The 106,952-nt window shown below is 27.5% G+C and overlaps 9 protein-coding genes across 11 annotated transcripts; 4 read left to right on the plus strand and 5 right to left on the minus strand.

Annotated features, from left to right (window-relative positions):
• Positions 1-5,128: 5,128 nt before the first annotated feature.
• Bm6003 (Pyridoxal-phosphate dependent enzyme family protein) lies at positions 5,129-10,031 on the plus strand (the record flags this gene model as incomplete). Its single annotated transcript, XM_001897093.1, has 9 exons — positions 5,129-5,237; positions 5,688-5,773; positions 6,109-6,324; positions 6,694-6,868; positions 7,640-7,756; positions 8,304-8,514; positions 8,834-8,983; positions 9,415-9,574; positions 9,909-10,031. 9 exons carry the CDS (start codon positions 5,129-5,131, stop codon positions 10,029-10,031), a joined length of 1,347 nt encoding a protein of 448 aa, XP_001897128.1.
• A 604-nt stretch (positions 10,032-10,635) lies between these two features.
• On the minus strand, positions 10,636-12,655 carry Bm9396 (uncharacterized protein; the record flags this gene model as incomplete). The annotated part of the gene is made up of 5 exons (XM_001897092.1): positions 10,636-10,722; positions 11,453-11,521; positions 11,680-11,790; positions 11,969-12,202; positions 12,527-12,655. 5 exons carry the CDS (start codon positions 12,653-12,655, stop codon positions 10,636-10,638), a joined length of 630 nt encoding a protein of 209 aa, XP_001897127.1.
• Positions 12,656-13,651: 996 nt separating this feature from the next.
• Positions 13,652-16,542, minus strand: Bma-dnj-30 (DnaJ domain containing protein; the record flags this gene model as incomplete). Its single annotated transcript, XM_001897091.1, has 9 exons — positions 13,652-13,786; positions 14,070-14,145; positions 14,361-14,419; positions 14,705-14,809; positions 15,213-15,307; positions 15,639-15,705; positions 15,878-15,934; positions 16,314-16,415; positions 16,504-16,542. 9 exons carry the CDS (start codon positions 16,540-16,542, stop codon positions 13,652-13,654), a joined length of 735 nt encoding a protein of 244 aa, XP_001897126.1.
• Positions 16,543-17,205: 663 nt separating this feature from the next.
• Positions 17,206-18,756, minus strand: Bm7516 (dCMP deaminase, putative; the record flags this gene model as incomplete). The annotated part of the gene is made up of 5 exons (XM_001897090.1): positions 17,206-17,289; positions 17,533-17,619; positions 17,768-18,016; positions 18,405-18,531; positions 18,686-18,756. 5 exons carry the CDS (start codon positions 18,754-18,756, stop codon positions 17,206-17,208), a joined length of 618 nt encoding a protein of 205 aa, XP_001897125.1.
• Positions 18,757-22,919: 4,163 nt separating this feature from the next.
• Bma-lin-11 (Uncharacterized protein) lies at positions 22,920-40,202 on the minus strand (the record flags this gene model as incomplete). The annotated part of the gene is made up of 10 exons (XM_043082757.1): positions 22,920-22,991; positions 24,165-24,232; positions 24,491-24,652; positions 25,464-25,599; positions 28,094-28,195; positions 28,444-28,571; positions 28,769-28,849; positions 36,967-37,024; positions 37,649-37,787; positions 40,033-40,202. The coding sequence occupies 10 exons, from the start codon at positions 40,200-40,202 to the stop codon at positions 22,920-22,922; spliced, it is 1,116 nt and encodes a 371-aa protein (XP_042938691.1).
• A 3,445-nt stretch (positions 40,203-43,647) lies between these two features.
• Positions 43,648-46,055, minus strand: Bm2353 (the record flags this gene model as incomplete). 2 transcript variants are annotated; one of them, XM_043082758.1, is made up of 8 exons in its annotated part: positions 43,648-43,654; positions 43,780-43,852; positions 44,010-44,089; positions 44,461-44,586; positions 44,806-44,969; positions 45,271-45,362; positions 45,495-45,593; positions 45,959-46,055. In XM_043082758.1, the coding sequence occupies 8 exons, from the start codon at positions 46,053-46,055 to the stop codon at positions 43,648-43,650; spliced, it is 738 nt and encodes a 245-aa protein (XP_042938692.1). The 2 variants fall into 2 exon arrangements, with proteins under 2 accessions (XP_042938692.1, XP_001895884.2); XM_001895849.2 differs by lacking the exon at positions 43,780-43,852 and having other exon boundaries at position 43,654; positions 43,985-44,089.
• Positions 46,056-48,546: 2,491 nt separating this feature from the next.
• On the plus strand, positions 48,547-51,968 carry Bm11468 (Uncharacterized protein; the record flags this gene model as incomplete). 2 transcript variants are annotated; one of them, XM_043082759.1, is made up of 10 exons in its annotated part: positions 48,547-48,633; positions 48,891-49,061; positions 49,291-49,434; positions 49,610-49,692; positions 49,782-49,866; positions 50,314-50,418; positions 50,615-50,692; positions 50,950-51,051; positions 51,529-51,685; positions 51,901-51,968. In XM_043082759.1, 10 exons carry the CDS (start codon positions 48,547-48,549, stop codon positions 51,966-51,968), a joined length of 1,080 nt encoding a protein of 359 aa, XP_042938693.1. The 2 variants fall into 2 exon arrangements, with proteins under 2 accessions (XP_042938693.1, XP_042938694.1); XM_043082760.1 differs by lacking the exon at positions 49,291-49,434.
• Positions 51,969-65,351: 13,383 nt separating this feature from the next.
• Bma-pde-6 (35-cyclic nucleotide phosphodiesterase family protein) lies at positions 65,352-85,618 on the plus strand (the record flags this gene model as incomplete). The annotated part of the gene is made up of 17 exons (XM_043082761.1): positions 65,352-65,534; positions 72,748-72,822; positions 72,939-73,042; positions 73,537-73,593; positions 73,763-73,814; positions 74,216-74,317; positions 74,530-74,615; positions 74,898-75,065; positions 75,793-75,904; positions 76,263-76,337; positions 77,474-77,566; positions 82,265-82,465; positions 82,711-82,848; positions 83,318-83,423; positions 83,889-84,151; positions 85,061-85,201; positions 85,361-85,618. The coding sequence occupies 17 exons, from the start codon at positions 65,352-65,354 to the stop codon at positions 85,616-85,618; spliced, it is 2,214 nt and encodes a 737-aa protein (XP_042938695.1).
• An 8,864-nt stretch (positions 85,619-94,482) lies between these two features.
• On the plus strand, positions 94,483-99,119 carry Bm10741 (Uncharacterized protein; the record flags this gene model as incomplete). The annotated part of the gene is made up of 10 exons (XM_043082762.1): positions 94,483-94,592; positions 95,686-95,822; positions 95,954-96,027; positions 96,324-96,406; positions 96,729-96,800; positions 97,333-97,447; positions 97,541-97,597; positions 97,757-97,930; positions 98,314-98,453; positions 98,984-99,119. 10 exons carry the CDS (start codon positions 94,483-94,485, stop codon positions 99,117-99,119), a joined length of 1,098 nt encoding a protein of 365 aa, XP_042938696.1.
• Between the last annotated feature and the right edge of the window lie 7,833 nt (positions 99,120-106,952).

The following is a 106,952-nucleotide window of genomic DNA, read 5'->3' on the forward strand; positions in this document are numbered from 1 at the left end:
TTCCATTTTTATTTCATTTCGTTTTCTTTTCTTTCGTTCTTTAGTTGCAGCAATTTCTTCTTTTATTCTATTTGATAAACTATCTTTTGATCCAATTTTTGGATTTTTTTTTTCTCTTTTTTTCCATATATTAATGATTTTTCTAATGCTTTTGTTCTTTTTTTTTTTTTAATTAATTAACTTTTCTATTAAATTTTTAGCAAATTTAGGAGGATTTTTTGATGAATTTATATTTTTTTTTTTTTTGACAATTTTAACAAATATTTTTGATAATTTCAGTCACATTTATCATAATAAATAATAAAATATTTCATCTAAAAATGTTAAAATTCAAGGATGGAATAAATAATAACATTTGTGACTAAACATTTTTTTCATCATTTAAATTGAATAAAAAGAATTGTTTGGAATAGTTTTCTTTTTTTCTTTTTTTTATAATAACTGATGAAATGTTATCTTCTAAATGTAAAATTTTGCTTAACAAGGATTAGTTGCTTGCATCTCTTATCATTAAAATTGAAATTATCATTCCAAGTGTTTACCTTATCACTTTCTTCCTATTCTTTTCATGTTTTCTAATTGTTAATTTAAATAACTCCATCATGTCTTCACTTATATCTTATTGTTTCATTTTTCATCCGTTCATTTAAATTAATTTTTTAAGCTATTATTTAATAGAAATTGTTAGTCGATAAATAATTAAATGTAATCATCTTAAAGAGTAATGATAATAAGAGATGATTAGAACCAGTTTTTTATATTCTTGAAATTATTTCATTGTACTTATCGAAGAACACTGATAAATTTGTTGTTATCATTTAATCTAATCACTTAAATAATTCTTTGATTATGCACTTTATCAAATTATCGCTTAACTGCAGCTAATCTTATTTCTGGATGATAGTAACTGAATGAATAGTTTGAGTAAAATTTTCTTTTAAACATCAATTCTTTGTTTATAAGACATAAATGAGTTATGATAGGAAGTGGTTATATTAGAAATTTATTTCCTTTATTATCACATATTTTTTGATATTAAAAAAAAATTACACAAAACTGACAAAACTTTTCAAATATTACTAATTCTGCTTCTAATTAATTTGCTAAATATGAAAAAAAAAATATATCAAAAATTTATTTATTTTTTTTCTCTCCCATTATTTCTTCCCAGCATTTATTGCATATCTGATCGATAAGTATCAGATGCATACTGCAATGATATTTGCAATATGTCAGTGAAATATAAGTTTGAAAATTTTTTAAAATAGCATAAAATTAATAGCAGACAAATTATTCATTAAATTCATAAAAATAATTTATTGAAAAAGTTGGAAGCGAAAAAATTAGAAAATATTTCTCTCTTTCTTCCTCTATCTCTTTCCCAATTCAGTGAAATTCAGAATTGAATAAATTTTAAAGATGAATTCATGTAAAAAAAATAATTAACTTCAATCTGTGTCAAATCTCACTTCAAATTATGCCAAAAGTTAAATTTACGAGTTATTAAAAGCTGTTAGCACAATAAAATTAGTCGTAATTATTTCACTCAACGAATTTGATAGACCATTTTTATCACTTATCATTAATTTCAAAATGATAACAGAGTAAAAATCTTTTTCTTATCACTTTTTGTTTTTACTTTTTTTTTTCACTTACTTATGTATTAGAGTCAAATGATAGTAAAATGGTTTGAAAAGTTCACTGAATATTTTGCACAGAAATTATCGCATAGCTTTTTAAATTGACTTTGTGATTACTTTCCCACTTTTTTTTATATAGTAGAATTTGTTATTTAAAGTTAAGCAAAAATTTTTAGTTATTTAAATTTGGATTTTTAATTTATTTTGAATTAATCAATCACATTTGAATTTCATTTAGGATTGAACCAAAAAATTTTTTCAGTTTTGTTTCATTCACAATTATTATCATTTCTTCATTTTTATCTAATCACTTCTTTTACTTTGCTTCCTTTATTGAAATATTCATAATTTAAATACTTTTTTTTAGCAATTCAGTTGTCTAATTAATTATCACTTAATTGTTAGACGATTGAAATAAAAGTTAACTGATTATTAGCTCATATTATCATCTTCATTTGCTCGTTGCTTCGTTTTCTCTTTTCCATTTGAATTTTTATAAGTTAATTGGTAGTAGCCAATATTGACGAAATAATTTAAATTTGCTAAATTGTACTTTTAAATTTGCTCGTAATAGTAATAATTAAATAATTTTTGATAGTTAAATATCTAATTAACACAATTATATTTTAAATTTGCTATGATCTTTTTAATAATGAATAAGCAAATTTCAAACACACGAAATAACTATTTATTTGTTCACAAAATAATTAGCAAAAATTGCTAAATTGCAAATCTTTTCAAAACAAAAAAAAAAATCAAACGAAAAAAACAAAAAACAAAAAAGGATGAAAATAAAAAATTTGAAAAATAAATAGGCAATGGATAAAAATGTCAAAAGAAAATAACGAAAACAACAATCTTAGAGACAAAATAAATTCCTCAAACAAGTTCCATATTTTACACTAAGGTCTCATCTCAAAACATTGCTTACAATTATAGCATACACACACATACACACACATACACACACATACACACACATACATATACATACACACACACACACATACATACATACACACACATGCATATACATACACACACATACATGTATATAAGCAAAAATTTTTTTTTCTTATTCTAAATAAAAGAAGAAAAGTGAACAAAAAAAAGGAGCGAAATTTGTTTAAATCGTTTCTTTTTTTTACAAATAATTTTTTTTTTTTTTAATTTTGAGATTTATTATTAAAATTGAAAGTTAAAATATTATAGAGGCAGACGAGAGAAACAGAGAAAATTCATAAATATTAAAGTATTTCAGCACAATGATTCCGGATCCGTAAAGCTTTCAATTTCCATTCATTCCCGAATACGTAAATTATTTACTTGCATACTGCCAGAATTGATTGCGTATTTTTCTTTTATTTGATAATGCAGTACGTCAGCATATTCGTATTTCACGGATTTTTGATTGCCCACGTATTACTACGTAATGATAGATAACCAAATGAGAGTAACAAGTGATAATATTGAATGTATATTACGATTGATAGAATTTATGGCATACGTATTTCACGGGATTTTTCACGCTGACAACTCATTTGTGCATTTAATGTGCTATGAATTTTATGTTAAAATAGCGTTTACAGTTGAAAATAAGAACTATAATTTGATAGAAATGATAAAAATGAGACTTCACTTACTTGCGTTACGTTTCACGTCGACCACCTGCCACACGTTTCCTAATAATTCGTATATTTTAGAAAAAGTCATAGCGTTGACAGTTTCAATATGTTTCAATACTTGTAAATGCATTTGAAATTGAAAACATACATGCATTATATTCAATTGTCAGCAATTTGTCAGTAAGTTTAACTGTCTGAATTTTATAATAAATTATAGTTTAAATTAATGAATTTCATTAAATTTAAATAAAACAGTTGGTAATTTTACAATCGAATAAGAAATTGGAGAAATATTCCTTCCAATCTTTTATCCAAATATGTATTTATAATATAATACAACAAAATGTATTTCCGAATGCTTTAAGTACATGTTAATCGGATTAAGACCGGTTATTCCGTATGAACCGAAGACCGAAAGCTTTGAGATACAATCGTTCATTAAGTAGATCGGAGACAATAATTGAATAATTACTTGATGTATGCATTTTGCTGGTCTCTTTGACTGCTCATCTAAAATTCCTGATTTACACTCCACACCCATAAATTTATATTTTCCGGAGATTTGAAGTAAAAATAAATCCGGAAATATAAACAATTTCACTCAACACAAATTCATCTACCTTTTCATTCTATTATTAAAAATTTTTCTTGAAATTAATATTGTTTTTTCATTTTTTTTAAAATGATTTCTGCATCACTGTATTGTATAGTTTCAAAAAAAGAAAATTGGCCATAAATTTTTTTATTCAAAAAATTAAATTAACTTATGACAATTCAAAATAACTCACTAGTTTTTTCAAAACCAATTATATGCAGTATACTTGTAATAAAGTTAATAACACTTTTTTTTTTTTTTTACTTATTTTATTCCTGCAAATGAAAGGTAAAATTTTTTGTAGTAAAAGTAAAATCTTTTTAGAGTAAAATATGATCTTTTTTTGTGAATAAAAAATTAAAACTCTTTCTTTCAATATATGGAAAATGATGTGTGGAAGGAGAAAAAAATTTTTATAAAAGTTTTCAATAGTTATTTATAATGCAATTATGAACTTTACACTTTTAGTTATTAGAATTTTCAATTGATGGAAAAAAAAAATAAAAATAAAATACATATGTTTATATTCCGGAAATATTACAATCGAAACTTGCCTTTTGATAGGTTTATTTCTTCATTCTTTTCCTCTTCAAATATTCCAATTTTAGTTTTTTCCGGTTTTTGTTATCATTCGTTTCTTTTTCCTTTCTTCTTTTCGACACTTCTCGCTATATTGTTTAATCGTTTTTATGATAAAATCCGATTGCTTATCATAATTTTATTCACTTATTCATCTTATCATTCACTGCTTGCTGGAAAAATCAATATTTCCTTCTTTTTTTTTTTTTGTTTTAATTTATATTTTCTGTTATTACTATGATTTTTTGATTATAATCAATTTTTATACTATTTAAAATTATGATAGATATTATTTCAAAAAAAAAAAAAAAAAATATTATTTTTATAAGACAAAATCTATTTTAAAAAAAAACCTATTTAAGGAAACTTCTTAGAAGAAAAGAAATACATCAAATTGAAATTGAATTTTTTCAAATTGATTTTTTTCAAATTGATTTTTCAAATTTTTTTTTTCAAATTTTTTCAAATTGAATTTTTCACTGCATTAGAAAAATTGAAGATTTAATTTTTTTTAATCTGTTATAAGAATTAAATGAAATTCAGAACAAATTAATTTTAATATCAGAAAAAAGCCTTTTGTCTTTGTAAACAATTTTTAATGTCAAATAAAATCATTTGGATTCAATGAAAGTGAAAAGATTAAAGTTTTGCAAAATTTATTCTTTTTATTTTTTGCAGGAAAAAAAAAGATGCTTCTTGACATGCTCAAATTATTAGTGTCACTCATTGTCATCGTTCATGTCATCTGTGTGACATCATTTTCATTACTTTCTCAAGCACCTCTTGATGAACAGAAACGTTTGTTTCCTTCTTTAAAAAAAAAGAAAAAAAAATTAATTTAAAATTTAATTGTTTACATTTTTAGATTTGTAGTTGGTTTTTGAGTAAAATCTTTTCATGCTAAAATTTTATTCTTTTTTTTCTATCTTTTAAAAATCGATTCGTTTATTCTATTCGATGAATGAATGATTGTTCTGATATACTAGATGCTAACTTAAGAAAAGTAAACTTGTCACGACAAGATGACATAAATCTTGAAAATTACTTGGATGCTTTGATCAATTACAATACAGTAGCGAATCAAATGCAATAGAATGGATGTCAATGTTTCTTTTAATATTAGTTTAATTTATTTTAAACTAACATTTTTCTAGGTGTGTTTTTTTTTTTTTTTTTTTAAATCTGAAATTTATGTTTTGAATTTAGTTCTACGATAAAATTTAAATTTGATATTGAATTCTTGTTTAGGTGAAAATTTGTGGCGTCGTCGTGCAATTGCTAAGCTATGGGAAGAAAGGAGACACATGGGAAGGACACCAATGTTTAAATTTACAGTAATGATATGCATGCATCATATATACTAGTACTGTATGGAGTGTTTTTAGTAGGAAAATAGAATTTATTGATATCATATCATTTGCACGAGAGATTGTATAAAAATATGAGAGTGAAGAGAGAGAGGGAGGGAAAAAAGTAATAATAATTTATTTTCAAAAATGTTACTTAAAAAAAGAAATGAATGTCTTTTTTTTTTATAATAATTATTATTTCATCTAAGAAAAGTTAATTAATACTTGTATATTTCAAATTATCATATAATCGATTATTTTCCTTTGCAAATAACTTTTTGCTTTCATTTTTCTTTTTATTAATTTGTAATTTTATTCAGAGTCCAGGCTATGAGAATGTTGATTTTGTGTTCAAGAATGAGTCAGCATCAAGGACAGGTAGTTTAAAGCATCGTTATTCCTGGGCATTAATAATGTGGGCTATTGTTGATGGTAAAATTGGCGAGAATACGACTGTTTATGAGGCAAGTTCCGGGAATACAGCAGCAAGTGAAGCATATATGTGTCGCTTAATTGGAGTAAAATTCATCGCTATCGTAGGTATTTCTTTCATATTTTACTTGGGAAAAAAATGAAAAAATATTTGAAAATATTTTTTCTTTTAAATTTATTTTTAATTTCCTTTAAACTTTTTTTGCTTTCAGCATTGTAATATGTTACTTAAAATTATATAAAATTTAGCTTTTTGGAAATTAATTTTTCAACTCTTATAATTTACCATTTTCAATTTATATTCATAACAGTAAGCACTCAAATTGAAAACTGATTCAATCAAAAAAAAATTTTTTTCTTTTTTTGCATATTGAAATTGATATTTTTAATATGAATTAAACTGTTTTATAAATTAGACATTAGGGTGATAAAATGATGCAAATGTCAAATATTAAATCAAAGGTAATTTACAGGTACCAAATTCAATCGAACAAGTAAAAGTTGAACATATTCAATCGTATGGTGGCGATATAATTAAGACAGATTTAGGTGATCGATTAATTAGAGCTAAACAAGAAGCCATAAGAAACAATGGCTTTTTCATGAATCAGTTTGCTAATTCGGATAAGGCTGAGGAATATCATGAAAGTAAGTATTTCAGGTTGAGGAAAAAGTCTGATACTGATCATTGGTAGAATTTAGGCAAATTTTAAAATCTTGAACAGGTAAAAAATCTTGACCAGTTCTTGACTGATCAATTTAAATCTTGACCAGCTATCATTTTATCATTTTGTGTTATCATTTTAACATATTTCTCAAAAATTGATAGGACGTATAAACTATTTGTAATGTTTATAAAACAAGCATTTATTATTTATTTATTTATTTAGATAACATTACTTGTAGACAAAATTGAATCTAACAGAATATTATCACTAATTTCTAATTTACAGTTATTACCTGAATTACCTTTCCGTATTTTACGAAAATTTCCTACTTTTCACTTTCCGAATATATTCATACATGTATGTAAACTAGCCAATTGTTATCAAAAATTGGAACAGTAAATTAATTTCTATTTTTTCTTGTTCAAATATCTCATAAATTTCTCTTCTGTAAAGGAATAATTTCATAAAATTTTCGAGTAAAATCGAAATAATATCGTTCTTAATTTTAATTATTCTATATAAATAATTTAGATTTTAATTACTTTAGCTTAATTAATTCGAATTATGACAACATTTCTGCTGATTTCAGAAAACTTCAGTATCTTGAAATTTACTCTTCCAGATAAATGTCTGAAAGAGAAAAAAAGTTGTGAATGATGAAAAGTGCACCTTATCAGTAGTAGTTCTGATTAATATATCTTCGTCTGATAAGCTACTTTGATCGCTGATAAATTGATTTTAAAATGTTTAGGTGGTAATTATCCATTGGAAAGTGTTAATTTGATGCATGAAGTGTTGGCTCAAATACGAGAGGACCTGAACCAAACGATCGAAGAGCCAAATTATTTTGTTCATTCTGCTGGGACTGGTCCATATTTTCATCAGTTTTATTTCAACTTTTTTTTTTTAAACATTTCCATAGAAATACATATATTTGGATTTCGGTGATACTATTGGTTTTGTGATGAAAAACTTAGAAATAAAGTATGATGAGAAGGTGGAGATAAAAGTATGAGTAATTATTAATTCTAAGTCTAATGAAAAGAAATTCAAATTATCTGAAAATACCTAATTGTTTGGTTAGAAGGAAAAAATTATAACATAAATTCCTATTCCATAGTGAACAAACAATTATGATAATTAGTTAGCAATTAATTATTTTAAATAAATTTCCTTTCATTTCCTTGTTTTGTTTAATGTTGGTAAATTTTAAAATTTTAATTTAATTACAAATACAATAAGATAGTTGTTATTGTATTAAAAATTTGACCAAAAAAAAAAATGAATCGTTTTTTTTTTTTTTGTTCTTAAGTGATAATATACATTTACAGCAATGAAAAAAAAAAAAGAAAAAAACTGGAACTGTTGAATTTAATTGATAAGAAATTATTAATTAATGGCTTTTACCTTTACAGGTGGGACAATATCATCCATTGGACGATATGTTAAAAAATACGGTCTGAGAACAGAAGTTGTACTCGCTGATACACAATTTTCGGTGTATTATGATTATGTTATGAATGGACGATTTACAAATGAAAGCGGTAGAGATGTCTGGGTGATACCTGGGATGGCAGGTATCGGATTCGGTGTTATGGGACCGGTGAAACATGGTGTCACATCGAGGTAACTGTGCTGTAACTTGTGTTCTGTCGAGAGCGAAGCTTATTGCTTTAAGATTTAATGATCAAAAAATTTATTTATGAAATATTGGAATGAAATTTGATGTCTGCTGCAAAGAATGCTGTTATTTGTTTGTTTATTTATTTATTTATATACCTAATTATTTACTTTATTATTGTTATTAATGATTATACAATTATGAATAAAACGCCACTAATTTTTGATAATAATCAAAGAAGAAAATGCGATATTTCTTGATTCATTCATTGATTAAATATTAAGCAATTATTTACTAACAATTTGCTAAAGGTACAAACTTCAGTTTATTGCGGGCGGTAATTGACAGAGCCATTAAAATTCCTGATATTGCATCGACCGCAGCAATGGCAGTTCTGAAACGATTAGGCATAAACGGTGGTACCAGCACTGGGGCTAATTTCATAGCAGCACTACATCTGGCTGCAACACATGAGTAAATAAAATTTGTTTATTTGTTTGTTTATTAGAGAAAAATAAGAAAGTATAAATAAAGGAATAAACGATGAATGAATTAAAAAGAACTAATTTATTATTATAATTTGATATGAACTTTGATACGTCTACTACTACTGCTAGTATCTTTCCTAGCAATTATTTTGATTTTGTATTTAAAATTGCAATCAAAATTTGGTGTCTAAATTTATTAATCATTAGTGATATGATAGCAAATATAATTAAAAGTATTATAATTATTGTTTAAATAATTATACATAGCTTTGATATTATAAGAAAATTTTAACTAAATATAAAAAGAATTTAATTAGATTCGGATGCAAAATAAGAATCTGAAACTTATTATTAGTTTAAATTATTAATCAAAATCATTCAAAATATTTGCCAAATTATTTAATAATAAATTTTCAGCAAAGCTTCACTCTTTAACAATAACAGTCAACGATTAATAATTGCCACAATATTGGGTGACACTGGTGATTACTACGAGTCATCGTACTACAACAGAACATGGATCAGTGAAAATTTCAACGTTCACGGTGGACTGGCAGTGTATGACTGTTGGATTAAGGTATACCGCTAATCTAAGTAATTAATATAATTAATAAAATATTTTGAGCGGAAGAGAATTTTGATAAATTTTGAATTAATTTTGATAAATTCAATTTCATACAAATATTATTAATTTAAATATTATAAGCTTGAAATTATAAAAGTAATGAATTTAGCTACTGATTACTTCACAAATAATTGCTCATTTTTCTAACTTTTTAACATCATTTTTCTTTTTTTCATTTTATTTAAAATCTCACAAAATTAAATTTTCTTCATTTTTCCCATTTGTTTAAAGGAAAAAGAAATGTCACATGTTATGAAGTCGAAACGAAAAAAAAAAGCTATTTTAGGAAATTGAGGAGGCATTTAAATTTGGATCAGATCCACTGATTTCCGGACATGAACGATGTGATCAAGCTAATGCGGTTAACATGATCGATTTCCGGAGTCGGCGAACAACATGTTGCTTGTAACTCATTCAGTTTCGCATTTCTTTTTGCATTTTTTACTTCCTTTAATGCTTCTGTTGGAATTGAATACGATTGATTATAATTCTGATTTCAATTTCAATTTTAAAATGGTTTTGAATTTTCAGGATTAACTTTAGCTTTAGCTTTTCTTTTTTTTCGAAATAATTTTGCAACATTCTTTTTTTTCTCTTTTTTCTGAATATTTTGGATAGTATCATTTTCTAAATAGTGCAGTAATTAGTGATATTACTAGGTGAAAGATTGTCAACACAAAATGACAAAGTAATGGAGAAATTTGCAAACATAGAATGAAATATTTTGCATTAAAATTTAACTTAACTTAATAATATTTTACACATAAAATCAATAAATATATTTCCATCACACTTATTAATGTAATTATAGAACACTTTTTTTTTAAAAAAAAAAGAGATTAAATTGTCCAAAAAATATTCTCTTGGTATAAAAATTTAATTTGTACCAATAAGAACTCATTGTTAACTCACATCTGAAACATTATTGTTTCTCTTCTTTTATTTTATTCCAAATCTCGACTAAATTAAGAAATTAAATTATCGAATTCAGTTCCAGTTTTCATTTATCAAAGTCATTCTTTTGAGTGATGAGCTGCTGTGAAGAAATTTGGTGGATAATATGCTTCGCCCTCAAATACCCATGGCTTTTGCTGTGGCAACTAAAAAATACATTCATCGAATAATTAATTTTCATTCTAAAAATGAAAAATATTTTTGGTTAATTTAATTAATAACAATTTACTTAATGTATTATTGATTTTTACTTCTATCAATTATTAACATTTCATTATTATCATTTCATGAATATCTTATTATCATTGAATCATTCTAAATTGATCTGAGAGAGATTGACACTGTCAACTTTATACAATTTCCATCTATGTTTACCTATATCATTTTCTTTTTTTTTGAATTATTTTTTTTCTCAATTAAAAAGAAAAAATTTTGATTAATTGATTAATAGTAATTAATTTAATATTATCGAAAAAGAATGCAACCGTACAATAATATCAATGATAACTGTTAAAATTTTGGTATGAATAAACTGATTATCATACTTTATGGCACAGTTAGTGCTTTTTTCGATTTCTACTAATCAAATTTCTAAGTTACATTAATTCTCATTATACTTTGAAATGCTATTTACTTTAAAATAAATTATTTTAAAATGCTATTAGAATGGTTAAAGAAATATATGATTTAAAATATTTTTCCAAAAATTAGAAAAATTTTTAAAATTACTCGAAATTAAAAAGAATCAAAGTGTAAATATCGGGAAAAAAGTTTTAGATTTGAAAATTCATGCATATTAAATGAAAAAAAAAAAAAAAAAAGGAGAAAGAAATATGGATGTATAAATGAAATATTTGAAACAATAAACAGTCGAACCACTTGTTTATCAAATGGACCCCATTCCAATCCAGTTTCATTTGGTTTGTTAAAATTTTTCTTGCCTTCCTACAAAAGTTCAAGGTTAAGGTTAAACTTTCGGGTAGTTATCATATAGGTGCTTCTATTGGTGTCCTTTTGGTTCTTTTGGTAACTAACATATACAGGAAATGTTGATGAGAGAAGAATTTAAAACAAAATGTGGAAAAATAACTTCAATATATTACCTGAACTTCAACCGGAGATACAGCTGATATTGTCGGTGTAGCTGTTTTTGCTGATAAAAGTGGTGAAGACTGAGGTGCAGGAGGTGGTATTGGAGGTACAGGTGACGGTAACTAAAGGAAGGAAAAAAAATTAATACTAAGACCTGAATTCGTGGAATTGGCTCGAAGTTAAGATGAAAGTTTCAGGAATATTCATCGTACGGTGCCTTGGCACTGTTTTGGTACCATTTCAAAAAATATGATAAAAATGAATTTAGAGTGAAATATAGAAATGACTTTAATGCATTACTTTAACTTCAACCGGAGATGCAGTTGATACTGTTGGAATAGCTGTTTTTGTTGATGAAACTGGTGAAGGCTGAGGTGCAGGAGGTGGTATTGGCGGTGCAGGAGGTAGTACTGGCGGTGCAGGAGGTGGTATTGGCGGTGCAGGAGCAGAGGACGACGGTGTCTTTTTGAAATTAATTTCTTTCTCTTCAATGACAATTCTTTCCTTTATATCATCTTTCTTGCTTACTTTCACCTGTCAAAGATATTGCTATAAGCGGAAACAATTTATCTGAATCTTTACTTTAGTTAATTGCCAGTAGAAAATGAGAATTATAATTTAGAAAATAATCCAAAAATAAATTTCTAATAACACTTCATCTAAAATTATGGACAATATTGAGAGTTCATTAGAGTATATGAGACACAAACAGGTGCAAAGCAGAAACATTACATTACAGTCTTCTATTATGTTAAACGAAAGATAAAAATCAAAGATGCCTTTCCCTGTATTCCAGCATTTCAATTTCAGTAAAATATTAGTGAGTAAGAAATAATTAAATTAAATTCCACCGAACACCTTTCTCTGACTTTTACTCTTCCTAAGATTTCTTCTTTTTTCCTCTGATTTCACTTTTTCCAGTTTTTGCCAAAGAAGCCATATGAGTAAAGCACAAATTGTACACAGAATAAGATCCAAAGCACTCATTTCATCCCAAACCAACCACCGTTCCTTACTATATGTAAAAAAGTCAATGACTTCAGAAGGAAACATGAAAGAATTTAAATGATAACTTCACTCCTAACTCTCCATTTGTTTCTTGATCTGTCCAGAAGAAATTTGAAAACATTTCGGAACAACTAACATATGGCAATTTTAACGAATTCATTTTAACTTTACAAAAATTTTGCACAACAGTACTTAGTTAAACTGAAAGGAACTTCAATTTCGATTTTTAGGGTTTTTAAATCAGATTTAAATCTCCCATTCGTGTATCGAGAAATTTAGGCTGCTAGAAAATTAATAAAGTGCACCAAAGCATCTGTTCATTTTTATTTGAACGAAAAATGCATTCATCAATACTACCACAGTCACTCGATAATTACATTTCTCATTGTAAAAGTAAATTTTGTTAGTGCAAAGCAAATATTTTGGGTATGTCATCATCAGGATTACTCGGTCTATAAATGAAACACTTCACTAACCGAATGAAACGATGCAATGCCTCTTCAAACAGTCTTCAACACTAAATGCTAAACAACTTCGTCAAAACAGACAAATGTTCGGTTCGTTAAATATTCAATTATTCTGACAAAAACCATGGAAAACTAATAATAACCATTAATGATAATAACTAAGGTAAAGTAACATAAAATGAATTAACCTTCTCTCGTAAAATAAATTCTTAGAGGTTTAAGATTATTCGCGACACCTATATTGCTGTGGCAGCAAAAACTTGAATTAAGAAGTTAAGTAAGGATATAAACAAAGTTTCCAAAAGAGGCCACTTCAAATTACAACAACCACAAGCAGTGACAGCAACATCTTGTGTGTCAAATTGTTAACCATCATCAATATCATCATCATAACTTTCACTTTTTCATCGACATATTATCTATCACTTCGAGAGATTAACATCGAAAAAAAGATAAAGTTGAATGAGATCGAGAAGAAAAAGAATTTATCAAGCCTTAATACTTAAAATTATTTTCCACTCGTTTCAAGCTTTATTTTTGGTGGTTTAAATGCTGTTCCTTTCAGTGATTTTCCTTCGTATTCTTTTTTTGCCTTCTTTGCCATGAATTGTCTCCATGTACCTCGACGTTCATCACGTGACTCCTTAAAATTGATCAGTTCTAATGCAAACTCTCAATAATAATTACCCATAAAGATCTATTCCCTATAAGCATATAAAACATCAATTAGAAGAAAAATGAAGATTAAATTCAGTGTGACCAAAACAGAACTATTTTTGTAAGAAAGGACCGAACAAATAATTTCAAAATCACTTTCAATTTTTGTCTTTTTTCTTCAATTTTAAATACTTGAAACCATGACAATTTAAACAACATTAAATTAAATCAAATGACTATTCGAATTTACTTTTTTCTAAAAAAATTACTTCATAATTTTTAGCGAATTCTTCCTCTCTTTTCCTTTTTTCTGCAGCTGCAAGCATTTCCTCTGCTACCCTTCTCCTGAAATACATCCACAATTAATTTTAATCTCAAGAGCAGCAAAGCAGATAAGACAAACTAGTTTATGTCTAAGAAGACCACATCATTGCTCAGCAAAGTCTCAATAACATCATGAATAACTGTACTGAATACTGAAATTAATAATCAATTTACTCCATAAATAACATATTGTAAATTGTACAACAAAACTGAATGTTACGAAAGAATGAACTGACTTCTCTTCATTTGCTCTGTCTTCCAACATTTTCCGCTTTTTCTCACGATCAGCAAACACCTAAACATCAAGAACTTAAGCATCAAGAAGAAGAAAAGCAGAAAACACACATTACAAATACAGAAAAAGTACAAAATTCCAATTATAAATTAAATTGATCATTTCAGAGACAAAATACGATAATGTTCATTAGCTGATAAAAAAGTGATTTGTTATAAAGCTTTGTTTTACATCCCACTTATGCGAAAAAACCAAAGACGAATATGACACTTTTTTGTGTCCAAAGTATCGAAGTGGAAAGGCAAGAGACGGCAGTAACGTTCAGAAACAAAATAAATAGCAAACCTTCGTGACTACCACCCAAAGAGCTTTATTGTACGCAGCTGGTTCATCTTCAGGTATTTTATCTCCTTGACCATTCTTCTTTTGCTTACGTCGTTTTTCGCTCATCTGTAACTCAACAGTATATAAATGATAATGCAATTAACCTTTAATCATGTATGGTCAATAAATGAAACTGGTGGAAGAAATTAAAATAAATCCAACTTAAGAAATTACAATAAAATTCAAATAATTTAACTTTTTTCCTTAAAATCATGCATGGCAAAATGTAGATGTAATCGTCGACAACTTCACTGGCTCTTAATACTTTATGAAATTTCTCAATTTCAGTTTTTAAAATGCTTAAACTACAATTGTCACAAATACCGAGCTCCAAGTGAAACTCATTATTTTATGTAAGCTTATATATTTATTGGAAATATTGGCACTAGTTTCATTAACAATGAATACACTGAGAATGCAAATCAAGAACTGATTTAAGTAATGCAGAATTAAAGTGACTTAAGCTTACAATGATTGCTAGACGAGCTCTTGCTTCTGTATAAGTTTCCCGACATTTCGCCAATTCATCTGGATCTTCGATCATTTTTATAGCCTTTTTCACTACTGAAATCATATTGTGCATTGCAGTACAACTGCCATATCCAATAAACTTATTTGATAGAGAAATTTTATAACTGACTTATCAGGAAAATTTCCTGATTATTTGGAAAAAAGTTCGGCTAAAAAATTCAGCCTTCTAGGAAACTTCCATTATTCCATTAGATAGAATATGAGTTATTCATTCAAATGAATCAAATGGAAATTATCTTCGCCCAACACGATCGAAGGAGGGAAAGAGAATAACGAGAAATTCATAAAACGTAATTACATGAGCTCCTAAATTTGAAATTAATTTTAGGTATTCCAAATCTCTTTGGAAAAAAAAATTTCTTACCATCAAATGCACGTTCAGCTCTTTCACGATCATCGGTATTTTTGTCCGGGTGAATAAGCAAAGAAAGCTGTAAAATCCAGAATAAAGGAAAAATTGAAATAGAAATACTGAAGGAGTCAAAAACTCCTGAAGAATACGGGTTTACAAATCAAAGATTAATGCCAAAAACTAGATTAATGCTAAAAAGAACTAAAAAGTGCTCATCACGAAACCTTATTTCTTGATGAAAAAGTCGTTACCTTTTTATACTTCTTCTTAGCCGCCTCAACATCTGTATCTGGATCAATTTGCAAAACCTGAGGAAGAGAAAACTATACGATTCAGTACAGATCTTACTTGATTCAATAATTTAATCGCATTTAATTCAATGGAATTCAGTGAATCATTGCAGTAATTTCGTCACTGTAGATGCTGATGCATAAACCTGTCCTTAATGAACAGTTACCAGACTACCTAATTTCTATTTGACATCAATGATTTGAATCAATTGATCCTTAGTCGATGAAGCAATAATGTCTCTCAGGAGGTTACTTAATTCATCGTCATGCATAGGATAATAAAACCCGTCAACTGCTCCGCTATAATAAAAGATCAGATTAAGCAAGAACCAAATTTTCTATGAACAGTTACCAGAATTAAACAGTGTAATGCACACAAGTAATCATAAACTATCACCTCAAAAGGATTTAAATTCAGGTAAGTGGAGCCAGGACGTAATAAGCGATCAATTTGTTGCTTTGACGTTAATACCGAGTCTCTCTTCTCGGTTTCTTTCAACTAAAACAATAAAATTTTTTTTTCCAGAAAAAAAAAAAAAACTTTAAGTCAGACTAAACTTCAAAAAGTACAGAAAAATCAGACTAACATCACTGTAAAATCGCTCAAAGTCGGATGAATCCCCCATGATGCATCAGTGTATCATTAACAATGCCAAATGTTTATGCGATTCTTTGTATCCTAGACATTTTAATTAATAAAATAAAAGAATGTTCTGTCCGATTCAGCTTGATTCAACACCAAATTACTTAACCTGACTTTTAAGAGATATAAAAAACAGGTCACAGTACTTAGAGACCTTTTATTTAGGGGACCAAGCCACTGCTACCGAAATTCGAATTCAGTAGAACCACTTGTCACTTAATTACAAAAACATTTGACCATAATTAGAGGGAAGTGAAAGTTTTCTCAGTTTTGACAATTTAATAGCTGCTCAGATTAAAATGTCAGACCAGATAATACATATGCATTGACAATATATCCAGAAATGAAACCAGTGTAATCAAAAAACTTTTCAGAAACTCTTTACTTGACGAAAGTTTAGAAATCCATAAATGTATGCTCTCCTAAGTGCTTTTAAAGCAGAACGAAACGTTTAGAGTAATAACAATAACTTAAAGTTCAATACCAATTTAAATCAAAACCATTATGAAAGCAAAACTGCACGAGACGATATGAAATAAGCATTAAGAAAACAAAAGTCTCTCAGGAAAACAAAAAATTCCAGTAAAATTTCATGCAATTCCACTTTTTTTTTTGAGGTCATTCCACACTGAAAAACAAGCATTAACTAGAGTGTGACAATATTATAGGCAGCATCACCACTGAGATCAATTGATATCTTTCGATTTGAAAGGAACTGTCGATAGCGAACCTAAAAAAATTTATCTGATTACAAACCATTTCAATTTAAATAAAATATTTCACTTTTTTAATACACCACTTTGACCTTGTTCTATTAACTTCGCTTTTTAGACTTACTGAGTATCATAACTATAGCACGAAAAATTTCGATTGTTCTAAAAACCGGGAATAGCACCTAGAAAAATATCATACAGTTATCAAAATCGCTGAAGCCAAACAAAGGCGTAAAAAAATGAAAATGTAAACTGATTACCCCGGCCAAATCAAACATTCTTTTTGATGCAATCGTATTCACTTTCTTCTCTTTTTCTCTTTGAAACACTACTTCACTTATACCAGCCTGGAATTATCCTACAGTTCATTTTGAAGTATTCCATCTGATAATCAGACAGTTTAAAAAAATTAAACCAAAAGGAAAGTAAGTAGTTATATTTATAACTCCATCAAGTCTCTTTCAGAAAATTTAGTATATCCAAGGAGATCTTTACCTGTATGATAAGTTTAGCACATTCATTGCATGGAAACAGGACAGTGTAAATTGTTGAACCTTTAATTGAACCCACAATCTTATTCAGTATTGCATTCAATTCTGCATGGCATACATAGGCGGATTTATTTTCCAAGAAATTCTCGGGATCTTTGCCCCATGGTAGTACATCATCTGAACAACCGGTTGGCATCCCATTATATCCGGAGCCAACAATCCGTTTATCTTGGTTTACAATTACGGCTCCAACCTACAACTGTTGCTTCAAACTGGACTTCGGTAGTTATTTTCATCATAAAAGCAAACAATTCCTTTCGGAAAATTAGTTACAATATTAAATAAAAAGTATGCTTCTATAATTTTTATTCCGAAATAATATTAAATACATTAAACATTTAAAAAAATATTATTAAGCAGTAAATTTGCGAGAAAAACAAAGCAAAAGAAAAAAAAAAAGAAATTAAAAAAAATTACATATTATAAATTAAAAAGAAAAAAACTAATAAAAGAAAATTATATGCAATAAAAATATATCAGAGCACTCTAATAGCTTAATCCCAACCCATCAAAACTTAAAACCTCCATAATTAATAAGATAGAAGTAAAAGTGAGACACAGTATTTGGACGACAAATATACCTGCGTTATTGGATCTTTACTCCGCAGTGCAGCCATATGTGCTACGCCCATAAAGTATTCTTCCCAAGAAAGGTAATCATTACGCTTTACAGCATGATTGCAAATCACATTGTCAGACTGATGACCACTGTCGGAAAAACCGAAATAAATTCGTAATCGAATATGTAGTCATCTCAAAGTCATATATTTTGAGCTGTTAGTCACTTCCACTACCCATTAATAATATGTAATGTCTCTGAATATGGGAAACTGAAGAAATAAAACGTTAAGGTGAAACTTACTTAATAGCTGCTGTCGTTGTGCCAGTAAGTTTAACACATTCGTTATCGATGGATCCAACAACTGACGTCATCCTACTAATTCTCAAGAAATCCCGAAACGAGAAAAACTAAACACGTAATTCTCATGAATCAATAGCTCGAAGGATTTCATGCAGCCTTGTGATGAAAATTTACGGTTCACTTTTATGAAATTCATAGCATTGAATTTTGATTGACAAAGCATAATTGTAACAGGTTGCAACTCAGGAAATGATGGATATTGAAGAGATTTTGCAGTGGTGGATTCTATCTAATGTTCGAATTATGTTTTTTAATCACAACGTTTAGCATATATGTTTGCGTACGTCATAGATTTAGTACGTCGGTCACGTTAAGGTGAATGTGAAGATGACATATAACGTATTTTTTATATTTATTATATCTATTGTTTTTATTTATTAATATTTATGTTTTTTTTTTCCTTTAATTTTAATGTGTATTCAAGGTTGCTTATATTATAGAGCAAATGTACACTGTTAACAGTCAAAAAAAAATTCAACAACGAAGTGAAAACTCAAAACGTCACGTTTGTTTGTAGGACGTCACGTCACACTGCTTTTTATTTATGAGAAATTGGAATATTTCTTGTTCTGTAAAAGATTAAAATTTCGCATGAAGAAAGTCTTTTGATCTGTTGCTTGTTTTTAACTGTGCTACGCACGCCATTCTTACGTGAGATATAGATCAACGTGAATATTTAAGGCCCTCATTAATCTAATTGCTGTGTACTGTGAAAATTAAAATACTGCAAGGCTTAAAAACTTATTTTGAGATCAAATCAATATATTATTAGCAGAATTACGATTTCTCCGTGTTAAAAGATGTCATTTAGATGTAATATTGTAAAGAATGTTTCAACGTTAGCACACCTGTGTCGACACGATCCACATATGCCGTGAAGAATTACGTGAGTTACGCTTGTCTTAAAAGAACATCTCACGTGGACAATAAGCAGAGTGGTACTTAATCAGAATTATGAAGACAATAAGGGATATAATATAGTCGTAAATCTTCAATGTAATGATTACGTCACAATGTGACTTTCAAAAATTCTTTCCGTCTTCAATATGATGTTTGCATCACACGCAGTGTTTACGCACGTTAAATACTCTGCGTAGCTGATATTTAATATGCACACGCAGTGTTTACGCACGTTAAATACTCTGCGTAGCTGATATTTAATATGCAGATATTGATTCTAACAACAGGGTGGTAAAGCTGTTGTAACTGTCATCTGTAATGTTTACGTACGTCAAATATTTGATTCTACAACAGGGTGGTAAAGCTGTTGTAACTGTCATCTGTAATGTTTACGTACGTCAAATATTTGATTCTACAACAGGGTGGTAAAGCTGTTGTAACTGTCATCTGTAATGTTTACGTACGTCAAATATTTGATTCTACAACAGGGTGGTAAAGCTGTTGTAACTGTCATCTGTAATGTTTACGTACGTCAAATATTTGATTCTACAACAGGGTGGTAAAGCTGTTGTAACTGTCATCTGTAATGTTTACGTACGTCAAATATTTGATTCTACAACAGGGTGGTAAAGCTGTTGTAACTGTCATCTGTAATGTTTACGTACGTCAAATATTTGATTCTACAACAGGGTGGTAAAGCTGTTGTAACTGTCATCTGTAATGTTTACGTACGTCAAATATTTGATTCTACAACAGGGTGGTAAAGCTGTTGTAACTGTCATCTGTAATGTTTACGTACGTCAAATATTTGATTCTACAACAGGGTGGTAAAGCTGTTGTACTGTCATCTGTAATGTTTACGTACGTCAAATATTTTGTATGATTGATTTTCCAATGCAAATTCACAAATTATTCGTTTTTTCTTTTACTGAAAAATTGCAACACTGTAACAATGAAACTTTCCGCAATAAAAATAGCAAAATGAAAGTGTACAGTTCGAGAATAACCGAAAAAGAAGGAAAAAAAAGTGGGAAACAATTATTAAAGCTGTACACATCAAGAAAATAAGAAAATAGAACAAAAGAAGAGAAATGATATGCTCAAATGATTGATAAAAAGTTAAAGTCAGGTCAGACAATAATGATAATAATCAATAATAATAATAATAATAATGTTGTGAAGAAAAGAAAAAAAAATGAAATTTGATTTTCGAACCGAAGAAATTAATAGCATTCTTTGACGATTATAAGAAAAAAGGCAAAGTATTTGAAGAGGAATTTTTTAAAAAGTTACACTATTTGAATTTCTTAAATCAAATAAATTTGTTGAAAATATTCATTTAATTGTTGTTTTTTGTTTGAATTTCTATATGATCCATGCAAATTTTTATTTAATTATTTATTCAATTATTCTATTTAACCTAACATTTTGTGAGTAACTTTTTTTAAGAAAATTTAATACAAATTTTTTAAAAAAAAAAATGTTCGCAATGAATAATTGCATTCATTAAGTGTGCAAATAGTTTCGTCCTGAAATTTTCTTTCAAAAATTCCTTAAAAAAAATTCGAAAGTTTGGCATCCGATGAATCAACTCATATTACAATAATTTTTCGGAATTCCAATAATTTGTGACACACACATACATACATACATACATACACACACACACACACATACATACATACATACATACACACACACACACACACACACACACACACACACACACACACACACACACACACACACACACACACACACACACACACACACACACACACACACACACACACACACACACACACACACACACATACATACATACATACATTACGAAAAAGAGAAAAGAAAGAACAAAAACTGAATGATCGATCACAAAGCATTTGAATCACAATTTTGTTTACCGATAAAAATTAGCAATGTTTGTTTGTTTGTTTGTTTGTTTGTAGTGAAAAAGAAGAGACAGTGAGTAAGGTGAAGTTAAGCTAAAAGGAAGAAAATTTCAAATTTTTGTATAATATTTTGATATCATTTGTATATAGGAATATTTTATCATTTGTATCAAATTATATTTACATATTATCATTTCGTATTTGGAATTCAGAAATAAATTAAAATTAAAAACCGAAATGCTTTTGTTTGAAAAAAGAGAAAAAATAAAGGAAATTAAAACTAATTAAAATTTCTAATTGAGCTTTAATAGTAACCTCATAAAAGTATTACTATTTATATCCGTTCATTTGCTAAAAATATTTGATAGTAATAAGCCGAAATCACATTTTTCAATAATTTTATTGAAATTTATTTCTCCTCATTTATATCAGACTTTACAGTTTTTCTGTTCTTATGCAAATTTTAAAAGTTGATTTAAGCAAGGATAATAATTCGAATTTTTAGTGGAAGGATTACACTAATTGTGTTGAGAAATTTAATGTTTAAGGGAACTTAAAATGTGATATTTTTCTGAATTTGGTGGAAATTAAATTAATAAGGCAAAATACTTCTCGCATCAATGATTAATTTATCAAATAAATTAGAATTAATTATAATCAAATAAGTTATTTTGTATTTTATTTATTGTAAAATTAAAGACGAATACTTCAATAAAGCACCAGAAACCATAATAGAAATAATAATGGAATGAAAAAACAAGAAAGAGAGAGAAAGAGAGAAAGAGAAAAAAATGGAATGAAAAAAAATTCTTCTTCACAAATGGGATACTATCAGTGAAAGTGATAAAGAAAGAATAGCACTGAAAACAAGCTCTTGTGGGGTATTTTTATTTAATTTAAAGATATCGCTGGCAATTTATTAATTTAAAATTTTAATTTTCTATTGTTTGGTATCAATTTCTTTTCTCTGAAATTTCAGAATTGCTACGTTTTCCATTTAGTTAGTGGCTGGACTGAAAGATGAGCAAAATTTACTTATTCAACAAAAATTGGTAAACTAAAAAGGATGGAAAAACTTTTTGTGATTAATTATAAATTATAATTTACAGATTTATTTTATTCAATAATTTGAAAATTAAATTTCCAACCGTAACAATTCTTTCAGTTCTGGTTTTTTCTTTTCATTAAGTATCCTTTGCAAAATTAAATTCATCCATAAATTTTAGATCAAATCAAAAAGAAGTTACCCGCGATATCTTGCAAAAATCAAAAATGCTAACTTCTTATAAAAGTCAAAAATTTGAAACAATCAAAGAAATACTTTCATTGTTTTCTCATTTCATCGTCTATAACTATGCACTGAATTGCACAACCTGACTTTATCACCATCCTGGTACTACCGGTTTAATTTCCGATGATGGGTATAATCCACGTATCGGCCGATATGTTTCATCCTGAAATGTAAAATATAAAAAAGAATTTGAAATATTTTCGTGAACACAAAAATTTCAGCTACATTTTGCTAATTTATTTTTCAAACTACCATTTAACAGTTTCTACTAGCATATTTAAAAATGTTTTTCTAAAAAGTTGCAAAAATTTTAAATTAAAAAAGGCAGATGAAACCTCCGTTATTCGGTAAACATTTGGTGATTAATTGAAATCATTCGGAAAATATTCTATTCGTGTGATTTTTTAATGATAAAAAAGCAACTTTTGCGTTTTATTCGATATATCAACGAAAAGGAATGAATGGATAAACGGAATGATTGTTGCTTAACTCTGCACGATATTCTGCTGGGAATACCGGGAACGACTAACCTTGTCACTCAGAACTATTCCAGCAAACAATATGTTTGACATCGGAACGAAATATTATCTTACAAACTCTTTCGTTTTTTTCTATTCATTCATTCATTCATTCATTCATTCATTCATTCATTCATTCATTCATTCATTCATTCTTTTCCTTTCATTCCTCTCCACAATACCAACAACTATTTTTCATCATTTATTATTTTCTTCTCGTCATCCAAAGGAATGATTCATTTTTGAAAGATATGAAATCAGCGACTTAGAAATATAAACCAAAAGCGCATTTGATCCATTTCCGCTCTCTCACCGAATGACTATTTATTCCATTCACTTTTATTCAAATTTCCGATATGTAAAAAATTGAAACGAAAAGAAAATTCAAAAATATTTGTCAAATTTTTTTCGTTTCCTTTCTTTTTCTTTCATGTACTTTTTTTTTTTTTTTTTCTGAATAAAAACTTATAGTTCATTCCTTTCAATCATTGCAAATTCTCGCAATTTCCGTAAACTATTCCGGTTTGTTCATCCGGATATCACATTTATCTACCATCTATTGGGATTATTTACTATTTGAGTAAAAAATGGCCAAAACATGAATGAAATATATTGCATAAATAAGTTTGGTCTACTCAAAAAATACTGAATGATTAATTACAGCACAGAAATGATAAATGATATGAAAGGAAAATCAGGACGAAATATCCCAGTTAAAATTATTCTAAAATATTTCAATAAAATTCATTTTGGAATATTTCGACAGTTCTCGAATTGTCCTAAAATAATTTCTGACAATAAATCAAAAAATAAGAAACCTGTGCAGCTAATGGCATATTTGGTGAGCTATGTGGAGGTCGTAAACTTTCCTCAAGGAATGTATTATCTGAAATGAAATTTGGCAACAAAATAAATGATAATACTTTTTATCACCAAATGGTATCATTTACTTTAGACATTTACTTTTATTTTCAAGTAAGAATTCACTCAAAACTGTGCAAGCATTTTAAGCTAAATTTTGTTCAGTTCAACATTAATATGAGCAATTAAATATTATTTATTATTTAAAATTGTACATAGTAAAAATTTCTATATAATAGAGCAAACAATTGAACCTTCTTTTTATTAATTTGTGTAAACTAACCGGAATTAGACTGATCAACATGTACCGGTTGTGCTTCCGATGGCATAATGAAGGATGGATGCGGCAATGCTGTTGGTGGTGTTCCATCCGGACCAACCGATCCGTAACCATCACAAAAAAATGACAATGGCAATTGACCATAAAATCCATCATTATTAACTCCTGAAAAGGAAGGAAAGAAGTCATACTTAAATAATAAATTATAACTAAGTGATAAGCAAGAATGTTGACATTTTATTAGGTTAGGATTGAAATGTCATTCGAATTACATTTTAAACTAAAAAAGATGACTTTACAAAATTTGAATCAATCTGCTTAGTTATTACGATCACTCATTCCTTTCGTCCGTAATCGCCTGTAATCATTGATCATCATCCAACAACTGTTAATCCTAACTTCACCTGTCTATTTTCCCATTTATGGCGCAATCTGCAATTAGTCCAACTTCCTTTTCTCCTAACCCTCTCTCTTCCTTCACACTTTCAAGCCTCTCTTAAACGGTACTTTATTACGCTAATAAAATCCATATGAGGGTCTCGTATTTATGGCAATTGACTTTTATCCTCAATCTAAGCCTTAGGGAACAATATCCTTCCTCCAATACCAATCAGCTTCTCACCTATGTGTCACCTGCTTATGCATAATTTTATTCTGATTATGTCCCACACATCCTCTCTCTCTGTCCGTCTGTTTGTCCGTCACTCTGCAAGATTCAGGTTATCATTACGGAAGAGGATAAACGGATGTGAACAATTGAGAAGCATAATCCATTGCAGTCAATGTCACCATACAAAACATTTCTTCCTTCCTTTAAAATAAATCATAATCGAGAGACAAGCTCAAATTTAAATTTGAGCTTGAGTTAAAAAAGAGTTATCACAATTCAAATGGAATAAATCTTTAGTGAGCGGCTACGTTTCAATAAATTCTAAATTTAAGTGATTTTTTTTTTTGAGAAGGTTTGGCAATGTACCATGCGAATATATATCACCCTGCGGAACACATAATTCATCCCTCGCTGATGTTTTACTACGTCGTATTGGCCTATAACCACCAAACCGTAATTGCTTCATTCTTCTCTCTTTACTACGTCGATTTTGAAACCATACCTGAAGAAATTAATTTCAAAATTTACAAAATTTCTTTTTATTTTTGCAAACATTTGACGATTAGAAAACTTATTTCGCTAAACAATTATAATTAATTTGCGAATGTAAAACAGGAAACAACAAGAACTTTTAGCTTATTTTTTTTTTAACTATAAATTTTCATCAATTTTAAATACTTTCTTTTTTCCTAAGCAACGGAATAACTGAGAACTTATTACTGATTATTTTTTAATGTTGACAGCTAATAGCAGCTCGAATTAGGGTAGATTAAACATATTAGTTTGGGATGAACTAATTTCTTTGGGAAGATCAATCAAGATTTTTCTCGATTAGATCAATGTGACATAATTCATTTCAGAGTCACTGTTCAGCTTTCAAGTGATACAGTATTAGAATTCGATTATTGTCAGTTAATTTTGTCAATTACAACATACTTTAAGCCTGTAACACTTCAAGCATCTAGCTTGTATTCCTCAGAACTGCGATCCGGAACTCATACTCTAGTATCTGCCACTACCCTCAACTCATATCTCCGGTATCTGCCACTACCCTCAACTCATATCTCCGGTATCTGCCACTACCCTCAACTCATATCTCCGGTATCTGCCACTACCCTCAACTCATATCTCCGGTATCTATCATCCATCCATCTAATCCACGAATACATCTCTTTACCATTTTAATTTCACCAACAAAATATTATATTAAATTGCATTATTTCATCATTCCCTCAAAATGATCGTTTCGCTTCCAATATTTTGTATAAAAGCCAACGTATGTGTGTGTGTGTGTGTGTTTATCATGGGTGATTACGGTAGTGCTACTGCTAACGGTGTATGTCCCAGGAGAGGCAGGTGTCAATGCAAGGAAGGCAGGAGAAGAGGAGAAGGAATGGCTTCAACGATACTCCATCTTTCACTCTTTTAGCTAAATAATGAGAATTGGGATTGAAGTATAATATAGCCTAGGAACTCATTTATAGGTTAGCAAAGTGGAGAGAAAAAGTAGGATGAGAGGGTTCGGTGGTAATAAGGGAAAAATGATGAAAAGAGAGAGAGAGAGGAAGACAGGATGGAGAAAGGAAGGGATAGGTAGAATGAAGGACAATCAAATTTGATCAAATCGAAGAACTGAGGATGGGATGGGATACTCGTCATGTCTTTAAAGCTTAGCTCTTTCCAAGTGTGTGTGTGTGTGTTATTGCTTGGTTAGCTAGGGTTAGCCAGGGTTAGCTAGGGTTGGCCAGGGTTAGCTAGGGTTGGCCAGGGTTAGACAGACGACATAAACTGATCAGTTTCGGAAATGAACCGTGTAATTTTATAGACCAAACTCTATCCCCTAATGTAATAGCTAAATGAAGAAAAAAGCTATCATCACTTCTTGGAATCTGTTTGTTCCTTTCCAATATTTTATTTACTTCTTCTTCTCCATCTCTCCCTCTCTGTCTCTCTCTTTCTCTTTCCCTCCCTCTCTGTTCTTCATTTTTTTATCTTAGTGAACAATTTGGTTTATAATAATATTAACAGTGATAATGAATCGATAATGGTTACGATAATAATGATAATGAATAATTAATTAATTAAAACATAAGGCATAAGCATTTTAATGTTATATTGCTGTATTTGAATTAGTTTTACACAAAAAAAAATGGAGAAAGAAAGAAAGAAGAAATGAAAAAATCATTTTATACTACAAAATAGAAAAATGAAATGGGAAATTCATAAATTAATTGATACATTTCCATTTAAAGTACTATGTGAAGTTTTATAAACAATTCATCTGTTCGCTTAAATGATAACTTTCATTAAATATTTAAGTTATATGATATAAAATATTAAAGTTATATTTGATATTTCATCTGCCTTCCCTAACTGTCCTTCACATTTACCTTTTCTGTTTCTTTTCCAAACGTTATGTAACTTAATTTTTCTCATATTATAGAATTGAATTTTTGACTCGAATTATTCCTCCACAGAATTAAAATTAAAAGTCATGGTGACAAATTATTTAGTAATCTAAGTAAATCCAACGAATAATGAACTAATTCTGAATGACTTAATGATTAGCGCAAATTCCGGATCAGTTTATCATTAATAAAATCAAGTAAACCAATATGTAAAAACGGAATGATATGATAAGGAAAATAATAATGTACATTATGTTAAAACATGTATATTTCTTATGATTCAAAATAATAAATAACGAAATATTTTGAGTACAGTAATTTCAAGGTCATATATAATACTTAGCTTTAATTATAATAGAAAATTTCAAAAGTTTTGGGCAAATTTTTGAGTGAAGTGATGTGACATTTGACAAATACACATTATATAGTACTGTTATATTACTGCTATATTGTCAATTAAATGTTTTTACAAATTTTAAAAGCTAAAAACGAAGTATTTTAGACACAGTAATTTTAAGTACAGTAGTCAGCAGGTGGTTTACAAATTTTAAAAGTAAATGTAAAACGGAAACAGAAGAGAGCACAAACCTGTATTACTCGCATGTTAAGACCGGTTTCTTGTGCTAATTGCTCCCTGATATGCCTAGTTGGTTTGGGTGTTGAAGCAAAAGCTGCTTTCAAAGTATCCAACTATAAATTAAAATGAAAAAAAGTAAATAAATAAATATAAACGATGTAATACTTTGCATCAAATAACCAATAAAATCCGGAAATAATACGGAATGTGTCAATTCGAATGTTTCTAGATGTTTGGAAGAATCACTTAATTCTTCCAACTCAAAATTTGCTTCAAAAGTCTGATCAATAAAAGCATAGCTAATGATATATAGTAGCACCAATAATCGTCCGAGACGATGAGTGAGTCAGGTGAGTGATACCTGTTTGGCCTTAATGGTAGTCCTCGGTCCTCGTCTCTTTGCTGAGGCCGACATGTCGTCCAGCTTATTTGCTAGCAGTGATTCACCGTTACCGATGATTTCTTGTGGTTCCACTGAATTTGATTCCTCTGCAACCCAAATGACTGCTAATCGAACTACACAAAAAATTATTAATTTTTATACCAATTAGTTCTAATTTATTTCTACGCTATAAATAATTGGAATGTTTGATTAATTACGGATGTTAATTTACCTAAATTAAACGAAACTTTAAAATTAAAAGACAAAAACAAAATTACTTAAAAAAAAATATTTTTTAATATACCAATGTCATCACTTGCTGCATCACAGTCATCATCGATGTCCTCAGAGCCACATTCTGAACTACCACCACCGGAGAATAAATCTATAAATAACGATTTTGTTGTCCGAATTACCGGATTAGCATCATCACAAATGCTATCAAATTATTACTTTAAAATCAAATCTCATTGTGAATAACAATGAATGATGACAAGCAAAGCACATTAATTTTAGTGCTTTCAACTGATTAATTAAGAACGAGCATAAGATACTGATTCGGTGTAATTAATGTTTTAGGAATATTTAACTTATGTATCCATAAGATTTGAATTATTTGAAAATTCAAGACTTTGCCAGTAATAGACAAAGAGTGGCTAGAATATGATCAAGCATCATTAATTTCCTGATATATTTATAATGTTAGCCGTTATTCCTCCTTCTTCTGACACGTTCCGGTTATCCTGAATTGTACAACTGTAGATAATTCGGATTTTGTAGAGCTATCTTATGCTGTTTCAAACCATTCATTCCATTTATCATTGCATTATTTTCTTTTTTCAAAGCGTTTTAAACAGTATTCAAATCTCCCACTGTCTCTTCCATTTTAACTCATTGATATTCAGATAATCCTTTATTTATTTTTATTTCTTCTCTTTTTTTTTTTTTTTTTGCTTTCTCGACTCATTTTAATTAGTACTTAAAAGTTGAAACCTTCATCATTTCTCCATTTCTTAAATCATTCCAACCGATATTAGCACTTTCCTGATCTATTCCAATCGGTATTCGATTATTCAAATATTAACATCTTTCCCTCTCTCTTTATCTTCTTTTTTCTTTAATCACTTTAAATAGTATTGGAAAGGAAACAAAAAAAAAAAAAAAGAAGGAAAGAATAAGCATGCAATGAGGAAAATAAAATTTTGATTAAGCAAAAATTCCCTCTCTAAATTTCTTTTTTTTTTTTCTTCTATTTTTTGTTTTTAACTAATAAAATGATTTTGAATTGAATAAGAAGCAAAATGGTAGTAGCAATTGAAATTTGCCCTTGAAGAAAAATGAAGGGAAGAAGGAGGAATGATAATAGGATAGGATGGCATGGGATGGATAGGATGGATGACAGACATTCTTTCTGGTTCTGCTATCATCATCAATCGATCTATCTATCTATCTATCTATCTATCCTTCCGTCCGTCCGTCCGTCCGTCATCTCAAGCTATCGGTCTGTTTTGTTTTCCGTTTTCTTCATTGAACATAAAAATAAAAATGGTTATCTTTTCATTCATTCATTCATTTTAACCAAAAGGGAAACAAAAACATGAAGAATAGCACTCGTACTCTTCGCCCTTTGACAAATGCGATTTCTTCTTGGGCGCACTTTTTCACCCTTTCATATAATTCTATATTGCACCATGAGGACATCAATGTGAATAAATCACTTATAGTATTACACACACACAAAAAAAAAAGCAATAAAATCAAATATTTAAATGTATTTAGCTTTTTCAGTAAATACTAAAATGCAATAACTACATTGAATTTAGTAATTAATTAATTAATAATAATAATAATAAAACAAGATTAACAGTTGAAACATTTTATATATGTATAATTAATTAATTGGAGAAATTAAAAGGCTGGTAAATATTACTTTCATTTTATCTAATATTTGTTAGATTTTTGTTTTTCTCGAAAAAAAAATGTGTTAAAAAACATTTTTGGAAAGTAGAAATTATTTAAAAATTGAGACTGAATTTGAAATTTTGTACTTTTTCTATTTGATTACATCAATCCTTCAATTCACCATATAACGGGAAAATTCAGTAAAACAGCTGTCTTGATGTTGTTGTTGTTGTTGTCGTTGTTGTCGTTGTTGTCGTCATAAACACGGAAATTGACGAGGAAACCTTTTGAAAAGGAAGGAGACGGTAATTGAATCAAGCTAATCAGGATGCGCTGAGGTCAAAGGGTATGCAGATGGTTATGCACAAATAGAACACATACACACACATACACACACATACATATACAAACAAATGTGATTAAATGAAACTTTCTACAAAAGATCTAAAATATCAATAAAACTATACAATGAGAATTTGTGATTGCAATTGATTGCATTAAAAAACATTGCAATTCTTTATGAAATATGTGAAAAGACTGTTAAATACAAGGATTCCTGCAAATGAGCCGAGAAAAGTCAAAGAAGATGAAAGGACATTAAGTCTAATTCAATAGTAGTAGTATTGGCCTGAATCAGAATGACCCTAGTTGTAGAACAATAAATATTAAGCTAAGTCAAGAAGGTTAGATTGTTTATTTTGATTTGCTTATTTTAATGAGTGCAAAATAAGAAAGTGGAAAAAAAGCAAAGCAAGCAATCTTCTCCCTAATATGTTTGCATAGGATTATTATACAAATATGCAAATTAATCAATTGAAATTTCACAAATTAATTCAAATATAATTTGGATAATTTGCTGAATAAAAAAGAGAAAAAATATAACATAAATAGATGACGGTTGGTGATAATAATGTGATTAATTAAGCTGTTAATTAGGCAGAATAAATCATAATGATGTTAAATGTTACTCAAATAAGGAATAATTAGAGAGCTTTATTCAATTATATTTTTATAAGAAACAAAAAAAAAAAGTTTTCAATCATTTTTCCTCGTTTTATTACTAATTTTTGATTAATCTAAAAATAAAAATCTTTGAATCAAAGTTATATTAGAAAGGAATGAACTAATTTTCTTCGAACACAATAAATCTATCAGAATTAATCATATTTTTGATCTATGATTTGTTTTTAACAAAATTTTTTAAGTACGGAAATCCCTACAAACATAGAATCTTCTTAGAACTTTATTTCTTCTTTCACTATAACAGTAAATCATTTCCGTTCTGATTCACTTCTATTCTTATCCAATATTTATTTCCGGATATCAAACCAAAAGTTTTGCACATTTTCTTCGAAATTTCCGAAAATTTCATGCATACTCATTCTTTATTGATTGCATTAAATGATAAGTGCTTTCATGATATCTTTAATTTATTGTTTTTTTTCCCATAAATTACTAATCAATGAGAAATCAGGAAAACCGGAACGAATAGTATGGAATCATATGTATTTGTTATATACGTATCATCATCATATCATCATCGAAAGAACTAGTCACATCCGCTCTTTTCATCATGAATCCTCAATTTCAAATGATGAGTTGACACATGACACACACACACACACACACATATATATATACATACATACACATACACAGACAGAGACAGACGTACAGACCTATATATGAATATATTTACAAAAAGTTATGCAGAAGAATGCGAGTAGGACTGGACTGTGTGACACGGAGGATGACAACGACGATCTCTCCGCTTTGATTCCTACAGTAATCTCCCGCTGTGATTTGTTGAAAAAAAAAGGATGGGAAGAAGAAATTGTTTTCTCGCTGGTTCGTTCCTCTCTAATCGACGACAATTCAATGAATATTTTTGGATCATAAAAAAGACAAAAAATTATTTTAATGAAAATTGTTTCATCGGAAAAGAAATTATATTTGATCTACTTATTAGCTAATTAATTAGTTAATTAGTTATCTATTTGTTTTAAATACCAATTTATTTGTTGATTGCTAATTGATAATCATTGTTACATTATCAATTTTTGATTGTAAAAAATTAAAAAAAGTAAAATTTATTGAAAAAAAATTTTTTTATTAAAAAAGATTTGTGTTTAGCTATTTTTTAAATTTCAAAATTAGACAAATATTCATTTGATGAATGAATTGATAATAATGTAATTAATTAAAATTGAATTTCAATTTAGTTTTTGTTTCGCTTATCTATTTTTTTCATAAATTCAAACATTCATAAGGAAAAAAAAAATCCAATTCTTTTGCAGAGAGAAAAAAATATGAGAAGAAGAGAGAGGGAAAGAGAGAGAGAGAGAGCGAGAAGCGGAAAGAAAAGCCAAAAAATGAATTTTTGCTTTTTCCTTTTTTTCTCGAATTTTACTTTTCTTTAAAATCAAAAAAAAGTGAACTTTGAAAAGTACTATGAAACGATCTCATCAAAAATAATTGTTATGAAAAGTTGTTAATATATTATAAAAAATTTTGAATATTATAGAAAATTATTGAGAACAATAATTAGCAACAGTGGTTGTAATAAGAAAGAAAAAAAAATTTAGCAATGAATCGATTCAATTTTTTAATAAAAATTACGGAATAATGGAATGATTGAAAACTTTGAATTAATATCTTTTAAAAAATCAACAAAAACAAAATCTTTTTTAGATTGTTTAAATTTATTTTCAGTTAGACCATAGTCCTCATAAAGTCTTTTTTTTTTGTTTTGTGTGAAACAAAATTATTGTCATTAAATTTATTTAAAAATGAATTTGAAGCAATCCTTCTTCTGTTAAAATAATAAATATGCCATATAAATTGGCCAGAAATTTAGAAGAAGTGCTTTAAAATTTTTAATTTTTTTAAGAGCACAAATTTTTTTTAGATTTTAAAGTCTTAAATGTTTTATCGAAATATACTAAATTTACCATTTCAATCAAATTAATTCTTATACGGCAATATTGATTGGTCGCATTTTTTAGGATAACTTTTTTGTTGCAAGAAAAAGGAAAGGAATTAATAATTTTGTAATAAAAATTATTTGAAAGAAATTGCTGAAAAACAAAATCTTAGATTGGAAAAAAAATTCTTTCCAAAAATAATGGAAAATTCCGTATTCATTTAGTAATATTTTCTATGCGTAATTAAAAACTTATACAATTAAAATAGGCAAATCCAGAGGAAGAAAAAGGAGAAGCAGAATCGATACAAATCCGTATTGCATCAATTCCGTATTGCGGAAATTTATTTCGCCTTTGGAAGAAAATAAATATGATGAAAACAAAGAACCATCTGATGATGATAATGATAAAATATATGTGTATATATCCGGCTAAACGTTTTCAATGCATCATTATATACATACTACTATTATGCAAATATAACAAATCCTCAAAAAAAGAAGCGGCGGCTTTTTCAAAATAAAACCTTTTTGAGCTTATCTAATTTGCATATATTTATAACAGAAATTTGCTTCTGGAAATAAGCAAAAAAGCTCAAAACGAGAAGAAAATTATTAAAAAAGAACCAAAAAAAAAAAATGAATGTATTTTAATGTTGAATTTTTGATCTTTAATTTTATAGTACATTGCATAGATTATTCAACTTTTAACCACTTTCAGTAATATTTCAGCTCGGCCATTTGTACTCACAAAAAAATTAAATTTCCCTAATTTGAGAATAAAACAGTTTGAAACAGTTTGAAAATGACAATAAATTGTTTGAAAAAATTTTGTAAATACAACAGCAAAATGCTTAATTCAATAAAAATAATAAAGTATTTCTAAATGTTAAAAAATCTCAGATTAATGAATGAATGAGCAATTAATAAGTTACAAAAAAAAAAGTTTCATTTAAGTAAGAAAAGAAAAAATGAAAAAATTTTCTAAAATAATAAATTTTAATAATAATTCTTGTCATTGCATACATATGCATATAAATCATCGTTTGTTTAAAAATAAATTTATTAATTATTCTTTTTTTTTTTCTTTTTTTACTTCTTAACATGAAGTTTTCGAGAAAGCGGCAAATATTTTCTGTGATTTCTATAAAAAGTTAAAAACAATGGTAGCAACAAAAAAATTAAATCATTTCGAAGTACAATGTTTTATTCTATTATTATATCGATATTAGTAGCCAATAAAAATTGATGTGATTCTGGGAAATGATTCTATTCAGCAGGTGGCTTATGCTCAGGTGTATTGGTGATTGTAGTTGGGTAAGGTAATTTGAACGGTAATTCAAATAAAAGCTATTTAGAGAGGGAGAGAGGGAGAGAGAGAGAGGGAGAGAAAAGGATAATTTCAGTCGCACTTATAAATTCTCATTATTGTTTTGTTTTGTATCTTTTATTTTTCTTTTTTTTATTTCTCTTTTTTCACATTTTTCATTTTGAACTATGAAAGAGATTAATGTCATTTAAAAAAATGTCTTTTTCTTTTCTGAAGGATGTAACAAAATCATTTAGTAACATATTAAGCACTTATGCAAAATAAGCGTAAATTAAATTTTGTAAAATAAAATAAAGCAAAAAATGTTCCACTTTTTTCTTTTAAAAATTTTGTGAATTGAAACAGTAAAAATTTTAGTTAAATATTTTGAAAGTGTAACAAAAAGCATAAAAAAACAATGCAAAGTGAATGACTATAATAGTAAAATTCTTAATGTTATAATAGCAAAAAGAAATTTTTTTTTAAATAATAATTGCAATTTAAAGAAAAAAGAAAAAAATGAGAAATATTGGAAAATATAGATTTCAAATAATAAAATATTACAAAAGTAGATTTCAAATAATAAAATATTACAAAAGCTATTAATTTTGTGTTAATTGTATTTTAGTCATTATTCACAATTAATTTGTTATAGATTAATTTAAGTAAAAGTGAATTAAATGGTGCAAAATGATGCAAGAAATGATGCAAAATAAACATTCATTTCAAGTAATTCCATTTTTTTTAATAGCAAAAAAGAAAAGAAAGAAATAAAAAGTTGAAATTTAAATTTGTTGAATTAAGTAAGTAATATATGAAAATAGTTTTCGTCCTCCAACAAATCCGATTGTGCATACATATTTTAATCGTATATTACTGCAGTGATGTTGAATGATAAAAGATACGGTAGAACTTACTCCAAAACTTTAAAGTAAGTTATAATCAATGTATGAATAACTTTTAGCTTTTTTTTCTTTTTTTTAAATTTTGTAAAGTTATTGTTTATTATTGCCTTCACTAATCAATAAAATTGCATTTTAGCATATTATAACAGTTTCAACTAAATAATTTTAAAAAAAAAAATCTTTTTTTTAAAAAATATGAATAATTTGTATTAAATGATTTTTTAACAAAATACTAATTTACATAATACACAAATTTATTGCATATTTTTCCTTTTTTTTCGACAAAGTATTTTCGAGGATTGTAATAAGCAGTAATAGCGAACAATTGGAAAATCCAAAACGGATTACTGATATGAAAATTTGTTCATTCATGCATATTTCCTATCGGACATAGATGATAGCGGATGGATGAAAGAAGAGCTTGTTGAAAATTTAGATGAAGTGGGAAGTGAAGTGATTGGGTAAGTAAGTGGGTATCATTATAATAAGCTAAACATGAAGAAGGACTCGTCGCACGGGTAAAAACCAATTGAGAGGTAAGACTTTTGGTGACAAATGGTACTACGAGATAGAGAAGTGCAATGAAGCGATAAAAGATGAAAGAGTGGATGAATGAGTGAATGAGTAAATGAATGAATGGATGAATGAATGAATGAATGAATGAATGAATGAATGAATGAATGAATGAATGAATGAATGAATGAATGAATGAATGAATGAGTGAATGGATGGAAGAGTAAAGTTGAGTATAGCAATTGTAACCACTTCTAGTAATCTGATTAAGTTAAGTGTGTTGACAAATAAAACTACCGAAATAGGATTGAATGTATGAACGAACAAAGTAAAATACAAATTTCACCACCGGAAGAAGATTTAATTTTCTTGTTATTTCCGTATCAAAGTACCGGAAATAATGGAAGCCGCAATTGATAGCAAATTTAAAAAAAAAAAAAAAAACTTTTGATAAAAAGTTAGAATAAACTTAAAACTAAAAAAAGAAAGAGGTGAAATGATTAGTAATTTATTTCAAAATTATTAATATGAAAAGATCAATTCTTGAAATTATATTAAAAAATATTTAAGTTTATTATTTCTTATTTAATTTTCAACATATACCTAAAAGTTCAATAGTTGATATATTAGTAGATTTGAACTTCGTCACATTTCCGTAATCCAATTTTCTTTGCTATCTTTACTATTACCACGATATTAATAAATAAATATATATATTTATTTATTTACTTGTTTATTTATTTATTAGATATTGAAGAGAAAAAAAAAACATTGAAATTTTCATTTTGTACTTTAATTTAAATGAATTGGCACTTTTTTAATTGTTATTTCATGCTAAAATCTGATGCTTTTTCTTTTTCTTTTTTCATTCTCTTTTAAAACTTATATTTACTAATTTTCAAATAATACAAAAAAAGAAAAAAAAATTTTTAAAACTAAGAAAAGCTTACCAGGATTAGCAAGATAATCATGCTTGCAAACGAATCGATTCCCATTCAATATATATAGCTGTAATTATATTGCGAATAATTATAATTAAATGTTTTAAAAAGTTGAAATAAAAAAGGAATGGAAAAATAAATATTTTATATATTTGTATATACATTTTAAAATTTTAAAAAGAAATGGATAGGAAAATTTTGAGAATATAATGGCAAGTTTAAGCTTGCTTTAACATGTCCCGCGGGGAATAAGAGAGTTCCAAACATATATCAATACTACTACTACTACTCTAGTCTCGATGACGTCTGTCCATCTATGTTACTTGCAGCCAAACATCTTTCACATTTAAATATCAAACATCAAAAATAAGACATCCTTGAAAATATCACATGAAATATGTTTGTTATAGCACATGCAATAATCAAATTTTAATTTTTTAAACAAAAGAAAAAAGAACAATTTTAACATTAAAAAGTTTGAACAAATTACTATACTTTTTAATAAAGATGATTAATTTAAATTCAAAAAATCTTAAATTTTGAAAATTATAATAAGCAAAATTAGGAATAATGCAATAAATAATTGAATGATAGAAATTTCTCTCATATAAAATTTCAAATTTGATTGTTTTGTTTTTTTTTCAATTAAAATCAAAAAATTTCAGTCAATGAAAAAGATTATGTAATTTACCTGTTCACCGGTGTCTAATTTTTTCTGACATACCGTACACTGGAAGCACTGTACATGGAAAATCTTATCACGAGCTCTCCTCACCAGATCATTTCGATCTAAGCCCATATTGCACCCGGCGCAACGTGTACCATACCTTCTGCACTATTCAAAATCACTGCTAGCATATTCAAATTGATTGATATTTCCTTATCATTCCCATATATAAATCATATTCTATTCAAGATAATTGATTTATTTTAGATTATTATCAGTAGCATTGATAATAATCATTAAATGAACAGTTTCTTTTTTTTTTTTTTTTTTTTTTTTTTTTAAAGCTTAATTTGAAGTTTTGATTATATTAATGCATCGGAATAATATAATAGCTATTAAAGTTCGTAAAATATTCAAGAATTTCAAATCTATCACAGAAAAAATCCATTCCAAAATTCGATTAAAAGAATTGATCGAAATAAATTCAAATATAACACATTTCAATAATTAATTTATTTCAAAAAATTTTTCTTTTTTTTTGATCAATTCTTTTACAAATTCTTTTTGTAAGAAATAATTTTGGAAAATATATTATTATTAATATATTGCTAATTATTGTTATTATTATTACTAATTATTATTATGATTATTGTGATTTGAACTATGGAAATATTCAAAAATATAATAGTTTTTGATATATTCAAAATGATTACTGAAACAAAATATTTAAGCAGTAAACAAAAAAAAAAAGGAAAGAAAGAAAGATGATCAAAAATATTTAAGTGAAAAATGAAACAGAAATTTTTTTAAAATATATTTATTTCTGATTTGTATTGCAAATTAGAAATAGAATACTTATTTTTGGTAGGTTTAAAATTAGAACAAAAAAAAGAAGTGAAATTGATTTGAACTATAGAAATACTCACAAAAATATAATAGTAAATATTTAAAATATGGCTAGAAAAGGAACTTTTGAGAGATATTTGTGGAATAAAATTAAAAAAGCCAATAAGAGAAATGATAAATAAGTGGAAGAGACTGAAAAGTACTGCAATAGATTGGGAAAAGGAAAAAAAAATGTGAAATAAGAGAAGCGGGGAGAAAAAAAGGATGGGTATGGGTAGGGTAGGAGGGAGGAAAAAAAAATGGGAGGAACTGAGGAGGAAGAAGAAAGGGGAATGGAATTAAAGAGAGGGAGGGGGAAGATGAATAAATGGGATTATTTGAAATTTGGAAAAAAATTTTGGAACGGATATTAACTAAACTCCCTTCTCTTGTCTCTTCCTTTCCTCTAAACCCCGCTGTCCCCGCTTCTTCTGTCCCTTTTCCAACCACCGTTACTACTATTAATCTTAGCTAAGCTTTAAGCACTTCCTTTACTACATTTTTTGATAAATTTACTCAAATACCTTTTCCTTTCTCCTTATTCTCTCTCTCTCTCTCTCTCTCTCTCCCTTTTTCTTTTCATTTTTCTTTCCTTTAAATTCAATTTTATCATTTAAATACAGCACACAATAAATAATATATGATGGATTGATTGACAAAAATATAACTGACTGACATTTTTAATCATTTTTTCAACTATTGAAAAAAAAAAAAAAACGAAAAAGAAGAAAATTTGAAATGATTTAAAACTTATAAAATTTTATATGAAATTCAATCTAAAGCTGATATATGCAGTTTTTTTATCCTTTTTTTTTTAAAAAAAAAGATTTTATTTTACTGCTATTTACTTCTTTAAAATTAAAAAAAAAAAAACGGAATATTTGCTTTTTTTTCTTCTGAATTTTCATATTCTAATAGTATTTAAATAACACATAATTCCTTCCTTTTTTCTTCTATTTAACAAATTAATTTAAAAACTCTTTCAGTGATATCATAAAATACACCCACTTCACACATATATTTACGTCATTATTTTAATAGTGTAAACGACTTGGAGCAAATTGTCATCAAAATATGATTACTTAATTTACGAACATATATTTTTTGTTACTACTACTACTAATATTGGTGGCAGTAGCAGTAGTAGTATTAATTATTACTGCTATTAGACCTTAATTGTAAAAATTTTTTAAAAGTTTAATTTGTATTAAATTTAAACAACAACAAAAAAAGAAAATTTAATAAATATTAAACAAAATAAAACTTAAGCTAATATCAATTCAATTACCTTTGGCAATTTGAGTATAATGTAACATTGAAATAATTTAATAATAATACAAATATTTTCACAAAAGCCTTTTCTTAGTATATTTATACTTGCAAAATTTGTAAAATCAAACAAAATGCGATAAAAGATTAGAACTGCTAAAGACAACAATTAAGTGACTGCATAGAAACAAATTAATTAACAACACAACACTATTATTATCCATTTATTAAACAAATGATTCGTTTATTCCTACCTTGCAAAGTCTTTCCGGCATAATATTAAACCATTCCGGGTAAAGCAAGTTTCACTCAGCAGTTCTTTGCAATCTGCGCACTGAATGCAGTTTGCATGCCAAGCTTTCTCGAGGACATGGAAGACATAACGATCCAATATTGCATTATTACAACCAGCGCAAATTGCCATCACAATAACTTTCCTGTTTCCGCCCACACAAATATAATAACCTGATACCAAATGGAAGATATGGATATCTTGTTAATGCATTCAAATTTCAGGATTTACTTCTTCTTCTCTTCCTTTCTTTTTAATCCCGTTTTTTTCTCTTTCCCCTTTCTTTCTTTCTTTCCTCTTGTTTTTCCTTTTCCTTTTAATTCTTTTTGTTTTTTTTAATCGAGAGAAAAAAAATTTTTTTTTTCAAAAATTCCCGAAATATTCTCCGGAATAAAAAAAAAAATTATTTCTTCTTCAGGAAATCAATAAGTAGAAAATACAGCAATAAAATATCATTCCAGAACTGAATTCAGAACGAAATATTTATGAAGGAATGGATAGTTTTGTTAAAAAAAATAGATAAGTCTCGTTAGTACATCATTATCACTACCATCAAGATGAGCAACAGCAAGATGGCGTTGACAGGATGGGACATCCCTTCGTTGTCATCAATGTTGATGGGTTGGCTTTTAGGGGATTGGTCGATGGGTCGGTCGGTCGGTCGATCGGTCGGTCGGTCGGTCCTTCGGTTGGTTGGTAGTTCGTTGGTTGGTTGGTTGATTGGTTGGTTGATTGGTTACTGCTACTGCTGCTGCTACTGATGCAGGAATACTGCTGGCACGGATAGCTCTGGGAGGAAAAAGAGGGCCGGACAGATGAGACAAGGGGACATTCAATCTGCAGTGCGACACCTCCTCCACCACCACTCACGTGACGGGCAAGCCTGTCCCCTCCTCTCCTCCCCCTCTTTCCTCCTCTCGACAACACTACTGAATGAATATATGGATGCTTGATATGGTACGGTAACTAATTCAGAACACTCATGTATATAAAATACACACATACACACACACATGCACAGACGGGTAGACAGACAGACGTGTGCTTACTTACACGACACAAAGTAAAGTAGTTGTGGGTTGGAATGGATTGCGCATAACGAAGGGATTGATTAATTTTATATTATTTCAAGAATTTTCAGCTTGGTGTAGCTCAGAGTGAGCAGTAGTGAGGTGATAAGAAGGGAGGACAGTGATTTGAATTGCAAGTTGTGTGACAAGGGTAGTAGTGATGTAAACGGTGATGTATCTTAAGGAATTTCTGTTTAAAAAAAGGAACATATCCACAAGTTTGTAAAGTTTACTTATTTATTATAGAAATAGGAAAGTTTAAGCAACAAGAAAATTTATGGCTACATAATCACATTAATAAAATAAACATTAGTAAAATAAGTATATATTTTCACTTAATTTCTAGTGCACGCAAATTTATTTTTCTACTTCTTCTTCTATTCAATATCAGAAATGAATTGATATTATTTAATTGAATTACGTAAATTCATATTGAATATATTTCATGTAAATGTTGAATGTCTCTATAACGTAAACAATTATTTAGATAAACACATTTAAATATTTTTAAATTATACCTTACGGAAATTCTTAAGGAAAAAAGAAATGTGAGAGACACCTCAAATGAGAAATTACGATTCAATTAGTCATGGCTTTTATTTCGTTTTGATCCCACGTAAATTACATTACGTTGATAACACTTGATAATACGAATTACAAAAAATTCGATTTAAAAAAATGAAGAAATATTGTGACTGTATCTTAAATGAACTCTTTTGGAAGTGTTCTTGGTTTATTGATTAAAAAACGCATAAAAAATCTTCGAAGGATAAGTGAGTTTATATTACAGTGTTATCTTCGAATAGTATTAATCATTTCAATTGCTAATTTTAACTTTATAATTTAGAAATTACGATAAGACTAGACTTAAACATCTTAAATCTGCTCTTGACAGATAAGAGATTAAAACCTTTATAGCAGTAAAACTAATTTCTAATCTATATTTTTCTAGAACCATGATAATATGACGTGCACGATATTCTTTGCATTCAATATAAGTGAATGTATTATCCCAGTTATCTCAAGTAAAACTTGAATTTTTTTTATTTATATCATGAAAAGGATAAGAATGATATCACAGCGAATAAAAGACAAACAATTATTCCTTTTGAACATAGCCAACAGCGATGAAAATTGTACGAGTGTTGTGAAATTATCACGCAAGTAAATCTTCATTGATATTCAAATTATGCACCTTTCACTAAAATACCACCCAGTAGCTGACATCATCCAAATTTAAGGCTCAAGAAAAATCATAATTCGCTGCTAAAATCTTTGAAATCTGGAGCTTGCTCATAAACTTAATTCTGGGATCATGGTAATAGTAAGCAGGAAGTGTTGATAACTAAAAGAAGAATAGCTGATGAGAAAAGAAGTCAGTCGAGACAATTCCGAGATGAGATTTTCTTAGAAATTGAAGTAGTGGAAATGATTTAATCCTTTGAATTTTCATTTGCTAAATGCTCCTAAAACTCTCTGTTTTAAGACTGCAAACAATTAATGCTATTTAGTAGTAAAACAATGCAAATTTTAATAATCAATCACAATGCATATGCAGAAGAATACTCTGATTTAGCCAGGTAAAACTATTCCTTCACAAATATTTTCTACATTTTATTGAGAAAATTTATCGAAAACTTTTTTTTTTTTTTACATCTTCATAGATGTACCAGAATCCTGCTAACACTTTAAGGATAATTTCAATCAGGAAACTTCTTCAGTTTCCATAAATATCTAAAAATCATTGGAAAAAATGAAAGCAAAAAGAAAGAAGTGAAAGTCAGTACTTTGCATAAGTTCCATGGGATTAACAATTCCTTCGGTATTTAGTCTGTCACGCCGACTGGAATGGTCAGACATACGGTTAGCACTACGAACAGAAATTATATATATACGTACACATCGAAGCCTAATACTTTAATATGTTGATTAGTTGAAAATTTTAGCTAGCAATAAGTTTTAAAATGGATGAAATGTACACCTAGTTCCAACATCCCTTTCCTTAACAAAAAAGAAAAAGAAAAAAAAAAAGCAAGTTTGGATTCGAATCTATACTTTTCTGCGAAAGAAATATTTTAAATGATAAAAGTTCCAAATAATAACAAGTAAAAATTTCCTAGAAGTAAAAAAAAACCCTCTTCTTTTTAATAAATATTCTGCACTCAATGGGCAACTGCACAAAACATACAAATAAATTGATAATTTATCATTATACAAAATTATACATTATACAAAAGATACTTTTACTTAATAATACACGATACTGGTATCCTAATAACCGAAAAACGGTAAAGAACCTTATATATAATCGAAAAACACAAATTTCGCAAGAAAAGATTCTGAAAAAGAAACCTAACATTTCAATAGGAAAATATTACTCTAGATCCGTCACTTCAAAACATTCGCTTTCGATTAACTCGTTCAGAAATCATTGAACGCGGCAAACTGTAGGAAGTAACCGACTTTCACGGTTCCATCCTTCATGCATAACAGTAACTCCTAATCACTCAATTCCTGAAAACAAAAAAAAAAAAAGAAATTTTGCCTAAAATGCACAAAATATCGATTTAGCTTGGCTTGTTATTAATCATCTAATGACAAACAGAATAACAATTTTACTATTCCTGCTGTTTACAAACGTTTGATTAGGTATAATGGAGCTCCCATTACCATTGCGAAAATGACTTAACATCTTTACTACTGGCACTTCTCCTGAATAATTCAAGTCCAATTAATGGAACATAAACCTGTCATAATAAACCTAAAAAAAAAAACACTAATAATATATACAAAAAAGAGAACCATACAAATGTATCAATCACTCTAATAGTAGAATCACTCAACTATTTATTTTTATCTTCTTTCTCACTCGGGATGAGCACTGGCAAAATAGGTAAATCACTGGAACTATCCGAATCACTGTCGTAATTTGAGTCCGAATTTGAATTACTGAAGTGCAAACATTAGACCAAAATTCATCTAATTATTGAAATGATTTTCACAATTTCCAAGGTAAATCAAATAAATCCAACTTTCAAACAATAAGTAAAAGAAATTTCTTATGACTTAAGATGAATTGCAACCTGTAGAAACAATTTTCTTGTTTTATACAAAGCTATTACTCTACAGTTCATACGAGTTCAATTTTTTAAATGGCTACTCTTTTGCTTTGTGTTCTACTTAATATAGGCTAAAATACAAGCCATACCATATTGAAATGTAAAATTCCGAATCATTTTAATTTCCACCAAACGGAAGTAATTTTTCGGCAGCAACAGATCAATAAATTTGACATAACTCAAAGTAATAACTATGCAAACCTTGAAGATGCATAATTCGCCATTCCAGGAAGAACACCAATTACTTTAAGTGCAGACGGAAAGGTTATACTGTCTGACATGACACTTAGCGGTCGTTTCTCAATACATTTGTCCATTCCAACATCACTGAATCATGAGCTGATGAAGCCAAAGAAATACAAAATTTACAGATTTCAAGAAAAATAGTGAATGAGCGAAATTTCTTCTAGCTTAAAAACTTTGGAGAAGATATCTTAATTATTAGACAAAAAAGAATTTCAAAGTCACGGATACCGCTCATTAAATTTTTAAATTTATAAATACAATAATCTTTAAAATTGAAAAAACTGGAGGAAGAATACACACCTTTTTCTTTTAACCGCCATACGAAGTATAGCAGCCTGTTTATTTTCTTTTGGTGCTATACCACCAGTTGATTTTATACGTAAATCTGATATTGATGGTCCATTTTCTTCTACGCTTTTACGTGCTTGAGCACGATCAATTTCGCTCAAAAGCGCTTTTTCTTCCTGAAAATTAATCCTAAATTTAGGTTTCTCGTTAAGGATGAAATCACTCCTTAATTCCTGCAATTATTACTCAACTTTCAAAAAGTGATCGACTGATTGTATCAATATTATCAATTTATGAAAAGTAAAGAATTGCTTCAGCGAGAGATGCTTTTAAACTCACAAATCCTTAACTATTTCTTCTCAATTATTCTCTAAAAGACTTTCCTATTGAATGAATGTTGGAATATTAGTTTAAATAAGCTAAAAAAACATCAAAAGATATCATACATCCTAGGTAAGAAAACTTAAAACCATTGACCTTACTTTTCTCGAGATCTTGCTTGGCTCTAAGACTTTCAACTCCGGAAAGAAAATCACATTCATCCGCATCAAGTCCTCTAACCATATTTCCTGAATAAAAAACAAAAATTTGTTTCAGTGATTCATAAAACATTCATGGTTTCAACTACAAAACACTTTGTGCTTTTTTGTTTTTACATTATCAACTGTCAGATATATTCAGTAAGTAATTATAAAACTTACTAAATCTATGTTCTTCTTCATACTCTGCTTGCTTTCGATCGCGAACTTCTTTTAAACGATCATACAAAGGTCTGCTGTCAACTTCTTCTTCTGGCACTTCTAAAACTCTAATTTGCAACGAAAGATATGCAACTTAAGATAAAGACACCACCAACAGTAACGATCGCTATAGTTCTCTACGTATAAATAATGCAGTTCTGGATCACAGATATTGTAAATACGAATTATCCTGATTGCTAAGTTTTTCGTGCTGTCAAGATAGTTCATTTCATATAATTTTGCAATTTTTCGCGAATTTAGTCTAGAATACTTGCTTAGGAACACTCATCTTCACATTCGACATCAAGAAAATCCTTTTATGCAGCGAATTACTGAATAGAGTTTACAATGAATCATAAAATGAAGAGACGATTCCGTTACTAATAATAATATCAAATTAGTACAAGGAAGAAGCAGTAGCACACCTTCTGGATCAGTAGGTTTCCTAACTTTGTTCCATTCTTCCTGCCGCCGTTTTTTCGCTTCATCCAATTCCTGCTCACTTATGAATCGATCGCTCATACTGGAAAAGAACAAAATACATGCAAGTAATAGAAACCACAAAATTTTATTAGTAAATAAGCAGAGAACGAATTCGATAAAATCGTATTCCGACAGTTATCACATGACAAGTGGTGCAAAGTAATAATAATAGCAAGACTTTATCACTGAAGGATATCACAAGACACATAATGACAAAGAGATCAACAAGTATGCTTGTAATTATCCTAAACATATGTTTTACTAATATGATTAGAAGCTGAAAAAAATTTTTGGCAAATATTTCATTTAAATTTATCCTTGGAATTCAATCAAATTCAATTAAAATGACGGCAAACACCAAAAAGCAAAACAACAAAAATGAAAAAGATTAAAAACTTCTAGTTCCATTTAAATCTTATTCATACAAAGTGCTTTGACTAAATTTTATAAAACAAAAAATTCCACCTTCATAAATTTTGTAATTTCTGACAAAATTTCTCATACCTAAAAAATTTATTCCATTTACTCAACATAATAAAATGCAATAGCAAAATAAAATTCAAATCTAAGCCATTAAGCTACAAATCTTCCTTCCTTAATTATTCAAACATTCGCATTAATTCCAATTCACTCTAATTCGTTCACTTCACCTTATATCCTACTTTACCACTTAATCACTAACCCCTCACACCACTGCCAATATCACATGCCTTTATCCCACGGCCACCCCTCCCCTTCCCCTCCCCCAACCACACCGAACCCCGTTCATCACTTCACCTTATAACCTACTTTACCACTTAATCACTAACCCCTCACACCACTGCCAATATCACATGCCTTTATCCCACGGCCACCCCTCCCCTTCCCCTCCCCCAACCACACCGAACCCCGTTCATCACTTCACCTTATATCCTACTTTACCACTTAATCACTAACCCCTCACACCACTGCCAATATCACATGCCTTTATCCCACGGCCACCCCTCCCCTTCCCCTCCCCCAACCACACCGAACCCCGTTCATCACTTCACCTTATATCCTACTTTACCACTTAATCACTAACCCCTCACACCACTGCCAATATCACATGCCTTTATCCCACGGCCACCCCTCCCCTTCCCCTCCCCCAACCACACCGAACCCCGTTCATCACTTCACCTTATATCCTACTTTACCACTTAATCACTAACCCCTCACACCACTGCCAATATCACATGCCTTTATCCCACGGCCACCCCTCCCCTTCCCCTCCCCCAACCACACTGAACCTCGCCCCTTCCCACTCCGTTATCACCCAATTCCTAACTACCAAGAAAATTTCGCCTTATCGTTTTGTAGTCTCCACTTCAAGAAGCCTACTGTTTCTTGCAACGCAAAAATGGAATGTAAAATGTTTGAAATTTGAAATATAATCTCATTCCTACGTGATAGAAAGCAGTTCACGTGAGAGCGCTCGTTTCTGACGTGGACAAGTTTACAGTGATTGTAACACTTTTGCATTTTCTAGATTTTTACACTAGCATCATACTCTTTTTTTGTTTGAATTATATGTGATGAATCTGAAATATGTTGTGTAAGACGTGGAAACATTTTGCAAATGTCACGTTGGGACTTAGAGCTGCTTTACGTAAGCGTTACGTAATATGGAGAGAGGAACACGTGCAGTGGTTTAATTAAGACGTATAGTTATTTAATATGATGCTGAGCAGAAAGTGAGTTATTGCTGTTAGTGACGTGAATTAAGTGAGTCATTTAGAGGTTATTAATTAGAAAGCAATAAAAAGTTATACTATTCTGTATTATAACTTGCATGAATGGTGGATAATACTGTCAAAAAATTATACAAATCACATTTAGCTTTGGTAAAGTCTTGTTAATTACTATTAGCTGCATAGTGAATTTGCAAATTCTTTTCCTTAAATTACTTGCTGTTTTTGCTAGGAAATTAATTAAGGAAAAAATCTATCAAAGTTATTGGTTATATTTTAGAAAGAAAGTTAAAATTGAAAATATTAAATGAAATTATAAGTACTAATAAAAGTCAAAATTGCAAATACTGATTTAAAAATGACATAACTGTTAATGAGAGCTAATGAGAGCATATTTGATTGCATAACTCGTCAAGCAATTTTGAATCGTTTGCATGACGAACCATGTAATTCACATTTCCTTATAAGAGTCATTCATCTGACACATTTCTGACTTCAAAACTGATTTCTTCATGTCATGTGAATGAAATCTTACTGTTTGTGTTTGTTTTTGAGAAATGAATGAAATCTTGCTTCTACGTCTATGCTATGTCTATGAATGAAATAAAGCTTTTTTTTAGTATTATATTAAGTAATATAGTAATTTCATCGATTCATTCGGTCAGGTTTAAGTGAAAAAAGCTTTGGCTTCTATTTTTTCTCGAATTAGGAAGTGTACGCATCAATAAAGATTGATTTTCGCATCATTTTTTGTGCATGTAAGTCAGTAAAGAAGTTTGGTCAATTAAGTTCATCGTAATTCGGATTGAATTTAGCATTAAATGGCTTCAAAAAATGTCATCTGTGGGGATACGAACAACGTTTCCTGGCCGTTAATTAAGTACACGAAACTTGTTGGAACACGTCTGGTAATCATTTTTCTTTTTCCTGTAGTTGAGAAAGTGGGTTTATTAAGAATAAGGTATCAACTATTGCATCCTCTTTAATAATCAGAAATATATACCTTTTAATCAGAAATATACCTTGATTTTTAGAGTGCTCAATACAAGTAAAGGCTTTCAAAATAGAGATATTATTTTCGTTGATACAGAAAAAAACGAATCTTGCACTGAGTCGTCAGAGGATAAAAGATTTTTTTACTAAACAATAATTACAATATTTCCAGGAGATCCCAGTAGCATCCGGGCAAGTAATGGCTATTACTTACAATAAAAATCGATGTTATCTTAGTGTTATGTTCAATTCATCAACACTTGAGGAGTTTTCATTGGCACCGAATCCTCGTCCAATTGTAAGAAGTAAAGAAAAGGATGTTTTCATTCAAGTTTCTTCAACGGTAACTTTTTCAACTATGTTTAAGTGAAATTCCATATAGGTATAAAATGAGCTGAGAAAAAGCCAATAGCATCGAGCACATAGCATATAATTGCTCCATGTGAAAAACGTAATAAGAATTATTGTGGTTATTCCTAAAGGTGAACTGATCCATTGCATGGATATTTTTATTAAAATAATTTCTCAAATGTTATATTTCAATTTCGACTGATAAGTTTTTCTTTCTTCAGAATGGCACAACGCTGACTAGATTTCGCATAAAATTTGCTAGATTATCAGATCATGCGTCATTTGTGGAATTTATTTCATTCTTTGTTAAAGTTTTACCACCTTCAAACCTGAATACTTCATCGGACTTTAGCCAGCCGTTATCGGTAACAACCACTAATTGATTGTTCAAGTATCGATACAGTTGATACAAATATTTAGACATTGATTTCAGCACTCAGATAAACATAACCATTTACAAATCACTGATTTGTATGTATACAAAGTAAGTTTGAACAAATTTGATATTTTATACGATAATCATTTTGGCATTTATTGCAGCAGGGCTATACTGAAATGAAGTCATCTCAAGAAAGCTCTCAACTTAGTTTATTTAGCAGCGATTCTTCTTCGCAAAAATCGATGTAAGGAACACTTTTTTGTCGGCAAATTAAAAGTATATTTTCAAGTATAGATTATTGCTACAGAATTAATGCTACGTATTCTTTGTCAGGAATGTTACTACCATTCTTCCTCCAGAACCAATCTCTGACTTTTACCCGATGCAGAATCCGACTACCCATACTTCGTTATCTGCGGTACTATTTTTGTTTACTTTTCTTTTCATTTGTTCAGTTTTACTTCTAATTCTTTTTCTTTTTTTTCAATTCCTATTTAATTCTTTTTTTTTTCAATTCCTATTGTTAGTATATATCTTTGCCAGAAAACTAAAAATTTATTTTCTTTTCAAACCGCCAAGTCTAGTGCTTCCAATGCTTCATGCTCAGCAAGTTTTCTTATCGTTTTGGTCTTTTAACCTAAATGTTTGACAATTGAAGTCAAAATTGTACAGAGAATATTTGTTTTAGGATTTTTTCTTTTACATCCATTCTAATTTAAAATTTATCAAAAATTTTGTAGTCTTTATTGGTTAATAAGAAATGAAAGAATGTAAAGCTCATAATTTTCAATGCAATTTGGTAACTCAAGAGTACCTTTTTTTATTATCTATTTATTCTCATAAATTCTTCTAAATAGTGTTTCAGAGTTTGATCGATGAGAAAGTTTATGAAGTGTTGAAACCTATGAAACATCCAGCAGTTCAGCGTTGTTCCGAATCTTTCGAAATCTCTCCAGTGTCTTTTTCTCAAGTTTGTAAATTCCATTATTTATCTGAAACCGGAAGTTTTAATTAGAAATTCAAATTAATTAAAAATTCCTGAAAATTTTAAGGTTTCAAATATTTTGTTATACTAAAGTTCTGAAGCCTAAAATTTAATTTGATAAAAAAAAGCTTATTTAATTCATGAAATTTTGTATATAAACATACAGTTATTTCAACTTCAGAGTTCTGGTGCGAAATTATTGAATTGTTTAAAAACTTCAAAAACTACCGATCAGGCAGTTCCTTTTAGCACTAATGATGTAAGTATTTTTCTTGATAAATATTTCGCTTTAATGATCGCAATTATTTTTCTTCAAAGAAAAAAAAATATCTAAACGTTTGCTTAGTAACTGCTTGTTTTATGTAACAGAATAGTTGGTTTACTGTTTGCCATTTTACATTTATGATCAAAATGTTTTGTTGACTGACAACTATTTCGAAAAGCCATTTCGAGCATTATTATTGAAGCACAGCAGATTATCATTTGTTACAAAATTATATCGAATCTCTTTTTAAGATGGAAATAGTAGCCACTCAGCCTATTGTGGATTTATCATCAGCGACACAGTTTAGTACAGTGTCCGACAAAAATTATGGACAAGAAAATAGACGAAGTGTGGTTGGTGATTATTTTATGCTTTTTCTATTTTTATAGGGACATATCAGAAATCTATCGATAGTTTTCGCATTGTTTTGCCTTATAACGAAGATTAATGCCTTAAAGTGATGTGCTTTATTTGAATGATATGCATTGTCCTTCGAAACATTATAACTCTTCTTCCTTTCTAAGTGATACTAAAGAATTTTGAATTTAATCAGGATCCTTCCTGATGTTGGGACAACCAGAATCCTTCCTGCATTATGTATATGTTGTCTCTAAGAATGAGCATCGTCAACCCTTAAGCATCAGCTTTAATTTTTTTTATTATTTTGAAACTTCTGGTAATATTATTAATTGCCTTTCACCAATTCTGCGTCATTAACACTCTCAGTGTATGGGTAATCCGATTTAATTGTGTGAGAGAATTATACTAAGTCAGAAGTCAGAAGATAGAATTTCAAAAATTCAGTTATGCTAATTTTTGGTTTTTGTAAGGATGTCCAAACTGAGTACTGCTTATCGATCAGCGATCTATTGAATGATTCATCATTACTTGAGGAATATTTGACGGCAAAACTTAAGGACCATCAGTTCATGCAACTCGTTGAGAAGTGTTCACAAGTTTATAACACAGTTTTTTATACAAGGAGAGGTTGCTTTCAATGTTTTCTATCTTTCACGCTCCAGTTTTTAATTCCATTTTTCCGGTTTTGTCAGCGGCATAGTTTGAAAGATAATTTTTCAACATTTATTCAAAAAATTTCTTTTTCTATTTTCTCAATGATATTCATTTTGTGATCATCATGATAAGATATATTTTCTTGCTGAAATTATTTCGATGATATTGAATGCTGCATAACCTTTCAGCTGTATCTGATAATACGTCTTCCATCGAAGCAGCGATTCCTACAAAAATGCGACATTTCAACAAATAATGAATTGATCGTTATTTCATGTAATGAAGTAATTAGTAATAATTTGAACTGCTTAGTGATTAGTAATGATTTATATACATTATTCTAGTAACTTATGTATCTCACAAATTGTCATAAATGCCACACAGTTATATTCGTTGAGTATTTAATCAAGATTTGTCCTTTTAAAAAATTATATTATTTACTAAAGAAAAAATTCATTACATTTATTATGCTAGGTTTCATTTAGTTTTATGCCTAGTTTTCTACTAATGAATTCTATTAATTGGAACTGCTCAGATATTCTAGATTTAGATTAGTGGCTTGACGGTTTTGATTAAAAAAGTGACTTGAACTATGTATTGACTGTGAATTTTGGCCTTCTTTTTAAATTTGATCATTTTAGTTAGTTCCTGTTTTACTTTCTAATTAATTCATTTTCAGGGTTTAGAATGGCAAACGGAATTTGCTAGGCTAATAATAATGCTTTCTGTGAAGATTGTGTATTTTACAAATCAACGTGTTCTATTCAAGATTTTTTTGATATTTCTGTAATATTCATCCATTTTAATTTGATCGGTTTTACTGTTTTTTTTTTTTTTTTTTTCTTTTTTTCCGAGATCGTTGGACTTAATTTTGACTTTTTCGGTCAAAATTCTAATTTATTGGACCGATAATAATCCAATTCATACTGTTGTGTATTATATGCTTTTAATCTTGTTGTTCTTCTCAGTCTGTTTAATAAATGATAAATAAAATTGAAGTTGTGAAAACAACAAAATTTTTTTTGCCACAAATATTCGTATAGTTTGCTATCCTTTACTAGATGAAATAGAAATCATTAACCATAAAAGGAATGAATGTAAATCAACTGTTAGCATTAATGATTTCCTTTTCCATTATCAGTCATTTCCTTTCTTTTTTTTTTTGAAAAGATTAAAGCAAATGAAGGAAGAAAGAGGAAGTGAGCTATTTTTCATCCTTAGTTTATTTCATTTTAGGCTAATTTTCTGGCTTAAATTTATTAGAATCAATGGTTAAAGCATTATTTTTTTGATGCCATCGTTTGTTTATCTATTGATATATTTCGGTAGCATACCTCAATCATTTTATTTTACCTTTTGATTCTTTTTTTAAATTGTTCCGGATTTACTCGAACTATTTTCTTCCTGATAGAACGTTTCAAAACTGCTAGCACTCAAAAATAGCAAAAGTAAAAACAAACAGGAAGGACGAGTGAGAACATATTGAATTAGCTGTTATTTATCATTCGTCAGTAAACTGATTCGTCTTATTTTGACATTCCGGATATCCTAAATCGTAAACACATTTTACAACAAACGTATGTATTTTAAACATTTTGCAATAAAAGGCAGTTTATATTTCTTACAAAAATTTCAGGCGATCCATTTTAAATTCATTCGTTACTGAAAACTGATTTCAATTTTTAAAAAAAAAAAAATAATAAAAATTGGTTTTAAGTTATTATAAAATTGGATTTGTTATTAAAAGGAAAAGTTCCAATTTTTTGGACAAAACTAGAATAAACATGAAATATTTCAATTGCAAATTAAACGAAATATAATTACAACTACTAAAATTGTTAATTTTCTACTACTTTAATATATTAATATTTGAAAGTTGAAAGTATCTCGTCGATCCATCGATAATTTCAACTACAATTAAATGAAATTGAAATGTATTTTTTAATCCTTTGTTTTTTTAATTTTTGAATAAATTTTGCTTTTTTATTACAAAATTCTTTTTTAGTGATCAAAATTGAATTTTAATTAATTGTGTAGATTGAACAGAGTTATGCAAAGCGTAAGTGCAACCTTCTAATGAGAATTTTGTTTGTTGAAATGAAAGTGTTCAGATACATATATGAATTCTTCCGTTTTAAAAACACATTTCACTTCATTCGATGGAAGTTGAATTGAAATGAAATGAAATTCTTTTTATGATTTTTAATGAAACAGGTAAAAGGATAAAGTTTAAAAGTGTCCTTTTGTTTCTCTCTTTTCCAATTTAAAGTAAAGGCAAAAATATGAAAAATTAAATATTGAAATTGCGACTTAAAATCTGAATATTTGCAAAAGTACCATTGAAATGAAAAAAAACCATTAAATATTCATTTCCAAAAAAAATTTTTTTTTTTTTTTTTTTTATTCTTTGTTGTGGAAATGAGAAAAAATCGTTTGCAAATTAAATTCAAGCATTAATTGTAATTGTATTTCTCTAAAATTTTATTCAAATTAAAATCACTTCTAAATGTTCATTGAAATGAAATTCATATTCTCATATTAGCAGAATATCTAACCTTCGCAGATTGTTTTACGCTTTTTTAAAATGAAATGACGCTTTCTTCAAATGAAAAATGCCTATTAATCTTATTTAATAGCCTATAAATTTTATGTATTTCTTTTTAAAAATGAATTTTACTCATAAATCTGACATATATAACAATTGCACTCACAAATTATAGTTGTGCACCATTTTAAGTTCAATTGAATGGCAATAAAAGTGAAATCAAGCAATTCAGAATAAAACTGAAATTAAAAAGAAAAAGAAAAAAGTGAAAATAATTGTTTCACTTGAAACAATTGCTTAAATTAATGCAATTTAACGATTAATTTGTCACTTTTCTGTTTGTTTGTTTGTTTGTTTTTCTTTCTTCCTAATGTGTCCTAATTTGTTGGAAAAAAAAAAGTGAAAAGTTTGTAAAAAATGAGAACTTCGCGTAAATTCATTAATAAAATTTAAATGGAATTAAAATTTAATTATTAAAAATTTGATAGGTTCTTTTCAAATTTTAGTTTTGGTACAAATTTTCATTTAAAAAACAAAAAAAGACAAAGTATTTAGATTTTTTTTATTCACTTTTTTGATGAATTTTGCAACTTTCATTTAATAGCATATAATTTGTTATTCAATTAATTTTATTTTTTTCTTTTTGGATTTAATATTATCAAATTTCAATTTTCGATTTAAGTTTTATGAGTGAAAGAAATTTTTTTTTTCTTGCATAAATGCATTATTTTATTTCTTATAACTTTTTTGTGTTCATTTTCACATTCATCACGCATTTTTATTTTCCGTTTTTCCTGAATGCATTATTTCTGGTTGTGATTAAAATGCACTTTTAGCATTTCACATTTCAATAAAATATTACAAATAATAAGTTTAAACTGACAACGCTTTTCATGCTGAATAATTTCTTTTGTGATAATGCAATTAGTTATTTCGTTTCAAGTTGAGGAATTCTATTAATGATAAGCGTACACGTACACGTACGTATACTAAAATCAAAGCAAAATTAAAATTAACAAATTTGTATAATTGCTTAGTAAAGCGAATATCGTGGCATCCTTTCTGTTTAATTTTTATTTTAAATTTTGATTTCATATCTATTTATCAATTTATTTTATGACAATAAAATAAGAATAGTAAATATTAATGGTTATTTCATTTCATTTCATTTCGTTTTTTTTTCTTTTTTTTAGATCTGCAATATTTGCAATAAACAATTGATAAGATTTATGATAAGAAAAACAATAAAGGAAAATAAATGTTGTCGAAGCATTTATTTGTAATGAATAAAAAAAAAAAAATGGTTTGGAAGAATAAAATTTATGAAGAATGAAATTCAATAAAAAATCAAAAAATTAGAGTTTCAAAGCTTTAATCTTTTCTTTTTTAAATTTTGTTTCTTTTTTTGTGTTTTTTTTTTTTGAGTATTTTTAAGTTTTTTCTTTATTGTCTTATCCAAATATAAGTTATGTTGTAATTTCTTGAATAGCAGTAATTAAAATGAAACATAAAATGCAAATAAATATATTGAAAACTTATCTTAATGCAACTTTTCAAAAACAAAAAAAACTACAAAATTCATTCATATTAAAATGAATAGTTTATTACAAATGTTTTCTAATATTTTAATTAATCATTTTGCTATTAGTCTGTGAATTAATTTTGAAAATAATAAAAAATTTTTTGTAAATGGCAAAGATAGCAGTCCGTTTGGTTCAATTTTCCTTACAAAAAAGATTTTACAATAAATTTTTGATTTGCTAACTGTTACGAATTGTTTACTTTAAAAACAGATTGTTTCATCTATCACAGATTATAAACAGAACAATAAGAGAAAATCATTGGATAATATTAACAAATTTAAAATTTTGCAACTTTTAAATCTTCAAAAAGGACTTTTTCTTTTTCTTTTTTATTTACAAAATTTGCATCACAAATGATTTTTCTAAATTTATGAAATTAAGTGGATTTTAAGCTATTTGATATTCCTAATGATAAATTATGCATAATACACTTGCGAACTTTCTTCTATTTCTATTTTTTTTGCACTAAAATGCTTACTAAAAAAGCGACGCTTATATGTGTGACAAATATTTTTTATATTTCTGATGCAATAACTGATAATAATAAATGAATAATAATAAATAATAAGTAGTAATAATAACAATAACGATAGTACTACCAATAATAATAATAATAATAATAATAATAATAATAATAATAATAATAAACAAGTCAATAAATGTTTTCTCATCCAACAAAAAGAGATTATGAAAAAAGTTCAATTTTTGTTTTTTCAAGAAACCAATTTAGTTTTTCTTTTTTTTCAAAGTAATTCTAGCAATTCCTTTTTATAGTAAGTACATAATTTAAGTTAGATAAGTTTCGAATTTCACATTAACAGTTGGTATGTAATTATATATATATATATGTATGTTTTCTCTTCGCTTTTTCTTCTACTTTTTAGTTTCAGATTTTTTTTAGTTTCGCAAACATTCCAACTGTTTGCCATCTGTTTCATTAATCTTTTTTTTTTCTATAAATAATGAAAGAACAATTCAGTTGCTAAAAAGTTTTATTTTCCCTTTTCTCTTTTTTCAATTTGTATAAAATTTATAAAAAAATTAAAATTGATGAATGAAAGAAAAATACTGTAAAAGGAGATGAAATATAACAAAGTAGAATGAAAGAGACACATAAGAGTGAAGAAGAATCGAGAATGAGACTAAAGCGATCGAAAGTGGCAATAGTGGTGGTAGTAGTAGTAGTAGCAATAATGTGGTAGTGGCGGTGATGGCAGTGGCGGTGATGGCAATGGCAGAGGCGGTGGTGGCGCTGCTGGTGGCGGCGGTGTTTATATAAAAAAAGAAGGGCGGTCGATGGAGAAATTTTGTGAGCGCTATTGGTATGCTCGATTGAAGCCTATTTATCACTTGTAGTAGCATTGGTATGACACGAAAGCACCTGTGGTTCTTTGAACTTTTTATCAATCGACGACAGTTGCTCTCAAACAAGCAACGACAAACCCATTTTCAGGGCCATCTGCTTTCTTTTTCTCTTCTCTTATCGAAATATTTAACTTTTTGATAAATATTTATACTGATTATCCATCATTCAGAATAAATTTGAAATTGCTTCCATAGTCAGTATTGAATTTGTTTTTTGCTTTTTGTTTTTGAAATGGACATTTTCATTAGCAGTTCTCCTCAAGCAATGTGTCCCTTCAACTTACTTTGCTACTAACTTTCAATATTCTTGTTCAGTTGTGACCACTGAATTCAATAGAGCTTATGACATAGAAATGACCTAGTAATCGGTGTGACCTTGGTGACAACTAATAATATTTCATCCATCATTTCTCAAACTTTCGATTTTTTAGCAGTTCAATGAAGCGTACCATTTAGGCACATTACAATCTCGAAAGTTTTTTTTTTCATTTTTTTTATTCAGTTTAAAAGTTAATTGGTTAACTTCGTGAAATGATGTCGTAATTGAAATATTTTTTTATTTATAATTAATTGCTATCAGTTGAAAGAGAATTCAAATCTTTGCAATTTAATTTTTACATTTCAAATTCATTTAATAAGTTCTTCTTATAATATTATTAGCATAGCGTTATCAGTGATTAAGAATTATCAGTGATTAAGAAGGTGAAGGACAGAGGTAGTTAGAGAAGGAGAGGAGGGGAAAAGAACAAGAAGAGAAATTCAATACAAATAAACTCATTAATCAGAAAAAAAGAAAATAAACAAAAGACAATAATAAAAACTGTTTTCTTCCAAAATTACTAATTTGTTACTTTCATTTTTAATTTTAACACAATTAAGAGTTAAATGTGGAGAGGTTAAAATGAATGCATATTTAAAAAAGGTCAAGGGTCAACCGATCCCATATTTTTAAGTATTTGTTGACAATTAATTCCTTCGGAATGAATGGTTGTGCAAATATAAATGAAGTAGAACAGCTCATCGTCCTTTGCCCAAATGGATGGGAAATGGCATTAAGCAAACCATGCAAATGCTATTAACATTTCATTTCACCATGTATGTATGTATGTGTGTATGTGTGTTTGTGTTTGTCTATGTATGTGTGTGCATGTATGCATGTGTATGTCTTAGTGCATTTCAAATTTTTATTTTTTCAAGATTGATTAAATGCTTGAAATGAATTGCAAAAAAGTGAGCGTTGTATATTTTAAGGCATTGCATATTCTCCTTATCATTATTATCAGTTCGACTGAAACATGGAAGATGATCAGTTCTTCAGGAAAGGAAGATGATCAGTTCTTCAGGGAACCAAACCGGAAATAATATAGTAGTAATAATGGCAATAAGAATTCATATATTTGTACTTTATTTTAATATTGTAAGAATGTTAAAATATTGCAAAATATCGTCTCGTTTTGATAGCTTTTGTAGAGAGAAAAAGTGAAAGCAAATTTATTACTTAAAAAGATTAAAAATATTTCACTTTTTAAATAATTTTATAATTCTAAGCCACTAAAGGCATAAATATAGATAGGCCCTTCTCATCTACTAAATTTCCTAGCATTTTCGGTTTCGATGATTAAAATTTGCCACTTAAACTTACTCGTTGATATTTAGCTACGCTTCAAGCAAATACTTTGAAATTCTCATCGCAAGTAATATCTAAATAAGTATTTTATTGATCATTCATAAATTGTCACTTTTTGTTCTTCTATGCTTTTTCAATTTCTATTATTAATTAAACCTAATTCTATTACTAATTAAATTTTATTTTGCAAAAACTTTTTAAAATATGCGCAAATTATTGGTTGTTGATTGATTGTAATATCTGAAATTTTTGATATATGTTACTTCTTTTTAAAAGATGAAAAAAAAAAAAAAACTGTTTTGTTCGGAATAATTGGAAATAAGCGATAAAATCTATTAACAAAATTATTACGTATTAAAAAAAAAAAAAAATCTTTTTTAATAAGCAATTAAAATAAAATGGCAAATAAAAGTAGAAACGAAAAAAAGTTAATCATTTTATGGAAAATTATTGTCGTACATTTTGCAGCTTAATTAATAATAACAATAATAATAATTATTATTATTAATAACAATGATTACAAATAATTTTGATATATATGCAAACAGTTTAGTTTGCATATATATCAAAAATTATTTTGACATTTATTCAGAAATATTAATAAAAACTAATTTTAATATTTTTTTCAACAAATGAAAAATGTTGCAACTTTCTTTGTTACCTTCTACCATTGATTATTATCCTTTCATCCTTTTTCAAACATTTTCTTTCTGATTTTAAATTGTTCTTTCAAATTTGACAATAACAATTGCATTTCTTCCCTTTTGTCTTCTGCCTAATAATGTCTCTCAATTCAAATTGGATAAATTTAATTTAAATTAATGATCGAACAGCTTCTGTTACTAAAATTATAAACCATCGGAAAGTAACGAATTTTTGCATCCCAAATATTTAACTAATAAGAAGGTCGAATTTAGTCAAACAATGAATAATTTTAACAGTTGTGAATGACAAAAATTATGCTATGAAAAGATTTTGGAAATTTAAAAGATAAAAATTATAAATTCGTAAAGTAAATATTTTTTTTCTTTATATTATTATTATTATTACTATTATAATTGAAAATAATGATGAATTAAATTTTATTAATATGCAAGCGTTTATATGTACAATTTTATGTGAGTGGAAGAAACTAATAGCTATTAATTTTGTTTCAAATTCAAATTTCATTCATAATTGCTATATTTTCATTTTAGACTTGGTAGTATTGATAAGCATTGGACATTGCTTTGTTAATGAGTTTATTTTATCATTTAAAAAAATTGAAAGAACGAATGAAAGAAAGGAAAAAAGCCAAATCGATTCTCTTTATTTTCTGTTTTTGAATGTTTAAACAAAATCGAAAATTTATATAATTGCATGTTTTGCATCAAATTACAACAATTTTATACTAAAATTTTTACTAAAAATTCAGAAACTTAAATATCAATTGGAAAATTGATAAAAAATTGTTTTGCTAAATGATAGAACGAATAAATTTTATATTAAAATAATTGAAAAAGTTTTTGAATTTCTAAAAAGAAAATTAATTAAAGAGAAGGAAATTATCAGATCAGAAATTTTACAAAAATATTTTATACAGAGAAGAAAAAATAGAATCAAACTTTTAACATTATGTTTTGATTGAAATTCTCTGATAGCTATTAATGTGATAAGAGAAATGCGATGATCGCAATGTACAGAAAAACGAAAAACTTTTTAAATTCGAAAAGTATTTTTTTCTGTCTTTTTATTTGCAATTTAATAAATTAATTTAAATTTAAAATTTCATTGCGAAAAACAAAAACAATTCAATGTATATTCCCTTCAATATCAATTGCAAACCACTTCAAAAAATTGCATTTACATTGGTAAACAAATTTTTTTACCCTAATTCTTTTCATTTCTCTTTGAATACTAACCATCATACATATTTGTGTATGTATGTATGTGTCTGCTAGTGTCTGTGTGTATGTGTGTGTGTGTGTGTGTGTGTGTGTGTGTGTAATTACACATTTAAATTAGATCATTTTTAGTTTTATTTGTAGATTTCAAATGTAAAGTTTGTTTAAATCTATTTTTGAGCTTAAAGTATAGAATTTATTGAGCATAACAAAGTAATTTATAATAATTTTTCATTTCTCATTTAGACAAACCAATCTATTTGACTATTTTCTTTGGATTGATTTATTTTTCTTTTATTCGTTTCGAGAAATAATAACAATAACAAATAAACAAATAAAAAAGAAAGAAAAGATAACAATTTACTTTTATAACTAAAATCCATAATTTTCCTTTCTTTTTTCCCATTCTCATTAACTTATGCAAATTGTTTACACATTAAGTAACAGCGAGAACTTTCATTCTTTTTTCATCTTTCATCGTACAATAATATGAAATAAACGATGAAATATGCCAAAATTCCTCATAAATTTGCATATTACCCTACCGTAACCAAAGGTGACAAATCAGTGTCCCCAATTTAATACTTTTATGCTAACTAATATTTTAATTAGCAATTAAGGAAGCACGCAAGTTGCATAAGTGTGTGTTGACTGACAGTCATTTATTTATATTAAACTATGCATAAGTATTAGTTTTCTCTTATAATACACTTAAATTAGTTTACATTGTAATATTTTCATTTATCATAGATTATAACTTTATTTTGAATTAAAAAATGAATAAAATTTAAGTGACATAATCTGAAGTGATGATAACAAAAATAAGAATGTACTGATAAATATATCAGAAACATCAATATTATATACATATTTTCATATAAACTTTATTTATATAACCTTAAAAATTTATCAAACTTTATTATTATTGTTATCATTATTCCGTCACTATATTTTGTTATATTTAACCCAATTAGTTGCATCATATGTGATATCATTTCATCCAGTCATACCTGTATTATACTATAAACAAAGAGAAGGAAACGAATACCTTTGCACTTGCACAGGACATTCTATCTGTTTGGTAGTGTCAACCATCTGAAATGCTTCCAATTAATTCCTTTCATCCAATATTAGTTGATTAGTTCCTCAGCAAATGATCACTCATCCTCTTCCCTTCAACACATTCCCTTCATTCCTTCTCAATTTTTTTTCAGCTCTTTTTATTGTCTGTCACCTTCCTCCCATACTGTCTGTCACCTTCCTCTCATACTGTCTGTCACCTTCCTCTCATACTGTCTGTCACCTTCCTCTCACACTGTCTGTCACCTTCCTCTCACACTGTCCTTCCTTCCTTCCACTGTCACATTGTCAACATTTGCATTGCTGCTTCTCTTCCATTGAATATCGTAATTAGCATTATTTCAGCATACAATATAACTCAAATATAATAAAATACACACACACACACATACACACACACACACATACACACACATACACACACATGCATACACATACACACATACATGTACAACGATGAAAACTGTTGAAAGGAAGATGAAAGTAAGGGATGAAATGGGATGGGAAAGGTTGTTAATAGGCCTATAAAAGAGTAGAAAGTGTGTGTGAATTGAAGAGAGGAAGACATTGGCAGGGAAATTTGAATTGTTTAGAAAAATGTTTGATGTTTGTATCGAAAATCAAAAATTGCGTCATAATGGAAGAAGAAGTATAATGATGGATGCAAGCATGCATATGTACCCATTATGTTAATTAATTCAATTCTTCTTTCTCTTTCCCCGAAAGGAAGGGCAGGCAACGGCGGGAAACCCGGAGGCAAGGAATAAAGGAAAGGGAAGGGTTTCGTATGTTATTGGTAATGTTGACAATGCCTTTGCTACCCGGCATTTGCTACCCGGCGTTATTGGTTCCTGTTTATTCAATGTTCCATTTCATTCTCGACGCTCTTTTCTCCTTTCCATCACTCTTCATTTCACTATCATAACTCCTCTAATAACTTATTTCATTTATACTATTCCTTTTTTTGCATTACTCTTATTATCATTACTATTACTATTACTATTACTATTACTATTACTATTACTATTACTATTACTATTACTATTATTATTATTATTATTATTATTATTATTATTATTATTATTATTATTATTATTATTATTATTATTATTATTATTATTATTATTATTATTATTATTATTATTATTATTATTATTATTATTATTATTATTATTATTATTATTATTATTATTATTATTATTATTATTATTATTATTATTATTATTATTATTATTATTATTATTATTATTATTATTATTATTATTATTATTATTATTATTATTATTATTATTATTATTATTATTATTATTATTATTATTATTATTATTATTATTATTATTATTATTATTATTATTATTATTATTATTATTATTATTATTATTATTATTATTATTATTATTATTATTATTATTATTATTATTATTAATATTAATATTATTATTATTACTTTATCGTCTATTTATTTAGCAAAACAATAATACTTATCATTTCATATGCTTTAATATTTCCTTCTTTTTTTCTACATATTTCTTCCATTCTTTATTTAATATTAGAAAATTTTATTATCATTTGGAAAGTTATTAGAATATTTATTAACTAAAAGAGAAGGATTAGAGTGCTAAATTAAAATAGAATTTAATGGAAATTATCCTTTCAAGTGAATCATTCTCGAAACAGCATGATTATATGCATGCGCATGCAGCTGCATTTGTGTAATTCTCGAAATGATACAATTGGATGATGCATGCGTGCAGTTGCATGCAAAATGATGTACGGAATGTACAGTTTAGCTAATGTATACATGTGCAGTTGCACTTGAAACAAGTTTTGAATGATACTTGCATATGCAGCTGCACCTAGAATGATGCATTTTTGAGTAGTGCATGCATTTGCAGTTGCTAAAGAATAATGTTAACGTCTGTAGACTCTTTGAATTTTTTGTCCTTGCATTGAAGTTCGAAATTTATTTGATTTTAAATTTACACTTTTGATGCAAAACAAAAGCAAAAAAAAAAACGCCCTCATAGTTTACTAAGTCAGAGAATCACATATTACTTGGCTGTTTCTTTTGGCTTCAAAAAAAAGGCCTTATCAATCAAGGCAGATTTATATCCTTCACCATTGTTTTATAATCCTTTCACTTATTTAAAATTCTTTAGCACAAATAAGCACTAAGTGTTTTTATCCATTTTATCACAACAACATTTAAATTTAATTGTTTTTGTTGATGCCATTTAACTTCATAATTTCGCCCCTTTTTTCCTTTTATAAATTATTGAATTATTTGCTTTGAAAGTTTCCATCGTATTACTTTAAATACTTTAAAAGTTCAAGCAATATATTTAAAGGTTTAAAGTATTTAAAATATTTCAACTTTCATTTTCTATCATTTGTTTTCATTTTAATATTGTGATCAAAACTTTCTTTTTCTTTCACATTTTCAATCTGTGACTATTTTTTAAAGTATAAAAATAAATTTGAAATGTTGCAGTGAGAAATGTTAAGTTAAACTTTTATGATGATTTCATCTTTATTACTTACTATTAAATGAATTGAAACAGACTGAATAAATAAACGATATTCTACAGCTGTTGATGAAATTACAACAATGTTTTTTCTCTTCGTCACATCGGTGACATCAATTGACGTTTTCCGTTGTTTAATGACTTTTCAACTTAAATTTTTATGATGATTTTATGGCTGATGCTTACTTCTAAAATTTCGCTAATAATTGTTTACTTGCTGTTTTCTTTCTTAAAAAAAAGAGATTAACTTATTTCATCCATAGGTAATGAATCACATCAAATGTCATTGTCTCCACATTTCCATTTCAATTTTTTTTTTTACTTTATTTCATAAACATTTTAATTAATTCTATCGTTAATTGACTTATTTTTACTATTTAACTAATTAATACAATCATTCTTTATGCTGCAAATAGTTTATTTTCCATTCATATTATCACTTTAATTAATGCACAATTTTAGATTCACAACAATCTTTCGTTGTATTTTTTATTTTGCTTATTGCATTTCAAATTCATTTTTTTTTTTTTTTTTAAATATTTCATTTTGTTATTACATCTTAAATCTTTTCAATATTCCGTCTGAACTATTTATCTTTATGAATTACCTACTGCTTGCATGATAAGCGATCACCTGTTTCAGACCTACCTGATGCATTAATTGTGGTACTTCTCGACCAATTCATCAATCAATTTGTTTTTATGAAAACTCTGACATAGAAATTAATGTTTATTTATTGAAATTTCTAACATTGCGTGCAGAAATATTAGCTATTACTACCACTACTACTAATTACTATTACTGTTATTTCTTTTGGATTTATTACTGCTTCCATAATTATTAAAATATTAAAACTTTTCACCTCACTAAAGCAAATTCCATTTTATGCTATTACTATTCGTCCTTATTTTATTTTATTTTATTTTTTATTTTCATTTTGAAACAATTCCCTTTCTCCTATAATTTGATTTATTAAATTATAAATTAGAAAATTTGTCAAAAAAGAAAAAAAAAATAAAAAATAAATCGAAATGCCATGGTGCTGTGGCTTAGCAAATAGTGGCGGAACAACATCAACTGCTCTTATCACTTCGGATAGTGATAATATCACCCAGCAATCACTAAGTGTTGCAAATGCAACTGGAACAACTAGACGGAAATCATTAATTATACCTGATAATTTTGGTCCAATGCTTCTACAGCCAAAAAAAATGGTTAGATTTTATTTTGCTTGTTAATAATATCACTTAATTTAAAAAATAATTTTATCTGATAATTAATTCTTCCATCGCTATCATTTATTAAAAATTTACCAGTAATTCTGAAAAGAAAGCAAAAAAGAATGAAGGAGTAAGATAAAAAGTGAAATTTAGAAAATTATAAATTAATTGGTTGTGTGTCAGAAGTTCAATTCTTCCTTTTGTAGTTTTAAACTGCATGAAAAGCATTAATTGAAATTTAATTAATTGAAAAATGAATTTAACTTAAATGAAACACTTTTTAATTAATCATTATATCGGTGCAAAGAAGATAAAAAGATAAAGGAATATTTTGACAGTGAGAGAGAGGTAAATTTTTACTTTGCTGAATAAGCGAGTAAAAAAAAAATTTGGTTAGCATATTTCTGAAAGGTAAGGTAAGGTAAGCTAAGGTAAAGTAAGGTAATCAATTTACACAAACAATTAATAAGTTAATTTCATTTTTTGTTTTTTGTATGTTAAAATGCAATACATTTGCTCTATTTTAAATTCGTTTAACCATTTTTGATAACAAATACCAATAAATATAATTAAACTATACGTTCAGATTATAAGAACAAAAGGCCTAAATTATTAAAAAGCCTGAAATATTAGTTAAGGCTAGGAAGAGAGAGGGCGATACATGAAAGAGATGATTCTTCTTCAAGTCTGATTCATGTCTTATCACCCACTCACTGTTTTAATCAACAATTATTGCTATTGAGAAAGGTGGAAAGTACTGAATAAAATTATAGCACTCTGCGACATGAAAAATTGATTGAAAATTTGCTTTCCTAAAGATTTTTCTACTAAAAAATTAAAATGTTGAAATGATATCAAATCAAATTGCAACTGATAAAATGCGTCCACAAATATCGAAAGTAATCATTTAATCATTTTATTTTCCATGTTTATTCTCGCTATTACTAATATAATCAATCAATATAAAGTCCCAATGCTAGCAAAATCCCGCCATCTGAGAGTTTCTGCTCCGCTCGCTATTACTAATATAATCAATCAATATAAAGTCCCAATCCTAGCAAAATCCCGCCATCTGAGAGTTTCTGCTCCGCTCGCTATTACTAATATAATCAATCAATATAAAGTCCCAATCCTAGCAAAATCCCGCCATCTGAGAGTTTCTGCTCCGCTCGCTATTACTAATATAATCAATCAATATAAAGTCCCAATCCTAGCAAAATCCCGCCATCTGAGAGTTTCTGCTCCGCTCGCTATTACTAATATAATCAATCAATATAAAGTCCCAATGCTAGCAAAATCCCGCCATCTGAGAGTTTCTGCTCCGCTCGCTATTACTAATATTATTGGTTTGAACTTGATCTCAACATAATTGTTGTTTTTTTTGCTATTATTACTTTTATTGTTTATATTGTAGTTAAAATATATAAGTTATTGGATAAATGCATAACTTAATTAGACTTTGTTTTACTTTTTCTTTTTTAGTTTTCTCCGATAATTATCGATTACTTACTTACTTATTTACTTACTTTTATTTCAGAAGATATCATAGGAATTTCTTACCCTGCATTTTCTCCTTTTTCAGTTTTTCCTTCTTCAATTAATTATGTCAATAATTGAAACTAATAGTAATTATTGTTTTTGTGGACAATGTTTGAATTTGTGTAAGTGGGAAGTATGATAAAATATCCTTCATTTGGTATTTTCGGTATATTTAGTACAAATAAAGCACCCCGCACTCTCTCAAACACCGCTAGCACCCCGCACTCTCTCAAACACCGCTAGCACCCCGCACTCTCTCAAACACCGCTAGCACCCCGCACTCTCTCAAACACCGCTAGCACCCCGCACTCTCTCCCTCTCTCTCTCTCTCAAACACGTCCTACCAGTTTTCTTTTCTGTTTATTTCCCTTTTCTTAGATTAAATTGTATAAAACAAACTTAAAAGAAGAAAAAAACGAAGAGAAAAGGGAAAAATTAAAAGATTGACAACTAGAAAATTTGCTTTCAGTTTTTGCATAGAAGTAGTAATAAGATGCAGATGCGAATGATTGCTTAATGCATAATGCATGCATGCATGCGTAATGCATAATGCATGCATGCATCCACTCTTCACTGAGAAAACCAATCAACTGAAGTGTGTTATGCACAAGTTTGTCTCGTTTAATACGATTGCAGAGAGCTGGAAAGAAAAAAGTGAGCCAATGAGTGTTTAATTAGTTAGCACCTTAAAATAGTTGAATGTCGAGACTCGAGACTGGATGAGAAGGTAGGTGACAGGTGAAGAAGAGATGGGAGAGAAGAAAGTGCTGGGAAATTAGCATGAAACTTATGGGATATGAAAGGTTCAGTTAGTAAGTCTCGAGATGTGATTAAACTGATATTCGTTTGACTCATTATTATCAACCTCTTATTATACTTGAATGTCGAGAGTGATGATAGATAAAGAGAAGGAAGAATTGGCAGGTGAAATGATGGAAAAGTAAGCCGCTGAATGAGGGAGAATGATACTTGATAGTGTTCCGATAAATGGCTATAATGGCCTGGCTCAAATGTCATCTGAATCCCTAATTATTACTTCCTTTCCAACTTCTTCAGCTTCGCATGAATTTAAAATTACAATGAGGAATTCAGCAGATGAAATGGGATATCAACGAGATTAATATACGTAGAACTGATAAATGATAGTAGTAATGATAAAAAAAGCTATAATGGTGTTGTTATTGTTATCAGCACTACTAATATTGTTATTGTTATCAGTATTGCTAATGTTGCCATCAATATCATTGCTGTTAGTGTTGCTGATATTTATTGTTTTTATTAATTATTATTAATATTATATTGTTACTTACTATTATCATTATTATTACTTATTATTATCATTATTATTATCAGTTATATCGCTGTAGTCAACAAAATCAGATAAAACAACTTTTATTCTTTGTTTTGCAGTACTGAAAATATAACTTAATCTTCTACCTTATATTTCGGGAATTATAGAATAAAAAGTATACGACAAATCAAATTTTGGCAGTTTAGTTTTACAATCCCAAAATATAGAAATTTAATAATTTATTTGTAGAAGCTAAACAAAAATTTTTTTAAACAAGATTTCTTGAGAGTTTTGTTTTTTCTTTTCAAATAATAATGAAATCATTTTTCATTCTTTTTTCGTTGTTACTTCTAATTCATTCTCTTTGATAGGAAAGAATGAAAAAATTCTCTTTTCTTTTCTTTTTTCTGAATTTTTATTGCTATTTTCATCATTCTAACAAACAAATATTTATATTTAATAGAATTTCACATATTTATAATATCACTAACACATTGATCTTTCAATCAATCAATAATCAATCAATCAGCCAATTAATCAATACTTTGCATATTTCAGTATAAATTTTGTTTGCATAAAGGTAACTTTCCCATTTCATTTTTATCACTTTCAACTAAATATTTGCAAAAAAAAAAACGAGAAAATACTACAATTACTTATTGTATTGGAGGAAAATTACTTTTTCTTTATTAAAAATCAACCAAAATGTGAGGATTGTTTACCTTGCTTACCTGTAATCATTTTAATGTTTCTCAGATGCAAAATTATTAAAAGTATCTTATAGATCACAGTTGGATATTCTCTCTCTTTCCTTCTCTCTCTCTCGCCGCAAAATTATTTTCCTTAGAGAAATTCCACGGTATATGGAATTGTTTTTAACTATTTCTGCTAAAAAGTCTCTTGAAAGTGAAAAGTAAGGGATTTTTCCAGTAAGCTAATTTAAAGAACTTACGGTTGCGGGAAAAGCTAAGGATTACTTACCTGTAATTTGAGGGTTGTTTGCCTGTAATTTGAGGATTGCTTACCTGTAATGTGAGGATTGCTTACCTGCCATGTGAGGATTGCTTACCTGTAATGCGAGGATTGCTTACCTGTAATGCGAAGATTGCTTACCTGTAATGCGAGGATTGCTTACCTGTAATGTGAGGATTGCTTACCTGCCATGTGAGGATTGCTTACCTGTAATGCGAGGATTGCTTACCTGTAATGCGAAGATTGCTTACCTGTAATGCGAGGATTGCTTACCTGCAATGTGAGGATTGCTTACCTGCAATGTGAGGATTGCTTACCTTGCTTACCTGTAATGTGTCATTCTGGAAATTCTGGTAATGTGTCATTTCTTCCACGTTTCATTCTCTTTCTTCATTTCTGTCATTTGAATTGCGGAAAGTTTCATTAAATAATACCTTATTTTACTTACCAAATTCTTTTTTTTTTTTTTCTGTTATATTTTTACCTACAGAAATTACTAGCAATTATAGGTAAGTTATTCTAACAGTATTTCCTGAAAAAAGGATGCACAGTGGCTGTGATGTAAATGGTATTTAATTTGAAAATAAATAAAAAGTCTAAATGTCAAAAGATTAATAGAAAAGGACGGCAGATGATACTATGCGTATCTTTGCTAATATATTTCTTATATTTTAATTATTAATCATTTATGTTTTACTATTTTAATTGTTTAGATATTCAAATTTTAGTATTTTTGTTTTTGAATAAAGCAAAAAAGAGGAAATGAATTTAACATACACAAATAATGAGTTGTTGGAGTATTTAAATATGTGAAATAGTAAAACATTGATAAAATTTCAAATGCAATTTAAAAAAAAAAAGTATGAAAATCAAAAAAAGAAGAGAGAAAAAAAGTAGAATAGATTTTGAATAAATAATCACGTGTTTTGTTTATTAATCATTTATGTTTACTACGGAAATGATCTTTGAATTGTTAGCATAGTGAAACGGTGGAATCTAAAAATGTCAAATAGAATTTGGTTGACAAGAGGGAAGGTAAAATGATGTAATTGAAATAGGTGAGAAATATGTCTCATTAGTTTACTTTATTTTATTCTTTCACAATAAATTGAAGTTCACTATTAATATATTAGGTAATCAAAATAAAAAAAAAAAAAAAAATGATCAAAAACACTGAATGAAATTAACTGAAAAAAGGAAAAAGAAAAGGAATTAAATGAATGATTAGGTAATTAAGGAATGGGTAAAAATGATGTGATAAGTTTAAAATTGATTATCGTTGAGAAAATATTAGTTTCATCTGAAAAAGGAAGGAGAATTTTTGAGTGTTTCAATTAATCAATGATAAAAAGAAGAAAGAAAGTATTGAATGGAAGAAAGCAATTTGATGACATTTTAATTTCTATCTAAAAAAAAGATTCAAACTAAACCAAAATGCTAATTTTATATGAATTCAGTAGCTAAACCTAATTGATATTACTACTATCTATTATGAATGGATGATGTCGTCAAACAATTGTCATTAAAATTTCCAATTCGTTCAATTTTGTGTAAAAAAAACTTTTCAACAATGAATTTATTGAGCATTGAACTTTAAATGACCCTTAAATATGGATGAGAAGAAAGGAACTTAAATGATTCATTCATTTGAATTATTTTGCTTTTCTCTCTTTGCAAGCAATGACATTTCATTACTATACGATTGCAAATGTTTTTTTTTTTTTTTCTTTTCTTTTAAACATAGAATGAAAAGTATAAACAAATGGGAAATGAAATGATTTCTATGAGAAAAAATAAACATGATAAGTTAAAATTTATTAAGTAAGTTAAAATATAACAAGTTAAAATTTGTTAAGTAAGTTAAAATATAACAAGTTAAAATTTATTAAGTAAGTTAAAATATAACAAGTTAAAATTTGTTAAGTAAGTTAAAATATAACAAGTTAAAATTTGTTAAGTAAGTTAAAATATAACAAGTTAAAATTTGTTAAGTAAGTTAAAATATAACAAGTTAAAATTTGTTAAGTAAGTTAAAATATAACAAGTTAAAATTTGTTAAGTAAGTTAAAATATAACAAGTTAAAATTTGTTAAGTAAGTTAAAATATAACAAGTTAAAAGTTCGTTAATAATTAAAACGAAAGAAAAGAAAGCAAACAATATTACAACAAATTATTTATGAAATGATGAAAGTAATAATTATAATCACTTTTTGATCTTTTCTTTTGTAATCTTAATAGAGAATCCTATTGAAAGTCATAAAGATTGCTTTTTATCAAAAAAAAAAAAAAATTTTTTTTTTTGTTTCTTAAATATTTTTTTACAAATTTAACATTTATTTATTTTCCACTATCACAATGATATGATCAGTTTGTTTTTGAAATATTTACTGCCTCAGTAACTTAAATTTATTTCTAAACAATTAATATAGACTAAACGACTTCCGAATTTTGTTTTTCTTTAAATTTGCTATAAATTTATTTCTAATTCTTCAAAAATACTGATGAAAAAAAACGAAAGCATTTTAATTTACTCTCACCCTCTCTCCCTCCCTCTCTCTCTCCATCTACCTGTTTGTTTGTTTATTTCTCTTTATTTTGTTGTCTTCTGTTTGGTAAAAACTTGTTCCATCTTCTATTTATTTTTTAAAAGAAAAAGAGGAATAAAAAGTAAAAAAATGGAAAAACTAAACTGTGAAAAAATATATTCCAAAAAATTAAATTACATTTTCCATAAATTAAAACAGAAAACTGTTTTTTTCATTCATTAATTTCAAAAGTTCACATCAATTTCTTTCATTTTTTTTTTTTTTTTTAAATAAACGTTATTAACAAATGTAATAGTTTCTTTTTCAAAAAAAAAAAAAAAAAAGATTTACGTAAATATACGTGTAAATGAATGAGTAGTTGTATTTGTTGTCTTAAATAAACATTCATTTATATTATTGATTTCTAAAGGTGTCATCTAGTATCTTACTAATAATAATAATAATAATAATAATAATAATAATAATAATAATAATAGTAATAAACATTTCAGCTGATCTTACCAAATTATAAATTAAAATTTTTTATTCCATAATATTTAAAGAATGAATTAAAGTTAGCTAAGACATATTAATAATTAAAGTGAAAGTAATAAGACGCAATAGAGCAGTAATTTTGAATGTTTGAATATTTCATTAAATGATTGAATCTTACTGATATGTGTTTATTGATTGAATCAGTGAAATATATCATTTCTTGAAGCATATATAGTAAATATTTTGTGTAAAAGAAGCTACTTGGCTTAGGCTAGCTTATCTTACTTACTTAATTCGACTTGGCTTGGCCTGATCTGGCTTGGCATACTCTAAAAACTTGAAATATTTAACCAATATAAAAGTCTAAAATGAAATTTCTTGTAGGCACTGTTCGTAACAGCAAATCGGCAACCAATTGATTGTCTTTTTATTGAAAATCTTCGATCAAATGGATGGCAGGTATTTCATTTCATTTATTTTCTTTCTTTCTTCTTTTCATTTTAATTTAAAATTTTAAAAGCAAAAAATCATAATTTATTTAATGATTTTTTCTTTTTCAAAAATTTTCTTTTCAGGTTGTCAAAGCAACGGCAGGTATTGCCGAAGTTAATTACCAACAACAAAAACCACTGCTAGTTCTGGTGGATATTCGACTACCTGATATTGCTACCTTTGCCAAGTAACTCAATTTATCATCACATTAAAAGAGCTAACTTTCTTCTTAATTTTATTAATTCTTCATGGGGCATTTTCCTCGATTAATTTCTTCAAATGTAACTGTTGGTCAAATTTTAAGTTAAAACTTGGCTTTTTAAGGCAATAAATTAGCAGAGCTATTTAAATTGTTAATCAATTTCAATCGCTGTTTAGGCTAACAATGATAAACACCGCCGCATTTTTTAAATTCATTAAAAGAGTTGGAATCAAATTTTCTTTTATTGTTTAAAATATCTGATTTGAATAGTGAAATACAATAAAGCTATTTTGAGTTATCGGAAGAAGTTTTGTGGATTAGAAGTTTTCTGGAAATTAAATTTAGTAAATATTTGGAAAATTTAGCAAAAAAATTATGAAAGAAAAGTTTTGCACATTAAATAGTTCAAATTATCAGAACATTTAATTCTTTGTTTTTGTTTTTTCCTTTCGCTTAAAAGTTGTAATTTACAATTGAAGAACGATGCATTGCCTTCCAACATCTGACGAAGTTTTTTTTGCTGCATTATCAGACAGGTAATTCATGCTTTTCCCAATTTTATATTTTAATGTTGTGCAACATTTTGAAAAAAATCTTCATACTGTTTAAAATTTTTTTTCAAATTTTTGTTTCAAAATTTTTTCTTAATTTTTAGTTTTCTGAACTTTTTATGAACGATTTTGCTTTTTATTAAAATAATTCCAGGATGGTATCCGAAAAACGTAGGCGTTGGCTTTCACAATTTAGCCTTTGCCATGTAAGTTTATTATTTTCCGTACTGACATTTCAACAGGTAGATGACCTTTATAATAAAATTACTTTGATTAGGGGTTGCATTTAAGAGTTTCACAGCATTCTTATGGAAATTCGCATTTCAATCATCAATATTTGTCGCTTTTTCTTTGACATCCATTTTACATTTGTAAGTATATTAGATACGATACTAAATTAAGTATATGTACTGTTAGATAAGTATATTAGATGATAGTCCCATAAAAATTGTCACTTAAAATAAGTCAATAGATAAGGAATTAAAAATAATTAAATTCAATAATTATTATATACCTCATATTTATCATACTTATTAATACTAACTTTATAAATGATGCTAAAATTATACACATTAATAAATTCATTTTCACGTAAAACCATTTTCAGGTGTTCGTGTCAACGTCAACGGACATCTCCCTATGTGAATTATTCGCACGCCTTGCGAATCGTTTGCGAGCTACTCCTGCCATATTTGCTGTCCTGGACGAGGTACCATCATTAGCCATGCTAAAATCTCAAAGCTTTACTTCTTATTTTTATTTTATGAATTATAATATTACATAATTAGATTAAATAAATAATTGCAGTAATTCTTCTAATTACGATATTAGCAGCGAATGTAGAAACAAAGTGATAAACGGTTAATTGTGTTTAGCCATAAGTAAACACTTACCTTAAATTGAGCATAAGTACCTTTACAGGTATGTCAACCAATTAAAATATGTGACAGTGCTTTAACAGTGCAATACATAAATCGCGCCTATGAAACAAACACTGGTTTCAAACGGTGAGTTATATGGTACCATACCGTATGACAGAATTCATAGGATGTCATCACGTTACTGTATGGTGGTAGTACGGTATATCTAAATGAGAAAACTGTACTGTGCAATACAGTATCTGTGACAACTCTAAGTAACTGAATTCACAAAGAAATTCTGAAATTTGGAAGTAATTTATGTGGTAGGCTTGAATATGATGGAATATAAGCTTAAATGCTTGTTATTTATGTGATGGAATGAGTGTCTTGAAGTGAACCGGATGACATTTTATGATTTTCCGCTTTAAGGAGTGAAGTACTTGGCACGAAATCATCCGAAATTCGACGGAAATCATTGCAGCAAAAATATTCAATTCGATCGAAAGATTTTATTACAGTGACAGCAACAGAAGGTGAAATTACCCGAAAAGAAAGTAATGAATGGCAATGTATACAAATACCTGGAAGTTCTACTAGGTTAATAATATTTACAAAGATTAGCATGTTTACAGTCTTTACAAAATACCGGTAATATTATCATCTTAAGCTTAATTAATTAGTACCAGACACACCGTTTAATTATAAACTTAATCTTTTCAGCAGTAATAACTTTTCCCAATTAATATATCATTAAGCTGTTTACTTCTTTTTCAAAAATTTAAAATATATATTATGTTTATGCTTAAAATTAAACCTCCCAATGGAATATGGCAAGGGTTACTGCACAATTTGTTGAAACGACCGATGACCGGATGATAACTTTGAACTGTCTCTGTCTTCTGTATGTAGGGATGACCACTGACCGGATGATAACTTCTGACTGTCTCTGTCTTCTGTATGTAGGGATGACCACTGACCGGATGATAACTTCGGACTGTCTCTGTCTTCTGTATGTAGGGATGACCACTGACCGGATGATAACTTCTGACTGTCTCTGTCTTCTGTATGTAGGGATGACCACTGACCGGATGATAACTTCTGACTGTCTCTGTCTTCTGTATGTAGGGATGACCACTGACCGGATGATAACTTCTGACTGTCTCTGTCTTCTGTATGTAGGGATGACCACTGACCGGATGATAACTTCGGACTGTCTCTGTCTTCTGTATGTAGGGATGACCACTGACCGGATGATAACTTCTGACTGTCTCTGTCTTCTGTATGCAAATGGAAGGAAAACTTCTTAAACTTATTTTTCTTATAGTCAACAATTTGTTTACTTGAAACGAAATAGCGGTGATTCAACGCTTCACACAAACACATCGATACGAAGTGAACGATCACAAACAGGGCTAGTCGATGCACCTATCAGTGAGGTAAATTTCTACCTATAAAGGTATTAATTATTTCCTTTCTCCCACTTCAATTTTTGTTTATTATTTTCCTTTTCTTTGTCTTAACATTTCATAGGTAATGTTTCATTTCTTTTCTTTTACAAAGTTTACCTCATTTACCTTATAATTGACAGTAAAATTAATGTTTTTGAAAAAATATTGCAGTAACAGTATTATTAGGCCATAATAGAATACATTCTTGCTGAAATTTATGCAAATTAGTGTAATTTGTTTATGTTTAAGTTGGTTGACACAACTTTTAATGGCAAACTGACTCTATTCTGAATATGTGACATATACTAATTGATTCTAAATCTCATAAAATAATTCATATTTTGAGGTATTATTCTCTTTACGAGATGCTATGACGAGAGCAGACGAGCAAACACAACAAATTCTTCGAGATGCAATCAGAGTTAGTAAATTTACATCATTAATGGAATGCTTACTTGCCTTTTGGGTATTTCCAATAAGTAAGTGAATAGGATATATCTTAGCTAATTCCACTTTTTATTATTACTACTGTTTTTGATATATGTTTCTGAGCTCATAAAAACAGATTCTAAATTTTCCTGCTTGAAAAGCTTGTTAATTTTCAGGCTGAAATAATACATTTTATTGATTACATTCAGGATGAGAGTTGTATATAAAGTAATTAGTATAATGAATTGGTAAATGAACAATAAATGTTAATAATGAAACAAAGTATAGTAATGAAAGTAATCAATTAATCAGTGAAGTAAGTAAGAAGTGAGGCCTAGAAATTGAGGAAGCCTAGTCTAAAATCATAAATTCATTTCAACAGACTTGTAATTTTCCTGAATTACAGTAGCATATTTTAGCTGCATAGATTCAAATAAAAAAAGAAAAGGTAAGGTTAAAAGCCAACTAATTTCAGAAAATTTAATATGCAACAATAGTTGTTGTTTCATTACTGTTATTGTATCGATATTATATACATATGAATCAGAATACAAATAATAAGTAATTCTCTTATTATCATACAAATTAAAATTTTTCTTTTCTCTGAAACATTTTCATGAAATGAAATTTAAAATTTGTGATCAACAATGTCATATGTCATATGCAATATTAATGAAAACACATCATAGCACTCATAAAAGAATTTTAATCACTCACAGAGATTAGAACAAATCCCACAATGATTTTATCTTAATCAAAACTTTCACTGAAATTATACTTCCTGTCGAGAATTTTCATGAACAGTGATTCTGCTCCTTAACTAGAAAATTTGAACAAAGTAAATTCGTTAATGCTTACATCTGTTCTGTTCCGTTCAGGAATTACTACTTATGGAATGCATCTCAGACATCCACCGATTATTCTTCCATTTTTTTTCAACTTATTTCGTTTTCTTCTCATTTTTTAACTTATTTCATTTATTCATCTCTAAAAGTTTCAAATTGAAAAGAATCTTAATCTTTATGGAATGCTCAATTCTTCCAATTCTGTTAATTTTCCTTTAAATTAACCTTCGTCGCTTTGTTTTTTTCTTCCTACATTAATTAGAAATGTAATTAATCATTTCAGGTGTTATCATCATCCGAATTATACGCTCCGACAATAACACGTTTCGGTAATAATGACCGGATAGCAACTGGCTATTATGATGGATTGATACGTGTCAGTTGTTTTTCTCGCTTCAAATATTTTCATATCTGAACTGAATGTTCTCATTAACGTGTAGTGATAATTTAATCGTTGTTATCAGCTTATAACTCTTTACTTATGAGAGAAAGTACTGATCTAACTTATGAAAGAAATTAGTGATCTAACTTATGAAAGAAATTAGTGATCTAACTTATGAGAGAAATTAGTGATCTAACTTATGAGAGAAATTAGTGATCTAACTTATGAGAGAAATTACTGATCTAACTTATGAGAGAAATTAGTGACCTAACTTATGAGAGAAATTAGTGATCTAACTTATGAGAGAAATTACTGATCTAACTTATGAGAGAAATTAGTGATCTAACTTATGAGAGAAATTACTGATCTAACTTATGAGAGAAATTAGTGACCTAACTTATGAGAGAAATTAGTGATCTAACTTATGAGAGAAATTAGTGACCTAACTTATGAGAGAAATTACTGATCTAACTTATGAGAGAAATTAGTGATCTAACTTATGAGAGAAATTACTGATCTAACTTATGAGAGAAATTAGTGACCTAACTTATGAGAGAAATTAGTGATCTAACTTATGAGAGAAATTAGTGACCTAACTTATGAGAGAAAGTACTGATCTAACTTATGAGAGAAATTACTGATCTAACTTATGAGAGAAATTAGTGACCTAACTTATGAGAGAAATTAGTGATCTAACTTATGAGAGAAATTAGTGACCTAACTTATGAGAGAAATTACTGATCTAACTTATGAGAGAAATTAGTGATCTAACTTATGAGAGAAATTACTGATCTAACTTATGAGAGAAATTAGTGACCTAACTTATGAGAGAAATTAGTGATCTAACTTATGAGAGAAATTAGTGACCTAACTTATGAGAGAAATTAGTGATCTAACTTATGAGAGAAATTAGTGACCTAACTTATGAGAGAAATTAGTGATCTAACTTATGAGAGAAATTAGTGACCTAACTTATGAGAGAAATTAGTGATCTAACTTATGAGAGAAATTAGTGATCTAACTTATGAGAGAAATTACTGATCTAACTTATGAGAGAAATTAGTGACTAACTTATGAGAGAAATTACTGATCTAACTTATGAGAGAAATTAGTGACCTAACTTATGAGAGAAATTACTGATCTAACTTATGAGAGAAATTAGTGACCTAACTTATGAGAGAAATTAGTGACCTAACTTATGAGAGAAATTAGTGATCTAACTTATGAAAGAAATTAGTGATCTAACTTATGAGAGAAATTAGTGATCTAACTTATGAGAGAAATTACTGATCTAACTTATGAGAGAAATTAGTGATCTAACTTATGAGAGAAATTAGTGACCTAACTTATGAGAGAAATTAGTGATCTAACTTATGAGAGGAAATTAGTGATCTAACTTATGAGAGAAATTAGTGATCTAACTTATGAGAGAAATTAGTGACCTAACTTATGAGAGAAATTAGTGATCTAACTTATGAGAGAAATTAGTGACCTAACTTATGAGAGAAATTAGTGATCTAACTTATGAGAGAAATTAGTGATCTAACTTATGAGAGAAATTAGTGATCTAACTTATGAGAGAAATTAGTGATCTAACTTATGAGAGAAATTAGTGATCTAACTTATGAGAGAAATTAGTGACCTAACTTATGAGAGAGAAATTAGTGATCTAACTTATGAGAGAAATTAGTGATCTAACTTATGAGAGAAATTAGTGATCTAACTTATGAGAAGAAATTAGTGATCTAACTTATGAGAGAAATTAGTGACCTAACTTATGAGAGAAATTAGTGATCTAACTTATGAGAGAAATTAGTGATCTAACTTATGAGAGAAATTAGTGATCTAACTTATGAGAGAAATTAGTGATAACTTATGAAGAAATTATGATCTAACTTATGAGAGAAATTAGTGATCTCTAACTTATGAGAAGAAATTAGTGATCTAACTTATGAGAGAAATTAGTGATCTAACTTATGAGAGAAATTAGTGATCTAACTTATGAGAGAAATTAGTGATCTAACTTATGAGAGAAATTAGTGATCTAACTTATGAGAGAAATTAGTGATCTAACTTATGAGAGAAATTAGTGACCTAACTTATGAGAGAAATTAGTGATCTAACTTATGAGAGAAATTAGTGACTAACTTATGAAGAAATTAGTGATCTAACTTATGAGAGAAATTAGTGATCCTAACTTATGAGAGAAATTAGTGAGTGACCTAACTTATGAGAGAAATTAGTGATCTAACTTATGAGAGAAATTAGTGATCTAACTTATGAGAGAAATTAGTGATCTAACTTATGAGAGAAATTAGTGATCTAACTTATGAGAGAAATAACTAACTTATGAAAAATATGATTAATTATAGAGAAATTATGATCAATAACATTATGAGAGAAATTAGTGATCTAACTTATGAGAGAAATTAGTGACTAACTTATGAAAGAAATTAGTGATCTAACTTATGAGAGAAATTAGTGATCTAACTTATGAGAGAAATTAGTGATCTAACTTATGAGAGAAATTAGTGATCTAACTTATGAAAGAAATTAGTGATCTAACTTATGAGAGAAATTAGTGATCTAACTTATGAGAGAAATTAGTGATCTAACTTATGAGAGAAATTAGTGATCTAACTTATGAGAGAAATTAGTGATCTAACTTATGAGAGAAATTACTGATCTAACTTATGAGAGAAATTAGTGATCTAACTTATGAGAGAAATTAGTGATCTAACTTATGAGAGAAATTAGTGATCTAACTTATGAGAGAAATTAGTGATCTAACTTATGAGAGAAATTAGTGATCTAACTTATGAGAGAAATTAGTGATCTAACTTATGAGAGAAATTAGTGATCTAACTTATGAGAGAAATTAGTGATCTAACTTATGAGAGAAATTAGTGATCTAACTTATGAGAGAAATTACTGATCTAACTTATGAGAGAAATTAGTGACCTAACTTATGAAAGAAATTAGTGATCTAACTTATGAGAGAAATTAGTGATCTAACTTATGAGAGAAATTAGTGACCTAACTTATTAGTGATCTAACTTATGAAAGAAATTAGTGATCTAACTTATGAGAGAAATTAGTGATCTAACTTATGAGAGAAATTAGTGATCTAACTTATGAAGAGAAATTAGTGATCTAACTTATGAGAGAAATTAGTGATCTAACTTATGAGAGAAATTAGTGATCTAACTTATGAGAGAAATTAGTGATCTAACTTATGAAAGAAATTAGTGATCTAACTTATGAGAGAAATTAGTGATCTAACTTATGAAAGAAATTAGTGATCTAATTATGAGAGAAATTAGTGATCTAACTTATGAGAGAAATTAGTGATCTAACTTATGAGAGAAATTAGTGACCTAACTTATGAGAGAAATTAGTGATTCTAACTTATGAGAGAAATTAGTGATCTAACTTATGAGAGAAATTAGTGATCTAACTTATGAGAGAAATTACTGATCTAACTTATGAGAGAAATTAGTGATCTAACTTATGAGAGAGAAATTAGTGATCTAACTTATGAGAGAAATTAGTGATCTAACTTATGAGAGAAATTAGTGATCTAACTTATGAGAGAAATTAGTGACCTAACTTATGAGAGAAATTAGTGACCTAACTTATGAGAGAAATTACTGATCTAACTTATGAGAGAAATTAGTGATCTAACTTATGAGAGAAATTAGTGATCTAACTTATGAGAGAAATTAGTGATCTAACTTATGAGAGAAATTAGTGACCTAACTTATGAGAGAAATTAGTGATCTAACTTATGAGAGAAATTAGTGATCTAACTTATGAGAGAAATTAGTGATCTAACTTATGAGAGAAATTAGTGATCTAACTTATGAGAGAAATTAGTGATCTAACTTATGAGAGAAATTAGTGATCTAACTTATGAGAGAAATTAGTGATCTAACTTATGAGAGAAATTAGTGACCTAACTTATGAGAGAAATTAAGAAATTAGTGATCTAACTTATGAGAGAAATTAGTGACTAACTTATGAGAGAAATTAGTGATCTAACTTATGAGAGAAATTAGTGATCTAACTTATGAGAGAAATTAGTGATCTAACTTATGAGAGAAATTAGTGATCTAACTTATGAGAGAAATTAGTGATCTAACTTATGAGAGAAATTAGTGATCTAACTTATGAGAGAAATTAGTGATCTAACTTATGAGAGAAATTAGTGATCTAACTTATGAAGAAATTAGTGATCTAACTTATGAGAGAAATTAGTGACCTAACTTATGAGAGAAATTACTGATCTAACTTATGAGAGAAATTAGTGACCTAACTTATGAGAGAAATTAGTGACCTAACTTATGAGAGAAATTAGTGATCTAACTTATGAAAGAAATTAGTGATCTAACTTATGAGAGAAATTAGTGATCTAACTTATGAGAGAAATTACTGATCTAACTTATGAGAGAAATTAGTGATCTAACTTATGAGAGAAATTACTGACCTAACTTATGAGAGAAATTAGTGATCTAACTTATGAGAGAAATTAGTGACCTAACTTATGAGAGAAATTAGTGATCTAACTTATGAGAGAAATTAGTGATCTAACTTATGAGAGAAATTAGTGATCTAACTTTTAGGGTCTTTTCATGCTATGGGACATTGTTCATTAGAATAATAAAATTTTTAATATCAAATTATTATTTACAGATTCATCATATGCCTCGAACTCGAAAACGTTCCGTTGTTGATGCGTTCAAAGCTAAGCGTAAATCGGATAGTTTTGACGGCTGTCGACGTATTTCAACAGACGTACACAATGCTTTACTAAATGATACTCAATGGAATTTTGATATTTTATATTTGGAAAGAATTTCTGAAAATCATGCACTTTCGCATTTAGGAATAAAGGTAAACATGCAAAAATGGTGTCATGTGACATAATTAAGCATTCATTTGTCAAAGATTAAAGACAATGTAGAAAAATAGGAAGAAAGGTGGAGAGGTGGAAGGATGGACTGATTCATACTTACCTTTGGAGAGGTGGAAGGATGGACTGATTCATACTTACCTTTGGAGAGGTGGAAGGATGGACTGATTCATACTTACCTTTCAGGTGAGAGAGTATTGGTACTCAATGAGATGATACATTGCAGATATTCGAGCGTTGGAAGGTCCATGAGACATTGAAGTGTTCCATGGATTTAATTACTCGTTGGTTTGACGCCATTGAAGCGCATTATCATGCAGTAAATCCCTACCATAATGCTACCCATGCCGCCGATGTCTTACAGGTTTTTAACTTTTCCGGTTCCTGAAATTGAGCCGTATCATGCAGGAAGACAATTCATTTATTATTGAATGTAGTTCTGATTGCCGGCATTGTTATATTCAGGTCGAGAGGTGAAATTATAATTTAAATGCTTTTTTCTTCTTTACTTTATGATTTGCATATGTTTTAGAAGTTTCATTCATTCACTGAAAATCCTAGCAGTTTTATCATTTTATTGAATATTTCATCAGATAAATAATGAGAAAAAACAAAAAAAAAAAAATTCAAAAAAGTCTTTTTTAAAGGGAAAAAAGGAGGTACTTTGTTTGGATTTTGACTAATTAATTATATTTTCACTTCTAAATTGATTTAGATTATTCACAGGTATCTTTCTATTCATTCCTATGACATCTCAAGCATTATTAATTCTAACGGTTAGTAATTATATCGAAAGCTTTCAATGTAATCCGGAAATTCGTGGCTTATTTCAGGCTACGTCATTTTTTCTTGATTGTCCTACCGTTGCTCATTATGTACAGGAAGCACACGCTACTGCAGCTTTAATAGCTGCCGCTGTTCATGATTTAGATCATCCAGGTAGATACCTTTCCACTTTTCCACTTAGTCTTACTGATTCCACGTACCACTGATTCACGTCAAGTACTACAGATTCCAGTGGGTCAGATAATTTAAGGTTAGTAAAAGTAACTTGTCATGGTTTCGTAGAGTGACCAATTGCAAGCGTTAATTAAAAGATGATCTTAATATAAATTAATTAAGAGGCAATCATAATATAAATTAATTAAAAGACAGTTTTGCTATCACTTATCATAAAGTTTTAGAAGCGAGAAACCTTACTTTTTTAGAAGAAACCTTACTTTCCATCGCAAAATATTTCACGGATGACAGTTAAGGCAGCAATTGTCAACAAATATGTCACATTGTGCTCTTTTCTATTCTTACTGGGAAAAGCGAACAAAGTTATCTACTTGCAATGATATACTCAAATTAATTAGTAATTGCATCCTTCAAAATAAATATATTAAAAAAAGTTAATTTCAGGACGTGGCAATGCTTTTTTAATAAATACTCAACAACCATTGGCATTGCTATACAACGATCAATCAGTGCTAGAAAATCATCACATAGCATTAGCATTTCAACTTACCTTGCAAAGTACCACTGATATTAATATCTTTGCCAGACTTACCCGAGAAGAATTCACAACATTACGACAAGCCACGGTTGAAATGGTCCTAGCCACTGATATGAGTCGACATTTCGAGTATCTAACGAAATTTCAACAAGTTGTCTCGAATTTAAAGGTATCACTCGTGAAAAGCTACTGAAAGCTAAAGCTTACACTACTCGAAATAAATATTTCTGTGATTTATTTCAAATTTCAAAATTAATACTTCTTTGTTTCATATCATTTTTTTCTAAATTTTCTTTTTATTTTATTTCTTAATCATAACTAAAATCAATTTCACTAATGAGAATATCTTTATTATTTTATTATTATCATTTTGTCAATTATTATTATTAAAAATAAAACGATTAATAATTAATTATTGTTAATATGTTATTATTATTTAATTTAGTATTTTATTATTATTATAGTATAGAATAGCACATATATTTGAAAAGGAATAATAAAATATAACAAATGTATAAGTGAAAAAGTATTGTTTATTTTTTGATAAACAATACAAATGCATAAATTTTTTATGGGAGGGAAAGATGAGGAAGAGAGAGAAAGTTTTTCTTTTTTTAGATTTCATAAAATTTCCTCGAAAAAAAGAGAAAATTGTTTCCATAAGGTAATATTTTGCTATTGCTAACAAAATTTGATTTATATTTTATAAAAATTGAATTTGAAAATTTAATATTTTTCAGTTATGATTCGTTTTCGCAAAACTTTCTCTTTGAGCAAAAATTTCATTTTTAAATTTTTTTTTTTTATTAAAAAATTGAATTAGGACAATTAGACATTATTTAGCAATAATTTTTTGCATCTTTAAACATTTGAATAAAAATTTTCATAGTCAATTTCTTTTTTTTTTTTTTAAATTATATTACAAAAAATGTTAAATTTTTTAATTTACACTCAATAATATTATCAATTTTGATTTCATTCTTGAAATAATTTTTATTAATTTGAAAAAATTTTGTTTGAAAAACTTTCAAAAAATTTTTCTCAAAAATTTCATTTCAAATTAAAAAGAAAAATATAGGATAATGAAGAAAATGAGAATAACATATCACTGACAATTTGTCGAATGCTAATTAAATGCGCCGATATTGGCAATCCGACGAGAGAATGGGAATTGTGTGAGAAATGGGCGATGCGTATTGTGGAAGAATATTTCGATCAGGTTTTTATGAGATTAATTTGCTCTTAATTAATTAATTAGTTAATTAGATGTCAGAGTTAATTATGAGTGGTGAGAATTGATTGAGTAATTAATTAATTTAATTTAAGCTTTTAATCAAATAATTCATTTATTTTAACTAAAGTTTACTTAATTATTTAGACAAGTGAAGAACGTGAAAAAGGTTTACCATTGACGATGGAATTATTTGATCGTAACGTATGCAACGTACCATTAACGCAATGCGGTTTTATTGATATGTTCGCACGTGAAGCATTTACGTGTTGGACGCAATTTTCAAATCTTCCAAATTTGCTTACACAATTGGAAATGAATTATGAAAAATGGCGACAAAAAACAGCAGATTGGAATCCATCAAAGAATGCACACTTATGTGATAACAGAACACTTACGTCATAAATAGATGAACACTTACGTCATAAATAGATGAACACTTACGTCATGAATAGATGAACACTTACGTCATAAATAGATGAACACTTATGCCATAAATAGATGAACACTTACTCTCAAATTGTCATTATTTTATTTTAAATTAACAGCAACTTCAATCAATCAATCAATCAATCAATATTGCTATCCTTCATCACATTTATGTTAAACATAATAATATTGTTTATTAATATTAGAAGGAATAAATGTATAGCACACCTATTTGCATTTATTATTATTATTGCTATTATTATTAATTATTATTATTAAAAAAAAAATATGTGATTTATTGTATCGCATATTCATAATAATTTTTAATTGATTAAATTTGTAAATTTTGAAATGAGAGGGATTTTCAATTTATAAGTTAATATTATATGAACTTTTCTGAAGTATTCCTGATTTTAATGCTTTCACTCATTTTATGAGTTAAACTCTGTTTCACTTAATACTCTAATGATAATGAACTGATATGGTTCAGTATTCTAATGATAATGAACTGATATGGTTCAGTATTCTAATGATAATGAACTGATATGGTTCAGTATTCTAATGATAATGAACTGATATGGTTCAGTATTCTAATGATAATGAACTGATATGGTTCAGAAAAGTTTTTTACAAATTTTCCATGGAAAAAAACTTTCAATCACTGAAATACATTGATTATAAGCATGGAATTATCAGTTGCTCTGCTCTGATATCATCAAGTGATTATGAATTGTATAGGAAAGAAATGAAATGATCTTTCTTGCCTCATTTATCACAGAAATATTTTAAGTCATAATTGAAGTATTTGATTTGATCAGATAGATATCATCTACTGTTCAGGTGATAAAGACTTGACCCATTTGAGATACCCTGTAATTTAATCTCAAAGTTAGTTACTTCCTTGAATTGACTTTTATCTTTTAATTTTCGATTGACAATTTTAACACTTTGTTCCATTGAAAGTTACTATATGCATTTTTTGTTAAAATATTTCATTTGTTACTAAAATAGTTACAGTCACATAATATAAAAAGTAATATTTGTTTAATGCAATTTTAATTATATAAACTTTAATTTGTTTAAGTTAAAAAGTAAACGAAGTGAAAAGAGAAAATTATATTTTTCATCGTAGTCATTTCGAGATTTCACACCGTGAAACTTTGAATATTAAATTCTTTTCATTTTGATATTAAATTAATAATTCTAATAAATTAAGCTCCTAATTAAGTTGCTTTTTTCAGGTTTTGCTATTCGTTGAAAATAATTGTATAAAAAAAAAAAAGAAAAAAAATGCTTAAAATTATATTATTTGTTCTTATTGTTATTACTACTTTTGCAATAATATTTAATGTCTTTCTAGCTTTTTTAATTAAGATAGTAAATTTGAAATTCAAAACTGTTAAAAACAGTTAAGATTTTCTTTTTAAATTGTTGCGACCGATCAAATTTCCATACCATTTCAAAAAGCCTTCGAAAATGGTAATTATATATCTTTGATTTATTCTAAATTTAAAATCACTAAAAAATATTTCTTAATTTTTTTTTTTTTGCAACAAAAGTAGATAATTAAATTGTAAAATTTATCTGCGAGTTACACGGTTAAATAATTGAATATTATGTATAACTTATCCAAATGAAAAAAAAAAAAAAGAAATAATTATATAACTTCCAAAAAGTCTCTAAAATTTCAAACTCAAAGAAAGTTTCAAAATTTTTTAATTGAGTGATTATATTATATTGGAGTAGTATTTAGGGCTGATAACAAATTTTTATCAACATTCTTATCAGCGATAATTAAAATATGATTCGAAAGTAATGTAAATTTATGAAATGTAATACATTTTTTTTTTTTATTTTTTACAAATTATTTTTTTACCTTTTTTTTCTCACAAAAAATTGTGAAATATTTTTTTTTTTTTGAAATATTTGAAATATTTTTTTGAAATAAAATTTTTTTTTTACAAAAATTGTAAAATACAGTAAATTGTGATTATTTTGCTCATATGTAACATTTTTTAATGATTTTTATTTTTTAATTTTTTGTTGCAACACATTTAGAGGAAGTAAATTGCATCATGCATGATTGATTATAAATTTGAAAAAAAATAAAATAAAAATTTTGAAAGAAATCGTTTAGCATTTTTTCCTTTTTTTTTTTTCGAATCTTTTAATTCCTTCCGTTATACTTTTTGAGAGAAAAAAAAGAGAAAGAAAAAAGTTTTGCAATGATTAGAATTGAAAAAAGAGAAAAAATACTTTAAAGAATTGATTTTATTATTATTATTATTATTATCGATAAGGAAAAATTTAAATGAAACATTTTAATACTTTAAAGGAAGTTAATTCCATTATGCCTCAATGATTTTAAATTTGCAAAAAAGAAAGAAAAAAAAGGCAATGAAAGGATCAAATTTAATTTTGCACCTTTATTTGCACAGCAATTTGTATACTTTTTATAACAACAAATTTTGCACCTTTATTTGCACAGCAATTTGTACACTTTTTATAACAACAAATTTTGCACCTTTATTTGCACAGCAATTTGTATACTTTTTATAACAACAAATTTTGCACCTTTATTTGCACAGCAATTTGTATGCTTTTTATAACAACAAATTTTGCACCTTTATTTGCACAGCAATTTGTATGCTTTTTATAACAACAAATTTCGCTTCTTTAAGAATCAAAAACACAAAATGAAATATTTACTGAAGAAATCATTCTTTTTCTTTTTAAATTTTCATTCATATGTAAATCTGCAAATGCTATAAAATAAAATAAAATATAATTTATTATTATTCTTTGCTATTATTTATTATTGTTACTATTAATTGTTTTTATCAACAATTACTATTATATATTATTTATTATTATTATTATTATTATCAATTATTTTAGAAATGTAAAAAATTTGATACAAAAAGTTTCTTTTTTTTTGAGATCAAGCTATTAATTTTTTCATAAATATTTAACCAAAAATTAATAAATGGAATTGAAATTATCATAAATAGTCAGAAACGCGATTTTGATAAGATTAGCTAAATTAAATAAATAACTTAAAAATCGTCACTGCTTGATTAATTATGTCTGTAAACTTCGGCAATAATCAAAGCAAACAATGAAAAAAATAAGAAATTTATTTTTGTAAAAAAAAAATTCGATTTTCTTTTTCTGTAAACTATCATAATTTTATGTCTATGAGTATTCTTAAGCAATTTAAGTTTTTTTTTAAAAAAATTTCATAATTTCATTGTTTATTTCTGATAATCAAAGAATCTTTGTTAATAAAAGTTTTTTTAATCAAAAACTTTTCTTAGCGTTGAAATATTTGACTAAAATTAGTGTATAAAATGTCAACGAATAAAGTTAAAAAAATATTTTTCCACAACAATTTTTGCTTTTTCAAGGCTATTAAATAAAGTCGAGAATCATATTTCATCTCTTCTTCTAAAAGTCGAGAATCTCTTCTTCCTAGCATTATTTGCTAGTTATTTCTTAAATTCGTTGCTTTCAATTTTTTCTTTCTTTTTTTTGCCTCTCTGAAATATCCCTCCCAAATATATTTTATTAAGTATAACCATTTGGGAGTAACTATTTTGTTTTCCTTCCTTTCCACTCTTTTTACTCACTTTTCCAGTTGTTTATTAAAAATTTAAATTTCAGCAAATTCAATTACAAACAAAAAATTGTGCAAAATTTTCATTTGATTTACTTATACTATGATTATTAAAAAAATTTTAATTTGCATAAGATTATACTTAATTCCTAACTTATCATCGAACTTAATTAAATTAATCGAATTCCTAAAAAATCGCTTTGTCAATTAATTTTGTTACAATTTAAATTTTTAATCAACTTGAAATTAAATCCTTTTATTTCTTTTCCTATATTTGTCAATAAAACAAAATTTCAAACCTTAAAGCAATCAGCAAAGAATTAAATTCGAATTTTAGACATATTTTAAAATGATTTGTAACTTTATAAATCATATTATATACAGCTATTTCTTTTGTGATTGTTTATTTTAGTATTTCTAAACATTTTAACAATCATTTTTTGAGCTAACTAATCTTTTAATAATTAATTATTTGCATAAAAGTTTATACAAACATATATTTTACAAACGTATCATTTATTTATTTATTTTATTGCATTAATTTATCTTTTAATTAAAGTTTACCCTTCTGTTTTGCAGATTTAATCAAACGACGAAAGTTTTTGAATAGAAAAATAAATATAAAAATGCTTTTTTGAAAGTTTAAAATTAGAAAGGCAAACAAATATTAACAAATTATTATAATTATAGTTTGTTTTGCAAATAAATGTGCAAATTAATGAGTGAAACAATTCTAACTAAAAGCTAATTACTTCATCAAAGCTTATTTTATCTAAAACATAATGCTATCATTTTAATTAACAAAGAATATTTGTTTTATAATAACTGAAAATGATAGATAAATTTAACAAATTATATTGAAATCTATGATTTGAATTACTCACACATTATTATTTCCATCAAAGTAATAAAAGTTATCCAATTTTTGTCTTTTTTTTTCTTCAATTTTAACACAAATTGGATGAGTTATTAGCATTCGTTTCAAAGGTTTTAATTAATGTTTGAAATTATTTAAATTTTATTAATCATACATAAACGGAAACATTTATTAGACTTTTGTTCTATTTGCTAAAAAATTCCAGTCTTTCATGAGATTTAATCAAAATTTCAATTCACTTTGAGAGCTAATAAAATGTGAATACCCCAATTTGGACATCTGGCTGATTAAATGAATTTCAGGTCATTTCAGGTCTTTACTTTTACTTTACATTTTACTTTCAGAGTTACGTTATTCTGCCTTTTAATCATTGTGTTTAATTTAAATTTCGTTTTATTTTGCATTTTGCTTTTAGCATTAAATGAATTTACTGTTTAATATTGTGTTTGTAGGGCTAAGTTGGATTAATATGAAAGGGCTTATCGATTGATCAGTTCATTCGATCAGTTTAAACGAACTGATCAATCGATCAGATTTGATAATTAAATCTTTTACAGTCGGATTTTAAAGCAAATTGAAAAAGGGTTGTTTGTTGGCATTTATTGAAAATTTTCCATTCTTTTTCATCTCATTAAAAAATTGAATTGTATGTATGTGTGCATGTGTGTATGTGTGTATGTGTGCATGTGTGTATGTGTGTATGTGTGTATGTGTGCATGTGTGTATGTGTGTATGTGTCTTTTAAACATGTGAAAAACGAAGGAAGAAAGAAGGAAAAAGGGAATAAAAGAATAAAAAGAAAAGGAAAATGGATAATTAGTGGTTATTAGGGGACTGAATGTGTGTTTTTGTATGCGAGAGAGAGAGGAAAAGAAAAAAAGGAGAAGTTGGCCAGGGATTGATGACATGTCCTTGGCATGGAGACCGGTGGCCAGACCCTGGCAAAGTATAAAATGCAGGGAGCCTTCAGGCTCTTTTTTCTCCTTGCTAGGCCTCTACCCACCAATTCTATTTCTTCTCCCAATGAAAACTCTTTTCAAATGAAAAATAATTTTCATAAAAAATTCCTTCCCAAAGGATACAATTCTATGTATTCTCACCCTCTCCTTTTTATCTATCATCTCTATCTGTCTGTACACACACACACTTCATCTATCTCAACTTCTTTTCCTCCGTCTCTCACTTTTGATACTCTCTTCCTGTCTCTCTCTTCTTTTCTCTTCCTTTTCTTTCTCTCTCTCTTTCTTAATAATATTAGCTTTCTAAGTTTCGATTTAAAAAAAAAAGAAGAAGCATCTCCGTTTTATTTACTAATTCTTTTTTCAATCTTTAATTTAATCTCAATTATTCCTTTTCTTTTTCTTTCTATGCTCTATGTACTCTCTCTCTCTCTTTTTCTTTTCCTTTTCCTGTAGATAAACAATTTCAACGATATTTGTTAAAACTGATAACATAACACTAACACTAATAATGATAAATTCATGGAATAATTGCAATTTATTTGACATTTCATTCATTCATTTATGATTGAATCATTCTTATCAGTAAGCATTTGATTGAATCATTCTTATCAGTAAGCATTTGATTGAATCATTCTTATCAGTAAGCATTTGATTGAATCATTCTTATCAGTAAGCATTTGATTGAATCATTCTTATCACTAAGCATTTCATTGAATCATTCTTATCACTAAGCATTTCATTGAATCATTCTTATCACTAAGCATTTCATTGAATCATTCTTATCACTAAGCATTTGAGATTATTGTAAGTGAATTAGGTGGCAATCAATTTTATGCATACATTTGTTAATTGATAATCGAAATAGAAATCTTTGCCATAAATGGAATTTTAATTGATGGATTTTAATTATCGATGAAATTAATTATACATTTATAAATAGATTAAATTTTGAAAAATTTCCAAAAAAAAAAAAAATGCGCAGTTGTCGCTTGCACATTTTCTTTAGCTTTTTCTCTTTAATTTTTCTTATCAGCTTTTTTTCTTCTTCTTTGTCTAGAATTAGAAAATACTTTTTTTTTTTTCTTATTTCAACGTCAAACTTTTGAAAAGTTCGATTTATTTTATAGTTAAGGATGAAACAAATATTTTTTGTTGAGATGAATAAATTCAAATTCATTACTAATTTGACGTAAATAATACTCGTAATACTCGTAAAACAAAGATAAGAGAGAGTCACGTGTGACGTACTCTTAAAAGTAATGTAAAACAATCAAATTGGATTTGTTTACATGGAAGGAATATAAATAAATAAGATTTAGTATCAAGATAATACCATTTGTAAGTCATAAATATATGAGAGATTAAATTTTAGTTTTGCTCTCAATTTCTTTTCTTCTTTTATTCGATAGAAATTTCTTTTCTCTGCAACCATTTCCATTAATTTTGTTTGAAATAAAAAAAAGATGGAAAGTTTTGGAGCTAATTATTTGCTAAAGTCTCGAAGAGAGGAAAAAAGGATAAAAAGATTCGAGAATTAACAATAAAAGTTTTATTTGTTATTCATTGTTAAGTGAATGAAGTGCTTCTCAAATTTGCTATTTACAAACTTATTCATATCGCTTAATTGTTTATAGTCTCTCTCTCTCTCTCTCTCTCTCTCTCTCTCTCTCTCTCTCTCCTTAAATTACTAAAATTCTCAATAATACACATTAAAAGATTGCTATAAAATAGTTCACTTCCATTTTTTCTTTTACAAAATTTGAATTTGTTTGTTGTCTTTGTTTGTTTTTTAATTTCGAACTATTTTTTTTTTCTTTTGATTATTTTAAAACAAAAAGAAAAAGCTTTTTTTTTACGCATTTTGTACATCTAAATTCAATAAATTAAATAAATAATTAGTTGAGAAAAGTAAATTTTGTTAATTATTACTTTAGTTAAAATGGCCAATTTCAGTATTCAAAAGATGACAGAGTGACAAATCAATTCTAATGTGATTTTGTCATCAAACTTTCGTTTTCATTCTCGAACAACTTTTCCGCTCATTTTGCCACTTTTAGGAGAATTTTGATTTTCTGAAATTTTCATTTCAACGTTTTCTTTTCTCAATAAAATGAATTATTTGAAAAAAAAAAAAGCTAATATTTTGAATATTGAAACTTTTTCATTTCTGTTTTCACTCAATTATTTTTCATTAAATAATTGTGAAATAAATGGAAGCAATTTTTTCATTTTTATTTTCTTTTTATGTTCGTTTTTTTTTTTTTTTTATTTCCAATTAATCAATTAATTAAATATTTTCTATCATATAAGGATGAAAATAAAAATTAAAAAGGAAAACAATTTGACAGCTAATTTGATCTAATATTTAAGTGCGTAATAATTTCAGTTTCGTTATGCGATATTTACTAGCACATAATTATTTTTTAAGCAATAACATAAATCTAATTTACTAATAAATTAAATTTGTATTTGCAAAATTTATTTTCCCTTTTCAAATTTAATTGTTGCAAAAAAAAAAAAAGAAATTTGAATGAAATGATTAAATATGGAACCAAAAAGAAAAAAATTTGATCAAATTGATCAAATACTACAAATTTAATTGTTGAAAATTTTCTTTAGAAAAGTTCTCATTTATTTACAGTAATTTTATTTCCGACAATATTTATAGCTAAATTTTTTTTTCTTAAAAAATATTCCCATTTAAAAAAGATTTGAATACAACAAAATGAGAAGCAAGAAAATGAGTGAAAATAAAATATGGATAAAGTTGAATTTACAAAAAAAAAAATGAAACAAAAAAACAACAAAGTTTCATTCCATTTTAATCAATAATTAATTATACAAATAATATAAATGCAAAAAATTTAATTAATATGTTCAAAGTTTTCTTTAGCATACTTGGCGGATTATAAATACATTTTGTGTTTTATCAGTAAGAAATAAAAATTATTACTTAATGGCATTTTAAATTTTAAAATAGAAATATACACAGAAGTGTATAATATTGAACTGTGCAATTATCGATTTCCAAAATTGTTCCACAAATTAAATTTTTTTCTAATTCATAAAATTTACATCATTCTGTGTATTTTATGAATATTTTGATAATTTTGAAAATGACTTGATCATAACATACAATTAATAGTGTCCTAATTGGATGACAGTTTAATAGGAAACGATTAATTGAAAAGAAAAGTTTAATAAACTGACAGCATTTTATTCTCTGCGGAGGTACAACATTGAATAAAACTACACATTTTTTTTTTTTTTCAGGAAAATAATTCCGGAAAAATTCAAATCGATGAACATTCAATTCAAAAAGCATCGTTTAGTTGAAAGTCGTTAGACGATGAAAATTTTGATTTAATGGATTTTACGGCGGAGAATGTACTACCAATCGAATGTATCAAATATTTCGAAGTGCGACAAAAGCAATCATTTGGCTCATTTTGTATTTTTAATTAGTACTGCAAGCGCAATCATCCAAACCTTATGGTAAGTGCGACATTTTTTAGATTTTTTTAAGTAGCAAAATTAATTTGAATTCTATTTGCAATTTGGCAACAAATACTTTTCAGCTTTTTATTTCTTAGCGATTTTTAGTATTTAAATATTTGCACAAACAATATTGGAAAATATCAAAATATGAAATAATGTATTATCATTTAACACATTCATTTTCATTTAAATAATTGCCGTTATAATGAAATATTTGTAAGCTTATCGAAACTGATTACTTTGTATTTTCTTCCTTTATCAGTGAGCTCTTTCTTTGTCAGTTATTTCTTCTTTTATCAGTGAACTCTTCCTTTATCAGTGAGCTCTTCCTTTATCAGTGAGTTCTTCCTTTATCAGTGAGCTCTTTCTTTGTCAGTTATTTCTTCTTTTATCAGTGAACTCTTCCTTTATCAGTGAGCTCTTCCTTTATCAGTGAGTTCTTCCTTTATCAGTGAGCTCTTTCTTTGTCAGTTATTTCTTCTTTTATCAGTGAACTCTTCCTTTATCAGTGAGCTCTTCCTTTATCAGTGAGTTCTTCCTTTATCAGTGAGCTCTTTCTTTGTCAGTTATTTCTTCTTTTATCAGTGAACTCTTCCTTTATCAGTGAGCTCTTCCTTTATCAGTGAGTTCTTCCTTTATCAGTGAGCTCTTTCTTTGTCAGTTATTTCTTCTTTTATCAGTGAACTCTTCCTTTATCAGTGAGCTCTTTCTTTATCAGTGAGTTCTTTCTTTATCAGTGAGCTCTTCCTTTATCAGTGAGCTCTTCCTTTATCAGTGAGTTCTTTCTTTATCAATGAATGGCCATATATTAAACAATGCCTTTTACATTTTCTGAGTTTATTTGCTTATTTGGCATAGTAAAGCATTGATTATTTGCTCAGTTGAATAATTTATTTTTTAATAGAATTTAAAATCAATTCGAAATGCAAATATCCACGCATTGTCCATCTTTTCCAGCAAACTGCAAAATATCGTTGATAATTTTCTTGTTTTTTAGAAATTAAAATATTACATTATTATACAAATGCAAATTCACTTTTTTAAAATTTAATTTCAACGCACCGAAATTAAATTTTAAATTTAATTTTAGCGCAGAAAGATTATTATCAATTACACCGTGTGCCTATCCGTTACTGTCGGATACAATTCATTGTGGCATCGATGATGCAAATTTGAGGAAAAGTGTTCGAGTATGTGACCCTGATAAGGTGATTAGCATGTCAGAAAGTGAGTAGCTTCTGAATTATGGAAATAATTTTTGTATTTATTAAAGAATCTTTGATTTAATTGATTAATTGGTCAAATTGATTTCTCTTATAAATCACCTAAACTTAAATTTTTTTTTTTTAAATTTACAGTAGAAGTTATCAAAAACAAACTCGACAGTATATACAATCGTAAAAACAAATCTTGTATTTGTGCATCTGATCAGGTATGTTTTATTTATTCAATTTAAACCAAATTTGTTTATTTTTAACTGCTAAAGGTATTCGGTAAGCAATAAGTAAGCAATTTATTGAATATTTATATTTTAATAATAAATGAAGCAATTAATTGAATAATCAAAAATGATCAGTGACTCTTCTTGCAGCATTTTTACAAAATTATTACTTTGTTTTTGATATAAATTATAAAATGTCTGAATAACTTAAAATGTTTACTTCAAAAGGAATTAAAATATATTGAAAAATTGAATGATAAAATATGAAAGAGACAAGTAATTGATAGGAAAAGCCATGTTGGTTCCGATTTGGCTTTGCATTTTTAAGGCGAATGTTTCCAGTGGAATCTGGTGTTTCACACCTGTACAGGTATTTCAAATTATGTTTAAATGTCTTTTGAAGTTTTTCTTCATTCAATAATTCTTTCTTTTTTTTTTTAAATTGGCCATTGCCATTGTGAATTTTTACTTTTTTACAAATACATTTGGGACAATTATTTACGTTAGAATGACAAATAATTAAGAATTTTGTTTGGAAGTTTTGTATGATATATTTAAATAATAATTTAGAAATTGAAATAAATTTGGATGAAATTTGTTAGCTAAAGAAAATAAATCGTTTTGCTTCTTTCTTCCCTAAATTCTTCCCATCGTTACTTTTCATCACTTTTTTCAAATTAACATATTTGCAGTCGTGAATTTTGTCCAACCAATAAAACATTGTTGAGTTACAAGAAAAGTTATACATTAATGGATTCGACAAGGTTCTAAACATTAAATTTATTTCCAATTAATTCAAATTTCATTCCAGTTATTTATTCCTCTCAAATATTCTAAATAATAATATCACTGAACAGAGACAAATGGAATTGAAAACTTTTAGATTGATTCACTTTTCTACATTTAATTTCTAAAATTCAAAAGACATTTCAATGATTAAAAATATTTAACTATGATAATAGTAGCAAGCAAAGAAACTATTTCGAAAATAAAAATGAAAAAAAAAAAAAGAAAAATTAAATTTTGTAAGTTGAAAAAATGTAATCTAAACATTTTCAATTAAACAAAAAATTTGATAAAGAATTTCTTCAAAAAATAAAAAAAAAAAGCTTAAAAGAATTTTTTTTTTTGCTGTTCTCTTTTATTTTATAAATAAAATTTTCGTTTTTTTGAAAATTTCATTTTTAAAAAAAATTATTTTTTTTATAAACAAAATTTTTTTTCTCTTTTATTTTTATAAATAAAATTTTTTGAAATTTATTTTTAAAAAAAATCTATTTTTTTTTTTTTTTTTAGAGAATCGATAATAAATTACGGTAAAAATTTTGCACGTTTATTACGTGAACGTTGGTTAATGGGTGAATGTGACGAGGACATTCTGTTTTTTATCTTACTTAAAAGGCCAAATCAGGTGAATAATAAGTAATTCCTTTTGATCGTTGAATATTTTGTAAACATTCCTTCAAGTAAGTTCTAAGTTCCATTTTAAATAATCATTTTGCAGCTTATGCGTAGGAGCACATTATCGTATTTAGCATCCGGAACAGCACAGCAAACACCGGTGAGTTTCCGGAAAACGACTTTAAGAATGGATATATCTGTTGTACAAATTTTCGACAAAATGTAAGCAATTTGTAAGTAAAATTTGAAAAACGAGAAATTCTCATATGATATAGGAAAAATGAAAATATTATTGTTCGTGCTGTCATATTTTTTGTAGTATATTTTTGCATCATACGGTTCATTGGTTCGAGAAAAGATTGACCCCTTCCATTCACTGCCAAATAATGACCTCTCGATGAATCAGCAACAACGACAACATTACTTCGATCCATTGCAAGAAATTATTGAAGCAGAAAATATAAATTTTGAAAATGGCTATTCCTTAAAAGTGGTAAATATCTCTTCACTCTTTTAATTTTCTTTAATCACATAATATTGTCAATATTAAAATTTAAAAAAAAAAAACAAAAAGATAAAAATAAAAGAATTTGAAAAGATTGATGATTCATGCAAAGGACATTAATTATATTTATTTTTTACTTCAATATTTTCTGGTTTAATGATTACTTTTCTCAATAAATTTCACTTTTCACCTTGTAAAAACGAAACTAAAGTATAAAGCACTTAGAAAGAGGAAGAAAATTGAATAGAAAATTACTAATAGTAATACTTTTAAATTATTTCATAAAGAAATACTATAAAAAGAAAAATATCTTTTGATATGAACTTTTCAAAAAAAAAAAAAATCAAAAAATTTGAATTTTAAATTGATAGGTGACAGAAAATCTGTTGGATCGATTTGAGGCAACGCTCTCTCAAGAATATACGTTGCCACGTGCTCGAAGTCATATACCGGACTGGGCAATGATTGTATTTATCATATGTGCCTTGCTTTGTCTTCTAATGACAGTCGGGTAAGGCCCTAACATAACCTTACTTACTTACTTACTCTGATAACCTTACTTACTTACTCTGATAGCCTTGCTTACTTACTCTGACAGTCGTATTTACTTATTCTGCTAAATGCTTATGGCCTATTGGTTTAGATATTTTAAAATATAACAAAATTTGGTAAAATATAACAACATTTGGTAAATTCAGAATGGTTCACGCAAATTAAAGATATCAATTGACCCTTAACCCGAAGCTTTTCAATGAGTTTTGGCTTCTATATACGATGGACTATTACATATTGAAAATATTTTTGACTTTATACTACTATAGCATTAGCTGTGGTCATAACATATCCTTGGTTTCTTAGCTACGTTAGCGGATTCGATTCATTAACCGTTTGTTAGCTTTCGATAGCTAATTTTATTAAATAAGTAATTAATTAAGCAGTGATAACAGAAAGTTTATCGTAAACATCTCCTCAGCTTTATTCATAATAAGTTTGAATTCTGTGCAGCAATGAAAAAAAAAAAAAAAAACCGGAAAATTTTAGTTTGTGTTTGATGCAAACGTCGGTGCGACGCGGATCACCGCGCGGTAAGCCGGCTGATACGACGAGGAGATGGAAGGCCGGATTCGTTGGCGGTATGTGGTATGATGTGTACAGAGATAGGCTTATCATCTTGTAGTAGCACTCAGCAGACAGACACTGATAAGCTAATCACTGATCTATGATGCATTTTGTTGTTATTTAGTAAAAAGGAGTGGGTATGGTTTTCTAGAGAAAGTAACGTTTCCGTTCTTTTTTTTCTGATTTTTTTGGTTGAACATTTTCAATTCTATCATTCTGTTATGTGATATGTGATAAGCTAACTTGATAAAATAGTAATCAGTTAATGTGATAGGTAAAAGTATAATAGGATAAAGAAGCTATGTTAGAAAAAATTTTTTTATCAGATCAAATTTAATCTTAACGGATTTGATTAATTAGCATGGCTCGATGATAGTTTCGTTTGTTAATTAGTTCAATAGGAGCATGAATTTTGCTTTTGTCTTTTGACTATCACAAGAAAATATTGAAAATACCAAATGAAAAATATTTTCGTTGTGGTATTTTCAATATGATTGCATTGTATAACTTTCCTTTTCTTTCGTTTTTTTTTTCATTTCTAATGGAATTTTTTCCTATTTAATTACTATCATTTTTTTTTTCAATGTGAACAATTAACTTTCATTCTATTTCTAATCAATCAATCAATCAATCAGTCAATCGATCAATGAATCAATCAATCAATTTTTGTTGCTCATTAAAGCATTTGAACTAATCGTTGGTTGACTTTCGCTTTGATCGTTTTTTTCAATTATTAATTTCATTGAAAGAAAAGACAAATATATTATCATTTATTTGTGTCATATTATCATTTCCTGCTATCTAAATGTGTCAATAGGTTTTGTTTCTTTTTCTTATTACAATTATCATTGGAAAAGAAAAATTTTTATTTTTTAAAACAAAAAAACTAATTGTTTGAATTTTTTATTTGAAAATAAAACCTTTAAAAAAAAGAAAAAGCAAAAAAATTAAGCTATCATTTCTTCTTCTGTGATATTTTTTCCCTTTTCATTTTCATTCTGTTTCATCTGCCTAAAAAATTTATTAAATTTTCCTTTTTTTCTTTTTTTTTTATTGAATATAAGTAATTTCATTTTTTTTTTTTAACTTTATATTAATGTGAATTTTGTATTTTTAGTTATTTAACTTTCTGTCATTTTAATGAAAAATTACAATTAACTCTTCTACCATTTCAATACTAACAATTTTTATTATCACTTTTCTTCAGGAATTATTATTCATTTTGCTTTGCACTTTCTGCGATTTATTGACAAAATACAAAAGTAATTTGCAATTTGAGGTCCTTTTTTAATCTTTTTTTTTCCTTTACGTTACAAATAGTATACAAAAGTGAGTTAATGCACACAGCAAAATTTTATTTTATTTCCAAACATAGTGATAATGATAATGATAATGACAATGACAGTGACAATGATAGTGATAGTGACAGTGACAATGACAATGACAGTGATAGTGACAGTGACAATGACAATGACAATGACAGTGATAGTGATAGTGACAATGACAATGACAATGACAATGACAATGACAATGACAGTGATAGTGACAATGACAATGACAATGACAATGACAATGACAATGACAGTGATAGTGACAATGACAATGACAATGACAATGACAATGACAATGACAGTGATAGTGACAATGACAATGACAATGACAATGACAATGACAATGACAATGACAGTGATAGTGATAGTGACAATGACAATGACAATGACAATGACAATGACAATGACAATGACAATGACAGTGATAGTGATAGTGATAGTGACAATGACAATGACAGTGATAGTGACAGTGACAATGACAATGACAATGACAGTGATAGTGATAGTGACAATGACAATGACAATGACAATGACAATGACAATGACAGTGATAGTGACAGTGACAATGACAATGACAGTGATAGTGACAATGACAATGACAATGACAATGACAATGACAATGACAATAACAGTGACACTGACATTTTCAAAGAATTAATTTCAAATCTATAATAACAATTAGGGATGGAAACAATAGGCCATTGTTTACTTTCAATATTCGTAGCATAACTTCCAATAATGAAATCCTGTGGAATTTCAAAAAACTTCTTTTCAATAAAGCAGATGGTGCAAAAAGTACATAAAACAAATTTGGGGATAGTTTCCAAATTTGGGATTTGACTGTGAAAAATTCGATCAGACTTATTAATTTTTACAAATTACGATTTTATTTCGAATTTTAGTCAATTTGAGATTTGATAAGAAGGCAAAATAATAAACCAATCTAGCATATTATTTATGTAATTTTTATTTTATTTTATTTTTTTTTTTTGGATATCAAATTGCAACAATTTTCTCTGTTCGTCGAGAATAATTGTGAAATAAAAAATGAAATGAACAGAAATTGGCATATATTTTCTGTCCGTAAAATTAATCATTCCGGAAAGTAACAGTAAGTATTGGCCAAAAAAAAGAGAGAGTTGTTGTTAGTTTATGGAAATGTTGCAGAAAATATGGAAGGAATACCGACGGGTGGTGTAAATTTGATGCAAATGATGATTCAGCCATCACTTCGCTACAACAGCAATACAACCGGCAATTATAATTAACTTTTCTTTTCTTTCTTTCTTCTCTTTTTTTTTTATTTTTTCATTTTTTCCATTTTTTTTTTTTTTTTTTGCATTTACATATATTTTATTCGATCAAAAATTTCCCTCAATGAACTATGAACTTTATTTGGGAAAAAATCAATTATTATTATTATTATAGTATGAAAGCAAGAAAGCTTATCAAGATAAAAAAACGTTGTATTTATATTGTAAAAATTTATTTATAAAACATTCATAATTTTTAATATTAATGAATATAATAATATAAGATACGAATTATTGATTGGTTCTGTCAAAATTTTAAACAAAAAAATTTAGTGAAATGAATGAGATAAACTAAATGGCACAAAAAAATGGTAAAAATTAAGCATTAATTGAGCAGAATATGAGATAACGGGTGATAATTAGATGAAAGAAAGAAAAGTTTTGCTTATTTTTGATTTCCAATTTAAGTAATATTTTTGATTTCATTTTCATTTTCATTCTTAAAATGAATACTCATATATTATCCTTCACAATTTCTTGCATTCTATTATCATTGCTACCTATTAAACCTTTAAACTTTAAAATTTTCCAAATATTTACTTTTCTTTTAAATACTTTTTTCTTTTTGAAATTTAATATTTTTGAGGTATGATGTAACAGGTGGTCTTTTAATTTCTCTTATTTTTTTTCCTTTTTCTTCGTTTTTTTTTTTGGAATTAAAAGGCACATATTATTGTCACAGATTCAGACCTATTTAAAATTATAACAATTATTTTTGCAATCATTCTCACATACTGTTTTAATAGACACTTTTCTCTCTTTCAATTCGAATGAACTTGAAGAATCGTAGTGAGTTGTATTGTCAGATTAATTAATTCAAACTTCTCAAATATATGAAAGTAATATCAATGGCTTAATAAGTAGACAATGTCTTAACAAATTGTTTACATTATACAAATAAAAAATGAATTTCTCCCAGTAATTTTGATATATTTTAAAATAAATTCTGTAGTATTATCAAAAATGAAATGAAAATAATAAGTGAATTAACTTTCTTCTTTTCAGCTTTCAAATATTTTGCATTATAAAAATTACCTTTGTTCAATTTCAAGCAAATCATTTTCACTATTTGATTATTTTATCATTTTGATCGAAATTTGATAGTATATAGCTGCCGTATCTTCCATTGCTTAGCCGTTAAATCAATTTCAACGACTTAAAGCACAAAACTAAAATTCAAATAAATTGAAATCAAATTTATCAATAGAAATTTTCACCTTTTAGGCATAAATCATCGCTATCAATTGGTCTGAGCGAACGAATTAATAATGAAAATTGAAAGCGTGAAATATTTTGAGGTTAGCATAAAATCAATTAATTAAACATTGATACATCAAATATTTTGAGATTAGAACAACGGCAAAACTGTCGTCTGATAATTAGATGAGATAACTAATTGCACTTACGTGAGAGTACTTGACGTTTTTACGCTTAAATATTAGCATAGCAGGAAATTAGTTGAATTAAAAGCTACAAATAATTTTCTTGGCAGCAATTTCGTTTGATTCCATTGTATTCCATTCATGTTTGTGGCTAATAATCTCCATTTCACATTTATTTTTAAAATTTTTAAATTTTTTCTTTTTTTGTTTTTCCTTCTTTTTTTTTGTTTTTGTTTTTGTTTTTGTTTTTTTGTTATTGAATATAAAGAAATGAAAAGCATGGCAATTCATAAATAAAAACACATGCATGCACACATGCATTTTACTTCTGCAGTTATCATTTTTGCACTTCACATTTGTACTTGTGAAAAACTTTTGAAATTTTATAATAAAAGTAGCTATTAAAGTAAATTGTTTAGAAATTTACGCTTTGTAAACAATGAAATGTGTCCATTCATTTAAATTACTGATTTTAAGAAAATTTTATTATCATAATTCAAAATTTTCCAATTTTAATTACTACATTAATTTTTTTTTTCAATGACATAATGATTGAATTACTGATAAACTGATTAATTGATTGAATGTGATAAGAAATGCAGTAGCAACAAATTGAAGGATAGATAGTCACATTATATTTTATTGGAATTTGAATTAAAATTTTAATTTTGACTCAAATAATTTTTTTATTGCTCTTTCAGTTAAACTTTAATTGCTGTCAAATAATTTTGCTTTCTTTTTTTCCATTTTCCTTTTTATCACTTTAATCCTAACTGTGTCACTATTTAAGCTTTAATGGACCAAGGAAGTATATGGCGACCAGATGGTAAGTTTCAAATGAATTTTATGTGAGTGAACGGTAGATAATTATGCATTCTTTATTAATTACAAATAATTAGTTTTTCATAGGAAATTCATATTGATAAGAAAAGCATAAAATGTTGGAAACGTTATCAGTGCATATCAGTGGTTAGTGGTTAGTTGTGATACCCTATGCAATCATTTTAGTAACTTTTTTTTTTTGTTTACTTTGCTTTTATTGTGTAACGTTTCATTGATTTTTCATTTATTTCTTATACTTATATTAGGTATTTTAGTCTATTAGTCATATTCCAATTAAATAATTAAATTCTTTCAGTTTCTGGACAATCACGCGCAGAAATATAATTTCAGACTATTATTTACTGCCATCCTTTGAGAATCTAACATATTTATGTACACATTTTGTTGTTTACTTGTTATCGTACTAGTAAATTTGCTTTCTTTTTTGATAATAAATAAAAAAAGTTTCGTGAAAAAAAAAAAAAAAAAAGAAAAGCGAAATGAGAAAAATTCTCATTCAAAGGTCACATCGAATAATGAAGAGTTAATTTACACTCTGTAATAACTGAAAAGAAAAAGTTAAGAAGTATTACTTTCATCAAATGTTAATTAAAAATATAAATTATCTAAAGTATTCATCTCTCTCTCTCTCTCTCTCTCTCTCTCTCTCTCTCTCTCTAGTTGCATCAGAATCCTTACAATATTTTAATTTGTAAATAATCACAGTTTGTAGTGCAATGATTGTTTATTTGAATATTGCATAGAGCAAAGTGAACGACTTTTCTTCATTTCATACTTTAATGAGTGATTGAACACTTATTTATGGCTAAGTGTGTGCATTGTTTACAATGGCGCAATGTGTTCAATCCAATTTCTATTTGCTTATTTAATTTACCAATTCAATTTGCAATATGGAAATATCGTATTGATCTTCCGATCTGATAGAATATTGAATATTGCCACTGCACAAGGAGCTAAACCGGTTGTCCTGATTGAACGTAACAACCCTCACGCAATTCACTTCAACGATAGTGACGTGCGTAATGGCGCAGCAGAAACGGTGACGGAGCGAAAGAACGATGCCTTAGAGGACTGCTGGTACTATTTAATTATCACTTTGTTCATTTGTTTCCTATTATTGTAAGTTGCCGTGTACGGTATTGAAATGAGCGTGATATTGGATAAGCGTGATATTTAATAAACGTGATATTGAAATAAGCGTAATATTCGATAAGCGTGATATTTAATAAACGTGATATTGAAATAAGCGTAATATTCGATAAGCGTGATATTTAATAAACGTGATATTGAAATAAGCGTGATATTGAAATAAGCGTAATATTCGATAAGCGTGATATTTAATAAACGTGATATTGAAATAAGCGTGATATTCGATAAGCGTGATATTTAATAAACGTGATATTGAAATAAGCGTGATATTGAAATAAGCGTGATATTCGATAAGCGTGATATTTAGTAAACGTGATATTGAAATAGGCGTAATATTGTGATAATGAAATAAGTGTGATTATTGTACGATATCGTATAAAACAATAAAGCTATCATCAACGTTGTGGAATTACTAAGCAGCACGAACAGTTATTTTGCATTAATTAAATTTTTAGTTTTAAGATTTATAATTCAATATTTTGGTATTTTCATCTGAAAAAAAAAATGCTCGAAAAGAGAAAGTTTTAAATTTTATACTTTTACCAAAAAGAAATCCAGAACAAGGCATCGTAGTTGATTCAATGGAATTTTTATAATTAAATTTATATATTTCTTTGTATATATAAAATAATATGGTAATACGAAGGCCAAATTGATTCAATTAATTTTTAAATTTTAATTAACAGAATACTAGAAAACTAGTAATTATCGATTTAATTATGCTAGCAATTACTAAAAGTTAGAAATATGCATAAATATCAAAATGGAATTATTATTGGAAATTATTATATATATGTAAATTATTATTGAATTATTATATAAATTATTATTGAAATTGCTGTTTTCAACGAAATTTTTTTTTAAAAAGAAAAGAATTACAGCTAATTCAATGAATGTTTCTCTTATTGCAATGATTTTAAACTTTCACTGATAAATACAATTAATTAGAGGTGAATTCACATTGCTTTTACATTTTAACCTTTGTAAAAATGCGAAAATAAATTTAAAAAAAGCAGAATAAAAAAATTCCCTCATTAGTGAGCGTTTTTAATTAGTTTCGTATATGATAAATAAATTAATTAGTGTTTAGTCGATTTTCCTATTTCGAAAAAAGCACAAAGAGCACAAAGAAATGAATTAGATGCAAATAAAAACATTGCAAAATCAATGTGTGATAGAAGCAATATAGAAATGCTAAATTATTAGCATAATATAAGCATAATTAGTACCTTAGAAAGTTAATTTGCTAATCAGTTAATCAGTCAATTGATCAATTAGTTAATCAGTTAACTATTTATCATTCATTCATAACTGACTGTTCTGAGTCGAATACTACAGTATTTATCGATTAAATCGATCAAATAAAAGTTAGACAATAACTATTTATGTGATCGTTGAACTTTCCTTTCATTTCATTTCAATTTATTTCAATTCATTTCATTTCAATTCATTTCCTTTCATTTCATTTCAATTCATTTCATTTCATTTCAATTCAATTCAATTCAATTCAATTCAATTCAATTCAATTCATTTCATTTCATTTCAATTCAATTCCTTTCATTTCATTTCAATTCATTTCATTTCCTTTCATTTCCTTTCCTTTCCTTTCATTTCATTTCATTTCAATTCATTTCCTTTCATTTCCTTTCATTTCATTTCATTTCAATTCATTTCCTTTCATTTCAATTCATTTCCTTTCATTTCATTTCGATTCATTTCAATCCATTCACACTGACAACTGCAAGTTGAATCTTTGCAGTATTTTTAAATCTCACTGTCTATGCTTTTGTGGTGCGATAGAAATTTGCATATATAAATTACACAAATACAAATTGCATAGAATAATTTAATGAAAAGTGATGGGGCTTGAATA

Source organism: Brugia malayi, assembly GCF_000002995.4.
Source record: "Brugia malayi strain FR3 genome assembly, contig: Bm_008, whole genome shotgun sequence".
In the NCBI taxonomy this organism is placed as follows: domain Eukaryota; kingdom Metazoa; phylum Nematoda; class Chromadorea; order Rhabditida; family Onchocercidae; genus Brugia; species Brugia malayi.